The 118,709-nt window shown below is 40.3% G+C and overlaps 2 long non-coding RNA genes across 3 annotated transcripts; both read left to right on the forward strand.

Annotated features, from left to right (window-relative positions):
* The first annotated feature begins 13,780 nt into the window (after positions 1-13,780).
* Positions 13,781-17,951, forward strand: LOC125619179. The gene is made up of 3 exons (XR_007350690.1): positions 13,781-13,882; positions 14,729-14,866; positions 17,851-17,951. It is a non-coding gene; the product is annotated as an uncharacterized LOC125619179 (long non-coding RNA).
* A 34,041-nt stretch (positions 17,952-51,992) lies between these two features.
* Positions 51,993-110,373, forward strand: LOC125619063. 2 transcript variants are annotated; one of them, XR_007350543.1, is made up of 5 exons: positions 51,993-52,472; positions 98,833-98,975; positions 99,106-99,328; positions 106,280-106,424; positions 108,815-110,373. It is a non-coding gene; the product is annotated as an uncharacterized LOC125619063 (long non-coding RNA). The 2 variants fall into 2 exon arrangements; XR_007350544.1 differs by lacking the exon at positions 51,993-52,472 and adding an exon at positions 97,641-97,962.
* Positions 110,374-118,709: the final 8,336 nt, after the last annotated feature.

Here is a 118,709-nt window from a genome sequence, read left to right on the forward strand (position 1 = left end):
GCCAGACTCAGTACATTGGGGGATGTTGGCTCAGAATGTTTAAAGTGTCTCTGAATTACACTTTTAAGTAGCCAAAAAAAAAAAAAAAAAAGAAAGAAAAAGATGGAGGAGAGGAAGAAAGCCAAGTTATCTTGACAGTAGTTCTCCATCTTTCTAGTCTTTATTCTGAAAACTTTTCTTTTTTTGTTTTTGGTGGTGCTGGGCATCCAAACATTCAAGGCAAGCACTTCACCAACTAAGCTATATGCCCAGCCCCTATTCTGAGAATTTTAAAGCACAAAGTTGAAAGAACAGTTGAATGAATTCTTGCATATCTTCCACTTGGGCTTCAACCTTTGTTACGTCTTATCACATCCACTAAGGAGGCACATTGTTTGGGCACTTGTAAAACAGAGAAGAAACAACTAGTCTAGGTTTCTTAGCATCTGGCTACACTTGCCCTATTGGAAGTGAAACACTTAGATAAAGGAGAGTAAGTAGATTGCCATTTTCTCTAATTATTATGGATTTATAGTCACTGACTCTCAACAAGTTAGGAATAGGAGATTGAATATAGGAAATTAGACCTGATTATACTTTCTCCATTCTAAGAGTTTTCCACAGGTGAAGGGTAATCCAGTGGCTGAATTGCAAGTTAGTTTTTGAGTCTTCTAGGGGTTTCTTTGAGAAGTTAGTGTTTATCTGACACTGGTGGGTTTAGCTCTCTGAGGGATCTTTTGGGGAAAAGGTATCATGGCTGATATCACAATAAAGTAAATGATAAGGTCTGGCAATTACAGTAGCACAGGAAGAAAAAAATTACATTTGGACCCAATCACAAAATTGTCATCTAGATTATGGTTGTCAAATTTTAACTGGCGCTGATGTTGCTGTTGGGGAAAGAAACCTCATCATAAATCTCAGCGATTCTTTGACAGTTTTCAATTTCAATGGGAAGCATCATGGAAGTTGAATTTGATAAAGAACTTGGCAATGAAGAAAAGGCTTCCTTACCCCCACCCCTCTTGTCAATTTAGAGATCATCAGAGAATTTGTAAATGTTGTTGGGTTTAAGATTTAAAGTTGCTTGCAAATGAACTTTATTTTTTTGTGTGTGTGGGTGTGTGGTGCTGGGGATTGAACCCAGTGCATTACTTATGCTAGGCAAATGCTTTATCACTGAGCTATACCCTCAGCCCTCCCCCTTCTTTGAATAAAAATACTAGTCACACTAGATTAGGTACAAACCTAATGATTTTTTAATTTGAATAGCTCTGTAAAGACCTTGTCTCCAAATAAGATCACATTTAAAAAAAATACCTTTATTTTTTTTTTATGTGGTGCTGAGGATCAAACCCAGTACCTTACACATGCTAGGTAAGTGCTCTTCCACTGAGCCACAACCCCAGCCCATAAGATCACATTTTGAGGTACTAGGGGTTAGGCCTCTAACCAACAAATCTCTTTCTAAGGTACACAGTTCAACCCACCACACTTCAGATGTGCTTAAGATGGGGGCACTGAAGATCACAGAAAGTCCAAAGCCCCTGAACCATGCCCTGAAGATGTCAGATTTAGTCCAATTTTAGTGCCTGTCTCTGAGTGTAAAGGCCTGGGGTTTGGATGTACTATATGATAGCTGTATGCATTTAAGGAAAAGAATTTGTAATAGTAATCTGGCTATAGTTTGGATCTAAATGACCCTCAAAGTCCCATAGATTGAAGAAGTGGTGCTATTGGATAGTGGTGGGAACCTTAGTTGGGGCCTAAAAAGAGGTCTTCAGGTCACTGGAGATGTACTCCTTTCTCTTTCACTTTTTAGCCATGAGGTGGTTTTGCTCCTCCATGTGCTCCCTGCTATTGCTATCCTTCACCCCCACCAGGGGCCTAAAAGCTTCATCATGGGCTGGAGACTCCTAAAATCATGAGCCAAAATAAACTTTTTTTTCTTTTTAAGTTGATTATCTCAGTTATTTGTTATAGTGACAGAAAGCTAACTATTACAAATCCCATCAGGAGAATGAACATAAGTATATTTAACTAAATTGGGCAAGACAAGAAAGTTACCTAGAACTGTTTTTCCTGCTGTTGAAGCAACTATAAACTTTGCTATTTAAGCTCTGCCTACTACTGCTATTTCAACATCTTTTTTTTCATCAAACCCACTTTTTTTTTTAATATAGTAACATCTAACTGTATGTCTTTGATAGACTTCTAATTCTCACTGCATTAATGGAAGATTTTAAGGCTTACTAATAACTTCCAGTGAATATTAAGATGTAATTATAATGCTTCTGTCTTTATAGGACTCCTTTTGGGAGATCACAGCATACCAAGCATGGTTTCATTACTATAATCCTCTTAACATCACTTGGGCCTGAGTTAAAAGTATCACTATTTCCACCTTGGGGAAGAAAAAACCCTAAAGAACGGAGTAGGAAGGCTTATTGTCTAATGCCACAAAGAGGAACAGAAAGGGCCACACTGTCCCTTTATCATATCCTTTATTCTGGGGAGTTCTCTATTTAGCTAGATTGTCTCCCAAAGAAATCCTTATTCTTTATTTTAGCATCCCCAGTTGATGTTTGTGTATGCTGGCTGATGTCTGAGGTAGGAGGAGTTCTGGATGAATTGAGAAGAAAAATGACAAAACTTCCATTATAATGCACTGTTTATTATTGGATCAATATGATCGATGGCCACCTGTCAGATCTGTAACATTATCTGGGAACCAGCAGATGGAGCTGTAACAGATAGCATTCAGAGGTTTGTTTATTCTCCTGAGCACGTGTTTCCATCCTGGGGGAAATACCACTTCATTGTTAGAGCCACAGGGTTGTTTGTAGCCAGATGTTGAACACACCTTTTCTCTTGGCTCAAGTCTGCAGAACTGGAAGGTCATTTAGGTGCAAGGCCAATCTTTTCACATGGAAAAATGACCATGACTGTCTTTGACTTCCCACAGGCCCTTGTAGCAGGCACAGATGATTTCTATGTATGAGGAGACAATTAGATACACAGTTTTGCTTTCTGGAAACCTCACACTTAGAATCACTGAAGTGTTTACATATGGCAGACTGGAGGGGAGAAAAGAAGGATTTTGGTGGAGGGTGACTTCATAAACACGGCATCCATATTGATAGACTCCAAAGGATACATATGCAGACTATCTCTTGGGATTTGCAGGGACCATTTGTCCAGGCAAACATCCTATGCATTCAAGCCAGATATGACAGTTGTTTTTACTTGCGTTATGAAGGGTGGTGGCAGATTGCTCTTTCCATCTTGCACTTTGGAAGATGCCCAGAAAACTTAAAATGTATTTACCTTCCCTTTTCTCTAGAAGGCAGTTCTTTCTGGGGGAAGGAAGGGGAACTTACTAACAGTTTTCAAGTACTATATAAAAGAGCATCAGCAGGAAGTGAATGTGGCTCCTGATCTCAGCTTTTGAGATTCGTAGGAGAGGAAACTCATTTGGGGATAGCTTGAAGGGCATGGAGCAACAAGGTGTTCCAACAGTGAAGGGTGATAAATGTTCAAAAGTGTCCCCATGGCCTTATCTTCTAGTGTTGGTAATGCTGAGTTGGAAAAAAATGTCTGAAGCTTCACAGCTGTGGTAAATGTAGGATATCGATGGGCAGAACTGCACCCTGCCTGATGGTGTGTGAACGATGAATCTTTAAAACCCACTTACTGTTCTTCCTAAGGGAAGCCTTGTGAAGTTCATCAACACCAACTACATTTGGAAACATTCAGCACTTCTAAAAAACGTTTTTTGTTTTTGTTTTTTTCCAATTGAAACTATAAGTAATTAGTGGGATTTGGGATCATTCTAGTCAACACCATTTTAAAAGGCAAAACCTTAAATTATAATAAATGCTTGAGGAATGAGTTTTTTTTTATGTGATAATGCTTAAAATTTAATTTAGAGCTAATGTAATTATTTTGTTTCACTGTGTTGTTGGAAGTAGTTCTAGAATGTATCTGTCCACATTCTTACCAAGTGATTATAGCACACTAGAGATAATTGAGCATTTTAAAGATGAAGCAGTCTGGGATCTTGCAATTTCTGGAATTATTTCACAGCTTTGGAAGTAGGAGTGTGGCAATTCCAGTGCTAGGGTGGAACATGGAGTTTTTGTTCAGAGAGCCGGGGAGGCAGAGGTTCTGTCCCTGTTGGGGGCAAGTCTAGCCTGTTGAAGGCCCTTCATCACCCCCAACAGGTGGAACAGGGGGTTCTGATTAGTTCTCTGCCAGTCAGTTAGAGTTCTGTTGGAGCCAAATGGATTACTTAGAATATCTCTTCCCAAATGAAGGGCACTTTGGAAGATGCCCAGAAAACTTAAAATGTATTTACCTTCCCTTTTTTCTAGAAGGCAGTTCTTTCCTGGGGGAAGGAAAGGGAACTTACTAACAGTTTTCAAGTACTGTATAAAAGATCATCAGCAGGAAGTGGATGTGGCTCCTGATCTCAGCTTTTGAGATTAGTAGGAGAGGAAATGGATTGTAGGAGGAAAATGCACTTTTTTGTTTAGATTTTTTAAAAAGATTTGTTTATTTGTGACATTTTTCCCCCCAACAAATGAAAATAAAGCAATTTGAAGGAGGATGCCTTTTTAAATTTGCATTAAACCCCATATAGATAGGACTGAGTATACATTGATACATATATAATGTACATGCGTTCATACACATTATATATATAACATATGTGAATTGTATTACATGTAGATAATAAAATCATACATCATGCATTGCTTTGTCTGCGTGTGTGTGTGTGTGTGTGCGCGCACGCATGCTGGGGATCGAACCCAGAGCTGCATGCATGCATGCTGAACAAGTGCTGTACTACTGACCTATATCCCCAGATTCTGTCTTTTTTCACTTGCCAATATGTCTTGGAAATCTTTGCCCATCTTATCTTTGTTCTTCTTAATGGCTGCATGATATTCAGAATCTCAACATATCACAATTTCCTTAACTCCTAATACGGACATTAAGTTGTTTCCAAATTTTCACCCTGATAAATACTGTACCACTATCATAACCACTGCCAACACCATCACCAATAAAAAACCTTGAATGTTTTGTATTTGAATCCGTAGGAGAATATTTATTTAGAATAATTTTCTAGAAGAAGAATTTCTGGGTTAAATGGCTTTCTCTAGCACTTTTATATATGCTGCTAATCTAGGGCATTTCCCTATGCATGAATATGTTGGTCCATATGTAGTTCTTGAAGAAAGTGGATCCTCAATGGGATGAATAATTAAATATTGCAGTGTTCTAGACATCTCTTCACAGCATTTGAAAAGAACCCTCCCTTCTCCTTCCCATAACCAGACTGTATTGATCTTAGATCACACCTAATTATGGGATTGCCATCATCCTGTCCCTTGATATTGTCACCTTCTTTGCCTCTTGGCATTGTCTTCTGGTGCCTCCTATCCAGCCTGCTTATTTCTTCAATATCTTTTTTTTGGGGGGGAGGGGTACTAGGGATTGAACTCAGGGTCACTGGACCACTGAGCCACATCCCCAGCCCTATTTTATATTTTATTTAGAGAGGATCTCACCGAGTTGCTTAGCGCCTCACCATTGCTGAGGCTAGTTTTCAACTTGGGATCCTCCTGTCTCAGCCTCCCAAGTGACTAGGATTATAGGCATGCACCACTGCGCCCAGCTACTTCTTCAATATCATTTTTCAGGCTCCCTGCTTTCAAATGAACACACTCTTGTTTGGGTCTATTACTGTTTCCTGAATCATATGAAGCCAAGTGCTTCCTTTTCAGGCTCCTCCTGCATGAGCTCCAACCCCACTCTTGCTCCATTCCCCCTGTCCCACTTCCATATCCCATGGTCAGAGGGTCCCTACCACTAGAGAATTCTTTCCTGGCCTGAACTTAAGCCTGGAGAGATATCTGCCCACCACTAATACCCCATCCAAGATCCTGTATTTTTTGGAAAATTCAAAAGAATTAACTTTGTAAGGCCAATAAAAGCTTAGTGTAAAAATATGGTAGGATTATCTGTAACCGGGCCAGTGCCAAGAGGTATAGAATGTGGAAGCAACTGTCTTCCTTTTCCTGCAAATATATCCTGTCCACCATGGTTAATAAGTGCTGGATCAGGGCTGGGGACCTGCTGGCTTTCAAGTGGCTTCTTTTCTTTTCTCTTTCCTTCCCCTTCTTTCCCCTTTTTTTTTTTTTTTTTTTTTTGAAATGCCAGGGATTGAATCCAATGGGGCTTTACCACAGAGCTATATCCACAGTTTTTTTTTTTTTTTTAAATTTTTGAGATAGGGTCTCACTAAGTTGCTGGGGCTGATGTGGAACCTGGGATCCTCTTGCCTCAGCTTCCAGAGTTACTTGGATTTCAGGCACATGCCCCTGCACCCAGCTCAAATGCTTTCTAAAGTTGGCCAGGCATTCACTCTCATTCCTGCTAAGATGTGGCTATCTGCAAAGAGTACCAAACCCGAAGGACAGATGTACCATGACAAACTTCTGACTTCTTGAGCATTGGAGGCCCTTTCTCCAGGAGCACATGCAGCACTTACCAGGTCTGAACTCACCTGGACTAAGTTGTTTCAAGTGAAAATGCTATGTTTGTTTCAGATACAAATGTGGAGTGACTTGCCTTATTCCAAAATGGATCGTAATGATGCAAGAGTACCAGGCACAAAACCATACTCTCCAGCCACTCATGAGCCACTTTAGATGGAAACCAAATAGAAGCTGGGAGACACTACCCTCCCCTCCCCCATCTAATTCAGTGAGCTGAGGAGTCACAGAACACACACACCTGGGCAGCACAGATGGTGCCCAGTGCTATTGTTATTTTACAGTCTGGCTGAATGGCAGATGGAATAGTCAAGGACAGTGTGTAGAACATTTCAGTTAAGTGGGGGATGGCATCCCCCCTGAAAAACAAAACAAAACAAAACAAAAAACACAAAACCAAAATAAAACCCCCCAATCCAAAAACCAAACAACAATGACAACAAAACCGAGGGCTTCACCATCTTGATCCACTTGATGAAGCTAAGTGTAGTTCCTCTTCATAGAGGAAGTGAGAACAGCAGAGATTTTTCCAGAAAAAGCAATTTACGCAATGACCCTTAATGAATGATTTCCAGGGCATCATCTGAAGCTGTTTGAGCTTCCTGTTAGGAGATTTCTGGAAGATAGCTATTGCTCGTCTAGATTTTTGACACTCTGTTGCTTACAGAAGTGAGAGCTGCCATCTACACATATGAAGACCACATACTTTTTTATTTGACATTTCCAAAATACGACTACACTGTAAAATTATTTGGATGAAATATATCTGATTGACAAGCACATAAGCCTGCATGTGAGAACTTGGGAGGCAAGCTAACGAGGGGCTCCTGGCAGGTTGTATTAATTCTTAACATGCAAAGACAGCCACATGTTGGAAGCTAATACTCTAGCAAGGTTGAAATCTATTATTATTTCAGAGTATTACCATTGTTGTTTGGTGTAGAATAACTTAACCGTAATGACACATTGAGAAATCAATATGACACGAGAGCCAGTGTGCATTTTCTTAAAGATGAACTGGCTGATGGTTTTAGCAATGTTTTAACAGAAGGAATAAGCAAATTTTAAAAGTAAATGAATCAGAAACTGATAAGCAAGTAAGACATTTGTAGTATATAAATGATTTTAGTTTAGCTTGTGATTATCACCGTATTGTTCTAGAAATACATATTATGACCTTTAACTCTGTGTTTGAATTATTCCATGTATCCTGTAGTTGTACACATTTTATGTTTTAGGACTTGTCAGTCATTAGCAAGAAACTCAAATTTTCCTTTCCCAAAGGACAATTTTAGTACTGATTTCCAAGGTGGAGTGAAAAGTTGTTTTCTTTAATTTTTTTTCCTTTCAAGATCGTGTGATAAGTTGAAGGAGGATAAAAAAAGGATTGAGTTATAATTTTAGTGACTCAAAGAGAAAATAGTATCTACCCCTAGGATTCCCTACTCCCTCCAGGGCTAGGGATTGAACTCAGAGGCAAATGCTCTACCACTGAGCTACACCTCCAGATCCCTTACTCTTTTCTTCAAAGCAGAAGTAGCTTAATGCATTTTCTTCTAATTAGGAGAAAATTGAATTGAAAGTAATTTAAATAATGATGAAGTGTAAAGTATAAGGTGATGTACCTCCATAATCTCACCCCATAGAAATTTCATCTATTAACAGTTGACCCATATGTCCCTCCATTTTTAAAATGCCTTAGATATAAATAAATATGTATAAACAAAATAAACATGGTTATTCTATATCTGTTGTGCCACAAGCTGTTTCTCTGTTTGGCTAGATCTCTAGTCAATGTCAATCTCTAGCCAATGTCTCTTCCCATGTCAGTAAATATAGTTCTGGCATTAAAAATGTTTCTCCATAATTTATTTCACTACTTTCCTACTGACAAGCATTTGGTTCATTTTGAATTTTCCACTTTTGTAATTGATGTTGTAGGGATTATTTTGTACATACATTAGTATATATTTTTCAATCATATTCTTAGGGATAAATGACCACAAATGCTTCCACTGGATTTTTTCCCCCACATATTTTAACCAAAAGACCTAGGTTTGATAATATATGCCACTCTGATGATTTACATGGTAGATTTTTTACAGTGAGACTGAATTTCTCCTGTCACCAGCTGCAGTGGTAGGCAGAATTCTAGGGTGGCCTCTGAAGGTTCCAGCCCCCAGTGTACATGTTCATATAATCCCTCCTGTGTGTGTGTGGCTAGAACTATGCACATGATAGAATGCTATTCCTGTGACTGGGTTGCTTTGAGTTGTCAGCTCTGAGTTCATCTCAGGGGCACTATCTGGGCGGGTCTATCTGATCAAGGGAATCACAGAGGGTGAATCTTCTAAGAGAGGCTCTGGTGCTGCTCAGGAAAAAAGCATACAGCTATATGGGGAACAGCCTGGGGGCCATATGGCCAGGAACAGAGAGCATCTTCTAGGAGTCTAGAGGGGTCACTGGCTGGAGATCTTGGTCCTATAACCACAAAGAAATGAATTCTACCAATACTAGTGAACCTAGAAGAAGACCCTGAGTCTCAGGGAAGATAAAAACCCTAACTGACTGACACTTTGATTTCATCTGAGGAGACCTGAGCAGAGGACTCCCGCTGACCTGCATCCAGATTGTCTTGTTTAAGTTGCTAACTTAGTGGTAATTGATACACAGCAATGGAAAACTAGTATCACAGTGAATAGAGACAGGATACCAAGAATGCTCTGGATTTTGCTTTTAACTTTTGTATCTGAGGGAATAAATCCTTCTTATCCCCTGCAGAGATGTGACAGGCCAGCCCGAGCCCCTGTGTCCCTGGCCTTCTTCCTGGAGAACATAAACTGGGCACATTACTGTATATTCCTGTCCTTTAGGAAGGAGAAAAATCCAGCATTTGTGTGTCAGTTCTTAGGACTTAGATCTGCTACTGAAAGGGCTTTTCTTAGAGACTTTCTTGTCACCCTAAGGATTTTAAATTAATTGACTTCACCTCCCCAAGATATAAGTAGTTAATTAATGTCTATATGGGATCACAGATTCTTATTTTATTTGTAGAATTATAAACTGCTACTATCATTATCACTTTTTTTCTTCCTATGGTACCTGGGATTGAAACCAGGCGTTTTCTACCACTACGCTACATCCCCAGCCCTTTTATCTTTTTATTTTTATTTTGAGACAGGATCTTGCTAAACTAAACTGCCCAGGATAACTCCAAACTTGTTATCCTCCTGCCTCATCCTCCCAAGTTGCTGGATTACAGACGTGCTCCGGTGCTTCCTGCTTTGTTAACACTTTGACACTAGATTTTTCTGGGGATGTCTCTTCCAGCTGGCTCCATAGTTCTTATGCCTCCCTTTCCCATTATATTTTGAGATCTTCTTTTATGTTTTCTGGCCCAACAAGGTATTCAGACTCCTCTTGTATTGTCCCTGGAAATAACTATTTTGCATGAAATTCTGTTTTTATTTTTATTTTTTACCTCAGTTAAGGATTGTATATAGATACCAAAGCCTGGGCTCATGGGCTTGAGGACTTTCAAGCTGTAATATGACTTCCCTCTTTCCCTCCAATTCTGTCTCTCTTTCCTTCTTCCTTTCAGTTTGTCTATCTAGCTACCTATGTCAAAAGCCATGAGTTCACCCTGAAACCTCCTAGATCAGGTTGACATCACAGAGTTCACAATTTCCAACTCCCTTCTCTGGCCGTGGGAAACCTGCCCCCCTTTATTTGCGTATTTCCTCAAATCTCAATAATGTAGAAAAACTTCAATATTGCAAAACCATACCACTGAGATAAACTAATTAGAGCTTAATATTTATCTAGGGGCTGGGGATGTAGCTCAAGCGGTAGCGCGTTCGCCTGGCATGCGTGCGGCCTGGGTTTGATCCTCAGCACCACATACAAACAAAGATGTTGTGTCCACCGATAACTAAAAAATAAATATTAAAATTCTCTCTCTCTCTCTCAAAAAATATTTATCTAGTTCTTTTTGAGTTTATTCATTTATTTATTTAAAATTGGTGCTAGGAATTGAACTAGGGATATCAAACATGCTAAGCACATGCTCTACACTGAGCAAACCCCCACACCCCCTTTTTGGTTTTCGACTAAGAGTAGAATATGGCATTCAGTTACTTGGGTTAGTTTTATTTTTTAATTTTAAATATTTATTTTTTGGTCATACACAATACCTTTATTTTGTTTATTTATTTTTATGTGGTGCTGAGGATCGAATCCAGGACCTTGTGCATGCCAGGCAAGCGCTCTATTGCTGAGCCACAACCCCAGCCCTAGTTTTATTTTTAAGTGGTATTGAACCCAGGGGCCCTTTACTAACCATGAGCTATACCCTAGCCCTTTTTATTTTTCATTTTGAGACAAAATCTCACTAAATTGCTTAGGGCCATGCTAAGTTCCTGAGGCTGGCCTTGAACTTGTAATGGTCCTGCCTCAGTCTCCTGAGGGTTAGTGTTTTTGGTTTTTTAAAATTTTAATTTAAAAAGTTTTCTCTCCAGTGTGGTTAGGTTTATTCATTTGAAATACAATTAAGTTCATTTGCTTCTGTTTAGTTTAATCTTGTTTTAATTTACTTTTAAAACCTTTTAAAATGATCTTTTGATCCTTATAGAGCAGGAAATAGCTTAAGAATTTATCTGCAGAAGTCCTCTTTGCTACAGAAACTGAGTTCCACATCCTGGGATTTCCTTGACAACAAATGGAATCCTCTAGGGTAGTGTGGTGATCCCCCAGCTAACCCAAACCCTAAAGTGCCCCCTGAGAGAAGTCAACTATGGAACTGGCCTCAACCCTTATGGCAGAGGCACATGCCCTCTGATGGTTAGTTGTGATTGCAGGACAGTGCTCCAGTGCATGCATGTTGATGTAGCATCCAAGTACAGAGAGCAAGGCATGCACACAGTGCAAAGGGAGGTGCACAAAACAGATCCATAAAGAACAGCTCTTTCAAATCACTGTCAATCCTACAGATGAAGGAAAACAAAAATAAACATACTGAATTGGATTCTGCATTGGAAAAATATTGACTTAAAGAAGAGTATTGGGATGATGACATATGATGAGTAATAATATTAAATATACTTAATATTATATAGCAGTATTGTATCAATATGCAAATTCCTGAATTAAACATTCACTCTGTAGTTTACAGAGATGGTTCTTGTTCTTAGAAGGTTTATGATGAAGAATCAGGGGGTGAAGGGTTATTGTCTGTGTGATTTGCTCTCAAATGGTTCACATAGGCACACACATAAACACATATTCACACACATCCACACACACACACATACAATATACACATGCACACATACACAAGCAAAATGGCAAAGTTTGAGTATCTGGTAAAGAGCATATGAGAATTTATTGACAGTATTCTCATGATTTTCCAGCAGTTTTGATTTTTTTAAAAATAAAACTACTGATAGTAAGATAGATCTATTTTGAATATAATAGGCCACATATACTTCTATTTTAAAACCTCTGTGCTATTTATTATTTATTTATCTTTGTGATATTTATTTATTATTCAGACGCCTATGTAACAATCACAAAAAAATCCACCTCATTTTAAGACACAAAGAAAACCTCCATGAATGGATTCCAACACACAGAAAGCAAACACTTTATTCATTAAACAAGAAAGAATGAAAAAATAAATTTAGAATTTTATTCAAGAAGTTTAAAAAAACCATGTCAATAAAACTTTTCTTAAATAAAACATAAAAGTAGAATTAAAGGAGAACAAAAAATCAGAAATAAGTAAATCAGAAAACAAAAAAAAATCATATTAAAAATAAATGGTGGGGGGCTGTGGCTGTGGCTCAATGGTAGAGCACTTGTCTCCAATGTGTGAGGCCCTGGGTTCGATCCTCAGCACCACATAAATAAAATAAAAAGGTATTGTGTCCACCTACAACTAATAAATAAATAAATAAATAAATAGGGGCCCGGGTTGTGGCTTAGTGGTAGAGCGATTGCCTAACATGTATGAGGCACTGAGTTTGATTCTCGGCACCATATAAAAATGAACAAATAAAATAAAGGTATTGTACTAGTTGAGATGGTTTGTTTTAGGATAGGAAATGAAAGTGCCTCTCAGTGAAAGGAATGGCCGGAGCCTGCTTCCTATTTTGATTTTTCTTTTAAATTGATGGATAATGCAGCATGTCTATATGGTTGTTTGTTGCTAAACTTTATATATAATTTATGGTTTCAATTCAGCTTGAAAAATAATCTCCCTACATGTAGCAGTACATTATATGTAATGTTAGTATTTGTATTTCTGCTTTGAATCCTTAATATTACAATGAAATTCCTACTTTACTAAATGTATTTGATGTGCCAGTTTTAGTGCGTGATTTAAACTTTTTTTGATTTCTCCCTTTTCTGGTTGTGCACTTCCTTTTACAACAAGCCTCTAGAAACAGATAGCTGTTTGTGATGTAGATGTGCTTAGGGAGTATGTAAAATAACCATTTTAACAAAATAAATAGATATTTAAAATTTAATACTAACTATGGGAAAAGGATCCATTGTGTAAAACATAATTTATCTTTAGATTCAGTGTTTGTCTTTGGTTTTATAAAGTAGCTTGTATTTTCAACATAAAATGGTAAAATGTAGAGCAATTGCAATGCATCAATAAAATGGGTAAGTTTAAAAAAAACAAATAAAGGTATTGGGTCCATCTACAACTAAAAAATATTAAAAAAATAAATGAAGGTAAAGAAATAAATGAAGGTATTGGTTCATTTAAATGAACAGTGATGTAGATTAATTTTACTTCTTTAATTTAAAAATTCAGAGTTATAGGAAAATCCAGTTTTATGGAGAGTGATGCAAAAGTCTATTCATGGAGTTTATACTGTTAATAAAGCAATGAAGAAAAATTTCACCAGAATCTTGAGTTGTCAAAAGGTACTTAATAATATTTAATATTCTGTGTAAGTAAGGGGCCTCAAGGTTTAATCTTCATTAACTGCACACAAAATCCATCTGTTATGGTTTAGATCTGAAACGTTCCTTAATGTTTCATGAGCTCAGAGGTGAAGCTTTTGGGAAGTGATTATGGATCATGAGAGCTCCGACCTCATCAGTGGGTTAATTTACTGATAGTTGGTTGGACTATTGGGAGATGGAATCTACTTGAAGAAAGTAGGTATTTGGGGGTACTCTGAAGGGTTTATCTTCTCCCAGGTCCCTTCCTCTACCTTTCTTTGCTCCCCAGCTGCCATGTGCTAAGCAACTTTCCTCTGCCACACCCTTCTGCCAAGATGTTTCAGCTTTGGAGCCTGCCAGTCATGGACTGACCCTCTGAAACTGTGAGCCAAAATAAATCTTTCCTCCTCTAAGTTATTCTTGTTAGGTATTTTGACCACAGTGACATAAAGCTGATCAGCACACATCTAAATCTACCTTTGACTCTCTAGGGGCTGAGGGAATAGATTCAAGGGGACACTTAGCACAGAATTTGCCTGAGCCAAGGGAACTACAGGAGAGAGTGATGTGTGCCTCCAAAGCCTTGGGAATCTTCAAGTGGTTTTCTGTGTCCACTTCCTTACCACGTGGGTCTTTTCACATGGCAAATTGCTTCAGCAAAATGAGCTAGAAAAAGAATTTGTTAGCAAAGACAAAAGTCACATCATTCATAATCTAATCATAAAAGTAACTTCCCATTTTCTTTGCTATAACTTATATCTCCTTAGGTTAAAGTTTTGTAACTGGCTTTTGTTGAGTGGTCAAAATGATTTTTGAAGATGAAGACTTACTTGTTTTATTTGGAACAGGAATTTAATATTTAAATAAGTATTATGAATATATTTCATTGTTTAAAAATTGTTTTTTCCATTCCCAAAAGTATGCCTTTGAGGAGTGGTTGTTCTACTGTGTCATTCCACTCAGACTGGAAACAGTCAAACTATATATCATGCCTTATGAATAAAAATGTTCATCCAAACTGGGTCACATGTTAATAAGTAAGGAGAATGCACCTTTGTTGTATTAAAAACCGTAAATATTTTATTAGTGTTTATTTTGGATATTGTTATTGTAGAATAAACTACCCCTAAAATGGTATCTTCAATATAACAACAATTTTACCATATTTCACGTTATTTTGTGTTAGAAATTCAGGCATGGCTTAGCTGGTGCTTTGTCTTCATTGATAGATCATTAGGTGCTATTCGTCTGGAGGCTGCTCTGATTCAAGAAATCTTCACTCATGCCTGGGATCTTGGAGGGATGACTGGAAGATGGTGCTCCACCCAGATGGATTCAGGGTCTCTCTTCATAGTCGCCCCAAAAAGGTAACTGGAGTTCGTAAGGGGCTTAGGGTTCTAAGGAAGTAGAATATTTGTAGACACAGGAAGTAGAATATTCTAGTCTTTTGAGATTTGAAACCCGAAAGCTGACTACATTGCATTGGTCAATGTGGTCACAAGCCTGTGCAATTGCAAGGGAGTGGGGTGCCAAACAGAGTGTGACCCAAATTAACTGTCTGCATTGTTGACTGCAAATATATTCTGAGAAAACAGCAATTTCATATGATCACCATAAATACTTTCAAAAGGATATGTTCATTTTTTATAACTATTTTATTTTTCCTACTATGTTTGTTTGAATTTTATGCATTAAAAGGTCATTTTCTGTCTGATTAATCTGGGATCTTGGAGGGATGACAGGAAGATAAAAAATAAAAATTGTAGAAGTATTGATCTGAGATTGATTGAAAGACCCTGGTCTTCCCCTCACGATAGTTGCAAAGTGCTGTCTTAGAAGATATGGTTGTCATACTGGGTGGAATATCAGATGAATTGGAATAACCAGACACTGGATAGGGAGCTGGGATCTACCTCCTGATCTCATTACCATGATGAACTCTCTGAGGCCCCAGCATTCATTCAGAGTAGGACTCTTTTGTTTCACAAATGTGGGATTCACTTGGCAGCCCTATTGGGCAACTTTCTCCCACAATGTATGGTTTTTCCCAAATCATCCTCCCAGATCTCTGTCTACTGAGAAGTCACGAGCTGCCCAGACCCCTCATTTAAGTGGAATCACATATATTTTCTCGTGACTAGCTTATTTCACTTAGTATAATTTCCTTAAGGTTCATCCATGTTGTAGCATGTGGGAGAATAATAATCCATTGTACACAGACACCCATTTCTTTATCCATAGTCCAGTAATGAACATTTGCGTTGCTTCTTTAACCAAGTTTTTATTTCTCTTATATTTCAACTCTCAACCCCTCCTGAAAATATCATTTAGTGTTCCTTCACTTGGATAAAAACTACTGGCTTCCACCTATTATTTCCACCTGAGCATAAGCAATCAAAAGTGAAAGGCCTGCACGTTTGAGTGTGTTGAGTATCATATCTTAGCCATCGAGGGTCAAAAACATGGTACATGCAGCAGTAAGAATACCATGATGGGCAGCTGTGAGCATTCGAAATAAATCATCCCCAGACCAGAAGGAAATTAATTCGACATTTCCCAAATCATCCTCCCAGATCTCTGTCCACTGAAAAGTCATGAGCTGCCCAGACAGAGAAGTGTCATGAGCTGTCTGTGAGCTGTGTGTGGACTATGTTGTGCATTGTAGGCTCCTGAGGGGATAAATCTGGCACTGGGAACTCCCTGGGGTACTCCCCATAGGGGTTGACCTCCTGATGAAGGTGAACTTCCCCCTCAAGCTCTACCTAAGAACCCACACAGCACCTGAGATGGGTGTGACCTGCCAAGATGCCAGTCAACCAGCTGACTGCAAGACATCCACCCTTGAAACCTTATCCCTGCCTTTGATGTATCTCCATGGGAGCCATTTTGTCTTTGTCTAGTTCAAGAACCCATGTGGTCTAGATCTATCAGGGGCTTTGCTTTTGTAAATACATTTCTGAGTGTTTGTGTTTTATCATTTGTTAATTATTTGAGATATTAAGATTTAGGGTGGCTATTTAGAGTGGCTTGGATTCCTCCGGGCAGAAGGATCCCCCAATGAGACTCTGGCCATCTCCGCCTGCCCCTCTCACCCCATAAAGAGAAGGATCCAACTCCAATTGGTGGAGAGGCCCTGGAGACACATAGTACTGGTATGAATCGGAATCCCCAAAGGTTTTCATAATTGGGACACCAAAGAAGTTATTCAGGTTTCAATGTAAAGCCTAGCGTCTGGACAGTCACAATTCAATAGCACATCCTTTGATGATAGAGATCATATGCAGAAAAGAGGGGCTTTAGTTGACAGGAAAGTCAATAGAAGTTAAGAAGCCCCCACCCCCGCATAAAAGAGAATATGTTCTTAAATTCTATTCATGGAAATTCATATGTAGAACAGAGGAAGTGAGATTCCCACTGTATTCTGCCATGCTGAGAAAATGTATTCATTCACTCATCAGTTATTAATGGAACATCTCCTGGGTTGGACAGCAGGAATAGAAAATGATGACATACTGCCAGCCCTAGGGATGCTGCAATTTCTCTATTACTCAGAATGTGGTATTTCTGCTTTGGTAACTGCAGAGGAGCTCAGTTCCCATGCTATGCTTTCATGGAAATTTGGAAAATTATAGGGAATCCCAGAGGATAGAACTGGGATGTGAAGGACTCAGATGATCACATATGGATGATGTTTAAAAGAACAGAGGATGTTGGACCCGTTAAGAAAAGAGTGGGGACACTTGCTATTGCTACATAATGTCAAAACTCTGCTGACCAATATGAGGTCCACTAGCTACATGGGGCTGTTTAAATTAAAATGAAATAAAATGAAGTATTCAATTCCTTCATTTCGATAGTACATATTGAACACATGTGCCTTGTGGCTGTTATATCAGGTGCTACAGGAATGTTTCTATCAGCACAGGAAGGTCTGGTGGAATGTTCTGGAAAGACTCCCATGTGGAAGTCATTCCACTATGTCTTTGCTTCATTTAGATTTGAGGGTTGAAACAATGAAGAGAAAGGGTGGAAAATTTGAGTAGGATAGATTTTTAGCTTTGTATTAGGAAAAAAAAAAAACTGAACAGAAATAGCTGTCCAGAGACTTCTTGCAGATGGAAAGTCCCTGGTTGCTGGAGGAATTCAGGTCAGGGCTGGTAGGTCATTTGGTTGAGATTCTCTTGAGAAATTGCTTAGGATCTTTCCCCTGAAGGATTCTCCATATTGTGGAAGGTGCTCTTTATTCAGTACTTATTCTGTTCCAGGTACTCAATTTCATGCTTTTCCTACACTATCAGATTTATCATTTTAATTATTCTGAAAATCACATAATAATGTTCCCTTTTTACAGAGTGAGGAAACTGAGACTTTCAAGGTCAAGTTGCTCACGCTCTAGTAAGTGCAATGGATGGATGGATCCAGACTTGTCTGTTTCCAAAGCTGGTAAGTGGCACACTTGATTTTATTTTTTGTGCTACTGGGAATCAACCACAGGGTCTCATGCAAGCTAAGCAAGTGCTGTGCACTAAGTCTTCACACTTCACTCTTGAAACTAGCAGATGCCCAATAAATGCTGGTTGATCGAACAAATTGAACCAAGCAAACGTGATAGTTTCCGAAAAACAAATAATTTTCTTGTGTGGTTTGTATATCTCAACCAAAGTAAAAATAGATTACATACAGAATAAAGGAATATTAATGACAAAATATTCATGTTAGTTTCTGAAAAACAATTTTCCTGTGTGGCTTACATATCTCCACCAAACTAAAAATAAATCATGTAGAGAAGAAAGAATATTAATGACAAACTGTTCACACTGTTTCCTCATTCTTGATGTAATAAGTATTATTGTACTGAACAAAATAAACATTACTTTAAAATGTACTACAGGCACTGAGATATCTTAGGGCCTACAACTCTTCCTGTGTAACCCATCGCCCTCAAAACACAGTAACTTAAAACCATAATAACTTATCAGTTCTCATGACGGTGAATTGGCTGGGCAATCCCTGTTCTGATTTCTGCTGGGCTCCCATGCAGATGTATTCAGCTTGAGCTTGGCCTGACTGGAAGGTCCAGACGGCCTCATCCATATGCCTGCATTTGGTGCTTCCTCTTGGCTGGGGTGTCCTCCTTCATGTGGTCCCCACCCTCTGAGAGGTTCCACGCAATTCCTTTCATAGTAGTTCCAACAGTGGACAGGGGTGGAAGGTATATGTCCTCTTGAGCCTAGGCTGTGTATATTACAGGCATGTTTTTGAACCTATTATCTTTAGCAAACATGCATTTAGGGATTAATAATCTCAAATAATATCTTGAAATGTTGGATTAATTCCTTGTGGTCTGGGGATGATTTATTTTGAATGCTCACAGCTGCCCATCATGGTATTCTTACTGCTGCATGTACCATGTTTTTGACCCTCGATGGCTAAGATATGATACTCAACACACTCAAACGTGCAGGCCTTTCACTTTTGATTGCTTATGCTCAGGTGGAAATAATAGGTGGAAGCCAGTAGTTTTTATCCAAGTGAAGGAACACTAAATGATATTTTCAGGAGGGGTTGAGAGTTGAAATATAAGAGAAATAAAACACTTGGTTAAAGAAGCAACCCAAATGTTCACTACTGGACTATGGATAAAGAAATGGGTGTCTGTGTACAATGGATTATTATTCTCCCACATGCTACAACATGGATGAACCTTAAGGAAATTATACTAAGTGAAATAAGCCAGTCACGAGAAAATAGATGTGATCCCACTTAAATGAGGTTCTTAGAGGAGTCAAGTTCATAAAACTAGAAGGTAGCATGGTAGTTGCCGTGAGGGGAGGAGGAAATGGGGAGTTGTTTTCTCCCTCCCTCTCTCCCTTGCTCCCTTCTTTCCTTTCTATCTTTCCTTTATTCCTTCCTTCTTTCTTCTTTTTTGTATTGGGGATTGAACCCAGGGGTACTTTACCAGTGAGCTACATCCCCAGTCCTTTCAATTTTTTATTTTGAGACAGGGCCTCTCTAAGTTGCTGTGGCTAGCCTCAAACTTGTGATCCTCCTGCCTCAGCCTCCTGAGTCACTGAGATTCCAGGCATGTACCACTAGGCCTCATTGGGGAGTATGTCTATGCTTCAATTCCACCATGCCTAGGACTTTGGAATATGAGCTCATCTATATTGCTTCATGGTTGCTAAGTGGCTGCTGCCTCCCAGGCCCCACATTTGTTTTCCAGATAGGAAAAAAGTGGAAACAGAACAAATGATAAAGAAATATACCATCTGAATCTGTGTATTTATCAGGAAATAATTTTTTTTTGTGTGTGTGTGTTGTAATAGACGTGCACCTTTACTTCATGAATAAACTGCTTGTGATAATACAATTAAATCAGAATTTTAAAAAAATATGTACTTGAAAGAAAAATGGAAAAAGAAAACCTTAAAAGTAGAGTGCTTCCCTGGTAGGAATGTCTAATGTGCATTCAAATTATTGGAAAGCAAATATTTTTTTTTCCAAAAAGTAATGTCACTATAACATATGAATTACAATCATTAACACAAATGTTTGAAATATAAGGATCCTGTGGAAATGAGTGAAGAGAAGAAACACTGGCAAAGACACAGGAAAGTGAGAGGTAGTTTGGGAGTAAGGCTCTCAGAGGTGAAGGATACGGTTCCAGATTGGAGTTGGATGTCTGATCAAATGTCTTGGCTCCAAGGGGGCAGAATACAACTGGCAGGATTCAAGAAGAAGGCACCAATGTAGCCCCCAAAGCAAGTCTCCAATTTCACTCCCAAGTGGATGTGTTTCCCAGGCTTCAACATGGTCTCTTCAGGAGGATTTGCTTTCCACCATGTAGGAGAATAGTACCTATGATGGGGAAAATCCAGTATGCCCAGCACCTTTTACATGTATCATTTTTCGAAGGATCCTTGTTACCACCCTCAGGTCTGAGGTCACTCGGATGGACGTCACTGATGTAGCATTGCTTTAGCATTTCTCTGGCATCAGAGAAATTGTCTCCATATTCAAAGCTTTCAGATGAATCAGCTTGTTCTAGCAGAATCTCTTCTCCACCAGGATGCTCACTGAGGAACTGGATGATATTGTGGACTTGCCCGCAGACCACCAGCTATAGTTCTTTTAAAGAGTTGCACTTCCTCGCTTCCTTCAACCAATAACAGGTGACAAAGGTCTGCCACCCTGCCCTTTCCTATAGCTGCTGCTAGCTTCCTCAGTCCCCACTGAGCCCGAGACACCTCCTCTCCCTGCAATCCGGGCTTCTGCCAGGAAATAAATATTTTTTTGAGAGCTTCGTTGAGCAGATATCTCATTGGTCAAAAGCAGATCCTTGGCATACAACCACTGCTAGCTGCAAAGTGACTGTGAGGAGAGCAGGATAATAGGAATGGACTGGCTTAGCCAGGTGACAAATCTGCTGCTTACAGGAAGGAATGCACAGCTCACCCTCCACACACCACTGTCTCCCTGTGACAGTGGGTAGGGTAGGGCTCCATTTCCACCCTCATGGCCAGGAACACTTGTGGGCGCTGCTCTCAATTGCCATTCCATGTCCTCCCACCCACCTCCTAGGTCCTGCTTCCATCAATCCCCTTTACAATAAAAAGACACTTAAAGGCAGGACGTTTTGCATATCTTTGTTTAACTGCAGGCCCAGTGTACCTTGCAATTCATTTGTGCTTAACATATATTAGTTGATTTTCCAGAAATACATTGGATTTTGCTATGGTGGGATTGGTTGAAAGTGTTCCTCATAGTTTCATGTATTGGAAGCTTGGTCCCCGGTGTGGCAGTTTGGAGGTAGAGGAACCTTTAGTGGGTGGGGCCTAGCGCAGGTGATTATGTCATTGGGAGTACTGCCCTCTCATGGAACTGAGGATTCTTGTGGGACTCTGGAAAGCTCTTGTGACAGTTGCTATGAAAGAAGAAAACGGGCCTTTCCTTGCCCTCTGGCTTCCTGTTTACCGTGTTGTTATGGTTTAGATATGAGGTGTCCCCCAAAAACTCAAGTGTGAGGCAATGCAAGAAGGTTTAGAGGTGAAATGATTTGGTTATGAGTGTTTTAACAGAACCAGAGCATTAATCCCTGAATAGGGATTAAGTGGGTGATAACTGTAGGTAAGGTATATATATATTGGAGTGAACTCAAGGGCACTTAACCAGGGAGCTACATCCCTGGCCTTTCTCTTTAATTTTTAATTTTGAGACAGCAGATGGCAAGTTAGCTGCTGAGGCTGGCTTTGAACTTGTGTTCCTTCTGCCTCAACCTCCCGAGCTCCTGGGATTATAGGCATGTGCCACTGTGCCTGGCTGGGGTATATATTTTGTTCTTTGTGAGTGGAGCTCTCTCTGCTTGCTGGTGACCATGTCCTGAGCTGCTTTCTCCCTCTACACTTTTCCACCATGATATTCTGTTAGAGTCTGTAAACAAGTCAAAATAACACCTGGCATTTTGCCAGGGGAATGTTAGAGTTCGTGAACAAGTCTGGATGGCGCCTGGCAAAATGCCAGAGGGAGTGGCTTGAGAAGTAACAAAAGTGAGCCATTAAGTGTGGAGATTCCTGATTGGTTGACTGCTGTATCTAGTTTATGTTAATTAGATAAGCTGTGTGGAATGTATAAATACCTCTGTTGTCCTGCAATAAAGGGCTCCCACTCCTGCTGTATCAACGTACACAAGTTGTTCGTCACCCCCCCAGCTATTTTGCCCAGCCAGCCGGGCTGCAGCAATATTCTTCCTCACCTTGGACCCAGAGCAATGGAGAGACTTCAGAAACCATGAGCCCCAGATAAACTTTTCCTTCTCTAAAATTGTTCTTATCAGGTATTTTGGTCAAAACAACAAAAAAGGTGACTAAAACACATGTGATGTCTCCATCTGCATGTATTCCCACTCTTGTGATGCCATCTGCCATGATGTGACACAGCCGAGGCGGTCCTCACCAGAATCAGCACATGGTACTTAAACTTTCAACCTCCGAAACTGTGAGTTAAATAAACCTCCTTTCTTTATAAGTTACCCAGCCCTTGTTATTTTGTTATAGTAGGAGAAAGTGGACTAATACAGACTTTTATTTTGTCTTAAGATAATTCCAGACTGTTCTGGGGCTGGAGCGTAAGAATGCTTGACTTTTCTTCCATATCGAAAACAGCATACCATCCCATTCACACAAATTCCCTTTTGGGCTGGATATTTTATGCTCATGTATCTCCCTTTAGCCTCCACTTCTTGCTGGCTGTCTTTTGGCAGGTGCATCCAGAGACACTTGGAAGTTGACTTGGTGACAGAAAGAATTAACCCCCCCCACCTCCAAAACCAGAAAACCCACAACCTTCAACTTCCCCATGATGAAAATCACAGAGTGGTTTAAATAGCAGGTGTTATTAACATGCATTTGTCCTTTCCTCCTCATTTTGCTTATCCATTGGCAGGGGGATGGGAGGGTAGATGGCATGTCCACCTAGCTCTGGAGTGATTAATTTAGTGCTAAACTTCTAACCAGAATTGTAAGGAGGGACGATTGCCTCTCCAGGATGCTCATTTTTCTCTTGGATCCTAATGAGTCCCTTGAATCCTTGGGCAGCACAGCATGGGCGGAACCCAGTCTGCTTTGACTGTATTTTTTTTTTTTTTTTTGTGCATCTGGGAACCACAGGCTGATTTGTATGTTCTCATTGTAACAATTTCTGAAGCCTCAATTTCTGAGGTCTTCCATGGCACACTATAATTTCAGGATTGACAACGATGCTGACAAGAGTGAAAAAGAAAACATATTTAGGGAAACAGGAATTTCTCTCAACCTTTATTTTGACATTCCACAGTAGATGATGGATGTTTTAAATTACTCTTGATAAGAAGCTATCAGTAGGAGTTATTTTGTTTCACAGATACCTGGCAGGTCAAAAACATACTCAAATTGAACAAATATTCTCAAATTAAGTACAGAGAATAGTAAGGCCAAGCAACTCGTGATGCAGAGAGGAAGGGAATTCGGAGGAGCAGAAGCACATTACTGCTACAGCGCTCAAGGGAGCCCAACTCCTACCTCACTTCCACTAAGAACAGGTGCGTGTCAGAAGAAACCATGTTGGAACGCGGGTGTCTGCCATTGGCACTGACTTAGGGAGGGGTGTGGAATCCCACGGCTCAGCCTGTTGGGAAGTTGGGGGACTGGCATAGTTTGGATTTTGGCTGTTCCTCAAAAATCCATGTGGTGAAGACTTGGTCTCCAGCATGGCGCTGTTAGGAGGTGGGATCTTTAAGAGGTGGGACCTAGTGGGAGGTCTTAGATCATTGGTGGTGTGTCCTTGAAGGGGACTGTAGGCCACTGGCTTGGTCCTTTCTCTTTTGCACCCAGTCATGAGGTTACTGGGTTCCTTCTACCACACACTTCTGCCATAATATGCTCCCTTGCCACAGCCCCCAAAGCAATGGGGCCAACTGATTATGGGCCGAAAACTCTGAAATCATGAGCCAAAGTAGACCTTTTCTCTTTATAAATTGATTATTTTAGGTATTTTGTTACAGCATTAGAAAGCTGAGTAACACACAGAGCTTGGTCTGAATGAACACACCATTTAAAATGTCTTCTACAGGTTAATCTTTCTGAGGACTTACTTTTTCCTTATGTAAAATGGGCTGGTAATATCCACCTTGTTGCTGTGAGGGGCACAGGTGGAGATGTATTGAATTATGCATCTGCTTTCCTTTGGATGAACAATATCTGCTACAATAGTAATATAGTAGATGTGGCTCCTTTGCCAACTATTTTAAACTTCTAACTTAGTTGTTGAAAGTCTCAGATTTTACACACAATACTATGTGTAAATAATATTCATTGTGCAAACATTTATTGAGCATCTACTATGTACCAGATGCTGTGTGCCTGGTAGTAGAGATAAAAAAAAAGTGATCATTTTTCTCACTATAAATTTCTTAAAGTAGCTGGGCATGGTGGTGCATGCCTGTAATTCCAGAGGTTTGGGAGGCTGAGAAGGAGGATCATAAATTCAAAGCCAGCCTCAGTAAAAGCAAGGCACTAAGCAACTCAGTGAGACCCTGTCTCTAAATAAAATACAAAATAGGGCTGGGATGTGGCTCAGTGGTTGAGTGCCCCTGAGTTCAATCCCCAGGACCCTCTGCCCCCGCCCCAAAAGAAATTCCTATAAAGTTATTGGGTTAAAGTGTTTATAGATTTTTAAAGTTTTTTTTTTTCCCCTGCCAGGCATGCTGTACTGTGGAGCCAAACTCCCAGCCCTTCTTATTTTTAATTTTGAGACAGTTCCTGTCAAATTGCTGAGGCTGGCCTTGAACTTGCCATCTTCCTGCCTCAACCTGAGTAGCTGAGATTACAGGCATCAATGATGGCAGCTGGCAAGATTTTTAAGGCTTTTTAATGCACGTTATCATATTGTCCTCCAGAAAGGCTTACTCTACCAAAGTTTGGCTTGCTCCCTCCCTTTCTTTTTTTTTTCTTACTTTCTCCCTCCTTCCCTTCCTTTCTTCCTTCCTTCCTAGAATTGAACCCAGGGGTGTCTTTCCACTGAGCTATGTTCCCACATTTATCTATCTATCTATCTATCTATCTATCTATCTATCTATCTATCTATCTATCTGAGACAGGGTCTCACTAAATGCTGAGCCTAGCCTTGAACTTGTGATCCTTCTGCCTCAACCTTCCCAGTTGGTGGGATTATAGGCTTTTTAATACACGTTATCATATTGTCCTCCAGAGAGGCTGACTGGCCACTGTGCCCAGCTTCTTGTTCATTTTTAAAGTCTCTCTTTATGAGGTTTCTAAGCTCATCAGGGTGCCTATATTGTCTTGGGAACCAACCTAATTCAAGGAATTGAGCTGCCCAATTTCTATAGCAGCATGGGGCTCTGTGGGTCATCCTGTTCTGTACATCTGTGCCTCCCATGACCCCAAGGGAGACAGGAAGACCTTTGAAGGGCTCAGTAGATGAGAAGTGTTTTTATGCTTCCTTGGAACTTTATTAGAGCACAAACCTGTATCTGCATAACGGGGGCTTTTATATAAAATGGGTATTCCCTTTTTTTGAGGAGGATGATAGTTTTATAATGATGTAGACAAAGCAAAAACAGGCGAAAAGCGTAATCAAACAGGAAAATATCTATTATCAGGTGAAAAATTTCCATTTGGAAAAAATATGTAGCTGGTGTTACAGCTCAGTTGTAGAGCATGTGTGAGGCTCTGGGTTCCATCCCCAGCACAGAAAAAGGAAAAAAAAAATAGTTTGAGTCCTTAAAAAAAAAAATCACATATGCATGTTTGGAACAGTAGGTAACAAATGGAATGTCCATTCTGTTGCAAATTCTGGTCCTGCCCAGTGTTTAAAGAAATAAAAGTATTTTTGCCTCCTCCTCTTTCTCCTAGGAGGCTGAGATAGTTTATTTATATGGCTCTCACCTTAGGTGAGAACTCTAAATTAAACACTTATCGTGTTATCAGTTAATGTACAGGAAACCCATCCAGCAAGGGGAGTGAGCAGGCTCTAAAACCAGGTGTAATTGAATTCCTATAAAAGGGGTTAACAAGGTGACATTCATGTCCAGGACCCCTGGGAGCTTTTCCTTGAACTGGTTCACATAGTAAAAGCCTTACATTCTTTTCTGAAGGACAGTTGAGATAATTGTAATCATAATGGAGACTATATGCCATGGAAGTCTTGAAAAGAACGAGAGAGAGAGTTGGCGTGGTGAAGGATAGGTAACAGGCCAACTGGGAGCTCGCCTAGCCTCTTGTCTGGATGCACAGTCTCCCCTCACCGAGACTCGAGATAACTACGAAAAGTGAAGTGAGGCTGTATGAGAGGCCGTGGATGTTAAGCTTGTTAACATTTCCATTACGTCTAAAAGCAGAAAACGGAACAAATAAAGCAGGTTGAATTTTTTCCCCCCAGTATAATGTATGCCAGGATGTCACAAGAACTCATTGTCTGCAATGAATACAAAAATATGGGCCATTCAAGCTGAACAATGAGAATGTCGGTGATTCTCTAAAAGCGTCTCATTCGCATTAAGTTCATCTGGCATGGTTTTACCCTGATTTCCTCCCCCCCCTCCGCCCCAATAAGGCTGTTTCTTGAATAATATGATCTTGAAAGTTTAAGCTGAATGTAGAAGAGCTGCCTCTTTCTCTTGCCACTTACTCTGTTTCTGAAATGCAAGAAATGCAGAGTAAAATAAAAACAGAACCCATGGCACTTGTTTTTCCTGCTGCCTTGGCTCTCAGGTCAAATGCTGTTGTGATTTTGATGCAAATATCCTAATAATTTGCACAGGAAGCGGATGCAGGAATCCTAGCGGTGTGTGTGTGCTCAATGTACTGTTAGGCATCCTTTTTTTTTTTAATTTTCAAAGGAGGACTTGTTCTGTGGCTCCGGCGTTGGTCCAGCTCCGGCAGGCATGTGTCCAGGCTCTCTCCTGAGCCTGGGGACATGCTGGGCCACCGAGGAAGGTGGTCCAGGAGGCAGACTGTGTACTCCAAGGGGAGACTGGGTGGTCTTTTCTGTCTCCTCCAGGTCTCTTGCTCTTTCAAGAAGAACCTTTTGGGAATGAGGCCTTCAAGACTCTGAAGTGATTTCGACCTTGAGCTGACATTTTTTGGAGCAAATGAACTTGCTGAAAGGATGGCAATGTGGAATGTTTGGCTCTCTCCAAGATTACAGGAGTGGGCTTAGGAGACACAGAATATGAGGAGACAACAGTTGAATTTTTGTGAGCCTTGGCCATGTTGCTATCTTGCCCTCTTAGGAGATGACTGACAATTCAGAATCCGATAGATTGTAGATATGTGTCTCTGGATCACTTACCCCTGGCCCTTGGAGCCCAAAGTTTGCACAAATCAAGATGGCTTTTGGCAATAGGCATAGGACATAAAGCCACCCAAATGTCATTTATCTGCTTCAAAGAGTCAGAACCTCATCCCATACACAGATGTCCACAAAACATAGTGTTTTCAACCTCAAAAAGGAAGCTGTTTTTTCTTGGTTCAATATGAAGTTTTTTTGGACTTCCCTGTCCTTGTTTTCTTAGCTGTATTCCTTTCCTTTTCTTACTTATTCTTCTGACTCTTGATTTGTGAAATATGGCAACATCCCCAATTGTCCTTAATCCTCTTTCCTTTCCTCCTGTGAAGATGACCCCCAACGGCTTTTCTCAGGCCTCCCACTTAGTGTGCAAGATGTGCTGAAGACTGGAAAGTTCTGGAGGCTGATGCAGTTCTGAAACTATTGCAGACACCTGGGTGTGCAGGAAAGGAGTAAAGGGATTGGAAGGGGAATATGGTAGTGTCTCCCCTACCCCCTCCCCAGACTATGCACTATTTTACTATCGACATCTATGAGATCAATTTTTTTAACCTCCAAATGTGAATGAGAACAGGTAGCATTGTCTTTCTGTGCTTACCATTTTTTTGAATATTTATTTTTTAGTTTTTTTTTTCGGTGGACACAACATCTTTGCTTGTATGTGGTGCTGAGGATTGAACCCAGGCTGCACACATGCCAGCCGAGCGCGCTACCGCTTGAGCCACATCCCCAGCCCCATCTGTGCTTACCATTTTTAACTTAACATGCTATGCTCCTGGCTCATCTGTTACAAATAACAGAATCTCCATATGTTAAGGGCTTGGTCTCCATAGTATCATTATTATGAGGGGCTGTAGACCTTCAGGAGGGGGGACCTTGTGAGGGGGCCCTAGGCAACTCCTACTTTCTCCCTCTGCTTCCTGGCTTGAGATGTGACCACTCACTCTGACATGTACTCCCCGACACTACCATCCACTGTGCTCATCAGAGGCAAAAGAAACAGGCCTGCCTGTTTTGGATTTTGAACCTCTGAAACTGTGAGCTTAATACACCTTTTCTCTTTCTAAGTTAGTTGTCTCAAGTATTCTGTGACAGTGATGGAAAGCTTACAGCAAGTAAGGATTGAAGCCCAGGGGCTTGAAAACCAGGTTGGATTTGGGGTAGGAGATGGCAAAAGACAGAAGTCAAAGCTGGTCCATGAGGAGGTACTCAGAAAAAATGGAAAATGCTTCTCTAAAGCCCTACTTGTTTCTCTTCCTCCTCTCACGGAGCCCTTCCTGGCTCTCCCAATGTCAGTGAGAAGCAGAACACAGTAAGTCTCTCATTCCAACAAGACCCCAGGGACCTGGCCCCTGTCTCCCTTCTCAGTTTTCTCCTCCACCATCCTCCCAGGTCCTCCAGTTGAATCCACCCCAGTTCTTCCTTTCTTCTAGAACTTGGCTTGTCCTGGTACCTGCTGCCTTAACCTGAGTGACATCTATACCCTTCTGAGTCCCTCTCAGTCACCACCTCCTTCCTGGCACCTCTTCTTATCCCCCACAGAATGTCATGTCTTCCTTTTCCCAGTCAGATATTAGGATTTTCTGCCTGTCTTCCTTCGGTCCCCTGCTCCCCTGCCCTGCCCCTCACTTTCTTTCTCTCTCTCTCTTTTGGGCACTGTCTTGTATCTTTTCATGTTCCCTCTAGGATGGCACCAACATTTTTAAAGTTGTTATTATCATTTAAAAATTATTTTTAAAAATTTAAATTGATCCATAGTGATCGTCCATCTTTATAGGACACAGTATGATAATGTGATGTATGTTGTATTAGTCAGATTTTGTCATTGCGAACAGAATATCTGACAAGAACAACTTTAACCCAGGCCTCTGAAACAATCAGCCCACAATAAACTTTTCTGACAAGTTTTTGGGCTGATTGTTTCAGAGGCCTGAGTCCACGGTTGGCCCATTCCATTGCTCTGGGCCATGATATGATGTGGGACATTATCATGGGACAGCATAGTGGAGGAAAGCTACGTACCTGTCATGGCAGCCAGGAGGCAGAGAGAGAGAGGGAGGAACCAGGGACAAGACCAATTCCCAGGGCCACACTCCTCCGTGACCTACCTACTTCCTCCAGTCAAGCCCACTTGCCTCCAGTTACCACCCAGTGTGGCAATTCAAATTATCGATCCTCGAATGCATTACTACACCAATTAGGTTAACAGCTCTCATAAACCAATATTTTTACCTCTGAATGTTGCTTCAGTGCCTAACACATGAGTTTTTTTTTTTTTGGGGGGGGGTGGACATTCCGGAGTCAAAACATAACATGTACACAATGAATAGTGACCGAATCAGGGTAATTAGCATGTCCCTCAAGCATTTATCATTTTTTTCTGGTGAGAACATCCAAAATCCTCTCTTCCAGCTGTTTTGAAATAACTGAAACTATAGACACCTTACAGTGTTATAAGACATTACTTTATTTCTTCTATTTTTGTACTTGATATTCAACCCTTCTGAACCCCCCTTCCTACCCTACCCAGACTATGTGCTGTTCTACTATCGACATCTATGAGATCAATTTTTTTAACTTCCAAATGTGAATGAGAACAGGTGGCATTGTCTTTCTGTGCCTACCATTTTTAACTTAACATACTATGCTCCAGGATCATCTTTGTTACAAATGACAGAATCTCCTTCTTTGTAAAGGTGAGTAGTTTTCAGTGTGTTTATTCACCACATTTTCTTTAACCATTCATTTGTGGACGGACCTTAGGCTGATTCCATATCTTGGCTGTTGTGAATAGTACTGCAATAAACATGGAAGTGCAGATGTCTCTTCAACATGCTAATTTCCTTTCCTTTTGATAAATACTCAGTAGTGGGGAAGCTGGATCATATGGTAGTTCTATCATTAGTTTTGTGAGATTTGTACTGTTTTCCCCAATGGATGTACTAATTACATGCCAACCAACAATGTATTAAGTTCTTCTTAGGAACTTAGGATGCCACAAACATTTTGATGTCATCTTCATGTCTGTGCTCAGTGCCTCTTAGACCTGAAGATCTGGGCATGTCATTTGAAAGTGTCGAGCTGAGTCACCAGTTTACACTAAAGTGATAGCATCACATCCTGCCTCTGGATGATGCACTCTTGGTAAGCACCAGATTGCCTCACTGAAGGAATGCAGTGGGAATCCACAGTCAACTGGTTTTGTTTGTTTGTTTTTTGCAAGCGTACAAAACTTACAGCAGGTATCAACCCAGTATGCAAACTTAGTGTGTAAAAAATAGATTTTTTTTCATAATTTGTTTGTATTTGGGTCTCTTATTTTACTGGCTGTAGCTTCATTTTATGGCCTTGAGGAATTCCTGCTTTTCCAAGATTTGCTCCTAAGACCAGGGATCCTAGGATACTGAAGCTGGTGTTAGCATTGCCTCCTGCCTGCCTGGAATCCCTGCAGGGTCACTGATCCAAGAGAGTAATGCTTTACCACTGTCCCTCTAGGTTCTATGAGGGCACCTAGGCTCATTCTACCAACTTCTTTTGCACATGGTCATAGCTACTGTGTGCAGCCATCCTAGACCCCACTCTGCTTCCAGCTGCTCATGGCTCACAGACGTGGAGAACACTCTGCTGGGGCTGTTTCAAGAGCATTCATTGGCTTTACTTATCAATGAGGTATCACTGCTTCCTGGGGACCTCCTGGGGAGTGGGAGGACATATCCTCCTTCTGTTACAGCGTCCCCAAAGCTTTCTGAGGTTGTGTTGTCCCCATCTCACAGGGTAGGGCTCAGGGCACCTTTATGGGGGCCACCTGGGAGTCTAAACTCTTCTTAGTCTCTGCTGCTTCTCCTTTCTCTGTTCAGAGGGTCTGTAGTATAGCACATCCTTGTGGGTCATTCCACAATCTATTGTCATTGCCAGACCTGGAGGGCCAAACTTTAACTCAAAAGCCAGGAAAATCTTCCTTCCTCTGCTGGCACTAAAATGCTGAGACAGTCGTCACAGATTGGATCAGATGTTTGGAAAAGAATAGTTGTAAGAGGTAGGGAAGAGAGAGAGGAGATGTCAACCATGCAAAAAGACCTGCTGTGTCAGTATATATATATCTCATGACTTCTGCTTATTCATGTAGCCATCAGAGGAGGCTGTGCAGCTCAAAAATATTTTGGAAATTGCATTTTATGAATTGTTTTCAGAGCAAGTTCAGGAATCTGTCTCTCTTTTTAAAATTTTTCCCTCTAGTTATTTATTTTTCTTTCTTTTTATTTATATACGACAGCAGAATGTATTACAATTCTTATTACACATATAGAACACAGTTTTTCATATCTCGTGTTGTATACATAGTGTATTCACATCAATTCGTGTCTTCATACCTGTACTTTGGATAATAATCACCATCACATTCCACCATCATTAATAACCCCATGCCCCCACCCTTCCCCTCCAACCCCTCTGCCCTATCTAGAGTTCGTCTATTCCTCTCTGTTCCAGCTCCCTATCCCACTATGAATCACCTTCTTATATCAAAACAAACAAACAAACAAACAAACAAAAAAAAAACATTTGGTTTTTTGGGATTGGCTAACTTAGCATTATCTTCTCTAATTCCATCTTTCTTTCTTTCTTTCTTTCTTTCTTTCTTTCTTTCTTTCTTTCTTTCTCTCTCTCTCTCTCTCTCTCTCTCTCTCTCACACACACACACACACACACACACACCATTCTTATTAGTTTTTACTGCTTTGACTCCCAAATTTTAGTCTGTGTTAGAATCGTGTGGATCATTGTGAAAAGGAAGTTCCTAAGCAAATGTCTGGGCAGTTTCATTCAACAGGATTGGGGTGTGGGACCTCTCACATCTTCTCTTTTCCATGATAGATTGTAAGGTGTCAGTGAACATTAGCTTTTAGTAGTAATTTTAGCAGAAATTACAGCATTTTTTAAAAATAAAAACCTTTTATCTTGAAGTCATTTTAGATTTATAGAGGGGTCACAAGAATAGTGCACGATATTCTGATTATGCTGGATCCAGTTTACCCGATGTTAACATTTTATATAATCACAGTATAATGATCAAAACCAGGGACTCCATGTGGATGCAGTGCTATTTGTCAAACTCCAGGCTTTATTTGGATTTCACAACTTTTCTGCTAAAGTCATTTTTCTCTTCGGGCATAGAATCCAGGATCCTGCCTTCCACTGAGGTCCTGTTTCTGTAGTTCCCTCCCATCTGAGTCAGTCCCTCAGTCTTTTCTTGTCTTTCACAACCTTGACAGTTTTGATGAGTACTGGGCAATTGTTGGTAGAATGGCCCTCAATTTGGGTCAGTCTGCACATTTGCTTTGTGACAGTGCCCAGATGATGCTGATGCAGGGAGTCCTCAGCCCTTGTTTAGGAAACAACACTTAAACCTGGTTTGAGACCCAGCTATTTCCAGAACAATTACAAACATCAAAATCCCATATACCCAAACCCCGAATCAAATCCATTCTCCAAATTCAGGAGCTCCTCACCACCGGAGATACTCAAAAACATGTGTCCTAAGCCACTAAAGTGACTATTTACAGAGAGACACTCTTTAAAGAGTTGATGGAATGGCTGCCTTCCTAGCAGGTGGGAGGAGCTGAGAGCTTGCCTACTTCTCCCTCTCTTCATTTTACCAAGGAGAAAACAGAGGCCCATTTTGGTGTCATGATTTGCTTGTGGTCTCATAGCTGGTTGTTGGAAGAACTAAAAGTAGAAAGTAGGTTTCCTAACTTATAGTCTTGCTTTCCCCTCTGCCCTCGGATTGTTGTTGATAAATAATCTTTTGAATGATTGGCACATCATATTTCAGTGGGAGTGAAAAACTTCTACGCCTGCCAGGGTTGGCCAGAGGACACAATGGGGCTGAGGAATAGGGCTCCTCATGGGATAATGGTTGAGTACATGCTTTTGTGCTGGCTGGTGTCGTCCCCCAGTGACCACTTCTGATTTCAGTCACACTTGTCCTGCTCCATTCAGTCCTTGCTGGACTGTGGCGGTGCCTCTCTTTTGGAAGCAGGTTGTAGCTATGGAGCTCTTCCAGGTGTGGAGAGCTACTCTCAACCAGAGTCACCTGAGCAGGTAAGGGAAGCAGCTTGTTCTATGAGGGACAATGGGGAAACTGGTTCCACAGAGTTCCTCAGGGCCTGCCTGAGGACTGAGTCCCAGGTCTGGATGAACTGAATTATTAACAGACCCCTTACTGGCTCTCCCCATCCTCTTGCTCCGGCTTCCTGGGATGCCAATAGGGAAACTGTGTGCATTCAAGTCCTGATTTCAGGAGCTGCTTTGGGGGAACCCAAGTTAAGCAAGGTGATCGACCTCCTTTTGCTTCTAGGCTCAGATCTATTCCGCTCAGCTAAATTAGTGGCTGTGTGGAAAAGTATTCCCAGGGGGACCAGGGTTATTTTTTGGTGGGGGCTGGGACAGGGGGAGAAGAAGGTCAAATTTATTGAGGCATATTTGTATAGAATATAATTCATCTTTTTTAGTGTGCAGTTCTATGAGTTTTTGGCAAAACACAGTGGTTAGATAACCACCACCAAAATCAAAATACAGAGAGCAATTCTGTCACTGCCCCTGACTCTCAAATTGCCTCACCTTCATTTCAAGTAAACCCCTTCCCACCCCAACCCCTTGGTGACCATTGAGCTGCACTTTAGACTTTTCCAGTATGTCACAGACACTTTGTTTTCTAGGTTTTGAGGAATCTGAGGTTCACCCATGTTGTTCTGGTCTTTTTTACTGCTCAGTAATTGGGACAGTTAATTTTAGTTGTCAGTTTGACTGGATTATGAAAAACCTTGACAACTAGTAAAGCATTATTTTTGGGTGTTCATTATTTCTGTGTGTGCCGGTGTTTCCATGAAGGATTAGCCTGTGGGTCTGAGTGGACTAGGTGGAGAAGCTCCATCCTCAGTGAAGGCAGGCGACATATCAGCCCAGGGCCAGAGAGATCAAATAGAGGAATAGGCTGGTGTGACCTTCTGCTGAGCTAGGTACACTCCTGAGCTGGAACAATGAAATCCAGACTCCCCAGCCTTTGGACTCCAGGGCTTACACCAGGGTCCTTTGGTGTCCTGAGGCATTTGGCTTTAGACAGAGAGTTACACTATCAGTTTCTCTGGGTTCACAGGCCTTCACAGTTGCCCTGACCCATCTCTGTCTTGTAGATGGTTATTATGAGACTTCTCAGCCTCCATAATTACTTGAGCCAATTCCCCTAATGAATTTTTTCTCATATATCTGTATGTCCTGTTGGTTCTATCTTGCTGAAGAACCCTGGATACAGTAGTTTTTCATGGTATACATGGATCAGTGGGCTTCTCCATTGATGTGTTAAAGAATATTTGTGTTGTATCCAGGTGATTATGAATAAAGCTGTCATAAATGTTTGTGTGGTCTATGTTTTTGTGTGAGCATAATATTTGTTTCTCTAAGGAACAAAGCAAGGAAAGGAGAACCTACAGCAAGTTCATGTTTAGTTTTGTAGAGAACTGCCATGTTGCATATGTCTGAGAGCACTAATTCATCTGTGTCCTCGCCAGCACTCACCATTTTTAACTTTGATATAGTCATTCCAAAAGATAGCCAACTGGTATCTGGTCATGGTTTTAATTTGCATTTCCCTCACTAGTGATGTTGAGCATCTTTGTTAGGACTTATTAGCTTTATTGTTTATCATCATTATCATCATCATCATCATCATCACTATTCTATGGTCAAGTTGCCCATTGCTTTTGGCCCTGTAGTAACACCAATGTGGGCCCATGTGGTGGAGGGAGATGCTCACCTCATGGTGGCCAGGAAGTGAAACAGAGAAGGTGCTAAAGTCTCCAAATACCTTTCAAGGGCACATTCCCCCAGTGACCTAACTTCCTCACATTAAGCTCCACCTCTTAAAGGTTCTACCACCTCCCAATGATACCACAAACTGGCAACTAAGACTTCAACACATGAAATTTTGGGGAACACTAATCCGAACCATAGTAATGTACTTTAGTAAAGTGCCTTTTTAAAGTTGTTTCCTATTTTTACAAATTGGTGTTTGTATTTGAAAGGAAAGCGAGGAACCGGGAGATGGGTGAGCGAGAAATGAAAGACGGAGACCAGGCAGAGATACACACAAGAGTTTATTTGTCAGAGCTGACACATAAATAATAAAGACACATCTCTCCATAGATGGAGAGAGGCAATACAGACCTGGGGTTGGAGACTTTTATGGGGGTATCTCAGGGATTATAGCTGGTGGGTCCTAACCTGGGTGGGTTTAAGGGTTGAGGGTGGGGTTGGTATAAGGGAGTGTTAATAAGCCCTTGGGCAGGAAAGAATTCAAGCAGTAAGTGTTGGGTTGGTATGAGGGAATAGTGAGCTTTTTTCAGAAAGATCCTTGTGTGGGGAAAATGCTGGCTGTCACTTAAGATGGCAGCCCAGATGCTAAGCAAGGACTTTATAGGGTTGAATTTTGGATTTTTCAAGAGACTCCAGAATTTTAATTTTTTTACATGGAATTTTCTGATTTTTTGAAATAGGAACCAGTTTAAGATATTTAGAGAGATTATATGGTTTCTCCAGGACAATATTACTGGATTTTTCAATCCTAAATCTCATATCCAATATGCTTGCCACTCCACCAGAGACACTCAAATAAACAAACATGGAACACAGCGTGGAACAAAAAGGTCCCTATTGTGACCCCATTGTGTAAATTCTGCTTTAAGTCATCCTGAGTATCCCAGAGAGATCTGGAGGAGACATTTTTACTGTTGTTGGAATCATCCAATCATGTCATCCACACTTGGAAACAGACTGTGGTGGAATCCATGGACACAAAAATTAGGATGGTGGTTGTCAGGGGCTGGGTAGAAGGAAATGGGGAGTTGTTTAATGGATGCAAAATTTCAGCTGTGCTCAGGATTTCTGGAGTTGAGTGGTGGAAGTGGCTGCACCATGTGAGCGTACTCAGTGCCACGGACTGAACACTGCAGCGTGGCTAAGCTCCACGTGAAATTTACTACATTTATGAAAAATCCAAAATAACATCAACAACAAAGAGAAACAGACCCCAAAGCAACAGAACACTGCATATCCATTGCTTTCACATCCTTTATGCCACATAGGAAATGTTTTTTGATGCAAGAGCATCAGTATGCCATCCCTACTGTGGGCATATGAACCCTAGCTGGAGACAGCACTTTGAATTTTATTCTGTCCTCCCAGTGACTAAAGTTACTTTATAGATTTTATGCCCATGAAACATTTTGCATTTGGAACCAGGGATACAGGGATATGCAGGAGATGTGCCAGAATGTAATTGTTTATTAAATGCAAGTCTGCTGTCTTGTGAATATCCGAGAATCCCACCTAGACATAGTTAGAAAAATATTTGAACCCCTAAGGAAGGAGTCTCAACAAAGCACTCCATTCACCTATTCAATAGGAAGGTGGGTCCAGTGGTGGCGACAATGATTTTCAATGTAGGCCAAGGTCATTGTGAGCAGATGCATCAGATTCACCAGGGCCTGTGGCCCATGGCGGGGTGGGGTTCAAGCACTTTGAGGGGCCCCGCCTGAAATCCACTGTCTCATTATTAAGGAAGCCACGTGTGTCCCTGGTCCTTCTTAAGAATATCTGTTCAAGGTCATTATGGATGCTCTGTGATTGTGAAGGCCCTTTCAGGCCCACCCTTGTCATGTGACAGCCAGGAAGCCACAGGGTCTCAGTGCTCAAGGTGAGCTGGGTTTGTGTAGCGGCAGTGACTGTCCTTCACTGAGAAATGTTCAAATCCTTGGGGCCAAAAGCTATCTCTAAGGAGAAAGTCCCAAAGTCATCTGGGTGAACCATCCTGAAAGAGAGGACCCTTCCATTTCCAAATAATGAGGGCTAAGTGGTCAGAGTAGGCATGCAAACTCTGTCTCTAAGCAAAACAAACAAACAAACAAACACCCCACAATTTTATCATTTATCCCCCTGTCAGTATCCCCAGTCACTGGGGGACTCTGGAATTGTTTGGGGGTGGGACTAATTTCTCTGGGGTTGGATAGGACTCCTAGAGGGTGTGGTGCTACAGGATGGCACTTCTTCAAATTCATTCATTCTTGTACCACTCTCTAAATTTCTGCTGACTTTACAAATCACTCATATTTACTTGGCATTTTTACTAAATTGATTTTAAGCCCAATTTTTATTTATTTAATCTCAACCAGTTGTCCTTAAATTTGTGTGGGTATCAGAATCACCTGGAGGTCTTTCTAGAAGACAGATTGCTGGGTCCCATCCCTGAGGTCAGTAGGTTTGAAGAGGGGCTGAGAAGTTAGTTGCATCTCTCTCAATTTCTTAGGTCATGTCAATGCTGCTATTGGGCGGGGTGGTGGTGGTGGTGGTGGTGGTGGGTGAGGGAGAGGATCACATTTTGATAACTACTGTCCTGAACAATAGTATCCTAGATATCATGGCTTTGATATGACTTTTTGAAAAGTGCGTGTAATTTTTCTTTTTATTTCAGTTAGAAAACCAGAAAAAGGTAATAATGCCCTTTTTAAGCAGAAGCAAGCCCATCTCCCTGCAGCAGATACAGAGACTTGGTCAGCATTTTGGCCCTGCCCACTGGCTGGCTGTCATCACCCTCTGGTATTCCTGTATTTATTCGCTGAGCTCCCAGTTGGCTTTGAAGTGTGCACGACTCAGGGAAAGTCTTCGCCCACTTTGGGTTACTCCTACCTCCTCATCTCCCCCATATAAACCAGAAGGGACAGGACTAAATGACCTGAAAGTTCTGCTGCACAATTCTGGTGTCTTTTTGAAGATGGGAGGCCTGATGGAAGCCACATGTGGGAGGGAAGCTGGGTTCTTCTCTCTCTCTCTCTGGGTGGGGAGGCTCTCTCACATTCCTTTTGGTCAGTGCTCTCTGAGCTGCACACAACAAAGCCCTCCTCAAACTGGTTTAAGTTAAAAAGAGAATTTATTGGCTCATGAAACTGAAAAATTTAGGTTTAGATTTAGGCGAGGCTGGATCTAGGAATAGAAGGGTGTCATTACACTTGGACTCTGGCTTCCTGTTTCCTTTGCCTGCTTCATCTTCTAGCAGGTTCTTCCCATGCAAAGGTAAGGTACTCATTTCCAGGCTTATGTCTTGCTAGATTTTCACCTCTTCCCAAGGGCTCCAGTGAAAGTCCCAGCCCTAACTCTCTCTGGAACATTTCAAGTGGTATATGCATTTGTTAAACCAATCACTGGAGGAGCTGGGGTTTAGATCCTGTTGAAGGGGAAGACTTGGGTCTTTTTTCTGTTCCTGGTTGGGTGAGATTTACTTATACCTAATGGCCTAAGAGTTGAGGTGACAGCTTCCCCAAAGGCATTAGGAGATGTTAGCTGAGGAGAAATGAATGGATGCTGGGAAGGAAAGAACCCATAGAGGTCCCCTCAGGTTCATCCACATCTGTGGTAACCTACGGGTGTTCTCCAGGAGGATCTTGACACCATAGGCATCACAAAGCAGCTTATTAGAAATGCATATTCAGAGCCCAGCTGTGCAGGTGATTCAGACACACTGCAAAGTAAATACTACACTGCAAACTATTTATTACTGCAAAGGGTTCCTACTGATGTAAAACAGTGGAATGCAACCTTGACTTCAATTAGAGTCACCTAATTTTTATTGGTATATTATAATTATACATAATAGCAGAAATCATTGTGACATATTCATACATGAACATAACAAAACTTGGTCAATTTTATTACCTGGGGAGCTGGTAAGCCACCTGGACTCTATTCTCAACTGATGTTATCAGGTTAAAGGAGGAGATGAGGGGCCATTGTCAATGTTAATATGTATCCCCAACTGTCTCCAATGGATGGCATTCTGGATTAAAATAGCCAGAGAGCTAAAACTTGTCCTCTGTGACTTCAAACTTGTCAAGTCACACAAATAAGGGTGTGGACTCTGTTTCTGCTGGCCATTTGTTAAAGAAGTGAGTTGATGGGTGATAACTTGAGTCAAAGTGATTGTGGCTTTATAGCTTTTCTAATACATATTAAAACAAGTATAGATCTGTTTTTAGAAACCAGCTAAAATGATTGTGTGTGCCACTGAGTACCCCTCGTGTAGTGGCAAGAACACGGGATTTGGATCCAGGACACTCAGGATTGAAAACCCAGTTCTGTGTTACCTTGGAGAAGCCATGGAATCTAAGCCTGTTTCCTTATTTGCATGATGGGAAAGGGCTCCAACTTTTCACCTTTAAATCCCAAACAGATAGTTGATAGCTGTAAGGAGGGGTTTATCACAATAATTTATTGAGCAATTACTGTGTATGGGTACTAGTTTCTGAGTGTACAAAGATGTGTAAACCATTGCCTTATTTGGGGATACACGGAAGAAGGTTGTGAGATGAGAATTCAAGTCCAAGTGGTTTAGTTAGCAGGTGCTGCTAGGCAGCATGAACAGGGGAGTGGGGAGTTGAACAGGAAAGGGGACAGTCACAGAGGCTGTTTTGGGACAGACCACCGCTGGAGTAACCAGAGATCATTTTCTCTGGAAAGATCTGGGGGTCAGTGGAAGTTGGTGTCATTATCCCTAGGGGCAGGAAGCTGGATTGTTTAATGGCCAAATCCCATCATCGTGGGTTGAAGACTTTCTTGGGTTTTAGTTCTCTGGCCCTTCTGGCCCAACCTGCAGCTCTCATGACTCGGGACAGAGGATGTATGAGCAGGACAAAGTGTCATAAAAATGGGGTTTTGGTCTTCCAAGGCCTTTGGTCTAACAAAGTATTTCCAGGGGCTGAGAATCAGAAATAGACAGAGCTCCAGGCTCTGTCCGAGGTTTCCAGCCAACTGCGCTTCACCATGTGTTCTGTTGGACTCTGACCTCCTGTTCTCACACTGAGGCATTTTAGCCGAGGTCAGTGTTTATATAAGTTACTTCCCCTTGAGTTCATCAGAGCAAAACACTACCCTTAAGCAAACACAGACCTTGCCCCATGGGGTCTAGGATGGCACCTGCAGGAGACACTGACATTCAGGAGTGCCATGTAGGGGCTCTCTGCCCTGTGCAGAGGCTTCTGTAGAACCTGAAGTGCTAAGAGTGGGTAAGGGGGCAGAGTGGTCCCTGGGTAAGGACATGTGTCTGGCTTGTACTGCGGGGCATGAAGTCTTAAACTCTCTCTACTGCAGTCCTCACTGGTGAAATGGGAGGGATTTACCCTGGTGGACCATCTGCCTTCTAATGGATCTGCTATATTGTGTGAAAACTATAGGACACAATTACAGGCGATCACCAGGTGACCATCATAAATAGTCAGATTTTAACTTTTTTTCTCTAGTTCTAAAACAAACAGTTAAAACTTAAGACTACATTTTGATTTAAAGACATTATTCAAATTTGGTACAATATTTCAGATTCACACTCAATTTTGCACTTCCTGAACTAAAAGAATTCACCTCACAGTTTGCCTTCTATTTCATGGTTTTGAATTTTAAACACAAACAAAAACCCCAAGTGGTCACATAGAATGAAAGAACTGAAATAACTCAAGTTTTGCTTCTCTGCCTCTATAAGCACTGTGGCATCATTGCTTATTTGAAATCTACCATTGATGTGTAAATATGTGGTGGCCCAGGGGTTGGAGACTTTGTGGTTTTGCCTGAAGTAAAGTAAAACAGAACAGCTGCAGAAACTCATTTTGGGGTTGAATTTAATTAATTTTTTAAAAATTATTTTTATTGGTGCATTATAATTATATATAATAGTGGGATTTATTATGCCATATTTGTATGTGCACATAATATAATTTGGTCATGCTTTAATTTTTATCTTTATGGATGTAATAATTGTACATGTATAGGGTACAATGTGAGGTTTTGATTTCTGTATACATTGTGTAATGCTCAAATCAAAGTAATTTGCTTATTATCTTAAATGGTTATAATTTCTTTTCGGTAAGAACATTTAAAATCCTCGTTTTTAGCAATTTTTAAGTTTATGATGCATTGTTGTTCACTGTATTACTGCAGCATAATAGATCACTGGAACTTATTCTTCCTATCTGATTACCTGGGTGACCGTTGACCAACCTCTCCCTATATCCCTTGCTCTTCCTTTCCCAGTTCCAGATAATCACTCTTCCACTTGCATTTTCTCTGAGATAAACTTCTTTTAGATTTCATTGTTCCCAGTGGCCAAGAATCAATATCTAGAATCAACCTAAACGCCATCAACAGATGAATGGATAGAGAAAACATGGTGCACATCCATAATGGAACACTGTTTGGCTATAAAAGGATGAAATCCTATCATTTGTGCTGCAGTCTGGCTGGGCACAAAATCACAAGCCACTCACAGCCTTGTAGATTCAAACAGCAACTGTTTATTCCCGAACTCACACCTGCACTCTACAAACACATTCTGGGCAAAATCCACGTTCTGGGCAAAATCCACACTCTCCACCGGGCTCTGAATCCCAAATACTCTCTGAATCCCGCGAGAACTCAAAGGGAACTCAAGGCGCCTGAGGCAGCAGGATACGCCCTATTCCTAGCAGGAATCACCTTAAACCTGGAACTGCTCTAAACCCGGAACCCCTAAATCCCGATGCGCCCTAAACCCTGATCCACCCTAAACCCGGATCCGCCCTGGTCCTTGAGCAAGGTCACCTTTCATGCAAAGTCACTGCAAATGACCTGGGTCCACCATGGAGAGTCCTTCCTCTAAGCAACATGGAGTAGGCTGACAAAGAAATTACGATGCGTCATTCCTACTTGGCAATGGCTCTCAGCACATTTGCATGGGCCTGGAGGACAATATGTAAAATGAAATAAGACAGGCAGAGAGAGAGAAATGCCACATGTTTTTATTCCTGAGACTCACTTTCATAACATCCTGGATCACACGGGCAAGAACTGACAGTATAACTGAGGATTCTATTAATTAACTGCTACATAGAATAAAATGTTTACTAAAGAGAATCAAATAAAATATGTTAGCTTGATAGCCAGGCAAGGTGATGCACACCTGTAATCCCAGTGACTCAGGAGGCTGAGGCAGGAGGATCACAAATCCAAGGTCAGCCTCTGCAAAGTAGTGAAGCCTTTAGCAACTTAGTGAGATCCTGTCTCAAAATAAAACAACAAGTGCTGGAGATGTGGCTTAGTGGTAAAATGCCCCTGGGTTCAACCCCCAGTACCAAAAAATAATAAAATAAAATAAAATTACTAAAACATTTTAATTTTAGTAATTTTGGACTTTGATAAATGAAAGATTTTTTTTCCAGTGAAGAGTATCTTATATCTGATCTTTTTTAGAATTATTGGACATCATGATAATAAGAAGCAGATGACTTTTCATCAGTATTGGTATTGCTAATAGAAATGGGCCCTCTCCTTGGTATATCACTCAATCACTGGGCTGTTGTGAGCATTAAATGGAATAATCAAGCAAAGCACAGAGCAGAGGCTTGAAGTGAGCTGCCAGTCATTTTTCTAGAAGACACAGAGCCACTTCTATAAGAATCCACATGTATGTTGACAAGGGCTGCCCACAAATCACAAAAATTCTTATATTAACAACAACAACATGAAAATAGTTAAGATACTCCTAAGAGTACTACTGTGGGAGTTGACCCCAGATTATAGTCGGTAAGTATGATAGCACAAAGAGAGGCACATAGACCAATAAAACAGAACAGAGTCCACAAAGAGACCACCAACATTTGAAAACTTGGCATAGGACAGATCCCTAGGAAAAGTATAGATTACTCAGTAAGTAGTGCTGAATTGATTGTTTATCCAGGCAGAAAAAATAAATAAATAAAGTTAGATCTCTATCTCAAAATCTACTTGAATTTAATTGTAGAAAAATTAGAAAAAAATGAACACAGTAAAATGTGAATACTTTTTCCAAAAATGGTAGGACATCTAACCTCAGGTAGGGAAGTTTTTGTTACACAGCACAAAAATAGTGCTAGCCATATGAGAAAAAATTCAATAGATTTAAAAAAAAAATCTCTGTGTCATTTGTAATCAGTGAAATGCAATTTAGTTGACAAAGAGACACCTGTTTATACTCACTGGAGTGACAAAAATAAAAGATCATGATATAAAGTGTTGGTGAATATGTAATTTGCTGAGAATGATTGAATTTTGCTGTTGAGAGTACATATTGGTACAACCACTTTGGAAAATAATTGCATGCTGTCTTGGAAAAATGAACTGCATATCCTATGGCCCAGTAAATCCATCCCCAGGATGTGCCCTAAATATATTCTTGCACATTGTGTAAGCAGAGAGGCACAAAAAATAATGATAGCTGCATCATTCTATAATTGAAAATAGTTTTTAAGTATAAATTATAACACATATACAAAAAAGTGTAACTACTGTGTAATTACCATAGGTAAATATTGATCATCACCAGCCCTAGAAGACACCTTCATTCTATCTACTGATCCTGTATCTCTCCCAACTCCCCAACAACTAGTTGACGATGGTCTCAATTCATTGTAATCTTTTCTTGCTTTGATTTTTGATTTTTGGGGTTTATTAACTAACTATGAATCATATAATTTTCTCTTGCCTGTTTTCGAACTTTCTGTAAGTTCAAAACCAGATAGTAAATACTATTTTGCATCAGTTTCTTCTTCTTTTTCTTTTTTTCCCACTCAACATGATGATTTTGAAATTCGTTCATATGATTGTGTGGTGGCTATAGTCTATAGTCCACTTATTTTTACTGTTTGTGTAGTATTGTCTTGTGTGACTTCACCTGAATTTATTTATCCACTCTACATTCATGGACATGGGTAGAGTCCTACCCATGTCTGGTTTTGGGCTCATGAACATTATATTAAGTTGTATTTCCTTGATTACTAATAGTTTGGGAATCTTCCACATGTCTGTTGACTATTTGGATTCCCTTTTGTGAAGTGCATACTCAGGGTTTTGGGGGGCCCATTTTTCTATGAGAGTTTTGGCCCTCCTTAGTGATTTATGTAGTTAGAGCTGTCTGTCCGTTTTATGTGTTCCAAATATTTTCTCCCACTAAATCACTTGCCTTTTCACTCTTAATGTCTTTTGATAAACAAAATAATACCTTTCTTCCTTCTCCTCCTTCCCTTTCTTTTCTCTTCTTTCTCCTCCCTCTTCTCACTCTCCTTTTCCTCCTGCTGGGAATTGAATCCAGGGCCTGGTACATGCTAAGCATCTGTTCTAACACTGATCTGTATGCCTCCAGCCCCTTTTTTATTTAGAGACAGAATCACTCTAAGTTGTCCAGGCTGGCCTCCAACAGGTGATTCTCCTGCCCCAGCCTCCTGAGTAGTTGGGAGTATAGGCATGTGTCACCACATCTGGCTTATTTTTAATAATAGTCAAATTTATCAGTTTTTTCCTTTATGCTTAGCATTTTAAAATACATCTTTTTAAAGACATTTTTATGTTTTTCAGCATTAAGAACATAGTCTTTTATGATACCTTCTAAAAAATTATTTTTCATCTTTTGGTTTGATTTTTGCATATAACCCATCTGGAGTCAATTGTACATATGGTGTGAGGTTGGGGTCCCATTTCACATTTTTCATGTGGATACTATTCACATATATATGTCCCAGCAATATATATTGTAAAGATGATTCTTTCCCCTTTGTCTTTCAGTTTTATCTTTGTCATAAACCAAGTATCCATATGTGTCAGAACCTCTTTAAAAAACTGTATCCTCTTCTATTAATCTAGTTGTCTGTCCTCATATCAATACAAATCACTTTAATTAAAGTAGTATTATTTTAAGTCTTGTCAGTGGGTAGAGCAAATCCACTCTCTTCTTTCTTCTTTGGGAGTATATTTACTATTTTTGGTCCTTTCCATTTCTACATAAATTTTAGGATCTGTTTGTTAGACCTTATATATATATATATATAGTTGTTGATAGATCTTTATTTTATTTATATGTGGTACTGCGAATCGAACCCAGTGCCTCACACATGCCAGGCAAGTGCGCTACCACTGAGCCATAGCCCCAGATCTTAATTGGAAATTTAATTAGTCTATACAACAATTTAGTGCAGAATTGGTACTTTTATGACATTGAACATTTAAATCCATGAATATCAGGTTGTTCCTTATTTATTTTTCTTTTAAAATTAATTTTTCTTGCATAAAAGTCTTGTTATATTTATTGTTAGGTACTTGATATTCTTTTTCTCTTCCTTTTAAAAAAATTGGTACATTATAGTTATACATAAAATTTGTAATTCATCATGATGAGTTCATACATGCACATGATCTGCTTTGGGTTGATTTTTGTGTAGAGTGAGAGATAGGGATCTAGTTTCATTTTTCTATGTATGAATTTCTGTTTTTCCCAGCACCATTTATTAAAAAGTTTGCCTTTTCTCCAATGCATATTTTTGTTACCTTTGTCATTGATTGGATGACTGTAGATATGTGGGCTTGTCTTTGTGTCTTCTGTATCATTGGTCTTTATGTCTCTTTTTTATGCCAACACCATGGTTTTTGCAACTTTAGCTCTGTAGTATAATTTGAGGTGAGGTGTTGTAATATCTCCAGACTCATTTTTATTGCTCAGTATTGCTCTGACTATCTGGGTCCTTTATTCTTCCGTAAGAACTTCAGAATCTTTTTTTCTACTTCTGTGAAGAATATCACTGGTATTTTGATGGGGATCTCATTGAATCTGTATATCACTTTTGGTATTCTTCCTTGATGCAAATACAACAGGTATCTTTTTCTTTTAATTTTATGTTTGAGATGTTTGCTAATAAAATAGAGATGCAATTTATTTTTTGCATATGAATTTTGCAATGAATAACCTTGTGAAATTCTTATAACTTCTATTTTATAAATTCTTTTAGTTTTCTATGTATACTATTACATTATCCACTAAGTGACAAGAGTTTTGCTGCTTCCTTTTTAAGTTCTTATGGTTTTAAATACTGTTGTGTCACATAATGATGTTAGCACATGGCTGACAGGCCAACAAGAGACCGCATATATGACAGTGGGCTCATAAGATTATATTAGCTAATGACATCATAGTCATCTTAGTTTGTGTAAATTCACTTGTGATACTCATACCTAATAAGTCCTTTCTCAGGACATATTTCCCTAAAGGTCACATGACTGTTAACTTTTCTTGCCTTATATATTTGTTAAAAACCTCTATAAAGGGAAGAGCTTATTATGGGGATCTTTGTCTCCATCTTGATTTCTAAAGGAAAACATTTAATATTTCACTATTAACTTTGATGTTTGCTGAAGGTTTATTGTAGGTACCCTTTATCATATTAATAAGTCCCTTTCTTTTTCTAATTTGTTGATTGTGTTTATTTTGAACCATGAATGCATGTTACATTTTAGCAATTACTTTTCTTGCATTTATAAAATAATCTCTTTTATTTTTGCTTCTCTCTTTCTTTTACTTTGGTTCTAGGGATCAAAACCATAGCCTTATGCTTGGCACATAAATTATCTACTTGTGTACTTTATATTCTTTTTTTTTTTAAATTAGAGCTTTATAGTTATACGTACAAGTTGGGTTCATCCCAACAAACTCATCCATGTATGGAGTTTGATTTAAGTTTATGATTCCTCTCCCTTTCCCTCTCTTCCTCCCTCGTCTTTCCCATTCTTTTCCTCTACTACACTTTTTTTGCTTGTATATTAATTGGTATTTGATTGGTTCTTTCTACCTACACATAAAGTTGAAGTTCCCTGTCTTATTTATATATGCACATAACATGGTTTTGTTAAGAATTCATTCTGCATTGCCTTTCCTTACCTATACCTCCTGTCTGCCTCTCAATCTCCTTCATCTATATTATTGATCTTCCCTTTGTGTTACTCCTATACTTCCTACCCCCTTTTCCTTTATGTGACTGTGTCTTCTGTATATGAGAGAAGACATTCCACCTCTGGGTTTTGCTTATTTCCCTTAGCATGATATTCTCCATTTCCATCCATTTACTAGCAAATGCCATAATTCCATTCTTTTTTTAAATGGTTGAATAGAACTCTAATGTGCCTGGGTTTATATATATCTACATCTGTATATATACATGTTTATCACAATTTCTTAATCCATTCATCTATTAATGGGCATCTGGGTTAATTTCATAATTTAGCTATTGTGAATTGTGCTGCTATAAACATTGAAGTGGCTGTGTCACTGTAGTATGCCAATATTAGATCTTTTGGAAAAATGCCAAGGAGTGGGATGGGTGGATCATATGCTGGTTCCATCCCTAGTTTTTTGAGGAGTCTCCATCCTGTTTTCTAGAATGGTGGTACTGATCTGTAGACCCATCAACAATGTACAAGTGTAATCGATGTTCATAGCAGCACAATTCACAATAGCTAGACTGTGGAACCAACCCAGATGCTCTTAAATAGATGAATGGATTAAAAAAAATGTGACATTTATACACAATTGAGTATTACGCAGCATTAAAAAATGACAAAATCATGGAATTTGCAGGGAAATGGATGGCATTAGAGCAGATTATGCTAAGTGAAGCTATCCAATCCCTAAAAAACAAATGCCAAATGTCTTCTTTGATATAATGAGAGCAACTAAGAACAGAGCAGGGAGGAAGAGCATGAGGAAAAGATTAACATTAAACAGAGACATGAGGTGGGAAGGAAAGGGAGAGAGAAGGGAAATTGCACGGAAATGGGAGGAGACCCTCATTGTTATACAAAATTACATACAAGAGGTTGTGAGGGGAAAGGGAAAAAAAAAACAAGGGAGAGAATTAAATTACAGCAGATGGGGTAGAGAGAGAAGATGGGAGGGGAGGGGAGGGGGGATAGTAGAGGATAGGAAAGGTAGCAGAATACAACAGTTACTAATATGGCATTATGTAAAAATGTGGATGTGTAACCGATGTGATTCTGCAATCTGTATTTGGGGTAAAAATGGGAGTTCATAACCCACTTGAATCTAATGTATGAAATATGATATGTCAAGAGCTTTGTAATGTTTTGAACAACCAATAAAAAAAATGAAAAAATAAAAAAAAATGTACAAGTGTACATTTTCCCCTGCAACCTCATCAGCATTTATTATTGTTTGTATTCTTGATCATTGCCATTCTGACTGGAATGAGATGAAATCTTAGTGTAGTTTTGATTTGCATTTTCCTGGTTTCTAGAGATGTTGAGCATTTTTCCATATTTGTTGACCATTTGTATTTCTTCATTTGAGAAGTTTTTGTTTGGTTCTTTTGTCCAATTATTGATTTTTTTTTCTTTTTAGTTCTTTGTAGTTTCTGGATATTAACAGGGGTGTTGGAGGAGGGGCTGGCCAGGATTTTCCCCCGTTATATAGGCTCTGTCCTCACACTTTTGTTTCCTTTGCTGTGCAAAAGCTTTTTAGTTTGATACCATCTTACTTATTGATTCTTCGTGTTATTACTTGTGCTTTGGGGGTCTTGTTAAGGAAGTCAGTGCCTATATGATGAAGTGTTGACCCTATGTTTTCTCCAAGCAGTTGTAAAATTTCTGGTCTAATTCCTAAGTCTTTGATCCATTTTGATTAGAGTTTTGTGCAGGGTGAGAGATAGGGATCTAGTTTCATGTTTCTACATATAGCGATCCAGTTTTTCCAGCATCATTTGATAAAAAGGTTGTCTTTTGACCAAAATACATTTTTGCACCTTTGTCAAATATCAGATGGCTGTAGGTATGTGGATTTACTGTGTCTTCTATCCAGTTCCATAGGTCTTCATGTCTATTTTGATGCCAATTTCCATGATATTTTTGTTACTACAGCTCTGTAGTATAATTTCAGATCAGGTATTGCTTTAATTTTCTTGCTTAGTGTTGCTTTGGATATTTTTGATCTCCAATTCTTAAGTCACAAATGAATTTAAGAATTTTTTTTCTAATTCTTTGAAGAATGTCATTGGCATTTTGATGGGGGTTGCTTTGAATCTATATATTAGTTTTTGTTGTATGGCTATTTTGACAATATTAATTCTGCGTGTCCATGAGCTTTATACTCTTAAGGTGATGAATTACGTTAATTGATTTTTCTAATGTTAAACCAACTCTGAATTCTTGAGATGAACCAAATTTAATAAGGAGGTATCCTTCAATTTCATGTCACTGGATTTAGACTGCTTAGTATTATTTTTTGCTTAGAATTTTTGCATCTACTTTGTGATATTCACCTGTGAATTTATGATATGTATTTTGCATGCATGATATTTTTCTCTAATTTCCCTTATTTTTAGTATGAGTTTTGATATCAAATGTATGTAGTCTTATAAGGTGAGTGGAAGAACATACCCTTTTCCATTTTTCTGAAAGAGATCCTAAAATATTGACATTATTTTTTCATTCATTTTGTGAGGTTTGCACATGTACAATCTCATTGCATTAAAAAGTCCATTCCCAAAATACACTAAAATTTACATAATTACATAAAATTTCAATTTTACAAAATTATAATAATGTTAAATTACATTACAATGATTATAATATTTACAATTGCAAATAGGTAAAAATTACATAGATTATGATTTCACAAAAATTACATAATGAATGGCAGTTACATGACACAATCAAGACAGACTTTGAAGTCAGACTTTCTCCACTATGAATTATTACTCTGTGGATGGGCTAGGCAATCCTTTGCCAATCTCTTCACTTCTCTAAATTCTCCATGTCCTTATTAGTCATGTGAGTTTGTTTATTGACCTCTCTACCTTCTGGAGATGCTATGAGAAATAAATGCACAACTATAATGAAACTAATTAGCCTTGAGCTGAGTATGTAATAGGTGTTCCATACATGGTAATGATATTTAGGATCATTTGTTAACAGTTCAATTAATCATTCTAGTCTTCCTTCCTTCCTTCCTTCCTTCCTTCCTTCCTTCCTTCCTTCCTTCCTTCCTCACTTAACCACTGAGCCACATCCCCAGTCATTTTAATTTTTATATAGGGTCTCACTAAGTTGCTTGGGGCCTTACTAAATTGCTGAGGCTGGCTTTGAACTTGTGATCCTCCTCAGAGGCCCCAGCCCTCTGAGCTGCTAGGATGACTTGTGTGTGCCATCGTGTCCTAGCTTCCAGTATTTATTGAGCACCTATTGTGTACCAGGCAATATGTTGGGTATTAGGAGTACAACAAGAAGCAAAATCAAATGTGGCCTTTATTGCACCTGGAGCAAGGACTCAGATGCTGTTCTCATAGATTGATGACCTGCACCCATCAAAATGAAATTGAAGCTGATGTTTATGGTGTCACCTTTGCAACTTTTTTTTTTTAACTCCATTTTCAGGAGTAAATAAAAGTAACTATTTCTGCTGTGGGGCAATCAGAGCCTAATATTGAGCTCTTTGGAAATCAATAGTCACATAAAAGGGCCATTTTCTTTAGGAAATGAATGAATGAAAATGGCTTGATTTTCCTAACTAGGTTATCTGTTTCCTTTTCTTTCTTCCCTCCCTCCCTCCCTCTCTCCCTCCCTTCCTTCTTTTCCACTGAGGATTGTGCATGTTAGGTAAGTGCTCTGTTGCAGAGCTACATCTCCAGACCTTTTTTATTTTTTATTCTGAGGCAGGGTCTTATTAAACTGCCAAGGTTGGCCTCAAACTTGTGATCCTCCTGCCTCTGCCTCCCATGTTGCTGGATGACAGGTGTGCACCACTGTGCCCAGCTCTGGTTGCATTTCTTGACAAGGGTCAAAAGTGTCATACAAAGGACTTTCCATTACCCCCGACTTCTACAGTTTCCTTCAAACTCCACCAGCTTCTTTGCAGCTGCTGGAAGTTTACTAGTTAACAGGAGCACAGAAGGTTGACAAACCAGAAATTGAATCTAGATGGCCTGAGATCTAATCTTCCCCTACACTAGGTTATCTCTGTCTCTCATGCATCTGAGTTTATGCAACAAATAATTCTCAGATGGCCTGTGACTCCTTTGGTCCTCCTAGAAATTTTTGCACCAATGCCTCATTTCCTGTCATGTATGGCTTTGATTCTAGAATTTCAGAATCCACCTGAATCTGAATCTCTGAGGCCCTGGTATCTCTGTTCTATTTCTTAGATGGTTTAGTGAGGATTCAGGGATGATACTTTCCTCTTGGCTTTGGTGTAAGAGACAGGTTAGGAACGTGGTGATATAGAGCAGGCAGCACAGAATATAGACTTATTTATTTAACTAGTTGTTGACTTGGGTGGGCCAGACTGTCCATCTATAGGTAGGCAGATGTAAAGATCTATGAACATAGAGGGTGGAGCTATAGCTCTGGATAGATAGATATAAACACATGTATACATACACGGAGTATGTTCAGCATATAGGCATTAATTCAATATTTCACAAATAACTGAGTGTCTACTATGTGCAATTTATGTTTCTGTGGATGAAATCAGTTGTTAGTCCTGTTTGCAAAATCTAAAAGAGGAATCTCAAATTTGACTTTGCAAGAGAAGTTTTAGAAAACCATTTTTTCTAAAATTAGCTTTGATCGATCAACAGGACTATTTTTTTTTGTGGTAGGGTGGAGGTGTCCATTCACAAGTTACCTGCTATTCAGGGACTCTGGTGTTGATCTAAACCTCAGGACAGCGGGAGATGGCCATCCTTGGATACGCCTGGAGAAGAGCTGGCCTCCTGCCTCCTTTTCCAGTCATCTCTTCTCCCCTGCAGTGTTTGGCATTGTGGGGATGTCAGATGCCAATGGGTGGAATCAATGCAGAGGAAGTTGGCTTCACTGGAGGATGAATGGCCACCACTGCTTTTGTGCCAAAGGGCCAAGCCTCCCTGGGAGGATGGACAAGGAGAACTGGCTGGAGGAGGGGTGAACTTCTTCATCTTGTGAGAGTCCTGGCCAAGTTCAAGACTGGTGCTCTTGTTCAGAAAGATTTAGCTGATGGCGAGAGACCCAGGAGCTTTCTTTCACAGAACTTTAGTGATATAAAAGCAGCATGAAGTGCTGCTGATTGGGGATTTATTTGGAGATGAACTTCTCCAGTGAAGAGTTGCAAGAGTCTTGCAAGTTTTTAGGTCTGGTTCTTAAAAATGCACTTATTTGGTATGAGAATGAAAAACAGTGACTGAAGAACAAATCTCTTCAATTGGCAAGACTTCTCTGGTAAGTTACAATAAAAATTCAGGCTGCAATGTAGATGAATTCGTGTTCATGTAAGGATTAGGCTGTGCAAAAAATCTGCAACCTGCAAAATTCTTACTTGGAGGCCCCTTAAAAATAAGCTCTGTTTTTTTCTGTGGCACAGGAGGGTGAATATAGTTAACAATGACGCATAGCATATCTCAAAATAGAAGAGAGGATTTTGAATGCATTCACCACAAGGAAATGATAAAAATTTAAGGTGTTGAACATGTTAATTACCTTGATTTGATTCTTACGCAGTATATACATGAATCAAAATATCACATTGTACCTCATAAATATGTACTATTCTTATGCACCAATAAAAATATAAATATCTGCATCTGTTTGACGGATCTGGATCATTTATTGTCGGCTGCTAAGATTTCTGCTACAGATGCATGAAAAAGGTGTCCTCAAGATTTCTGTCTGTCCTACTGTGGCCACCAGCATTGAATGGGGGTGGGGTGGCATATAGGAATTACAAAGCCACATGAGTAGAGAGAGAAATTTTGCACCTCAAATAGCCTTGCAAACAGTGAAGAGCCTATGTTATTCTCAAAAAGGAATCTAAATCTTAAGTTTACAAGAGAAGCGTTGGAAAAGTCACTTCTCGTAAACCTTTGCCTTCGGATTGATTCCATTTTAAAAGTTTATTTTAAACTAAATTAAACACCAAACACTGAGGATGGAATAGAGATACCAGGGCCTCAGAGATTCAGACTCAGGTGGATTCTGAAATTAATATTCTGAAATTCTAGCAAGCTTCCAGGTGATGCCGATGTGACTGCTCTGTACAACAATATTTTGAGTAGCACTGAGGGAGGGGGTGTTAATTTTTAGTTTTTTTTTTTTTTTTGTAGAGAATGGTTCTCAGATTTGGCTGCATTAGAATCAACTGGGGAGCTCTAAAAATATCCCAGTTTAGTATCTGCAGCTCAGATAAATTCCAGCAGAATCTCCTGCCCTAGGTTCCAGGTGTCAGTATTTTTTAAAGCCTCCCAGGTGGTTCACTGTAGCCCAGGTAAGGAACCATTTCTCTAGAAGGAAAGCATTTGGTTTAACTGCAGCTGAAGTGGGTCACCAGAGTCTCTTCTTCTTTTTATTTATTTTTTTGAGATGGGGTTTTGTTTCCCAGGCTGCCAGGGTCTGGAGCTATCCTCCTGCCTCAGCCTTCAAAGCAGTGGGAACCACAGGCTGGTGCCATGGCACCAGCTCTCAATCATTTCTTAGGTGGCAGTATTTTACAATAGTTCCTTTCCTATCTTGAAATGAAATTCATGAATAGTATAAATTGCTTATAGATGTCATAAAAGTTCCATCTGTAATTTAAAGGACAAATAAAAGGGAAGTTAAAAAAAAGTGACTTTCTGTAAATTTACACACACACACAGTCGTCACGGGTAAATGTTTGAGTAGATTTTCTAGAATATTCAAGAAAGTACCCAGGTGTTTGTTCTGTGGGAATGTGACCAGAGTCCCAAATCCAGACCAAGTCTGGATTATGGTACTCATGATTCAGACTACCACAGCACCCTGGTTTTCAACACTGGGGAAAAACAGTTGGTAAATTTCTAGACGCGACAAAAGACCTTAACTTACCCTGCATTCCTGCACAATTTAGCTCATACTAAACCGGCCAGGCCGTAGCTCTCTGGTTACATGGTAGACAGCGACAGGATTTAGGTTAGGGAAGTATCACAGATTGTTCATCGCCACGCATTTCAGGCTGAATTTGAGGACATTTCAGAAATGTTAGCTTCCTTCTGCATCCCTCAGACGCCAGGCTTTCTCACTCGTGTCACTAACTACAAGTGTCCCCCACAGATTTCTCAGGACGCTCCTTTGGAACAGACTCTTGGAAATTTACTCTAAGCCAACGTGTTCTATCCTGAGCAGCATCCTGCAGACCACCTCTGGTGGGCAAAGGGTGTTGGAGGCTTGATAAAGGACTCTCACGCCCATTGTAGCCCCAGAGGCGGGTTCAAGGTGGTGGGTCGAGAAGGACAGTAGGTTTTCCCCATGCCCAACACCAGTAAGTTCGGTTCCCAGTCCCGGGGCACTTAAAGAGCCCCTTAAAAGGAGAGGCGAAAAAGCTTCCTTCGCACCACTGCGTTCGCGCCCCCTCCCCGAAGGAGAAATCTGAGAAATATTCAGCAATCTATAGTGCCCTCTAGTGGCGATTGCTTATCATGCCAGGCACCAAGAGTAAATTTTTTTTGTTTAAAACCCACGCAAGTAAAAGTTCTGTTTGTAAAAAGATTTATACAGTAAAAACCTCAAGCTATCTTGCATTTCCTGCTCTCGTGAAAATATTACTACACTACAGAGGATGCTCCCGCGCTTTTTCTATTTACAGATTTTCTATTTACACACACACATATTTTATATGTATTCATTTCTATAGGTGCACATTAGAAATGTTGACATGTAGTAACATATTGTTCATGTGAAAAATGTCTTATATATATCCATAAAGTGGATATTTTGATCTTTGTATATATATTTATATTTACCAAATGTAAAAATATTTTAAAAGTTTGTGTAAACCTATATTATATACATTTAATTTATAAAATAAATTTAATTATATAATTATAAAATACAAATTTAATTAAAAACATAAATTTAATTAAACAAGGTATATGATATACTCATATCAAGTTTACATATTTATATTGGTAATATATTTCTATATAGTATATAAAGTCTTAAAATAGGTATGTCTTCAAAATATAAAAGGAATCTGATTGTTTTACTGCTGATAATGTTGTCCCGTGTGCATGTAACCTAACTTATTTGATTTACTTGCTACTGCTATACATTTTGATTGTTTTTGTTTATCCCCCATCACGAGAACACCTTGTACATGTTTGTGCCCATATGTGAGTTTTTCTATAGAGTAGTTTTGCAAATACTTCTGCAGAATTTTTCCAACTTGTCATTCAAGCCAGAAACTTGAATCTGAAATGTCAAAGCTAATAAAAATAAGAAGTGTTGGAAATCAAGAAATTTTATAAACTTGGAATGGGAGGAATAGGCTAGATATGAGTGAGGGGTAGAAAGTGGTGGTTTTGTTTATTTATTTTTTATCTTTAGTTTTATTCTTGCTCTAGAATTTTTATGTTTTTAATTTGAAAGATAGATAATACTTCTGTTTGGTTCAAAGTTAAAAACAACAAAATTGTGTATGTGACAGTCTTTTTCCTTCTACCTTCTATTTTCCAGCCACATAGCTCTTGTTCTTCACAGAGCTAACCAAGGTCATTAGTCATTAGTCTTTTCTGGATACTTCCAGAGATTGTTAATGCATAAGCAAAAAAAAAAAAGAAAAGAAAAAAGAAAAGAGTGGAAAGATTCTCTCTCTCTCTCTCTCTCTCTCTCTCTCTCTCTCTCCATATAGAGACGAATATCTAATTGATAAAGCTAAGTTTCTTAGCTTGCGAGGTTGTTGAAAGCACAATTGTTATATGGCTTTCCTTCAAAAAACACAAAACCCATCAATGATTGTATAGCATACAGATAGTCTGTATGTATTTTTCTTCAAATAATGGGAGATTATGCCATTACAGTGAAACAAATTTCTTTGTCCCCCCCCCCATTTTTGGTTGTTCATTATGTGAATGTGTCATATTTAATCAATCCTCTTTTGATGGGCACTTTGATTGGTTCCAATCTTGGTTATTCCATACACTACTACAATGAACAGCCTTGTACAATTGTCACTATGCACATGATTGAAGAGGCATAGAAGATACATTCCCTAGTAGTGGAATCACTAGTTCAAAGAAAAGATGCATCTTTAAAAAAGAATTGCAAGGTGCCCTCTGTGGATGCCGTGGCAGTTTGTTTGTGATGTGTTTCAACTTCACCCAGCCTGGAGTCACTGAGTGTTATGGATATGCCGGATGAGTAAGTACAAAACGCTGTCTCAGTGTGTTACCAGGTGTCATGCTCTATTAAGAGTGACATGTCTGGTTAGACGTCTTTTCCAACACTGACCAAGGCCCTGGAGTTCTTATCTGTCTTCAGAGGAACCCTGTAGGCTGGTCTTAGCATCTGTGACTTCTTTACTGAACTTAATGCAGTGTGCCTTCGCCTGTTACATGGATTTTAAAAAAGGGTCTTTTTAGATCTTTTGTCTTTCAGCTGCTCAGCCTGCTTTCCTCATTTTGGGTGTGGCCTCCAGGGGTCATCATCTTCTGTTTCTCCCTCTTCCCTCTTGCCTCAGTCCTCTGTAATGTCTTCCTAGTCCTAATCACAAGCCAGTCACATGAGGGATTCACTGGGTTGGAATAAATGTTATAGGGTGCCTGGGTGATGTGCTACTCCTTTCATGGGCTCTGGTGCTCTGTCTTCCAGTGTTATGGCCCCACGATCCTCTTGTGTCCCATGGGCATGGCCTATTCATCCACTGCTATTAGCAACTCTCAAACGGCCAACGTTAACTGCATGTTAACGCCCCTCACTTGCCTGGCTTCACATCCTTGTCTGTGCTGTCTCCCTCTTGGAATGCCCTCCCCAGGTCTAGCCATGCTGAGTGTCTGCCTGCTCCAGCAGGTTAGTTCTCAGTCCTGTGGATTTACCTTGCACATGCTCTGTACCTCTCACGTGGCAACAATCACCTTCTACTGTGTAACCTGGCTTTTTTCTCTCTCTTCACCTCCCGTAACTATGGAGAGGGTAGAATCTCTGTCTGAGTTATCATTGTAATGTCAGGACCCAGCATAGCATCTCATGTCCAATATATACATGTCTTTATAACCATTGGCCACACCAGGAAACATTTCCCAGTCTCCCATTTCTCTGAAAATTGTATCATTAAGTCTCAGCACATCTTAAATGGTGGAGAAGATCATCAGGGAAACAGAGTCCTGTTATATTCCCATGTCAAATATTATTTCCCCCAAATCTTGATCTTGTAGAAGTAGAACATGGCTCATCTGAATATCCACAATCCAAAATGTTCCAAAATCTGAACAGTTTTTGAGTGCTGGCATGAAGCCACAAGTAGCTTGGTATGTGATCTCTGATGAAGTCACACCTGACCTCAGTGATAGGCCACTGTCAAAATAAAGGTGCACTAAAAATATGGTCTAAAATTTCCTTCAAATAATGTGTAGATGTGTATGAAACATAAATGAACTTGATGTTTAGACTTGGATTCTATCCATAAGATATTTCATTGTGTCTATGCATGTGTTCCAAAATCTGAAAAAAAATCTGAAATCTGAAACATTTTGGGTCCCAACCATTGGATAAGAGATATTCAACCTATACTATCATCTCCCAACTCCAACTTTTCCTATTGATCCTGGTGTCAAAGACCTATCAAAATTTGAAGGAAAATTAAGAAAAAAAACAAAAGTGAGGGCCTATTTGATTTCAGCCTGTGGTTGATGGTCAAAAATTTAGGTAGTTCAGAACTTTTTCCTTATAAGGAGAGGTGGAATGAGCAGAGGATGGTTAGTTTTCTCAGGCTTTCTGTTACTGGGATGGTATATATTCAGGATTTCTCTTTGCACATAGACAAATATCTAATTGATAAAGTGAAGTTTCTTAGCTTGTGAGGTTGTTGAAAGCACGATTGTTACAGATTGAAAACTTTCCTTAGTGACCCCTTGATAAAGTTTGGAAAATGGCGTTTAATGAACACAACCTGTCTCTGAAGTGGGCATGATCACTCTTTTAATGATGGAGAAAATGAAAGTCCCTGGGAGGCCTGGAATTTAGCCTTGGGCTGTGGGGTTTGGGAATCCCATTCTGACCTGGCACCACATACTTTGCCAATGGAGGGGGGCAGTAATTCTCTGTCACATCGCACCTGCTTTTCTGGCAGTTTTCGTCATATATTTGCATTGCATTGCCAAGAAGGACTTTAGGGAGGATTGCATTTTTCAGTGATGGCTGCTTTGGTGTCTCCCATGTTGCTTGCTCTTTTTCAATGTGAGCTTGCCACTCCCCATCAAGAGGTGGTATCTAGGCTGGGGTTGTGGCTCAGTGGTAAAGCACCTGCCTTGCATGTGTGAGGCACTGGGTTTGATTCTCAGCACCACATACAAATAAATGAATAAAATAAAAGTCCATCAAAAATTAAAAAAAAAATTTTAAAAAGAGGTAGTTTCTAATTCCCCTCCCCTTGAATGTGGTGTTATGGTTTAGATCTGAAATGTCCCATAGAGGCCAATATACTGAAGGCTTCGGCACCAGCCTGTGGCAATATTGGGAGGTGGTGGACCTTTAGGAGGTGGGGCCTAGTGGGAGGCAGTTAGGTCATTGGGGCTGTGCCCTTGAGGGGAAATGGGACTCCAGCCCCTTCCTATCTTTTTCTCTGCTTCCTGTCCTCCACGAGGTGAGCAGTCTTCCTCTACCCCATACTCTCCACCATAATGTTCTGCAGGCCCAAAGCCATAAGGCCAAGCAAACACAAACTGAAACCTCTGACACCATTCCTCCTTTAGGTTTATTTTTCTCAGGTGTTTTGTCACAGTGATGGAAAGCTGATGAACACAACTGGGCTAGTTATAGTGACTGGTTTGTCACCAGTGGAAATTAGAAGTGATACTCCATGACTTCTGGTGGTAGCCTAAAAGAAGCCCTGACTCTTTTTGATGGTGGATTAAGAAATGCCTAGAGACCTGCCAAAGCATTATTTTGGGGATATTTTTGAGGGTTTTTTTCCCAGAGGAGGTTGGCATGTGAGTCTGAGTGGGTTGAGGGGGAAAGATCTGCCTACAGTGTGGGGCATATGCCATCCAGGAGACTGGGGGCCTAGAAACTGCAAAAACAGAGGTAAAGGGTCTGGTCTCTCTCTTGGAGCTGGGATATATACTTTTCTTCTTGGTTACCAGAACTCCAGGCTCTCTGGCTTTGGACTCCAGGACTTACACTAGGAACTTTTGGGTTCTTACAACTTGGACTTGGACTGACTCATGCTGGTATCATCCCAAGTTATCCAGCTTGCAGATGGCCTGTGGTGAGACTTCTCAGCTTCCATAATCACATGAGCCAATTTCCCTAAGTAAGTTCCCTCTTACCTTTCTATACATCCATAGCATATTGTTCTGTTCTGTCTTTGGAGGACAGTGTATAGTATAGATTTCTCCTGAATTTCTTGGACCCCTTCATCTCATCCCTTTACGAGGCTTTCTCTCAGGTCCAACTTCTATGCTGCAGAAGCCCAAGACCTCTGGAGAGACCAGTGTCAGTGCTCTGGAAAGCAGCACCACTGAGACCTGACTCTGGAAGTGTTCCACCCGTATTCCAGATGTGGAGTGGAGGAGACCACCCAGGACCAAGTGCCCAGCTGTTCTGGGACCCCAGCCCATCACATCTCCCTAGATGAGGCCCCAGCCATCACGGGTCAGAGCCAAACCATCCCTTTTCTACCCGCTCTGAAGTCTGGATCCTTAGAATCCACTTTGATAGGATTATTGCCTTCTGTCTCTATGTTTGGGGTAGTTTCTTATGCAGCTCTATTTATTGGGCTCCAACTTACAATAAAGTATGTGTTTGGGTGAAATGTAAATTGCATAAATAAATTGTGGAGTAGACGCTGTCATGCCCAGGTTTAAGGTGGTTACGCTTTGACTAAAATCAGAAACACAAACCACTTTGCCTTGAATTATTTGAGGTTTGAATTCCAGGAAGACTTCAAGGAGTATCCATCTAATGAAATCCTATTGTAAATTTTCTTGTAGTGTTGCCTGCCTGCCTTGCTCCCTCTCTCCCTCCCTACTTGCCCCTCCTTCCTTCCTTCCTTCTCTGCTGCTCAGAAATGTGGGTGGATAGATTAGTACAGGGAGACCAACAGGATTCTGCAAGTCCCTAGTTTGGGAGGCAGATGAAGTGTGCGTGAGGGAGAGCTGCTGGGGTTAGGTTTGCATCCAGCTATTGAGATGTCCAGGGATGTCTCCAGCTGCTGCTTGGAAACCAACAAAAGCAGTAGCATGTTTTTGAAGCCCTGGAGTAAGCAGTGACTTGGCAATGATAAGCCTTTCTGGAGGAAAAGGAAAAAAAAACACTTTCTTCTCATTATCTGTGAAGAAAGAGGATGCTCAGCTCCAGGTTACCAGTGAAGTACACTATGCAGTAGGAAGTCGTAGGTTCTCAGTGTGTTCCACTCTGACGGGGCTCTGGGTTGCACACAGACTCTGAGAGAATGGCATCTCCCCTACCTGGAACTGTGCAGTGCCCAGCCTGGGCAACTGTATGCTTGAGTCCTGGATATATTGATTCATTCAAGGAAGAATATTTGGTACAAGATATCTGAAGATACTGCACTTTATTAACAGGTTGCTATCCTTTAAAAAGAGAAAGCCGAAAAAGCATGAAGAAATAAAAAACAATCCGTTCACCACTGCACCTCCCACTTCTTGCTACTCTGTGTGCTTCCCAGACAGTTCAAGCCTTGGCCTTTCTGTGGATGATTGTAAAGACCTGGTCCTTCAGACCCTATCGGCGAGAAGAAGGGAACACAAGGTAGAGGGGACGATGGCTTGTTTGGGGCTCCAGACAAAAGAAAATGGAACCTGGCATAGACAGATGAGGGAAAGAGGGCCCCATGGGAAGGGCAGGGCAGGCTCAAGATTGACACTGAGACTAGAACCAGGGGGATGTCCCTGCTCTTTTCTGCACGCAAGGAAGGAAAGGGCAGACAGTTCATCCTCTGCTAATCCTTTTCTTGAACCAGCCCTGCAGTTTGGAACCCTTAAAAACCAAGGAAAAATCATGCCCGTTGTGAACTTTCTCCTGGCCACTCACCGAGGCTCAGCATTCAGGTAGTGCCCATGCTATGTTCTCTGGAGTCTGGCAAACACCGAGTTAGCAAATGCTGAACCAGTGCCCCTAGGGGAAGTACAGTTAGATTCCTGCCAGCTTCTGGCCATAATTTTATCAACCAATCAATACATCATCATACATCGTATCTGCGTTTACTGTTGAAAGATGCCTTATGTAACCTCCATCGTTAATTCATTCACATTGAACTCATGCTCCACAGTGGTATAACTCATGCCTAAAAGAAGTGCACCCAATGCACTGATTTCCTCTGGAAAACACATTTTAGCCTTCTTGTGTTCAGGGGCATGAAGTGGCACTTCAGAGCTACGCTTGGGGACCATTTTAATGACCACTCCCCAGAAAATGAAAAAAAATTGGCACTAATTTAAGCCATGAAAACATTGCTCATTTGCAGCTTGAGATGTGGAGCAAGAAGGCAGAGATTTCTTTGTTCATCCTAAGCTGGGAACAGGTCATCAGGCCACTGAAAACTTCCTCCCTGCTCTGCATGTGTCCTCACATTTGAACGCCAGGAAAGTCTGAGTGTATCGGTTGGGGGATTACAAATACATTTTAGTGAACAGCTGAATTCCCAGTTATGGAATCTGCAGATAATGAGGATTGACTATTTCCAGGTGGTCCATTCCCTGTGTTCTTAGGTCTTAAAAGTGACTGTCCCCTGGGACCAGGCAGTACATGGAAGGGTCTGGTGATGGCTCTGGTAGGAGGCTGCAGCTCTTCCTCTCTGGCTGATTCTTGTTCCAGGACCGCAAACGTTGTGGGCATAGGACGCCATCAGTTTTACTGGAGAAGGGGCCCCAGTGGGGCATTGGTATTGCTGTGGCCAGGGAAGATGGGGCTACAGGCTGAGATCTTAGGTTTATTTGGGAGCAAGTTTGAGTTGTCAATGGTGATTAAGAGCTCCAGGGCTCCTTATGTCATCCTTGGGCTCTATTTTATCAGAGTTCCTGATTTTTTATGAAAAAGCTAAAACCCCAGGTTTTAAACCAAAACACAAGGATTTTAAGAATAGGCAGTTAAAATGAAAGACCCTAACCATTGTGCGAGCTGGATAAAACAGGAGCGATCTGGACACAAGTCTGTTATGTTCCTAAGTGCCACTGTCACCTTGGATACAGGTGAGAGGCTGGTGGCAGGCTCAGGTAATTTACCTGCCTGTTACCTGCCCATTCAGTTTGTTGTGGTTGGTATCCATTAACATCATCTGCCACATATTTCCTTTTTAGAAAAAGGCCTGGTATGGGGGTGAATCTTGTCTGTCTCCAGGCAGGATTGAAAACCTGGTTAAAAACCTCTGCCCCCCATCAGCGGCATTATATACATTGAGTTAACAGCATTTTTATACCTGGGACTACATAAATCGAGCCCAAAGCTAGTAAAGACCGGTTTATGCCAATAATGAGGACAATATGACTTCAACACACAGAGTGGGGATTTCACCAGTGCTTTCAAGCGTATCCAGTGTTCTTCCAATAAGAACGCTATAGATTGCACGATGTGTTGTGCATCTGGGGGTATGAAAGCTTTCTGTGAGGTTATGTCCATGAGAACAAATGCCGTTTTTTTTTTCTTTTCCTAATAAAAGCCGGGTAATGAAGGATGAGGATATGGTCAGTCCACAGCGACAGTGGTTGTCAACAAGCCTTTTGAGAGCATCTTTTTCTGTTGAAACCCGTTAATGAATTGGAGTTTTCCACAGAGCTCACAGAAGTTGACTTTTCAGACCAGGGAGTGAAAAAATCAGAGAGACTTTTTTTCATGTGGCATGTCGAAGGGCATCCTTTCGTCTTGTGGCTACACCAACTCAGTCGGGTCTAGGATGGATCTTGTTAATTACCGCAGGTGGATCTTTGACCCAAGGAAGAAAATAAGGCTTCAGGGCACTTCTCTGTGACCGCCTTGGGACCCTTCAGAAGGGACGAGCCGAGGTCTGAAAGCTGCTTGGGTTTATAATGATTCTCAAATGGGCTTTTATGTGGACAAGCAACATGACCTAAGGCATCAGGGACACCAGAAAGGACACTTTTTATGCAGCTTGAGATGTGAGTAGAGAGCAAAAGAGATTTCAAAAGATCAGCACCATGGCTCTCTCAAACATTATGAAGTGTCTTCCGAACGACAACAGTGTATACTTGTTAAACCTTGCAGTTTTGGAAAATAACAAACTGTGTTTTGCACTTACCATGGACCAGGTGGGGGTCTGAATGTAAGACCTCACGCATTTATGCTTTCATTGATTTGGGGGTTGGGGTTGGGAGCCATTTTTTGCCCCCATTTTACAGGGGTCCAGGAGACTGAGGTCTTTGACCTAGTGAAGGGCTCAGCTGGGTCTTGAGTCCAAGTCTTTTGATCCTAAAGGTTATGTTCCTTGAGGCTCAAGAGACGACTGAGCTGACAGTGGGGACAGAGTGGCTTGGACATGACATAAACTCATTCTGTTGACCTGTTCTTACATCTTGGCAGCAGGAAGAGACAGGTTGATGGAGCCTTGGATGGGAAACTGAAAGGGCTTTAGCACTTTGAGTTGGGAGGGCGGGTAGCTCAGTGGTAGAACCCTTGCTGGGCATGTGTGAGGCTCTGGTGTTTAATCCCCAGCACTGCAAAACAATCAAGCAAACCACCAAAACTACCCTCTCAAAACCAAAGGGCTTTCACCTATTTCAAAACAAACTCTAATCACCTTCTAATCACCTTGTAGATTTGCCTTAAATCATGGGAATGGTTGCAAATTCATTATCAGTGTAAGAAAAAAGCTGCTCATCACTGGGCAATGACATTACAGATGCACTACTTGGTGCTGGAGCAGGGTGATTACTCATTTCTCTTTTGGTCTTGTTTCTATAAAGCTCTACATCTATCTATGCATCCATTTTACATTTACTTTTGAAGAGTCCTTTTCTGACAACTAGACTCATCCTATTAGTTTTTAATCCAGTGTTGTAGAAATGGAAAAAATTATACAGAGAATATTCTTATGCTCATCACCTGGATGCTGCAAAAGACCTTCCTGCATTTGATTGATCTCCTATTTGTTCTTCTGTCCATGCTTCTACCCATCCATCAATTTTTTAAAAATGCATTTCAGAACCAGGTGTGGTGATGCTTGCCTATAATCCCAGCGATTCAGGAGGTTGAGGCAGGAGGATCAGCCTCACCAACTTAGCGAGACTCTCAGCAACTTAAAAAGACAGTGTCTCAAAAGAAAGCATTTTTAAAAAGGACAGGGGACGTAGCTCAGTGGTAGAGCACCCATGTATTCAATTCCTAGCTAGTGTCCCCCCTCAAATAAATAGATAAATAAAAATAAAAATGTGTCTGAAAGTGAGTTGCAGATACTATACACTTCCTGCCTTCACTTAGGCATGCATATCATTATCCAGATTTCAATGTTTTTTTTGTTAAGAAAAAAATTTACTCACAGCAAAATGCACAATGTTTACAGCTTGCATACATTGAATAAGTTTTCTATATTTGTTTTTATCCATTTTCAAATCCATTAAAAAACCAAACCAAACCTGCCCCTCCATCTCATGATCTCCCCTTCAGCTATTGCTCAGTTTCTTCTTGTTCCCAACCAGGTTTTTCGTGAGCTCTGTCCCCATTTCTTCCCTCCTTACTCTCCCTGTACCTTCCTGGCTCCTCCCCCTCAAGCCCCCCCCCTCCCCTTTTGGTGGTGCTGGGAATAGAACTCAGGACCTGCCACATGCTAGGCAAGAGCTTTACCACTGAGCTACATCCTCAGCCACTGCCTCCAACTTAAGTGAGGTTGCCAATGAAATCAGATACGAACAACATTTTCCAGCCATCACTTTCCTTAAACCCTCCATGGTCTCTCAGTGTACTTCTTTCTGGATACCTTCGCTTGCTGACTTGTGGAGATCATGCCCCTCAGCTTTCCCTCCTAGCTTGGGACACCTATTCTTTCTCTCATTTGAAGTCTCCTCCACCATCTTCACTAGAATCAATTGTAGGAGTTGTTTAACGCTCAGCCCTGAGCCTTCCTTTCCTCTCACAGCATACTTGCTCCTGACATGATCTCATCCACATTATCATTATTATTTTTTTGGTACTGTGGATTGAACCCAGGGGCATTTAACCACTGAGGCATACCCCCAAGCCCTTTTGTATTTTATTTAGAGACAGGGTCTCACTGAGTTGCTTAGCGCCTTGCTAAATTGCTGAGATTGGCTTTGAATTTGTGATTCTCCTGCCTCAGTTTCCCTAGGTGCTGGGATTACAGGCATGCGCCACTGTGCCTGGCCCTTATCCACATTTATGGTTTCAATTTCTACCCACACACGTGACTCTCAAAATCCAGGTCCTGGTGGGCATCTCTCCTTGAGCTCTGGGACTATCTATCCAGCCCACTATTTCCTCTGGATGACTCAGAAGTACCTGTAGGTGTCATGACCAAAGCCAAACTCAGTCTTTCCTGGGTATCCTGGTCCTCCTCCAGGACCCCCAACACAAGGAGCGCATTCACCCAGGGGCCAGCACTGGCCTCTCCTTCTCAGATCTCATTTTCTGTCAAATCTTGTTGATTTTGTCTCCCACCTCATCACTTAACGCCGTCATATGTTCTCTTTACTTCCAGGGGCGGGATTCATACCTAACTCAACTCCCACCCTCTCTGGATGCCCTGTCATTATCCACTAACGACAGTACAGCAGAAAAGGACAAGGTTAGTGTTTAGGAGCCATGGTGCCCTCCCCCCACCTCCATCCCTCAATGGCTACCCATGGATTCCTAGCAGGGGGCCTGCAGGGTCAGGCCTTGTCCCCCACTCTAGCCTGCCTCTTGCTCTCTCTCCATCACCCCCTGCTCTCCCACCTCCCTGGCAGGTTCACCTTGGTCCTTCCCAGCACTGACTTTGCTCTTCTGTCTGCTATAAACTCTGTCCCTCTCTTCCTGCCTAGACCCTTCCCTTCTAGATGACCATATGCCTCATGAGTCCATATACCTCTCTTCACTACAACAGTCCTCCTAATGCTCGAGGCATGTGTTCTAACACCTTCAGTGAATATCTAAAACCAAGGATAATACTCCAAACATATTTTTCCTATATATACATACATATGATTAAGTTTAATTTATAAATTAGATACAGTAAGAAATTAGCAACAACTAAGAATAAAACAGAACACATATGATAATACACTGTAATAAAAATTATGTGAATGCTGTCTGTCTTCTCTCTCTCAAAATATATTTTTTTAAAAATATTTTTTTTCATTGTAGATGGACACAACACCTTTATTTTATTTATTTTTATGTGGTGCCAGGGATTGAACCCAGTGCCTCATGCATGCTAGGCCAGTGCTGTGCCACTGAGCCACAACCCTAGCCCCATCTCTCAAAATATCTTATTGTGTTGTATCACTCTTCTTGTGATGATATGAGATGCCTACATGATGAGATGAAGTGAGTGAATTATGTAGGCCATGTGACATAGCATGAGGCTGGTATATAAGAATTTTGAAGTACTTTTAGGGCATTAAAGTACTGGAAAGCTGATCTGATAACCAAGATAGCTACTTAGTGACTAATAGGCAGGTAGCATATACAGTGTGGATACACTGGAGAAAGGGTAGATTCATGTCCCAGGTGGGAGGAAGCAGGATAGATCAAGATTTTATCATGCTATCCAGCACAGCATGTGGTTTAAAACTCAACAATTCTTTTATTTCTGGAATTTTCCATTTAATATTTTCAGACTGTGGTTTACCTCTGGTAGTTGAAACCATAGAAAGTGAAACCGTGGATAAAAGGGACTGCAGTACTTAGCACAGCCATGCAGCCATACTGTGCCACACTTTAACACTTCTTAGGGAGCTTCTTTGATTAACGTTCTTTTGACTATGCTCTTCTTTTTTTGGGGGGGGAGGGGATTTCTTTGATTTCCAGAACCTAGTACATGGTCTGATGAACACTAGGTACACAACAAATATTTTGGGACTGAATACATAAAATTTCATTAATCTTTTTTTTTAATGGAATGCACTTAATGCCAGCCATGTTTCCCAAATTGAAGAGTTAGTATAATAACTTCTAGTTCAGATTAAAGGCATTTTCAAATAAAGATAGGGTATCTAGTTCGTAGGACAGTAAACAAAGAATCACTCAGGACTCCCTTATCTTTTTTTTTTTTTTGGATGCAGTGGCCTATACTCAGCAGCTTAGAGAGCAAGAACAGGAGTCCTGGAGCCTGGAACCAACTCTGAATACCTCTGTGCTTTTAGAAAGGGAAAAATGCTTCCCCGTCGTCATGTTTTCCTCATTTCTCGAGTAGGATAATCATATGCCTCTGGAGTCACCAGGACTTGTGATGGTGCAATAATATTTATGTATTTCTGCAAAATGGAAAATCATGTTGACCCATTGGGAAGGGGCAATTTTGTTTAGGATCAGACAAAAGTCTCCTGTTCTGTCTTGCAGAGATCAAGGCATCACCCCTTGAAGCACAGTGAGAAGGGGCCACTCTGTTGGATGTAGCCTGTTCTGGAGACTTGGACCCTGAGCTGAATCAGTGTTGCTCTTATTATTGTTATTATGATTAGCATCTTCATAGGACTGGCTCTCAATAAGTGCCAGTCATTCCACTAGGCTTCTGTGGCTTATAGGAGCTTTGACCATGAGACTGCACTTGTCCTGCAGGATGGTTTGGTCCCTGGTCTCTGGGTAGCCAGCAATTCAGCAGAAATATGCCTGCATTTGAAAGCGCAGGGAGCCAGTAACCCAGGGATAGGCTCTCCAGCAAGCTGCTAACTGAGGCACTTCTGGGAATTCTTTCTCTTCTTGTTGTGGAAACCTCACCAGCTGCCTCATGGGGGAGGTTAATTAATGCAATTAGCAAGGGATGCTTTAATTGCAGATGTGTAGAGAGACACTTTACTATTATCATTGTTATTATTGTTTTGTGTGCAACTCTCTGCACACTTGGATATCTCTTTATTAAAGCAAATAAAACCATAATTAGGTGCAGTCCAATTCAAACGATAGCAGCCGCCTGGAGCCGGAAACCATAATTCAAGAACAAGAGGCATTCTCGACAAATATTATGTTGTCTGCCCAGTAACTGGTCGTGTGCCAGAGAGCTGTGTGTTGCTCCAGGAGGGCTCTTTTCTGCTCTACCTAAAACCTGGCCAGAGAAAGAAGACTGAATTGAAGGAGACAGACCTTGGGGATCCAGCGCCATGCTGGTGGGCCCCTCTGAACACACAGGGAGCTGAGGTCAAAGCTAGATGAGTTCAAAGCCATGGGCCAGGACAGCTTGTATTTCAGGAGGCTTGAGTAGAATCTGGGAATTACAGAGAAACCAGGAATTTAAGGAAGGGCCAAGTGCTTTCACTGCACTCAGTTTTGGTTTTGGATGATTAAAGGGAAGGGATCAGAGATCAGATCAGCATTCCAAAGCTGAACACTCAAGAAAACACATAACTCTGAGCCTTGGCTGTGGAGTAAGGCCTTGACCGGGGAGTCTAGCTGCATTTCCCAACAGCACAGAGAGCTTACAATGGGAAGTTGTGCATCGATATGCTAATGACGGCCTCTTTAAGTGAAATTAATGCCCGGATTTTGTGCCTAGAGCAGCCCTTCATTATTCCCTGTGATATGAAGATGTGTTGGAGATTCTTCCCGGCCTCTCAGTGACACTCTTCATACAAAATTTATCTCTTTTATGGGTTTGAAGCTCTTTCAGATACATATCAAAGACCTTTCCATGCCTCTACCATGCATAATATATTCTGCAACAGCTTATAATAAATCATCTTCCTTCCCTGACTGGCTAGCCGTGAGCAAACTTGGCTATTGCTAGCACCTCATATTTAACGATTTGCCTCTTGTGTTAGCCCTCTCTGTCCTTGCTTCCATCTTTCCAAGGGAACCCCACAAGATGGCAAGGAGCTGGGATCACCCTAAATGCTATTCTGATATTAAAGCTATTAGGTGGAGAGATGATTTAGAAAATGTAATATGCCATTGTTTCATGTTGAAAGGATCTTCCCCTCTCCTTTGTCTCATTTTTTGCTTTCACAAATAGCTGTGGTGCAGGTGTTTGCTGTATTTCTAAAGGACTTAGTTTAGGCAAAAGGTAGACCATGGTTGTCTCTGAGCCCAGCACAAGAGGGCCTTGTCATGTCTTGATGAGGAGAGAAACAAAATAAGACAAAGGGGAAGACTGTCCAAAATGGTGGCCTCTGGGTCTGCAGCACTGTTCCTGCTGACACGGTATGCAGCTCCCATTCTGGTGGTTGGAGAAAGCTGCTATCACCCAGGTTCCTGGTATGAACCCAGGGTGACTATTTTCCAATGCTCATGACTCAATGGGGCTTTGTGTGTGTGAAATGGTATTTTTTAAAAAAGAAAAGAAACAGAATTTTCCTCTCTGTGGGGTTATTCTCAAAGGCCAAAGGGGTACTTCTCAAAGGAAGTACACCCATGGTAGAGATGGCTAGATTCACTCCCCACTAGCTAAAATTTGTTTGCTTCTTTTCCATTAAGAGCAGAACCCAAATTTAGAGCCAGATAGATGCTTGCAAAGAATACATGTGACACACTTCCCAGACTCCCTTGCAGCTAGGTGTGGCCGTTGTAGAGGGCCAAAGATTAAATTTCCAAAGTTAGATGGCTGGAAAACGAACAGAGGCAATATGTGAACCCATAACTCTTTACTTCCAAAACCAGCAATCTTTATTCCCTTCTTCTTTTATTTTTTCAGAGACTGGAGACTTTCGGTTGGTTAGCTTTTAGAATTTCTAGAGAATAAGGAATATGCTTAACAAAAAAGAGACTTGGCTAATTTTTAATTTATAGTAAGTTGATTAATTACATATGTCAAACAACAAAACTACAGCACATCTAGTTTTGCAGATGTCAGTTCAGTCTTTTTATTGTGGCTAGAATTGGGCAACAGTGTGGACAAAAAGGGTTCAGAATACCCCATCCTACCACACAGGAAGGTGATATTTCAAGCCAGAGAAAAGGAATTGTTGAAAGGTTCTTTCCCTCTCCTTGATTGATTACAGCTTAAACCTATCTTTTTGAACATGGTTTGAACAGTTGGCTGCTTGTGGTTGACTGAGACTGCGTTACTTGTTGCAAGAGTAGGTTATAATCAGTTATCATCTACTTATAATCATGTCAGGTTAGGTTATCATTTACTACATGTGGAAAATTCTTTAAGCCAAGCTTACAATATGTACAGAGGCAGTGGTAGTCTAAACAATTAAATTTAACTAGATAATTGAGTTTGTGAGTAACATACATTACTACATCAACATTAGGACCATTACTGAACAGTTTCTCATAAATTATAAAATGTATTTTTAATTAGCTATATGTATTGTATATACAATTTCCATGCAGTAAAATTTGTGAAATTTTGGTGTATGATTTGATTAGTTGGGCAGTGCACATAGTCATGGCATATTCAAGATATGGGACCTGTCCATTGCCCCAAAAGTTTCCTGTGCTGCTTTATAATCAATCATCTCTTACCCTCTGCATCTTCAGCCGTGGTAACTGTTGATCTGCTTCTTGTGACTATTGTTTTGCCTTTTCTAGAATTTCACATATATGAACTAACTCTTGCTTTATGATTATTATAGGGGTAAAGTTCTTATTAGAAGATTGGGGGTAGAAATTTTGCAGGCTTCCTTTGTAGTGTTGCATATTAAAGTTTTGTAGACAAGGTGACTTTCTGGACTTGAGAGAGTGTTCTTTTTTTTTAATTTGTTTTGGTGTAGAAGGAATGGCATTTGTACTGTGAGCAGCCCAATAAAGATGGCCATGCAGTTCCTCAGAGTCATTATTTCAGTTATCTAAACTGAGCTACCAAAGTTTGCTGATGACACTTTTGAGTCAGGGAACTACTTATATATTTAAAGAAGGAAACAGGTGTGTACATATTTGTACCAAATACCTTGGAAATGTCCAAGTGAGAGCAGATTAATTGGATGCATGCACTGGTAGGTGTTGGGTTAAAGATCTATACTCTCAAGATTCTTCCCAAAGCTCCATGACTGGCCGAATCATGCGTTCTCTTGCTAAATGAGCAACTATTTTATTCAAGTGCAGAACTGAGAAAATGAAGGACCACCTCTCTAGAGTCCCAGAAGGCTAGCACTCTAGTCAGCTGTGTTAAGATAATATTCTTGTGGACAGCACCAGAACCTTGATGTCAAAAGCCAGTCACAACTGAACTATAGGCACCTCCCTGATTATAAGATGTAATCATTTATGTTTCCTGGAACTGAACGTTGGTAGCTATATGAAATCTCATCACATATGTTTAACTGTTTCCAGAGCAGTTTTATATTTATTTGTGGGATCATATAGAATTGGTATCTTCTATGAGGAGGTTTCACAGAGATGGACCCATATCAGCTTTACTAGTGTCATAATTTAGGGCAGTGGTTCTCAACCAGGGTCATGATTTTGTTCCCCAAGATACACTTAGGAATGTTTGAAAATATTTTGGTCATCACAACTAGGAAGGGTGACATTAGCATCTAGTAGGTATAGGCCAAGGATGCTGTTAAACATCCTATGTCCATGGAAAAGTTCTCTACAGCAAAGAATTTTTCCAGCTCAAAATATCTACAGTACTGAGGTTGAAAAGCTCTGATATATGGATTTCTCAAAGCACCTTAGGTAATGTGCAGAGTATCCATCCAGGAGAGCAGAGAGCTTGAATGATCCATCACACAGCTGGGGTGAGATGCCCAGACACAACTCAGCATGTTCCAGGAAACACCTCCTGCTGCCTTCTCCAGAGTCTAAGGACTGGATGTCACACACCCTCCCAGGCAGTGGTGTCTTTACTGTTGCCTATTGTGCAGGGAGGCCAGGAGAGTGATTGAAAACTCCGCCTGTTCTGGTCCACATTTCCCTATTGCCTCATCCTTCCCTGCAGGACCTCCACTTGGGAAAATGGCTAATAACTTCACTGGATGACTTTTATGTTCTGGCAGAACAGCACTTTTTTATGCAAATCAAGGGAATGGAGTGTAGGTGAGGTCCTGGGTTTGATCCTTAGCATTGTGAAGACAAAACCAAAACCAAAAAGTTATACAAATTGTATTTCTTTGAAAGATTTTGTGACTTTAAGGTCGTCACTTTGCTCAGATATATAAATAGCTATTTGTGTGTATTCATGCACAAATATAAGCTATTTATTTAATTCCTAAGGAATTCAAGAATGTACCATAATCGTAGAAGAAATCAGACAATAAAAGAAGTATGCAGACAAAAAAGCAAAAATCTCACTGGATCCTCTTTCTCTCCTTCCTTGAAATCCTCCTGCCCTTTCCAGAGGGATGTGCTATTACATTTCAGCATGCATTTTAGAAATTTGGTGTCTGTATGTTTTTTATGCATTTACATGCACAAATAAGCATATAGAAATATCTTGCTTTAGGATTTTTCTTGGATTCTTGGTTTGATCGTATGATTCTGCCACTTCCTTTCCTTACCCTTTTATTTTCCTTTCTCTTGATGCCTTGAGGAACTTTTCACATGGGAACCTCTGGCTTCACCTCATCCTATCGACTAGTGTGTAGTCTACACGGTGTACTCATGTGTTATATTTAGGCAACCGTAAGTGGTGACCACAAACCCTCAGCCTTTAGTAAGCTGGCCTGGGTCCAAATTGTGGCTTTACTTAGTACATACATGGCCCTGGACGTGTTACCTAGCTTCCCTATATCGGATTTTTTTATTGGTGCCCTGGTTCTTTCGTCTGTAAAAACCACGAGGTTGTTGAAGTCGTCCTCTTCTAAAAATTTCATAGGAAGTACTTGTACAGTGGCCTCCATGTCATATGTTTTCTTCCGAGCTTGATGTGAGAAGGAAAACGATTTGTATTCCGTTGCAACCTACTATGGTTAGGACATGAGGTCTCCCTCCGAAAGCTCATGTGTGAGACAATGCAAGAATTTTCAGGGGTGAAATGATTAGAGCTTTAGATTAACTGGATGGTAACTGTAGGCAGGTACGGTGTGGCTGGAGGAAAGAGGTTATTAGGAACATGCCTTTGGGGTTTATATTGTGTCCCTGGTAAACAGAACACTCTCTGTTTTCTGGTTTTTATGTCCTGAGCTTCTTTCCTATGCCATGCCTTCTGCCATGCCCTTCTGCCCCACCTCAGGCCAGAGCTGTGGAGTTGGCTGACATGGACTGAACCTCTGAAACCATGAGCCAAAATAGACTTTCCTTCCTTTTAAAGTTGTTCTTGTCAGGTCTTTGAGTTACAGTGACAAAAAAGTCAGAACATAACCTTATTTATATTTTTTTTTCTAAATGTTCTTTTCCCCAGCCATAGAATTCTAAATAGATGTAGTTGAAAACCTGGTTTAAAAAAAATTCTAAGTTTAATAAACTATATTTTTTATATAGTTTCCTAGAGATTTCCCTTTCACGACCCACTGGGCTGTAGGCAGGGTAACAATTGATTCCAATGATTCTTTATTTCACCTTGGCATGTCTTTTATCAGAAATCATATGGAAACTTTTTAATTTATGGGCTTTTATTGCAATCCTCAATTCACCCTGAGTAGTCTATTATTAAGAGTTCTAGAGGTTCTTATTGTCCCTTATCGGAGAATTGTATCTGGGCGCAATTCATCTGTAGTCATTCTTCACAGAGAAAATCTTTCATATTACCTTTCTTTCATCATACAACGACAACTCTTGAATACATCATTATTCCACAATGAGCTTATAAATTATTATCATTAGGCAATTTTTCATATAATCTGATTTTATAAACTGTTTCTTTTTATTATCGTTAGAGGGAAACCAGTAAATGCATCTGTCTGTTTTGATCCACCAAGATAGCAGTAATAGAAAAACTAAGTAAGGACATCTTACTGAGCTACAAACATACTGGATGTGTAATGACTTCAGACTAGGACATTCATGTGCAAATGGCCAAGCACCAGGGCCCTCTAATGGGTCACAGTTGCCACCTACAATGGCATCTTAATTGGTAATGCTGAGTTATCAAAACGTCTGAAACAAGATTTCTTTTTTCTTCACAGAAGTGAGTTCTAAAAATGTAAATAAAATATTTTTATTTTCCAGTATTGGGGACTGAACCCAGGGGTGGTTTACCACTGAACAACATCCCCAGCCCTTTAATATTTTTTATTTTGAGATAGGATCTCCCTAAATTGTACAGGTTGACCTCAAACTTACAATCCTCCTGCCTCAGCTGTGAGAGTCATTGGGATTAGAGGCATCCTGCACGATGTTGAGCTACATAAAATATTTTTAAATGAAGAAAAAGTCAATGTGGATTATGTGGGAATACATGATTTATTATGGGAAATGGCAACCAAAGAATGACCATCTCTCTCCCTTCATCATGCTGTTTATCTGTTTTCAGAGAATTCAGTTTCTTTTTTAAATATGGAAGTTAGAAGGTAGATTTTCCACATGGTTTTTATTTTGGTGCTGGGGATTGAACCCAGAACCTCATGCATGTCAGCACACACTACCACTGAGAACATACCACACCCCCAACCATGGCCTCTACAGCATTGTTGTGCAATTGAACTCACTCCCGGGGCAGATATTTTTTTTATGTCTGCTTTGCCCAATTTGATTGCTGCTATCCGCATGTGACATTGCATAGGTAAAATGTGGATAGTGCAACCAAGGAACTGAATTTTAAATCTTATTTAACTTTAATTATTTAAAATGTAAACTTAAAAAGCTTCACATAACTAGTGGGTTCAGTATCAGTTTTAAATTGTTCATAGTTTGTGGTATTTATAGTCTGTATTACTGCTTGTTTCCATTAGTATGGGTAATTAAGAACTGTTTTTTTTTTTTTTTCTCTTTTCATTCTGGGTAGTTCTTTAGGTAAGTAGAACAAAAAAGACTCCTTAAGAAAAACATAATATTAACAATAGCCAGCCTTCCCAGGTTTTGACCACATGCTGGGTTCTGTTCTTACATAATACCTGGATTAGTTTTTCTAATCCTTCCATCAGTGGATGAAGAAAGTACTGTTGGTCTTCCTTTTGCAATTGAGGGAAAGAAGTCCAGAGAGGTTAAGTGACTTGCCAAAGACCACACAGGTAGTGGTTGCCTGGCTTCCTTGTCTCTCATAAACAATTTATGTGTGGGGTTGGCTCTTATTTGCTGCATTTATAAATGTTTCTATACCTGTACTACTTCCACATGGCTTTAATTACTAAGATTTTATGTTAATCTCTAATATCTGGCAAGGCAAACTTTCTTGCCATATATATCCCAGTGTTAGATTATTCTTTGTGGTAAGGATTGTCCTGTGCATGTTGGGTAGAGAGCAGTACCTCTGGTCTCCACCTGCTAGAACTCTAGTCATTATGAAATGTTCACATGGAGGCAAAAATCATCCCTGGTTATAAATTATGACTCTCTGTGAATTAGAGGTTTCATTGGATAAAATTCCAAAACAAGTTTGGTTTTGATATTGATTGAAATCCTGTCAAAAATTTAAAAACTTTTTAAAATTTGTTCTTTTTAATTATACAGGACAGGAGAGTATATTTGGACATATTTATACAAACATGGAATACATCTTATTTTAATTAGTATCCCAGTCTTGTGGTGGTACATGAAGTAGAGATTCACTATGGTGTATTTGTCTATTTAAAAATCTGTCAAATTTATAGACTAGTTTTGGGAAGAATCATCATTATTAAAATATTGAATCTTCTCAAACATGGTGCTGTGGTTTGAATATGTGGTGCTCCCCACAGGCACATGTACTTAAGGCTTTAATCCTCAGCTTGGTGCTATTGGAAGATGGTGAGTTCTTTAGGAGGTGGAGCCTAGTAGGAGAAAGTTAGGACTTTGGGGGCACGCCTTGAAGGTGATATTGGGACCCTGGCCTTTTCTTTTTTCTCCTTTTACTTCTTAGCCATCATGAGATGAACAGCCTCTTCTATCATGCACTCTTACCATGATGTGCTGCCTTGCCATAGGCTCAAAAGTAACAGGCCAACTGACTATGGACTAGAACCTCTGAAACTCTGAGTCAAAATAAATCTTTCCTCCTTGTAGTTGCTTATCTCAGGTATTTTGTCACAGTGGTAGAAAACCAACTAACACACACAGATGTGTGTTTCATTTCTTTACATTTTCTACATTTTATTTAATAGCTTTTAACATTTAAAAAATTCCCCCACGAAGATTGGGTGCATTTTGTTAAATTTATTCCTGGGCATCTTGTAGCATTTTTGATGTGATTAAAAAGATCTCTTCTTTTTTTGATTCTAGTCTCTAATTAGTCATTGTCAGTGTAGAGGGACATTATTAATTTTTTGTGTGTTTATCTTGTTGAACTCTGATTAAATCTAATTGTCTGCACCTCTTCTATAATTTTCTATGTAGATAATCATATTGTCTTCTCATAACCACAACATTGACCTCTCATTTAATATCCTTACACCTTTAACTTATTTTCCTCATCTCATTGCCTTGGCTAGGACCTCCAGGAAATGCTGAATGGCAGCAGGGATAGAGAAACACTCTCATTTTACAAGCAAGGGAACAAAGACTTGGGCTTCCCAAGGTCACTCAGTGAATTACAGCAGAGCCAAGGCTAGAGTCTAAGGTTTACAAACTTATCTTTCTTTCATTCTTTCTTGCTTCTTTTGTTTTGGTTAATTTAGTTAACATGAAAACACTTTGCTGTTGGAATTCTTTGGATTTTAAACCTATTACAGCCTTAAAAAAAAAAGTTAAATACAATCTTTTGTACCAGCAGAATATAATGCATCAGTGTACTGATGCTGGCATGAAACCTCTGCTATCCTTTGTTTATAAAAGCAGGTCAGCTACATAAAACTACTATCTGCTAGTAGGTGAGTATGTTTCCACTTGGGAAATCCGTGAAGTAGTGTCTTGTTAGAGATATTGAGAGGATGTGGGTGGGTCCCATAATAAAAATAGCTATGTTCAATTGATCACTTAAGAAGAAGCAGACACTGTGCTGGATACTTTACAAGTGTGCTCTCATTACATCTTTATAACAATACTCTGACTTGTATATTATTTTACAGGTAAGGAAATGAAACTTCAGGACATGAAATTACTTGCTCATTGTCTCTTGTTTCTAAGTTTGTAGAGCCTGGAGCTAGACCTAGATTGGACACTACTTGCTTATTTTGATTGCCATCAGGTATATACACAAGTGAAATAAATATAGGACAAATTCAAATTCATTTTGAAGGGCTTAGGGTTTCATTCTTTCACTGCTGTAGCTTAAAGAGAATGCATTAATGGAATCATGAGAAATAAAAGTAAACAAAGTTGCTTTCTAGTGTCTCTTCCACATAAATATATTGGAAGTAATAACAGATTCAATTTAGTAGATACCTCCAATAGGCTGGGCACGTTATGCATATTACATCTTATTTGCATAACAAATTTGGAAGGAAGGTCTTGCTAGTACCATTTCAGGGATCAGAAAACTGGGGCTCATAGACATGTTAACAGCTGATGAGGAGCAAAGTCAGATTGCGCCCAGCTCCTTGCACCCATCACGTTGACAAATTGGCAAAGGTGTGTTTTGGTCACATTAGATTTTCAGTTGAAACAATGTGCTCTGGGAGCTGAATTTTAAAGAATCATTTCCATCATTATGCAGTACATGGAACCCAAGAGGGGCTTCTATAAACACGAGTACATGTTCCTAGACAAAGGAGATAATATCTATGAAAAACAGCCATTATCTAGAACATCTGGTAGGCTGTTTCTCCTGGCTTTAAATAATGCACAGCGTGCTGTACTTCAGGTGTAATCCTGGAAACCCAGCAGCTCCCACAGTGATTTCTGTGATCTCTGGGTATGATGAATGAGAATATCTGTTGATCATGGAGTACAGCCACTTAATCAAGCACTTTGGCTTTGGATCAGATTTTCTGTATTTTTAACTGTAATTATAGCTATAACCAATGCTACTTATCTTGCTTTATAATTTACATAGTGATTCCACATTCAGTGTCTCATAAGCATTTAATCCTCCAAGCAGTTCTGTTCGGCTGTCATTAATATGGTCCTCACAACGATGCTTTTGAGACTGTTCATATGCATCAACAAGGAAAGACATTCAAAAGACATTGTTCTCTGAGAAGAATAGATGTTTATAATGTGATTTAACATGGTCCTGTTTTAGTTCAATTGCCTCCAGAGAAGAGGACAAAGGAACATATATTAAAACAGTTAGACGCTAAATGTCTCTGGTGATGTTTCAGAAAATCTTCATTCTATTTTACATATGTTTGAATTTCTTTATTTTAAAAACCTAATTCTAATTTCATACATTGTAATATTTCTTTTAAGTACATTAATATGAAATGACATGGGTATATTGTTTAAAAATAACATAGCTCCATAAGGCTGCTAAAAACCAATAGCATTCTACTGTCACCTCTCTCACCTCCACCTTTAGCAGGAGGCAACTAGTTTGAACTCTGTAAGCTTTTTTTCAAAAGCTACTTGTACTTTTTTACTTTATTTCCAATTAAATGGTTGTACTGATATTTTTATTGTTGAGTTGTAGATATCATTTGTTGACTTACTCCTATAGAAGATGAAGATTTAGAATACTATCGCACATACCGTCCATTCCCTCATCCCATCAGTCATATCATCAATCAATGGGAAATGTGGGCATTATTATGACATTAGATCAATGCCACTTTCAGCCAAGCTATACATGTGCTGTATATGCCTTTTCTTATGTATGACTTTTCTTCCAGAGTTGATAATAATCTCTTTTTAGATATACTTACTGCTATTTTTTTAAAAATTACCAATTACTCATTCATTTTCAAACTTTCTGCTAAAAGTCTGTTTCTTCTTAAAACATTCAAACACTATAGGAATTCTTTTCTTTTTTTTTTAAATTTTTAGTTGTAGATGGACACAATACCTTTATTTTATTTATTTATTTATGTGTTTGTTTGTTTGTTTATTTATGTGGTGCTGAAGACCGAACCCAGTGCCTCACACATGCAAGATCTGTACCACTGAGCCACACTCCAGTCCCTAGGAATTCTTTTCTTGAGGACATGTATTACAGTTTAGATATTAGATGCCTCTCCCAACCCCATTAATTCAGGAGTGTGCAGAAGTGATGGGATTGTGAGAGAGATAGCCTAATCAATCCACTGTAGGTTGAATGGACTGACTGGATGGTAACTATAGGCAGGTGGGGCATGGCTGGAGGAGGTGAGTCACCGGGGTTGTGCCCTGAAAGGGAGCATCTTCCACACAGTCCCATTCTCTTTCTCTGCTTCTTGGTTGCCATGAACAGAAAAGAGCCCCTTCACCACGCCCTTCCACCCTGTTGTTCTTCTTCACCTTGGGCCCAGAGAAATGAATTCAGTCCACCATGGACTGACGCTCTGAAACTGTGAGCCAAAATAAACTTCCTCCTCTAAGTTGTTCTTGTCAGGCATTTTGGTCACAGTGACAAAAAGCTGAATAACACAACATCCTTTCTGGAGTTCTTCATTCTCTCAAGTTCAAGTTTCACTTTGGCCTACTGTAGAGCCTTGCATTCAAGAGCGGGGTCTTTGAAGACATACTCACTGACAGTGATTTTGTCCGTGGGGATATCCACAGAGTACCTTGTGGCCATGAGGTGATTATAGTTGTGGACTGTCCCAGAAGATTTAATCTTTGAACCCTTGGTGAATTTTTTTTCTCTCTCTCTTTGGTTGTTTTGATCTGTTTCATGTCAGAGATTTTCTCATATGGCCATGATCCTTGGCTGTCTGCTCCAATTTAAAAGCAGAGTACTAGAAAGCTGATTGCAGATTATATGTATATAGATGGGACTTATCCATGATAGGTTCCATGCAGCTGGGCATGTAGCTCAGTGGTAGGCAGCACTTGCTTAGCAATGTACAAGGCCCTGGGTTTCATTCCCAGCCCTACAAAATAAATAAAAAGATAAACAAACAAATAAATAAATAAATAAAATAAACTATGCATTGCCCTGTGGGGCAATCTTTTTTAGGTCACCCTAGGAGATTACCTAATATTAGAACCTTTAGGTATTTTTAAATTTTGGCCAAATTTCCCTAAGAAGAATTTTCTTAAGTTCTTTTAGAGGGTGTATGGGATGTCTAATGAGTTTGGGGTAATAGGGTTGAGGACCCTAGTGTTCAGTATGGGAATTTCATCTGTTTGTAGTAAGGACCTCTTCCTTCCTTCATGTCTGCTATTCCACAGGTCACAGATCTCCTACTTAAACCTCCCATAGAGTAAATCCTAGTCTGACACCAGGGTGGGAACCATGCAGCTCCCTGGGAGCACATTTTCTTCTTTGACAGTCATTTATTCAGCTTTCCAACTGGATTCCCACTTTCTGAAGTTTTAGACTTTACAGGTTCTGTGTTTTGGCTTCTGGCTCCCCCTTCCCCAAGGTCACACTAGATAGATCTTTCTCAAGTATGCATCAGTCACTAAGTCTGTTGCTAACTCCTATTCCTTCATGAACTCTCCATCCCTCTGAATTATGTTGTTCCTATCTACTCTCCATACTCCTTGTCTCTTTTTAAGACCCCCTCCCTCCACATTAAGGAAAAAACAAAAACCATTTTAGAAAGGTTGGAGGAGGGAGCGGTGATAAATTCTTGTGTTCAATATTCCAGGCTTAACTTGAAATCTCCTATGGTTTATGGCCAGGAAACACTATATATATATATATTTATTTTCCATTTTGGCAGAGAATACTCTAGAATTTTAAAATTCCATTACTTAAGTTGACTTGTCTTCCTTGTATCAGCACACCGTTCATTAAGAATTGGTAGAAGTCAAATGGGGAGTGGTTTTTAGTTTCATGTAAAGAGAAACAAAATAGACTGGGAAGTGTTTTTCAAGTATTTTTCAAGTAAGTTCTCAATTTATTAGTAGGTTATAAAATTATTTTAGTGGATTATGACCAGTCTTAATTTTATAAAAAAATGAAATTAAATAGACTAGAACAAAATAAAGTAAGATAAAACATCAGGATGTGTTACGCATGACAGGTATAAGAATTGTCTTATTAAAATCATTTTACATGCATATTGAAAGTGCATGTCTGTTGGATTGTGATATAGATATCAATTCTTACAGCAAGGTATATCCAAAAAAGTTTGAAAATCATGCTTTTGCCAAACCTAGTTAGAGCATTTTTGATGCTTCTTTCCAAACAATTGATGGGATCAAATTTAATTCAGCGGTGGCAGAGTATGCTCTAATGGGAGGGACCTCTGGGGAAATCTCTGTAGGTTGGGGGAGAAAATAAACATGTTTAGGGCCTCAGGTAGCTTCCTTCACCCATCTGATCCTTTCACCTTTCTATCTTGGTCTAAATCTATATTTTACCAACCTGGAAGGCTACTACATGTCTGTGGCTGTTGAGAATTCAGTCTCAGGACATTTATCTCATGATTTTGATTGTAAACTAAGCCAAACTACAGCCAGTTTCAACTTAGAGGCCATCTAAGGCTCATGAAATTGTGGCCTTCAACTTTTAATGAATCTCCAGATGGTCTTATATTAACTGAAATGATAATATGGTTTATAATAAGAGAAAATCATATTTGTAATTTTGGTGTAATTTTTATCACAGAAAAATGTTTATTTTCTAAAAATGGCCCAAATAATATTTTCCATCTCGCATGCTCTTCCAGAATCATGCTGAACCCTATGAAGAGGTAGGATCTTTATCCACCGGGGTGGGCCTTTGTGAGGGCCTCAAGGAAATGAATATAGTGAAAGGGATGCTATATGACCTCCAAGACTTGGTCATAAACGATATACAACTTGTGCCTGACTCCCTGTCTTGGGATCCTTGCCTTTGAAACGCAGGCATGGTGTTGTAAAGAAGTCCAGGCCGCATGGAGCAGCTCCCCATGGAGAGGAGACAAGAACCTCAGCCTTTCAACCATCTGGCAGTCATGTTAGTGAGCTCACCCGGAAGTTGATCCTTCAGCGCTCCATCAAGTGTCCCAGAGGATGCTGTGTGCAGCAGAGATGAGTCATCCCTATCAAGCCCTGCTCCAAATGCAAATTTGTGAGCAAAATAAATGGTTGTTGTTGTTTTAAGCCAGGAAGTTTTGGAGTGGTTTTTAATGCAACAATAGCGGGTAGAAAGAATAGAGGACAGCACTCAAGTAGAATAGAGTAGCAACAGGCTAGAGTACATAAGTCACCTACAATATGCACTATCATGTTTTCTTTTTCACTAATAGAATTTCTACAATAACAATATGCACTATCATGTTCTATTTTTCACTAATATAATTTCTAGAAAATAACATTTTCCCCTCTCCCTTGTAAAGAAAGTTGGTCAATGAGTTGAAGTTAATGGGTAGAACTTTTGGGAAAGATCTTCAAAGGACTTATTCAACGGGAAGTTACCTTTTTGTCTTGCCCCCTTTCTTCTTTTTCTGGTATTTGATTTGGATATAGTGGATGGGCATCAGCAACCATCTTGTAACCATGAGATGACTTAAAGAGGGAAGCAATGAACTATGGATAGCAGAACAAAAATGAACAAGAGCCTAGAACCAATGATATATGGGAGCCATCAAACCAGCTCTGGAATATCACCAACTTTAAACTCTGGAATATCATCAAACCAGCTCTGGAATATCACCAAAAATATATATTTATTTTTTGGTTGTAGTTGGACAGAATACCTTTCATTTATTTATTTATTTTTATGTGGTGCCGAGGATCAAACCCAGGGCCTCGCACATGCTAGGCAAGCACTCTACCGCTGAGCCACAACTCTAACCCTCACCAAACTTTTGCTATGAGAGGAAACAACCTGCTTCTCTTTGAACCTCGATTATTTTGAGTCTCTGACCAACAGCCTAGTGTAAACCTAATTGTTATACATGTGTAGTGGGATGCAGGTCACTCCAATGTTACTACTACTGAATGTTAACTACTGAATATCAAGTAATATAGACTACATGAGGTTTAGTATGCTCAGATATTTAAGATCTCCTATTTTGCCTGTGCACCAGAGAACTTTTGATATGTGTTATCTCATTTAACAATGAAGCAGCTCTGAGAGTTACTTACAAAGGTATTCTTAGTTCCCCATTTTACATAAAATATCACTAAGAGCCAAAGAGGTGTAGAAGATTAAACTCAAAATCACCAAACTAAATGATAAAGTCAGCTTTAATTCCATCATGCCAAGTCAGAAGTTACAGCTATTTTGTGGGATGTGAACTATATGCACTTAAAAATGAAGGACTTAGAGCTGGGCATGGTGGTGCATGTCTTTAATTCCAGGGACTTGGGAGGCTGAGGCAGGAGGATTGCAAGTTGGAGGCCAGCTTGGGCAATCCAATGAGATCCCATCTTAAAACAATAACAATAACAACAACAACAACAACAACAACAACAACAAATAAATAAAAAGGGCTGGGGATGTAACTCAATAGGAGAGTGCCCCTGGGTTCAATTTCTAGTACCAGGAAAAGAAAACAAAGAGAAAGAGTTAGGGCCACAGAGACCTGAGTTTAAGTTTGCCATGTGATTTTACTTTGAATTCAGGCAAGTCACAAGAATTCTTGTTGGGAAAGGGGAGGTGAACAATGTCTACCTTATAAGGATGCAATGAGGTCTAAATGGGAGCAGGGCCTATGTGGAAGATTGTGTTCCCCAAAGATTGTGGCAACAATGTCTCCAATTCCCATGGTTGTTGTACAATGTGGTTTCGATAGCCTTGCCATTAAAAGATGAGTTCTATATTCCATCCTCTTAAATCTGGGCTTAAGTGTATGGTGACATTATATTACTTCTAAGGCTAGGTCATAAGAGGTGGTACAGTTCCTACCAAGTCATCTTGTCATGTTTGTTTCTGGAGCCAACTGCCATGATGGAAGAGAGCCCTAGCAGCTCCCGGAGAGGCCCATGTGGAAGGAACTGGAGTCCCGGTCTCCACTGCTGAGCTCTTAGCAGATCCACTCACCATCCACAGACCTCAACAATCCTGGAAATGAATCCTTAGGCTCCATCTGAGCTGCCTCAGCTGATACCAGATGAAGCAAAGACGATACTCCCCGCTGGGCCAGGATAAATTTTCAGATACATGGATGAAATAAATGATGTATTTTAAAAGCTACTAACTTTTGGAGTGGCTTATTTATGCAGCAGCAGATAACTGGAACAGATGTACAGCATGGGATCTGACACTTAACTTGATGCAAGTTATTATTATGAATATTATGTTTTTGGTTTAGACTGCATGTTTTTCCCTTCCTGAACACCATTAAAGATATTTGGAAACTAACCAGAAAGATCAGAAGACAAAGCTGTCAAGAGACTTCTTTACAAAACTTTAATGGAAAAAATGTAGGACTTGGACACATCACAATAGTTTAGTGCCTGAATATTGTACAATCAGAAAGGATCTTGTCCCTGTGTTATTGATTCATGGTCTTTCAATTGGTTAATGCCCAAATCACCCAATCATGATGCTTCCTCCTACTATCTGAGTTTCTTGAAAAGATATAATTTATTTATTGGAAGGAAGAGAAACCTCTACAAAGCTCCTCTCCATCCATGGAGAGAGTTGAAGGAGGTTTGAATGAATTGTTGGTCAAATGAATTTCCCTGGAACAAAGAGGGAACATACATTCAAGATGACGGTTACCATGGCATGGATGATACCATGTGAATTGAAGGACAGAGAAAACCAGACTCCAGCATTCTTTCACCCTCCCATCCTTTGACTAACTCAACATCTGGCTGGGGTTCCTTTCACAATGACCTTTGATAGGCTTAATGACAGCTTATTTGTCTTTCTGTTTATGGAAAGTCAACTTTCTTCATTGATATTGCTGAATCTCCTCTCCTTTTTTCCCCTTATACACTCTAAGGTGAGAAGACTAAATCTAGACACAATACCAATTAGAGATCAACCAAGGCTGCTTCAAACAAAATGAGTGATCCTTGACCCCTTCCCACATGCACTTTTAGAAGAATTGTTCTTGCAAACAGCATTTCTGTCTTATATTGAGCCTGGGGCCCACTACAGTCATAGTTCTTTTCCTCCCCCTGATATCTGTTTTTACTTTAATTCTCCCAGTTGTTGCTGCAGTGCAGCGCGGAACCCATCTCAACCAATACCTTTCAGGTACAAGACCTTCCGTGATATCCTTCCTGTCTACTTTTCAGGCCGATTTTGTTTTTTACTATTCTCCTTTGTGCTCATTGTATTCTAGTTTAGTTGATTTTCACTCATTTTTTTAGACCACATACTTATTTTCTACTATTTTTTATTGGTCCATTATAATTATACACATAAATATGTTATATATATTATATGTATATTATACATAATAGTGGGATTCTTATACCCTATTTGTACATGCACATAATTTGATCAATCCTATTCCATGGTACCTTCCCTTTCCCTCCTCTTCTCTGTCCCTCTATCTACTTGCCCTACTCTATTGATCTCCCTTCTATTACTATTTTAATTAGTGCAATATATATGTATATTTGTATATGTGCACACACACATACATAGATATATATGTATATATGCAGGATTCATTGTGGTGTATTCACACATGGACATAGCATAACAGCACATTTAGGTAGATTTCATTCCCTTTATTATTCAATGTGCCTGGCATACAGTGATCTGTAGAAAATGCCCTCTTGTGGGAACAAGTACATGGAGTATTGCATACATGGCATATGTTAAGGGCATCTGAGTGGCAGGCCACTCCCCTAGTGCTAGGTGTGTGAGCGGCAGGCCGCTTATCCCATAGGAACAGCCCTGGGCGTGAGGCCATGTGTTGTAGTCCCTGTGCTTGCACCACGGCCCACTCCTCGATTGGTTGTTGCAAGGACAATTAGCAGAAATTGCATTGGTGGCTGCCTGTAATCTGTTTAGCTACTGCCTGAGTATATATACATGGTAACTGCACGATAAAATCAGACCTGCTCCCTGCTTGGTCTCTGGAGGTCTTGATTAGCGACTGCAGCCACACTCTCCTCTACCCTGTTCTGTGGACCTCCTCGCTGGGCAAGAGAGAGCCCACACACCCTCTGTGCTCCATTCACATCTCCTTTGTATTTACCAGCAATGGCTTCTTCCTCATGCATCTATACAGGCATCCACCTTGGCTGTTCCTGGCTTGAGAGGCAAGCTCTACCTGCATGCTACACACCTGGAGTTGAGGATTGGGGGTGGTGGGATGGGAGGAGGAAAGGGTTGATCATTTGGGAGCAAAACCAAAATCAATGATTGTGGATCAGAACTACCCCTTCCTTACCCTTCAGGTTAGACAACTCTGAGCAGGTTCTACATCATTTTCTAAAATTCCCCAGCAGGATTGAGTTTCCACTGCTTATAGCACAAATCTGCTTATTAACACCCTGCCCTATCCTATTTCCCCACTCTCCTACCTATGTTTCCTGGGACCATCACCCAAGTAACTACTTATACTCAATCCTTGTTTCAGATATAAGATGAAGGCATTTTTAGGTATTTGTGTTTATTACTGACAGCAGAATGGCTATGGTAAAGCAAGATGTCTCCACAAGATGCCCCATGAGAACAACTGGTTTCAATTCGTAGCTTTGCAATTGAAACATCTGAGTATATGCACTCTGAGAACATTCTTGCTCATCCATCCATCCATCCATCCATCCATCCATCCATCCATCCATCCATACATCCATCCATCCCTCTGTCCATCCATCCATCCATCCATCCATCCATCCATCCAATATATACTGAGTTCTTACTTTTAGCCATGGGTAGGGGTTTCAGCATCAGAAGAGTTTAGAGTTACACTGGGAAAACAGGAAGCACCAAGCATTTCCCACTCTGTCTCTGACTTCATTCCTTTCTTCACTTCCCTAAACAGTCAATTATCCTGTTTCAACCTTTCTCATTGGACTTTCCAACCGGGTACCCTCCTTCTTCATAACCAAACTCTCTAATCCCTTAACCTTAGCTTCCTCAGGGTCAGTCAGCTTGTCTCCCTGTATCCTCTTCTGTAGCCATTAAGTTTCATCTTCTGCTCTGACATCATCTATTCCATGTGTATGTCACATACAATGTAGTGGTATAGGCCTGCTTTGAACTATGTCTACTTTTCTAATTTTTGTCAAGTATACATAGAAGACGTTGATTTTGCCTTACTCACATCCCATGGCCCTTACTACTTGGGTGTGCATTGGCCCAACTTCCAAGTGGCAGTGCCTGCACAGACTGAACTGAGTCCCACTCATGCTATGTCACCATGGTGCCACCAGGCTTCATACTGGAACCTTTCTTGGCTGCCTTCCATTTCTCACCTCACTATTCCTCCTCCAGCATCATCTTCCTCCAAATAAACCAATCCTGGTTTCCTTATTTTAGGCTCCAGCTCTGGGTGAACCCAAAACAAGAATTAGTTTTATGTCTATGATTAATTTTAAGCAAGATATATGGATTTCTGTTTCTTGATGCATCAAATCTAGACACTTAGGTATTTATACTGCACAATCTAAGATGAAATGTGACTTTTCCATCCCCTATCTTCTGCCGTTCCTTCTACTTTTCCATATATATATTTTAGCTAAATCTTTATTTGTACAGTGTTTATATTACTACACTTTACATTCTCTAACCATATGTGTATCCTGATTTTTCCCCCAATGGTTAATACTAAATCTTGAAAAGCAATAAGCCAAGTATCCATTATTATGCCTTTACAGCTGTCTTTATTTTATTTTTGCTACCGGGAAATTGAACCCAGGGGAACTTTACCACTAAACTACATTCCCAGCCCTTTTTAAAATTTTTATTTTGAGACAGGATCTCACTAAGCTGCTGAGGCCGGCCTTGAACTTGCAATCCTTCTGCGTCAGCCTCCTGAGTCACTGGGATTACAGGTGTGCACCACAGTGCCCTGCCGTAGCTGTCCTTAATTACAGAGCCAAGTCAGGACTGCCTTATCTTCACCATGAGTTCACTGTCAAGAATCTCAGGTCAAAGGAGAATATTTCCAACACTAAAGGCAAAGGGAGCCTTCTGATTACACTTTATTCACTTCTTAAAATCATGCCCCATCTTAGTTTGCTCCACAGTAAGGAGTAGATTCTTCTGTGTGTGTTGTTTCTAACGATTTTTCTTCTTGTAGAGACATGTCACCATGCCCCAAATATTTTCTCACTTCTTCCTCTATCCCAGCCTTTCTTGAGTATGTTCTTCTTGGAGCCTAGATATTTTCTAATATGGATTTGCTTCTCTCTAGACCTGTTTTACAAGTCTCATCTTTGCATTTCTTTTTATTGCACTTCAGGGCTGATTCTCCTGTTTCTTTTTATACTATTCTTTGTTACTATTTGTTTTCATTCTTCTTTTGGTGTGATGAGTTTTAGATGATTTCCATAGAAAGGATGCTGAAAAGTTTGCTTACCAAGTCCTTGTGTGATTAAAAATGAATTTATTTTATCTCAGACTTATTAATATTTGTTTGCAAATACAATTCTTAAATATATTAATTTAAGTATAAATTACTGGTAAGCTAATTTCCCAAAGGGATCTTGAATACTTTTCAATGTGGTCAAATAGTACTCAGTATTGTTGATATTAATATGAGTCTAAACCTTTCTATATGATCTATTTCTTTGTGTTTACAAGCAGTTTATATTTTCTTTATATCCTTAATACCCTGACATTTTGGATGTGTCTGTGAAGTTTTGAATCATCCCCATTCATTTGCTGATGACAATTTAAAGGTGAACACTCAGATTTAATCTGGTAATCTTTCTTCTCTTATTGCATGACTTCAACAATTCCTTCCTTCCTTATTTTCTCTGAAACTCTGATTACTCTGATCATTGTCCTGGCTTTTCTTTGCTCATCATACCTTTTCTGTCATGTTTTTGGCCACTGCGTATTTGCTCTATAGGTCTAAGGAATTACCTTGGCATTCTCTCTCAACTCTTCTATTTAATTTTTAAAGTCAGTAAACACAATTTTTAGTTCCAAGAACTTATTCTTTTTCTTTGTTCTACTTTTAGAGCATTCTGTTCTTGTTTTATAGATATGATATACTCTCAAGGCCCTCTAAGGATATTATTTTGAGATTGGGGTTTTCCCCCCAAGTCTGTTTGATTTTCTGAATTATGTCATTTTCTCTGGGGTCATTTATTTCTGTTTGTTTTGCTTGGTAAGTAGTATTTCATATAGTTAGCATACCCTATACAGCTTATGATCCATTGTTAATTTTAAAGAAAAAGGAAATTTATTAATGTCTGGGTAGCTGGTGTGCATTTTCATTGCATTTCAGGGCTAGATCTATGGTTTCTTTTCATACTACCTTTTGTATTAATTTGTTTTCATTCTTCTCTTGGTATGCTTCAGTTTTAGGAGATTTCTATAGAAAGGATGCTAAAAGGTTTACTTTTTTGAGGCCTTGTGTAATTACAAATGTGTTTATTTCATCTAAGATTTATCAACTATTGGTTGCATATAAAATTCTTATATAATTTGAGTATAAAATTATTGGTAAATTATCTAAACAGGTAAGTTGCTTTTACCTGTGTAGAGTGGTAGGCCTTGAGGAAGAACAGAAGGATGGATTGACAGAGAAGAGGCAGGGAAAGAGATATTAGGCCAGGGCTCCTTCAAAGGTCAGAATGGACAAGGCTTGGCTCTGGGTGACTCCTAATCCTAGGATGTTAGAGCAGACAGAATGTTACTATTTTGTGTTCTTGTCGTTGCACAGAAACCAGAGGTACATATTGCGTACCCTTCCCTCTTTGTGCTCAGAATTGGAAGAAGGCAGAACAGGGCAGGGGTGTAAGGAATGCATGGCTCAGTGGATTAGGGAATAGATCATCAACTCCTGCCTTTGGAAGCCTTCCTTTTTCTCACTTGTCCATACCTGGGTCTGCTAACCCCTGAGCTGGAAGTCTCTTTGACATACGTAGGTAGGTTGGCTCTTTCTGTCTTGTGCATTTTGAGCCACCTTTTCTGGATACAGCCAGGTCAACAGCTTCCAGCCGCTTAGTCCTCAACATTTTTTTTCCCCTTAGGAAATCTTTTATCCTTTGATTGTTGGTTTCCTTATCATTACCTTTTGCTCTTAAGAGATTTCTATTCCTCTGTTTCTTCACTGTCACTTTAAGGGGGTAAGAGAGAAGATAAATACTGATATTCTGTCCCGATCTATAGATAGCTCATTTTTTTGAAATTAATTGCAATTAATTTTCCTGGCTTCAGAGCAGTTCCCAGTCTTAATCAGGAATAGGTATGGACAATAATTTGGTGTTCATTTTAAAAGGTGCTCTTTAAATACTCGTTCATTGGAGAAGACGTGGGGAAGATGTTAGAAGGTTGCTGCTGTGGAGGTCTTGGCCTCCTGTTGTGCCAGCTGACTGTGCCCCCTCCCTCGCACAGCTGTCCCAACCCACAGCACAAAAGCCAGCTCTTCACCAGCAACATTGCTCTAAGTGGAAATTCATTGTCTGCCTGTTGTTACTGAGTCTGACACCGAGGAGCTCTGGTTCCCACCCTGAGGAACTTATTAAAAAATCACCCTTTGGGTCACACTTGGTAAGACAACCTCCTGTGAGTGCAATTTTCTTCTTGTGACTCCACTTCCAGTGATATCTGAGCCCCTCTCAAGTATAGCACCCAGCTGGCCCACCCTGAATCCCAGCTTTCTCATCCAGGCACTTCTGTCCAGGTGGGTTTCCTGGGGGAACTCCTCCGTGGATATAATTCGGAAGGGTTTGAAAGCCCTTCTTCTGTGCCCAGAAGAGTAACTCTGAAATCCACCAGTGCTGGGATTGAAGCCATTCTTGGCTGCCTTTCTGGGCCATTCAGCTGCCCATTGTTTTCATACCCACACTCAACTCTCTTGAGCTGTGCCCAGTTCCAACAACTCTGAGCAGGGTCACCAATTAAAGTAGGAAACAAAAAGTTTCCCGAGCCCATGTGGCCTCCAGCTCTCTCTGCTTCCTGTTGCTATTGGTGTGTGTGTGTGTTTTCTGCTTTTGATCACTTGCTCCTACCATTCTCTGTGTGTGTCCTTCTTGACATCTTCATTATTCCTCATGGGCTTTGGTTTCCTCTCTCCTCTTTCCCTCTTTTACATGCCTGTGATTTCCAGTCCTTTAACCACACAAAATGAGGGGTGCCTCTTTTCCTGTCCCCTTGGGAGTCACTCCTCCCTCAACATTTCAGAACAGAGCCATCACCTGCGGATCCAGGCGATGGCTCTCAGCCACTTCTCGCCCACAATGGGAGCTCTCAGAGCCGGGCAGCGAGGCCTGGGCCAAGTGCCAACATGCCACAGAGAGGCAGCTCGGCCGCGCAGAGGGAGTGTGAGCCTGGCAATCAGACCCTCGCGGAGCTGCCACCGACTTGCTGTGGGGTCTGGAGCAAGTCACTTGACCTCTGCTTAGCTCCTCATCCCTGAGAGGAAGTCAGGATGGCCTCCCGGGGATGCTGCAGGAATCGCTAATGAGGGAGGATGCCTCAAGGCCCAGCCACAGACCTGTGGCCAGCTTTTTGGATGGATGGTTTTGTGCACATTCTCTCACACAAAAAAACACATGCTCATATTCACACATACAGATACATATGCACATGCACAGACATGCAGGCACACACCAACACTCATGCGCTCAGACACAATCATAAATATTCATGTGCACGTGGACATAGACATGATCACACAGAAGCATCCACAAACTCATTAATGCAAATGTCTAAATGCAAACACAGGCCAACATGGGCCTGCTGAAACACATAAATTCCCTCACCAACACAAGCACACATGGATGTACATATACAGCTTCCTATACACGGGCTTACACATTCGTGACTTATTCCCACACAAAAATATACACATGTACTTGCACATAACACATATAAACAGAGATGAACACATTCATGCACAAAAGCATGTTCCCCACACAGAATACACGTAAGTGTGTGCCCATGAATGGGATTCCCAATGAAATAAATATAAACAGAACAAAATTTCAATTTCTCTTCCTCAAAAAGAACACAAATAGCATTAGGGGGCCATCCCTGGAATTTTGCCCACTTTTTTCTCTCATTCAGCAATTGGCAACCAAAGGTCCTTATGTGGCTAGTCATTTCCCAGGCACATGAGAGAAACAGCACGGTAGCAAATGTGGTCCCAGACCTGGAGGGACTTAGAGGCTGTTCATGGAACACAGACAAATCAACGGCTCAGAGTAGTAGAGAGCTTATGGAAAGATCCAGTGGAGGAGGATCAAGGAAGGCTGCCTGGTGGAGGGAGCTCTTGATCTGGTGGGCACAGCATGGTATCAGCACTGTGCACTCACTGAGCTGAGCTAGGTTCAGAGGCACAGAGCCACAGAGCTGCAGAGCCACAGTCAGCTCTGACTCCAGAAATGCATGTGGCAAGAAGTTCCACCACTTCTTTCCTGACTCACATGATCCCATGCTTCTCCTGTGGTCACAGTGGGCTGACAGGTTCTCAGTCATTCCTGGGCCCCAGCACAGCACCAAAGCATCTTGTACCTAGATAAGCTCAATACACTCATTAATGTCTTCACGGTCTTCTTCTGTACCTGTGTATCTGTGGTGATAGACTGTGATGTGGCTTAGATGTGGTTTTAGTGCAGCTCCCCAAAGTTTCATGTGTCAGAGTCTTGGTTGTTATTGTGCTAATATGGGGAAGTGAGGAAGTGATGTAATTTTTTTTTTTTTTTTGCACCAGGGATTGAACTCAGGGGCACTTAACCATTGAGACACATCCCCAGCCTTATTTTGTATTTTTTTTTTTTTTTAGAGATAGGGTCTCACTGAATTGCTTATCACTTGGCCTTTGCTGAAACTGGCTTTGAACTCATGATCTTCCTGCCTCAGCCTCCTGAGCTGCTAGGGTTACTTGCATGCACCTGGCAAGTGATAGAATCTTTAAAAGAGACAGGGACTAGTGGGAGGTCCTTAGGTCCCTAGAGGCATGCCTCCAGAAGGGATTACAGGTCTCCTGGAGGGAGTTCTAATGAGAGTAATAAAATCCTGGGCCTGGTCCCCGTTTGGCCTCTCTTTGGCTTACTGTTTGTAGATGTGATTGTTTCCTTCTACACATGCTCCTACCACCGACTGTACAGTCCTGAAAAGAGCCTGCACCATGCTCTTTGGACTGTCAGGTTCTAAAATTGAAGTTAAATAAACCTCTTTTCTTTTTAAAGCTAGCCTGCCTCAGGTAAATCATAGCAACAAAAAACAGTCTAATAGAGATTGTAGTTTCTGAAAAGCATTGCAACAATATTTCTGGTCCCATATGTTCTTTTTGCTTCACTCCTGCCAAGATGCAGAGTCTCTTATCCTCCCTTGAAACTGGGAATGGCTTTGTGACTGCCTTGATGTGTAGAATGCATGACTTTGAGGTGGTCATGGAAGGTGGTACTGTTTCCTCATGATTCCTTCTTTTTGAGATGAGTGCCTTGGGATCCTGGTGCTCACATGCAAGAAATCTAGCGGTCCTAAAGCTGTTATGCTGGAAAGACCATGTAGAGAGATCACACAAGGACAGAAAGGGAGGCCGGGAAAGTCTGCACTACTCCAGCCCAGCTGTCTGCATCTCTCCAGCCCAGGTACCAGCTATGAGTGAGAGAGACTGCTGATGACTCTATTCCAGACTTTAGGCTGCACAACTGATGCTAAGAGGAGCAGAGATGCAAAGAAATGCTCTTCCCACTGAGATCCATCCAAATGGCATGTTCAGGGGGCAAAAATAACAAACCTAGAAACAACAACAAAAACAAACATTGCTGTTGGCTTAAGTCACTAAGATTTGCAGAGGTTTGCTGTTCAGCAATAGACAACTGGGGCATCAGTTCAAGGAAATGTTCACATTTGTCCTTGGGGAAAGAGACAAACCTTGAAAAATTTTGGCTAGTCTTGGAGGTGTTATTCAAATAGGTAATATCTCCATATGTGAACTTTTGAAAATGTGTACTTTTACTGAAAACACAGGAGAAGGAAAATGTCAAGTATCCAGAGTGCCTGTTCACATGCATGTGGCTTTACACAAACACAAGATCACACAAGCCACCTGCTGTCTTGCCTCTTCATAAACTTGGCTTGTTTTCTGCCAGGTGTGTATGGGATAGCCATTAGACAGAAACTCGGCATGTTCCCTGGACCCAGAAAGTCCAATGAAATGAATAATAATCAGCCTTGGCATGTTTGGGATTAGTTTTTGAATCCATGTGGGTTATTCTGTGAAGCTGGCTAACATTTTCCATCAACACAGGGGACAGCCTCTTACAACAAGGAACACATAGAAGATTGGGATAACACATTTACACTATATAACTAGGCCAAGGAGCCCTGCTTCACCTGCTCCATGATATGCACTAAATGTCTTGAATATGAACAGAGCTGCTTTATATTTCCTGGAGAAAGCTGAAAGACAAAGACCCTGATTTAAAAATGCACGTTTAAAACCATCTCCAATCCATAGTGAATGGGGATTATTTGTAAAATGCAATAAAAATGAATGACTAGGAAAATGAAACCAAAATAGATGTTAACAGTCAAACTCAAATTTTGTATTAGATTTAACAGCTCTCAAGTGATGGCTGTCAAATTGCTATCAAAGTCTCTAAATGTTTGCCTTCCTTATCTCATGTCCTTGCAGCCCAGCATAGGTGCCAGGGCCACACTCTGAATCACACAGGTCTGGAGAGCAGACAGGAGCTATTTTTATGGTGGCAGGTTTGGAAAGGCAAAGGTGTGAAGAAACAAGACATAAGCTTTTGGAGATCCAGGTGCAAAAAGCAAGAGAAGTGGGTAGTCTTCAGCAGGGGAAGATCTAAGACAGGTGAAGTCGAGGTTCTGCAAACACTGACAGTTGTTCACTTTTTGTTTTTAGCCTGAGGTTGATCTTAATATCAGATAAGAGACTCCATGTAAAAAAGAGTGTTTGGAACATGATTTATAATACTGGTATCTTGGCAGGGTTGGTCTGTTATTAAGTTTCCCTCAACTAAAAGCCATAGGTACCAAGTAGGTTCCAAAGAGACTGAAATGCCCTCCAGACATGTGGCCAAGCACACAGTCCTCCCTCGATGGTGTGGGTGCAGAGGCTTATATATAAGCTAGGAGTTGCAGGAATTCTGAGGATGCTTCAGGCTCTGTATGTGGGCACATGTGTGCATGTATGTGTATGTGGAGGAAAGTGCCAGCCTGGGTGGGGTCTGCCAACCACCTTGTAAAGTAGTAGACAGATAGCCTTTCCTTCCCCTAGTGTCTGTTCTGACACATGTCAGGAATCCTAGGGAACCTCCATGTGTAGAAGTGTTTGCTGCCTCATCGAATTTATTGGGGGGACACAGTAACCACTGGTTGACAGCCTTGGCTGTGCAGGAAAATGGAATTTACACATTAATTACAGTGGACCTCAACATATTTGCATGTAAGCTACCTTAATTTTTTTCAATTATAATACATTTCAGGATATTCACTATTTTAAATTCTTCTTTACCCCTCTTACATCCGGACAAGCTTTCTTACATGGAAGCAAAAAGCATAGTCTTACCATTCCCATGCATTGGCCTCACACTCTCTTATCATTATTGCATCTCATTGCCTGCAACTCTTACTAATGTTTTGCTACTATTTATAACAGCTTAGGATTTCTGTAGAGTTTTGTTTCCCTGAATACTTTAGGGGAGCATTGTGAGAATCTTATATGATATTTGTGTTTGTTTAAAAAAATATGCACATGCTCAGCAATTTCATTTTTATTATTTATACTAAAGAAATATTTTTATATATGTACAAGAAAGCAAGTGAAAGGAAATACATTACAGGAGTGTCTGGAGTACTACACATTTAGAAACAACCTAAATATCCATCAAAAGTGGAATGGAGGGGCTGGGGTTGTAGCTCAGTTGGTAGAGTGTTTGCCTTGTATGTGTGAGGCACTGGGTTCGAACCTCAGCACCACATAAAAACAAATAAATAAAATAAAGATATTGTGTCTGTCTACAACTAAAACAATTTTAAAAAAAAAAAGTGGAATGTAAAAATAAGCTAAGATTTACCCATGCAATGGAATACTCTATAATGGTTAAAAAGAATGGGGCAGATCTATGAATAGGAACATAGGAAGATCTCAAGATGCATTATCAAATGAGCAAAGTGATTTCCACATGATATATCCAGTATGATATTATTTCTGAAAGACACAAAAATCCCCACAAAGTAAAAGCACCACTATATGTTTTCCAAGGTATACTTTTCATAGAAAATACTTTGTAATTCTACTTCCAAAATGATGCCAGCAGTTCTTCTGGATAGGAGGGAAGAAAATTGAAAGTGGAGGTGGTCAATGGTAACTTTCAATCTTATCCACAATGCTTGTATTTTTTTTAGTGGGGAAATATTACTTATTTCTTATTTATGTATATGTTGAATATTTCTGAAATGTTTGGGATTAGAAATGCTTTGAGCTTTGGATTCTTAAAAAGACTTTGGAATATTTGCATTAACTAATGAGATATCTTGGGGTTGAGACCCAAGTATAAACATGAAATTGGTTTATCCTTCATATACACCTTGGACACACAGCCTGGAGGTAATTTGATATAATATTTTTAGTGGACCTGTGGTTTGAATGGGACCTGTTGCATTAGGTCAGGTGTGAAATTTTCCATTTGTGGCAACATATTGGTTCTCAAAAGATTTTGGGTTTTGGAGCATTTCAGATTTTGGATTTCCAGACTAGGGATGCTTAACCTGTAGTTTTAAAATAATGTCAGAAATCTGGGTATGCTGGTGAGCATGGATATCACCCACAGCCATACCTGTTAGAGTAGTCAAAATAAAGATGAGGGGAAGAAAGGAGACAAGACCATTTGCAGGGCAGTGCCCAAGGCCAAGGACCACAACTTTCCAACAGCCAGAGTATCTAGTTGCAGCTGGGCTCTTCAACCAGTTCGGGCAGTGATGAGCCTCTGAGGTTACCTGGACTTGTGGTCAGCCAGGGGTTAAGAGGTAAGAGAAGGCGTTCTGGAGCCAAGCCACCTGGCTTCAGATGCTTCAGAGCCTTAAAAGCTCTGTGACCCTCGTGGAGAGTATTCAAACTCTCAGTGCCCCCAATTGTAAAATGGGCATATCATGGGAATGTCGTAAAGATGAAATTGATTTATACAACAAAACCTTTAAAATGGCTTATCCATCACTACTAATATTCAAACCCTTTCCCCCACTCCTCAGAAGATTCTCCGGGGACTGAGATGTTTAACCTCCACTAAGATCAAGCCCTCATTTGTGCTCCCTGATGGCTGGGAGTTTCCAATGCTCTAGATTCCTTTCCTTCATTGCAGGCCCTTGATAAGCAGCATCACAGGAAGATTCAGGAGCGAGTGGAGCATTTTATTGTGCAAATGGAGGAAATGAGGCACAGAGAGGAGAGTCTTTCTGGTGGCTGGTCCCACCAGGAAGTTGGTAGCAGAGATGGCCTATCTCCCACCTCCTGATGCCTCTGGCCAGCACCTTCTCCATGGGCATCACACAGGGCTCTGACAGAAGAAGGAAGGAAGGTGGCAATGGCTTGTGGAACAACAGAATTGGAATTTTCACCAGGAGACTGACTTATTCTACATTGAAAAATGCACAAAGTCACTGGTCAGTGACGGACGTGGTATAAGACAATATTACCATAGAGCGTAGGTGTATAATAGGCTGCACCATCTGGGTTTGTGAAAGTACATTTTTGATTCTTGCGCAATGACAAAAATGGCCTAATTATGAATTTCTCAGATGACATACCTGTCATTAGGTGACAGATGGCTGTATTCCTTCAGATCTAGCAACCTTTCCCATTCTTTGGGGTCGTCAGTTACTGCCATGATACTGGCACAGAGAGGCGTGGTCTTGAGGGTGCCAGCCTTGGAGGAGATGCCCGAGAGCAGAGACTGTGAGAAGCTGAAAGACGGGCATATATGGCCCTAGGACAGAGGGGAGGCACCTCTGCAGGAGGCTAGAAAATTGAGATGTGCTTTTTCTAGGCGAGCAACTACCCCCTCCCCCAGGCTTGGGGAGAATAACCCCCTCTCATCTTCAATATTGACCTTCAAAGAAAAAAAAATCCATCTTAATACATTCTCAGTAGATCATGAAGCCGTTTATTTAATATTATTTGGATAACAAGCCTCCACATGAATGGGATTCGAATGTCAGTTGTCTTAGGGGAAAAAAGATTTATTGGTTGGTAAATATTGAGAAAGAAAAGCTGATAAAGAACGGCTTCAGCTGTGGCTTCTGCCGGGAGCCGGAGAACAGGCCTGTGTTGTATTTTGGGGCCCTGGGAAGGCAAAAAATTGTGAATGTCTTTCTTTGTTGGTGGGTGTAAAAGTGGAGCCCGCTACAAATAATTTCTTATTTCTGTTTGCATAGATTTTAAATTATGTAGCTTCCTTACCTTGTTAAGTATTAAAGCAGTCTTGTTTAAGGAAAAGTCACTTAAATAATGAAGCTTATGTATCTTGTTTTCAGACATCAATATCTGGCTTTGAGTGGCAAAAAAGGGATAAAGGCATGTGGATTCAGAGCTCGCTGGGATGCTTGGCAATTCTAATTCCACCCCAGGCTGCAAATGGACACAAAACTGTTGTGACTGTTGAAGAAGAGAAGGCTGGGTGAGCACGTGGTGCTGGGAAATTGTATTTTCTTTTTCGAGTTCTTCTGTTTCCGAATATTTAATCCTACTGTTCTCTTCTTTAGTGAAGGTCTCTTTAGTAAAGAATCTCTTTCCTGAAATTGCTTCAGGCAACACAGAAGCGGGATTCAGAAGCACCCAGGCCCAGGCTTGGCAGGGCTCATGTGAGGAAAGACTGCCATCTCGTGGTCAGTTAGGTTTTCTACAACCCAGTGAACAGCCAGGCTGCAGAAAGCCAGAGCCTGGGTTGAAAATGATGCTGGAAGCTTCTGCAGGACAGTCTGGATACCTTTAGAAACCACCCAGGAAATAACTGAGTACCCTCCATCCAAGGTAGGTGCCAGTGAACATTCTACATGCACTTTGTCATTTCCTGAGTCAAGCATGGGCTTCATGCATACTCTGTAGGCTAAACAAAAATGAGGTAGAAACGCGGGGAAAATATAATTCCATGGTGAGAACAAAGAGAGGAACATGTATTTACCAATGCTTCCTGTGTTCCTGGCAGAGAGCTGAAGGAATAATACCCAGGCTGAGGAAGGAAAGTAACTTGTGTCAAAGGTCAATGAATGCCAGTTTAGATGAGCAGAAGTGGCCAGAGTGACCTGTGGTCTTTTGTTCAACAGGGCATCCAGTTAGCCTCTGAGACAAAGCCAGGCCTAAGCAGGCAAGATACACAGATATGCGATTTCTTTATTTTTCCAAAATTAAATTAAATCTGATTGTAAAAACATTATACAGGTTATTTTTTAAAAAGGAAATCAAACAATATATGATGTACAAAGAAGAAAATAGAAGATTGGAAGCCTTGACACCCTACTCATCCATTACTAGCCCTTAGTCGGCCAAACTTTCAGACAGCTCACCATGAATGTATACAAGCAGAAATTAAAATACACTTTATGAATGCAATATATTCAGTAACCTGCTTCTTTTTTAAAAAATATTTATTTTTTAGGTGGACACGATATCTGTATTTTTTTTTTTTAATTTTTATGTGGTGCTGAGGATCAAACCCAGTGCCTCATGCATGCTAGGCGAGCGCTCTACCACCGAGCCACGACCTCAGCCCAGTAATCTGCTTCTTAATTCAACACTATGTAGAAGGCTTCACTCCAGGTCAATAAATACAGGACAGCATCAATGTTTTTTTTTTTAAACAATTGCATAATAGCCATTGATAAGTAATATTGATTTGATTCCTGTTATGTGCTAGGCACTGTACTAAATACATGAGTGATCTTCATAATCTCATAATAACTCTGTAAGCAGAGGTTTTTATTATGCTCATTACACAGATGAGGAGAGTGAGACACAAAGAAATTAATCAGCACCGTCAGGATGTCTGACTTCAGAGTACATGTTCTACATGAATTAAAAGCAGGCCACTAGGCTAGAGATGCTCCATCATTTACATACCAGTTTTCCTGATGGACATTAAATTGTTTGCAATTTTTGGGGGGGAATAAAACATAAGGTTTTAATGAAATGTTAGGGCATATACATCTTTGTACACTAGTAAATGTTCTCCTTAAGTGAATCTAAAAGTGCAGTGTCCAGGCGAAAGTATTTGCTCAATTTATTCTCTGATGAGTCCAGCTTCCCTCCAGACAAGTTTACCAACTCATACTCCCACCAGCTGTATATGAGGAATTCCTGTGCCTCATGTCCTGTCAATACTAAGCTTTTTCATCATTTTCCCCTCTTTTTCTCTGCTTTATTAAAAAAATGGCCTTTGTAAAAATAGCAAGAATAAGTACAATACACCCCTGTAAACACTCACCTATTATAGATGCATCAATTGTGAACAATTTGCTACATTTGCTTTCTCTCTCATTCTGTATTCATTTTTATCAAGCTTTAGAGTTAGACATCATTACACTCAATGCCTAAATATTTCATCATGTTTCTCTTAAGAAAAAAGGGCATGCTTCTGTATTAGCATAATATAACCATTAAACTTGGGAGATATTACACTGATAAATTACAGTTTTCCAACACAAAATCCACATCAAATTACAGAATATTTGCTGGGTGCAGTGGCTCATGCTTGTAATCCCAACTACTCAGGAGGCTAAGGCAAGGGGGATTGAAAGTTCAAGGCCAACCTCAGCAATTTAGCAAGATCCTCAGCAACTTAGTGAGACCCTGTCTCATAATTAAAAATAAGAAAGACTGGGGATGTGGCTCAATGGTAAAGCACCTCTGGGTTCCATCCCCAGTAGTAAAAGAAAATTACAGAACCTTAAATAGCTCTTTATAATCCAGAATAGAATCCAGATTCATATTGAGTTTTGTAGTCATGTCTCTTTATCTCCTTTAATCCAGAACAGCTCTCCAGTCTCTGTGGTCTTTCATGACATTGGTAGTTTGAAGAGTACTATAGCTTGGATCCTAAGTGTTCTGGAAAATCACATGTTAAAGGCTTGATCTCTAGGTGGTGCTTGGGAAGTGATGGAACCTTTAAGAGGTGGGGCCTAATGAGAGGCCTTTAGGTCACTGGGTATGACCTCTTGAAAGGATTATGGTACCTTGGTCTCTTCCTCTTTTTCTCTGTTGCTTCCTGACCATAAGGGGAGTGGTTTTGCTTTATATGGAGTAAAATTTGACTTCTTTCATTTACAAAGTCTTTGAGATTCATCTGTCCTTCTCTAATTTTTTCATTTTAATAGGCAGATAATCCCAAATTTGGCCAGTGGTGGTACCTTCAAGTTGAAGCTGTGTTCTCAAAGCACTTTCTTGCTCTCTGGCATAATGAGATGCTCCAGGTTCATCTTGCACTTTCAAGATGGAAAAACTCAGGCCTGGAATCAGTCGTTTCCCCCAAGAGCCTACCTGTCTTTGTTTATATGTTTATTTAATCTCTCTTACTATTACTAGTTTTCAAATTTATCTACATTTGATATTTTTGGTGTACAGTTCCAGGAATTTTAACACATGTAGATTTCTGAAATTGCCCCTGCAATAGAGACATAGAACAACTCCAAATCATCAAATTATATACCTTAAAATATATGAATTGGAATTATTAACCATACTTCAATAAAACTGGAAGAAAAAAAGATACCTGACAGTCCTGTTGTACTCAGAAACGAATCCTTGATGCCTGTGTTCCCCCTTCCCTGACAACTGCTGCTCTTGTTCCTATCTTTATAACTTTACCTTTTCTAAAATGTTACATTGTATGAAATCCCACAATGTGCATCTTTTGAATCTGGCTTGTTTCATTCAGAATGTCTTTGAGATCCATCCATCTTGGGTGCTGCTGCAAGGAAGGAACTGCTACTGCATGGGCAAAGAATCATTGTGAAGTGATGTAGACAGGAACAGGAAGTACTCAGAAATAGAAAATATTCAGGTACAGGAAGTGCTCAGAAACAGGAAGTACCAGGAGCAGGAAGGGATAGAGACCTTTTCTCTCTTCCAGCCTCAGTCTCCCTCTATTAATCACTGTTGGCAAATCCCGGTGGAAAGCAGCTGGTTGAACAGAAACTAAGGCAAAATCTCAACCCTAGCATCACAAGCTGAGAATAGAGCAGTGGGTTTAGAATTTAGAAGAGCTTAATAACTGCATTGACCAGGAGCCGTGGCACATGCCTGTAATCCCAGTGTCTTGGGAAGCTGAGGCAGGAGGATTGCAAGTTCAGAGCCAACCTCAGCAACAGTGAGGCGCTAAGCAACTCAGTGAGACTCTATCTCTAAATAAAATACAAAATTGGGCTGGGGATGTGGCTCAGTGGTTGAGTTCAATCCCAGGTAACAAAAAACAAACAAAGAAACAACAACAAAAAACTGAATTGTTCTTTGGATATATTTGAATGACTGCATAACTTTGGATTAAATAAAAGTCCAAAATTTATTAATAATCTCTACAATTTCTCTTTCATTGGGAAATTCTTATTTATGCCAGACACATCCTTCCTTCCTTCCTTCCTTCCTTCCTTCCTTCCTTCCTTCCTTCCTTCCTTCCTCTTTCTTTCTCTTCCCCTCTCTCATTCCTCCCTCCCTCCCATTCCCCACTTCCCTTTCTTCTTTTCTCCTGTTCATTACTCTTTGTGGATCATTTCTAACTACAAAATAATTAGGTCTCAATGAACCTCTGGGAAAACTTGGCATCTTCAAATTTTTCTCCTGCCTCAATCTCTACTCCTTCCTGACCTTCCCCATGCCCTTTGTGGAGGTATTGCAGGTTTGGGGGACAGTGACATTACATGTTTAATGGTACTCCATGACTCATGGCATCTCAGATTAAGATTCAGAAGCTCAGACTATATCCCTGGGTAAAGCATATGAATGGGAATGAGGGAATATGGTCATCACCCGTCTTGTATAAATAGTATTAAGATAAAAATGAGACATAAGGCAGGTAAGTGATTTAAAAACTTTTTGGATGCTTGTAGGAACACTTTTCTGACTGAACACACATACATGTCTGATTTTGTCTTCTTCTGAAATTCCATTAGAAAAAACAATGCTCACAGGAGCCTTCAGAGAGGCTCTAAATTTGTCTCATTTCCCCCCATGCCTGTGCCACTCACAGAGAAAACAGTGGGACAGACAACTCCAAACCCCCTGGGAGTTGAGCAGTGCACATCCTGCATAGCCAGATACAATAGCCCTTGTGGTTCTGCATACAGAAGTCTGAAATTAATCTCACTGAGCCAAAGTTGAGGAATTGGAAGGTCTTGTTCCTTCTGGAGAGTCTAAGGAATAAGTTTTCTTTCTTCCTTTTTTTTTTTGGCTTCTAGAGGTGCATATATTTCTGGGTTTGTAACCCCTTCCTCTTTTTTCAAAGGTCATCACTCCAATATCTGTTTCTGGTGTCACATGGGCTTCTTTCTCATTTGACCTTCTTGTCTTCCACTTATAAGATTCCTGATGATTACATTTAAGGCTTTCCTGGATAATCCAGGATAATCTCCTCATCTCAAGATCCTTAACTTGATCTTTTGTTATATGAGAAAAATGAATTTCTGTTGTTCTGAGCCATCCAGGCCTGAGTAATTTGTTATGGCAGCCCTAAACCAGCACAGCATGTAACAAGCCTGAGTGGGGTCAGGCCAGGGTAGATATGGGGCTGCTATTTGCTCCCCTCTTATTTCTAGGCATGGTAGCCCTGATATTGCTCAAATGAGCAGAAGTTACAGCCAGGTGTTCTTGATGGCTTTGTTAGTTAGCATCTTGTCACTATAACAAATACCAGAATTGATCAATCTTTTTTCTTAAAATAAGAAAAAGTTCATTTTGGCTCAGAGGTTGGGAGATTCCAGTTCAGGAACAGGTGGACACATTGCTTTTAGGCCTCTGGTCAGGGAGTAGCAGCACACCGTGGTGGGAAAGTGTGGTGAAGGGAAAGAGAGAAAGAGGAAGGGGTAAGTTTCAATCGTCTTCTTCAAGGTCATGCCCCCAATAATCCGAAGATGTCCCACTAGATCCCACCTATTAAAGGTTTCACCACCTCTCAATAGTGACACACTATGGACCTTGGGGGACATTTAAGATCCAAACTATAGCAATGGCTGACAGCAGAATGGGGAATCCTGTCCGTGTAATGTGACTGAGGACAAGAAGGAGTTTTCTGGTCTTGGTGATGAGGCACATGCTTGGCTGCTGCAGAAAGATCAGGATCTTTCTCGGGTGGCAGAAGTGATGCCGAGTATTCCACACAGCTTTACTGAATGAACACTGACAACCAGGTCAGTCACTTTAACCTGGCAACAGCTGGCTATCAGCACGTCTCCTGATGGGCAGGAAAATCGACCTACCTGATACTGAGGCCTGGAGTGGGAGAGATGGATGCTCTTTTAGAAATGTGGTTTTTCTGAGGATGTGTTGAGGATCAGCATTCTGGGTTTTGATGAGCAATGGCTTGACAGGTTTATCCATTGTCTAATCATGACGTGGGAGCACAAGGATTGGAATAGGAAGGGCTGGCACTTAGACAGAGCCAACCCCACAGACATTTCAAGGGGGGGCTGCACTGCCCTTCCTTTCTCCCACCCTCTGAGAAATGTGGTAAATATCTCTCATTATCTACAGGTGTGATGGTGCACACCTGTAATCCCAAGCAACTTGGGAGGAAGAGGCAGGTGAACTGCAAAGTCTAGGCTAACCTGGGCCATTTAATGAGACCCTGTCTCAAAATAAAAATAAAAAGGGCTGGGATGTAGTTCAGGGGCAGAGTGCTTGTCTAGCATGTGCCAGGCCCTGGGTTTAATTTCCAATACTTAAAAAAAAAAAAAAGGTCCTCCATCATCACCTCTCATGTGTATCTTTTTGTGTCTTTAAGTAACCACATTATTAAATCTTCAGGGAGTGTAAGCAACATGGGTTTTAAAATTTGAAAAAGAACAGACTGGATTCAAGAATAACCCATGTTACCTCCTGTCTGTGTGATTCTGAGCAAGTTATTTTTTCCTCTCTGGTTCTTCATTTCATCATCTGTAGAGTGGGGGATATTAATCACTTCTTAGATACTACAAAGGGTTTTGATAAGGACAAATATGTAAAAACTGCTTTGTAAAATACTAAAGGGAAGGAAAGAAATTAATATTTAAAGAGCACTTCCCAAGTATCAGGCACACAGTAGCTGCAGTGGTAATTGCCCTCAACATACACTTTCCTCTTCGCATTGACATGGTGTTTTAGATTTCATGACTTATTCTATGAAACTGGAAGGGGAAGGTAGAAGATAGAACAATTGCCTAAATCACTCAAGAGTAGAAGTATATAAATATGTTTCAGTGGCACAGTCACTAGAGATACTTCAACAAACAAGGAATTATATTCCACTGGTGAGAAATGAATAAAAAAGACATTAATGAGTAAATCAGACAATTATAGTAAAATAACTATGAAAAGTAAATAACACAGATGATATGACAGAGAGCACCTATAAGGTGGGTCACTTCAAATTGAGGAATCATAAAATTCCTCTTTAGAAGCATTGCATTTGCATTGAGATCTAAGCAGGAGGAATCTAATCATGTGAGATTGCGGGGAAAAGCATCCAGGAGATGGGAAAAGCAAGTACAAAATCTCCAGGGGGATCATGAGGTTTGTGTATATCAGAGCAGAAAAAAACGAGGAAGTGATTGGATCATGAGGGCTTTGGCCTTAACTATGGATTAAGCCATTGAGGGATTCATAGCTGAATGGATTATTGGAAGGTAGTAGAAACTGTAGGAAGCAGAACCTATTTGAAGGGAGTGAGTCCTTGGGGGTGCACCCTTGGGGACTATGTCTTATCGACTAGCCCCTTCCCCTCTTTCTGTTTCCTCACAGCCATGATGTGATGAGCCACACCTTTCCGCCATGATGCTCTGTCTCAAAACAAACCTAAAAGCAATGGAGTCAGCTGACTATGGACTGAAACCTTTGAAACTGCCAGCCAAAATGAATCTTCCCCTTTTAAAGTTGATTATCTCAGGTATTTTGTCACAGTGATGAAAAGCTAACACACAGAAGATAAGGGTACAGAGGTAGACAGGTCATTTGTGAGCCTTCAAGGTGAAGGCAAGCGGGCAAAGTGAATTTGAGATGCATTGGGAAGTCTGTGCACAAGTTTAGGCAGAGGAATGACTCCATCTTCCACTCTTGATGTGGCTAGTATTATGTAATTCTGTGTTTGTCAGACATCTTCTGGCTTTGTATCCATTAAAGGAAACCAGTGAGCTGGTGGGAGGAATGGGAACTTGGGTTCTCTTAGATCACACCACTTGGGGACCATCTGTTATACCCCAGGTTCCAGCACTATCTTGTTTCCTGTCACCAACTTTAAGCATGGGGGTGACTTTAAAGGTAGGGATGTCTATAAGGGAAAAAGATAAGAACAAAATCCCCTTTCCCTGGTCAATTGGACAGATCATCAAATCAAGCAGCAGTTGATCAGTGAGGAAGACTTTCCTGAAAATCTCTGGGAGCAAGAATCAACTACATGTGGTCCATTCCACAGCCAAACAGTTCTGCTGCTGTAAACCAGAGCCCTCTCCCCTCTACCTGCCAGGGTGGGCTTTCCCTGCTGGTAACAGATACATGGAATCCAGACTCTCCCCATAAAAGACTTTCATTGATTTTCTCCTGATAACAAATACATAAAGAATATAAATAAAAGATAATTCAAAAATGAAAAAAGCACCATTTTTGCAAAATAAATATTTCTGCAAAAATATTTCTATATAATAATTATGACAATGTATAATAGATTTTATTATTAATTTATCAAGCATGATATTAAAATTAAACAGAAAACTTGTCTGATCGTTTTCTCATGAATAAATTCAGATTAACAAAAAAAGTCATACTTTGCTAAAACTGTTAAAATTAACTATATGACTACTTCCGTTTCCATTTATTTACCTACCCTAAGAGGTAGCTACTATCTTAAATTCTATAGAAGTTCAAAATTGCTCCTTCTCCTTTTAAAGAGTTTCCTTACATACTTTTTTGTTTTGAAAAAATTTAAACTTACAGAAAAGCTGCAGAATAGTACAATAAATACCCATCTGCCCTCCTCTTGATTTGCCAGTTGTTAACATTTTGTTCCATTTGTTATCTGTCAGTTTATCCATCCATCTACCATTTACCTATCACTTCTATCCTATCACATCTATCTCCTCCATCACACCAATTTCATCTATCATTTATCTATCACATCTATGCTATCTATCTATCCTATGCATCTATGTATCTATCTAAGTCCATTTTGTGATACTATAAAATAATACCACAGACTGTCTAGTTTATAAGCAAAATGTTCATTAGGCTTATGGTTCTGGAGGTTGGGAAGTCTGTAGGAGCTGCATATGGTTAGGGCCTTCTTGCCACATCATCCCATGGTGGAAGGCAGAACAAGAGACCAGGACTGAGAGACAGAGAGACTGAGAGGGGGCTGAACTAACTTTTATAACAAACCCACTTTTGTGATAACAAATGTGCTCCCACAATAATGACACTAATCCATTCATGAAGGCAGAGCCCCCATGGCAATGCCACCTGCTAAAATCCCCACTCTTCACTACTGTTGAATTATGAATTAAGTTTCTAACACCCACAATTTGGGGGACACATAGCACTATTTATCTGTCATCTGCCAAAATACATTATATCATATTATACCATGTCATATCATCATCAATCTGTTTTGGTTGAACCCATTTAAGATGTAGTTGCACAAGTATACCCTTTCATTTGTAAGTGTTCTGTGCATCTCTTAAGACCAAGGACATTGCCTACATCAAAATCAGAAAATTCAGCATCATGTGACATTATCATATAATATACAGTCTGTATTCAAGTCCCCTGTTGTCCCAGTACAGTCCTTTGTAACTGTTTCTCTGTTTGCTTGTTCCAGGATTCAACTCAGTGTCACAGATTCCATCTTTTGTCCTATCTCTTTAGCCTCCACTTCTCTAGAACAGTTCCTTAGCCCTGTTTCCCCATGCATTGACAATTTTGAAAAGTCCAGGCCCGTTGTTTTCAGAATGTCCCTCAATTTGGATTTGTCTGATCGTTTCCTCATGAATAGGTTCAGATTAAAAAAAAAAAAAGAAAGAAAGAAAAAAAACCTCAACTTTTAAAGCCCCCTTAAAAGGCTTCACACTAAATGAAATCTGCTGTCAATTTGCTTTGACACCAGAGACTTTATTGCACAGGGGAATTGAGCTGGTATGGCAAAGTCCACCTCTGGAACAGATTTGAGGGAAGTTGAGTAAGGCTGGTAGCTGAATTGTCTTCTTGACACTTCAATTGAGCTTCCAGGGGATCCAGAGATCTCTGTTATAGCCTGAGTTAACTCTTTGTTTCCATTCATCTCTGCAGTGTGCCTTCCAGAACTACAGCTCTGCTCTGCTCTGCTCCAGACTTACCAAGGTCATCATCCAGGAAAAATCACCAGAAAGAGGCCTGGGAGCCAGAGAGTTGGGCCCCATGACTGGCAGATGCTTACCACATCGGCTGCTGGGACAGAGGCCAGCAGAGTGAAAAGGCATGTGGAATCCCAATAGGCAAAAAGCAATTTCCTGCACTGAGGCTTGGCTAAGAGACTGCAGTTTTACACCTCCCTGCATATTCAAAGGCTGGGGGGGCGGGGTTAAAGGCAAGACTTGAGCCTAATGCTTCATTTTCAGAGGCCCAGCAGCCAGAAGCCCTCATACCCTGCCCAGGCTAGAAGTACTGCTTCTCCTCCCTAAGTGTCCAGGACCCCGCTGTGCTCCTGGAGGCATAGGGACAAGGCCCCAACTCACTGTCTCCCATGAGTCTCAGGGTCTCACACTAGGTGGCACAATTTAGCTGTAGGTCTTCTTAAGCAAAATTCTTCACATATTTTTCCCCACTAAAGGGCTTGCCTAAATCCCTGTTTCCATTTATCTCAGAAAGGGTGGGGAGATGGGAAAAAGGAGAGAGACCTGCAGGATCCTTTGTTGTGTCTTTGGCATCAGAGGTATGAGCTCCCTACTCTATCCACCACTTCCTGGAGACCATGTTTGAGACATTGGCTTCTCCATGATGAGTCCACTTAGAAGAAATTTCTGCTAATGTGGGTCGACTAGAAGGACATGAACTCCAGAGCTGGGTCCCCTAACTGCTTTGCCATCCCATGGCTTAACCCTTTCTAGTTTTGGTCTTCTTAGCAGAAAAATGGAGATAAAATTCACAGAGCTGCCAAGAGAATGGTTTTAGACCATCAGACGTACACTAAGAATGACAGAGATTAATAGTCTGGGATCCACCCAGAGCCTTCAAGAAATCTCCAGGTACACTTCAAAAGAATGGCCGACTTGGAAAAGAAATAAAATTACATCTTTACTTTCATAAAAATACCCAGCAACTCATTTCAGGGTAATGTTTGGAGCCAACCTTGAACCATACGTGCTTCCAAAAATGGCACTTACTTTTCAATTTCATCCTTATAGGTGAATGTTGTGGGTCCAACATTTCATGGGAACTTAATATGTTGGTTGAACCTAAGCATGTACCATGTACCATCTGCCTTGTACTACAGCCGCCCCTGTCCTCATTCACAGTTTGCTTTCCAAGATTTCAGTTGATCTCAGTCCAAAAATGTTACATGGAAAATTTCAAAAATAAGCAATTCATAAGTTTTAAATTGCATGCCATTCCAATTAGCATGATGAAATCTCATGCACTCCTTCCCCAACTCACCTGGAACATGACTTGTCCCATTGTTTAGTGCATTCACCCTGTACCCATCCGTTAGTCATTTAGCCATCTCAGTTATCAGATCTACTGTTGTGGTATTATAGTGTTTCTGTTCCAGTAATCCCTATTTCACTTAAAGGGCAAGAGTAGTGATGCACAGGAGGCACCAGGGCATAAAAATGTGATGCTATATGGCAAAGCTGCAGGACGTATAGGGGGAAAAATCATATACAGGGTTCCATACTATCTGCAGTTTCAGGCATTCACTATAACCTTGGATTGCATCCTCCACAGATAGGGCAGGACTATTGTAACTATATTTATCTTATTTAATCTTACCCCTTCAAATAGTAAATGTTACATCATTCTACAAATAAGGACACTGAACTCAGAGAGGTTGCAACTTGCTCCCAGTCTTTTTCATAGAAGGAAGAGGAATGAAGCTTCTCTGGTTCTCTTTTCTCTGGGATGGTCTGTATGAGAGGTTGCCTTTAAAAATGGCACCTATGATTCCTCCCTGCTGTGTAGGCTCATATCCATTAACAGGTGGAGTCTGTCTCTCTCCTCCTTAAATGTGGACTGGCCTATGACTTGCTTTGACCAGTGGAATGATATAGCGATGACACTGTGTCAATGTCAAGCAGACCTTTTAGGAGATCTGGGAGTTTCTGCTTTTGCCTTCCTGGAGCTGCCATGTTGTAGGAAGTTCAGGCTATACCGAGAGATGGGAGCCATGAGACAAGTCCTTGGAGGATGAGACACCACATAGAGAAGGAGGGTGCCTTCCAGGCCTACCCAGCTAAATACCTTAGAGACTATAGCTGACATGATGTGGAGTAGAAAGTCCCCCAGTCAACCCTCAGAGTGGTGAGACACAATACGTTGTTATCTACATTTAATAATTTATTTCAATTTAATAATAAATTGTTTTAAATCACAGCATTTTTGGAGTAGTTAGTTGCACAGTGATAAATAACTAGAGTTGTCTATCATTTTTTTCACTAAAAATTAACTTCTTATGGCCAAAGGTCAACTCTGAAGTTTTTCAAAATGACAAACAACTGGGTTATGTTCTTCCTGGAGCAGTGAGAGGATCCTTGTCTTCTGAGAAAAATCAACGTTCACTTATGTCTCTGCAAACTGTTCTCACCACATTTGTTGGTGTTAGTGGTGGTGGCTTGAACTCAGAGCAGGAAATTTCCATTCAAGTCCTCTGCTTTTGGTGGGCTGGAACACAGTTTACTTTGAGAAACACGTGTATTTTCTGGGGATAGTTTAGTGTATCTTGTAAGGCTCTAATGCAGTGGTATCCTTATGCTGATATAGTGTGAACAGAAAGGATGGACTGGAGACATTACAGAAAGATCTAGATGTTTGTTTTGGCTTGGCAAGGAGCTGTGTTTTAAGCCCTGACAAAGACAGGTGATCTAACAGATGCCTCATCGATAAAAAGTCTGCTGAAATGAGGTGCTTGGGAAGGTGGATTTGGAATGATGGTTTTCTCAGAATGTAGCTTACTTCTCTATGACCATTTTTTTCCGGGGGGGGGTGTGATGGGAGAGGTGTCAAGTCTGTCCTTATGTTTGTAGCACAAATGCTGGCACTGTGTTTGAGTTCCCTAAGTCAACTTCAATAAAGAACAAGAAAACAGAGTCAAGACACAAAATGCAAAATCATTTCTCAAGCATCCTATTTTCTACCTGATGGCTTTTCTTGAACGTTTTCTAGCTCCCAAAAGCCTCTTGGAAACTATGATGGAAGAACATACCCTCAAATATAATGCTCATTTTTGTTTCCTCCAGGAGCCAATAGGTGGTGGTAACAGGCCAGCAAAGAAGTACCTGCTAAGTTGGGTTCAGACTCCTTGTCAAGGCAATGAGAGCAGCTCTGTGATTTAAGTAAAAAAAAAAAAAAAGCATTGTAAGTCCAAATGCCTGTAATGTAGACACTAACTGCTCGAAACAGACTGGCTTAGTGAGGATGCCATTTTTCATGGATTGCTCATTTCCTTTAGCTGAAATTTCAATCAACCAATTATCTGGGTCGTATAGTTGGAGTAGTCAGGCTGCCGCTGAGCATTTACCATGTTAGGTGCAATCTTCAGGGGTTACCAAGAATGTTCTAGGTGTGGTTCTTGCCCTGGTAGGGGCTGGAAGTTTCTTGAGGATATGGTTCAATCCCAGAAAGAGGCAAAAATATGCAAACAGCCTGAAGAGTATAGACACAAACAATCCCATACATGGTCACTGTTAGGATATGTGGGGGTAGAAAGGATGAAAGATGTGATTGGGAAACTGGATACGGAGGGATGGGTGTGAGGCTGGCTTACTCAGGAAAGAGATGATGAAGGCATGAAATCTGAGAGGAATTTGGAAGAAGACAGGAGACTTGGTGAGACAAGATATCATGAAGCAGGAGGAAGCATTGCAAGGACCAAGAGTGATGGGAGTTTGATCACTTTGATCAGGTAGAGGATGAGAAATTTGGGGTCAGTGCAGCTAGCTGACAGAGGATGGTGACCAGGAGTTGATGGCAAGAAACTTCCAGTGGGGTGTCTCCTGTGCATTTGGAACTGGCCATGTCAGTGTGGCTGATCTTAATGTCAGTGGCACGCCAGATTCAGAGGCACTAACAGGATTTCTCTTGCCTGACATGTTCTATCCCACGTTCCTGTTCCTGAATACCTTTCAGCCTTCTGCAGCTTTCTAGACTAAAATCTTTATTAGCAAAGGTGGCATCACAAAAGCTATATCATTGTCCCTAGGGAGCCTCCTGGAGCTCCCTCCCCAATCACTGAAACTCTTTTATTTGATATGATTCTACAAATGTTTGGTGTGCTTTATAAATCTTTTACTGGGTGTGATTTACACAGATACACACTATGAAGAACCTCACTGGATTGACAGGACCAGAGACGCCCCAATTTGGGAGAAGTAATGTTTTTAAAATAATATATTTCAAATGTTTTTGATCACAGGCTGAGGCCGTAGCTCAGTGGGAGAGTGCTTGCCTTCCATGTGGGAGGCACTGGGTTCGATCCTCAGCACCACATAAAAAAAGTACACAAATAAAATAAAGGCATGCTGTCCATCCACAATTACAAAAAAAAAAAAAAAAGTTAAAACAAATGTTTTTGATCACAAGTCATGTACAAAATATATTTTATTTACAATGTGACCCAATATATTATGTATTATATTATAATGTGTTAGCTATAATTGAAATAAAAAATTGTGAAACTTTGCCTAATATTTCATTTTAAACAATGCTGAAAGTGGTATACTAAATCAATCTGTTGATGCAAGAAATTCTCTTTTTTAGCTTGTATTCTTCTCTCCCAACAAGGTACCTCTAGATTGTCTTCCAAAAAAGTAGAAGCTCTCACTGCTTCAGAGACCTCCATTAATTTGCTTTTGGTGATGAGTTGAACAGAAGTTTATTGTTGCAGCCTCTGTAAGAAAAATCTAAGAAGATTGAGAGAACAAACAGGACTTGTGGCAAAATCAACATCAGAGAACTTAAAAGCATAAATTCTATTTACTCACATAGAGTTGATGTGATTATGTGTTTGACATTTAATACCTTTGCTTGCTCTATGTGGGAGAGCTTTCTCCTCCCACCAATTACATTTTAGAAATCTTCATTTCAAGGAGCAGCAGCTTCATGGAAAGTAGGCATGTGGTATAAATGCCATGAACTCCTAATGAGCAGGGTTATTGAGATCACCAGATAAGACAGCTTTTAGACACATTCAGCTCAGTCTTGGGACCAGGTAACAGTCTCCTGTCAATACCTGAGAGGGCTCCTCCTCCAGGCTCTCTGATAATACCTTGGCTGGAAGTGGCAATAAATCCATATAGATTCTTTCTCAGAAGGACATATAGATCTAAACTTTTTCTAAATTCTGTCAGGCCTTTCCACAAGTGGACTGGTTTTGTGGATCTCTCTTGAGTTCTGTTTGTTTGTTTGTTTCAGTGCTGAGAACTGAACTCAGGGCCTTGCATATGCTATGCAAGTGTCCCACTATTGAGCTACACCCTCAGACTAGCTCCCCCACCTTTTAAAATTCTGCTTGTTAATAACTCATAGTCAAAAGAGTGTCAATTAAATAAATAAGGGCAATACATGAGGGTTAACAGGTTTTAGTTAATATGTGACAATGGAACCCTTTAAAAGTACTGGCCAGTGGGTTGGGTCTCCAAAGCATGAGGCCCTGAATTTGATCCCTGACACTGAAGAAAAAATTTGGCCAAGCAGCAATGCCACTTATATTCCTGAGGACTAATAGTCATTTCTTTCTTGAATTACATAGAAATAGACGAGACAACAACAACAACAAAATAGTACTTTTCAAAAATCAACAGTATTACCCAGATTGTATGAAAAAAATGTTGCCTTGACATGTTTATGTCAAACACACTATTAAACATACTGATGCATTTTATTTCTCGGTATGTGGCATTTTGTCTCCTAATAACTATCCTGTTGTGACATGTGAACATCAGACATAAAAATACCCAATATGGCTCCCCCCGTTAAAATTCTAAGAATGCCATTTTTTTTCCCATCCTCTCCAGCTCAGTTTTATACTGACCTTAAAACTTCTGGTATTAAACCTGTCATATGGTGCTGCACATTTTATTCCATCAGCATTTTTTGTTGTTGTTGTATTGGTGTGTGTGTTAGACAAACCAAACAGCCTCTTGTCTACAATGAACGTGCAAGGGCAAGTCTTTTGGAGGAGCTTGGGTAAGCGCTGTGAAGGGACTTAAATTTCGGCTTCATGTGCATGATTGTTGAAGGCTCCCTGTCAGTCAACCCTGCACAGCCCAGGAAATGGGGAGGAAAAACAGTTCCCGTCTCCTAGAGATAAATAGGAGGTGGAGTAAAGGGGAAAGATATCACAAGGAAGCCATACGTGAGACTTCTTTGACCTAACAGAGCACCAAGAATCTGGTGTTGCTTTCCACGACATGCAAAAACTCAGTACAGCCAGCCTTCTATAGCCACAGGTTCTGTGTCTGTGGATTCAATCAACAGGATTGACTGAAAAAAAAAAAATATATATATATATATATTTAAATAGCATCTGTACTGAAAACATGCACTCTTTTTTTCTTGTCATTCACAAAACAATGCAATAATATTTACATAACACATTGTTATTAGGTATTACAAGTCATCTAGACATGATTTAAAGTATACAGGAAGATATGCATATGTTACATGCAAATACTATGCCATTTTATATAAGGGACTTGATTTTGGTATTCAAAAGGGATCCTGGAACTAATCCCCTATGGATACTGAGAACAGCTGCATATGCATATCCCATAAGTGCATATGTGCTGCATGTGTGTCCATATCCCATATGTGTGCTGTGAGTCTCTTCTTGGGTTACCTGAAAGTACAGGGATAATTTGACTCTTGTGGGATGTCTTGCTTAATTCCACTTGGGTTGTTTTTCTGAGGTTCACTGTGATCATGTTTAGACTTCTAGGGTGGTGGGAGGCATCATCCTCTCTTTCCTCTTCAGAACATCTGCTAAAGATGAGCAGTCACTTATTGTTTGCAAACTGGTCCCTTCACCCATTCTCATGCCTAGACCAGGCCCACATTGGTTGTGCCTGGATTATGACTCCCATGACTGTTTCCTACATTGGTTTTCTAATTTATCCTCTTTCTAAAATAAAACTCTGGGCATGTCACTAAGCTCATCTGCCCTTAGTGGGTACCCATTGCCTTCAGGGTAATATTCTAAAGCCTTAGAATAACAAGAGGCCCTTTAATGTCTGACCAGTCTTGCTTACTTATTCCCTTATGACAACATTCACACCTGCTCTCTGTGAGTTCGTGCTTCATTTCTTATGTAGGTATTATCTCCTCTCTTGAGAAGGTACCTGCTCCTCATCCATGACCATTCCCCATTGTTTTGTGGCAAGCTCCTACTTATACACACTCAGCACAAATATCACTTCTGTTAATCCTTCTCTGAGCCCTGCCCACTCCAAGCTCAACATGCACACAGTACAGCTTGGGCCTCTGTGTCTCTCGTGTGGGCACTTATGTGTCACGATTGCATTATTGCTGGTTTGTATGATTGGCCTTCTAACTGACTGAATTCCTTGGGGAGTAGATCCTGATACGTTTCTCTTTCCTCAGTGCTTAGCCTGGCCACTCCGCCCCACATATAAGAAGCCCTCCACGAATTCCTTATTAAAGAATATCATCTGTTTTGTTCTCTATTAGACCTCTGGTATTGCCTGGCACAGAGCAGGTACTTCATAAATATTTATGGAATGAACAAATGAGTGAACTAGTTAAATTACCTTCTTGGAGCTCTATTTTCAGAAAATAAATCCCTACCTTCCATTTGTTCTTACCTACCTCAAAGACATTTTATGTTCATGGGTCAGAAGATAGTATTGTTAGAATGACAGTATCACCCAGAGTGATTTAAGGATTCAGTGATTTTGCAAAAAAAAAATCCTAAAATTCATAGATAATTTTAAGGAACCCAGAATAGTGAAAACAATCTTGATAAAGGTGAACAAAGTTGGAGAAATCACATGTCATGGCTTCAAAACTTAATATAAAACTATAGTAATCAAAACAGTGTGGCACTGGCCTAACAATAGACCAGATAGACCAATGGAATAGAATTAACAGCCCAGAAATAAACTCTTACATTGAAAAGTATGCCAAGACCATTCAATGTGTCTTCAACAAATAGCATTCTTAAGCTGTCAACATACATGAGGAGAATGAAGTTGGACCCTTGCCCAACACCAAGTACAAAAATAAACTACAAAAATTTCCAAGACCTAAAAATAAGAGCTAAAACTGTAGAACTCTTAGAAGAAAACAGGGGGACATTTTTGTGTCCTTGGGTTTGACTATGGTTTCTACAATAGGGCATCAAAAGCACAAGTAATGAAAGATAAAAAAGAAAAATTGATTTTCACCCAAATTAAAAACTTCTGTGCATTGAAGGACACTATCAAGTGACATCAGGAAAAATGGCAGAGAAGAAAGTTACAAGAGTCCATCTCCCCACCTCAAAAACAATAACACTGACAGAATCTGCCTGATGTAACTGTAGTAGAAATTTATTCAAAGACCTGAAACTTCTAGGAGAAGAAATAGAAGGTAAAGCATAGCTAGTTTTGATCGATTTCAGCTCAGGAGCTACCTATCCCCTCCGGCTGGCCTTAGCCCCATGGCAACCTTGCATTTGCTTCTGGAAATGCTTGCATGTGGCTTGTAAGAGCCAGGTTCACAAGTTTCTTCTTGTAATCATGGAAGTGGCAGCTATTTTTGTAATACCACCACTGTTTTTGCCATTTTGCTCTGGCTAAAGCAGTTTCCATAAGATTTAAAAGGCCAGTGTCCATTTTAAAAATTTACCTATATAGTCTCCCCCGCCCTTTTTTTTATTTTGAGAGCTAAACATTTAAGGTCTAGAATGTTACAAACAATTGCATAGATGCAGGAATTTAGACAGTAATCATGCATGCCCAGAAAGAATATGAGGAGACATTCAGTTTACATGTAAATCTAATTCTTGGCACAGAAACAACTGAAAATAATAAAACACAAAGAAAAATTACAAACCACGGGGAAGAAGGAGAATCTGATTTTAAAAGTCACCCCATTCTAATATTCAAATGTTAATTTTAAGCAAAATTCTGTGATTCATAAAAGAAAAAGGCAAGTAAGTCTGTTTAGAAAATATCTCCGGGACATATGAACAGTGGACTTACTAGACAAAGACTATAAAAGAGCTGTCTTAAAGACACACAATGGAAGAAAAAATAGAAAAATTGGTTTTAATCAAAAGGACGTTCAAAGAGATAAAGGAAAATATGGACAGAGTAGAAATGATGTAGGAAAAAAAATGGAGGTATTAACAAAGAGGTAAAAAATAAAAAGGAACAAAAAAGAAAATCTGGTATCAAAAAAGTACAATAATAAGTGAAAAATTCACCAAAGGGATTCGAAAGTAGATTTGAGCAGGCAGAAGAAAGAATCAATTGAACTTGAATATAGAAGTATTCAAAATTCTGAGGCTGAGGAACAGAAAAAAAAACAAAAGACACTCGGGAAAAAAGAACAGAGCCTAAGGAATGCTATCAAGTGAACCAACATGGGGAGGAATGTTATTTGAATACATAATGACTGACTTTAAGTAATAAATAATGGGTGAAGTTTCTTTAATTGGAGGGAAAATATGAAAGATAAAATTGAACTCAATGGACTTTAAGTTAAAGATAAATTGAAAAAGTCCAACAGTGAGATACATCATGATCAAACTTTTGAAAGACAAAGAAAATATTGATCCAGTAAGATTGGCAGCCATTAGGAAGTCAAACAACAACAAGTGCTGGCGAGGATGTGGGGAAAAGGGTACACTTGTACATTGCTGGTGGGACTGCAAATTGGTGCAGCCAATTTGGAAAGCAGTATGGAGATTTCTTGGAAAGCTGGGAATGGAGCCACCATTTGACCCAGCCATTCCCCTTCTCGGTCTATTCCCTAAAGACCTAAAAAGAGC

This window comes from Marmota marmota, unplaced genomic scaffold (genome assembly GCF_001458135.2).
Source record: "Marmota marmota marmota unplaced genomic scaffold, marMar, whole genome shotgun sequence".
Classification (NCBI taxonomy): domain Eukaryota; kingdom Metazoa; phylum Chordata; class Mammalia; order Rodentia; family Sciuridae; genus Marmota; species Marmota marmota.